We start from the raw sequence: 144,179 nt of genomic DNA on the forward strand, positions 1-144,179 counted from the left end.
TCCGTGCTCCCCTTGCCGACCTGCCTTATTGTTATTATTATTATTATTATGCTGTACAAAATTTCTCAAGTATCCGCGACGGATGAGTCCCACTATCTCATCCCGGAGATTATTACACTGTTCGGTACTATGACTGTGATCTCTATGAAAACTACAGTACAGATTTTTATTTCTCTCGTTTGGATTCCCCTTTAGGCGAGGTGGCCACTTTACGTATGGGGCGTCTTTGATCGTCATCAAGATCTCGGTCCACCTCGTGTTTAACGGTGTGTAATCCGTTCGAACTGCTAAGGGAGCTCGGGACGGCTGGCTCGGCTTCGCCTCCCGGGCCGGGTTTCTTCTATCACCTGGGTTGGAGGGCTCACTTTCTCTTTTCCTTTTCTCGACTCCGCCTTCGGTCCTTTGGTTGATCTCTTCCTCTGTTCTCATGAACTTGTCCGCGAGCTTGAGGAATTCAGCCACGGTCACAGGCTGGCTGGCTACCATGTGCCATTTGAACTCCTTGTGCGTTACTCCTCTCTTGGCCGCCGCGAGCTGTATCGCAGGGTCTAATCGCAGTATCTGCAAGCACGCTTCATTGAACCGCTTGATGTAGCCCCGGATGAATTATCCCTCTCTCTGGACTACTCCAAAGATGCTTTCCTTGGTTCTGGGGCACTGTTTGCTGGTAACGAAGTGTGTGGTGAAGACCTGCACGAACTGGGTCCAGCTTCTTATTGACCCGGGGGCTAGGTTCCTATACCAGGTGCGGGCCACCCCCTGAAGGTGGTGGTGAAGGCCACGCACATGCATGATTAACTGGCCCTAGCGAGGTGCATTTGGGACTGGAAAGCATCGACGTGGTCGTTAGGGGTCAAAGGACCCATCATACTTGTCCAAAGGTTGGAGCTTGAAGTCTCTGGGCATGGGGACTACCAGGAGTTCTGATGCGAGGGGGGAAGGAACTGAGAGAATCGGTGCAGCTTTTACCTCGTCCGAGCTCGTCTCTTCCTTACCTTTGAGCTCGGGCAGGACACAGGTGGCAGTTCGGCGACTTTGCCGGCGCCTTCCTTGTTGAGTGGGCCTGGTACTGGCACTGCTGGCCTCTGTGTTGCCGAGCTCGATGGGCCTGGAATGTTGGTAGTCTGCTGCTAGGGCGCTGAATCGGTTCTCTGTGAGCGGGAACTCAGGCTTGGAGCGCCGAGGTGCTGACTTTGCGGGCGAGGTTCTCGACCCACCTGTGAGCTACAAGGTGGGGGTGATTTTCCTTTCCCTTCAGCCTGGGGATGAGGCCTGGCTATTAGGGGGGTTCTGGAGTTGGGAGGCTTCTCCTCGGTGAGGGCGTCCACCCTGAGGGGAGGCCTTAACCGGCTTCGGAGCAGGGTGCCGAGGTGGAAGCAGTGACTGGTTCTGGGGTAGTTGGGGGAACTGCTGCTGATAGTGATGTTGAGAGAGGTGGTGTAGTACTTGGTGCTGCTGGAGTTGATGCTGCTGGAATTGTTGCATTTGGGCTTGCATTGCCCGCATGCATTGCATCAGGTCGTCAAACTGGTTCTGGCGGGCCGCCAGGGGGACAGCAGTTGGTTCAGTAAAAGTTGTTTCGATAAGGAGTGGAAGAGGGATGTTCATGGCAGAAAGGTTTACGGGCGCCACTGTTTGTGGCGCATTCAAGCTGGGGATCCCATCCACCGGAAGGGGGATGGTGAACTGTCTGATGCACACCGCGGGGACTTGGAGTTATTCCCTGGTGATGTTTATCTTTGTGCCGCGTCCGGCACTACTGGAAGAATCCATGAGTGATAGGGTTTTTGGAAAAAGAAGAGGTTATGAGAGTTTTAGAGGGAGGCTTTTAGAAGCTTTCCCACAGACGACGCCAATTGATGGTGCACAATCCGGCCGGTCCTAGCTGTCAACGACCTTGCCTCTGAACGGAGCTACAGGGAACCTGAAACGGAGAAGATGAGGAAACTCCGGGGGGAACCCGGTGAGATTGCTCTGAAGTTCAAGTTAGAATTCTTTCAAAGGCAAGATAAAACCAGATGGCGCAAAGTTCACATACATTGTTCTTGGGGGGTAGGGAACCTTTTATAACCACCTCGTGCACTCACTTCTAAGCTCCTGTCAGGTCGGGTATGATTATCTCTGAGCTCCTGTCAGTTCGGGTGTCATCCCCTCTGCTGGACAGAACCGCCACTGCTCTCTTTGTCGGAGCCGTCTCTGTGACTGGCGATGACGGTGGCAGGTGGCCGTTGAAGTGCGGCTGTCAAGCGTCAGATCCCAAGTTAGTCAGGTGCACCGCCCTTGGATACGAACCTCCTCGGTGTCAGGTATGGTACGTTTGTTCAGTTCGGTGTCCTGGAGGCGAAGTGCTGGAGTGGTGAGCGAGGTGAAGTCTTGAGTTCAGATAGGGGAGTGTCCTGAACTGCCATGGGGCGGGCCAGTTTGGGTCGTTGCCTTGTGTGAGGCTCGGGGCCTAAGGGAGAGTTCGGGCTCCTAGTAGGGAGTTCGGACTGCTGGTTCCTCCTTTCGGTGCTTGCGCCTTGGATGCGCTGTTGTGCCGAGTTGTTGCCTTTGCCACGTGTTGAGTGATTACGAGGTCGGGCCAAATCTTCCTTCATCAAGTTACATTTGTCCCAAATTTCTTCTTCTGGTGAGGATGACAGTGGTCGTGGCAATGAACCCATCGACGAATTTGTATTTGTTCTTAGCTCGAAGTCTGGTCTTCATTGCTCATTGCCAGGTGTGAAAATTATCACCGGTGAATAGATCAAAGACAAGAATCAATCCCAGATTATCAAATGGATGGAGATAGAACGACGAGCTTGTTGTATCCTTTCTGGCTTTCATGGATAAATGACGCAAGATGCTTGATTCTTGCTCCGACGCCATTGATGAATTATGATACAGAAGAGACAAAAGGTAGACGAAAGCGCAGATCAGGGATGATTGAATCCGGTAACCGCCTATGTTTTGGCTAACACCGTTTTTTTTTTTTTAATCCTTTTGTATGATTGAATCCGGTTACCGTGAATTAATTCAATATTTAGGGCTCAAGAGACCCAAGACAGAAGAATAATCTGGCGATCAGATGAAAGCGAATAATTTGCAATTTTGCATTGGATTATACAAAGAGATCCAAGACTTGAGGAATAATCTTACGGTCAGATGAAAGCAAATAATTTGCTTTGGATATACGGACGGGTGGAAGTGAGAGTGTGAGACTGAAGATTGTATGACAGATGTGAATTGATTTGCATCAATATCAAACAAAATCAACACACATCACTTCTTGGTTTGAACTTTGGAGAGACTTGAGAGGACTTGGAAGAGTTCAAATCAGCCCCCATGAGACTGCGCCCCATGACGTCCCACAGTTCGTATGTGCTATGGGGTGCAATGTTGTGGGGGGCTGATTTTATCTCGACTTGGAATTGAAGTTCGCTAGAATTGGAATTGGAGTTTTCTATTCCCTCGGAAATTTAAATCGGATTCCATAAGATAGGTATGACTTCGGAGGAAGGTTACATTAAGAAAAGAAACAAGGATGGTGTTTGGTATCAATGCAGCTTTTGAAATCAACAGTCTCTAAAATCATGTGAACCATTTATTAAAAAACACTAATTTTAATTTTTTAATTTTCAAGACCGATTTTTCATTGTTTAGCTTATACGGCGCACGTAATGACGTCTAATGGCACAGATTTTGTCTCGTTTTTCAAGATAAAATCACGCAAAACATTTATCTTATAAACGCCATTCATACCAAACAACCTCAAGGTTCAGAGGTTTTTAAACTATTTATCTTTTGTTTTTTGTTTTTTTTTGAAAATTTCACTTTAATACTCTAAACTGGGTAGTACCAAGCCAGTACTCCAACTTTCAAAGTATCACTCAGTACTCTAACTTTCAATAAGTGTGTAAAGTTAGTCCAAAACTAAGTAACGTTAAGTTTCGGATCTCGTATCATCGCCGTCGAGTGGTTGTTGAATCCTTGCAAATCTGAATTTTCGAAGGTTATTGTTCATTTTCCCCAAGCTCTTGAAACTCCGAACAGCGGCGACGATATCCTATTTGGTATTCCGACAACGGCAAGCTTCTTCCCAATCCCCCTCTCTTCCTCTCTTTCTCCCCTTCTTTTCTCTTTCCCCCGACGTTCTTCATCTCTCCCATTTCGATTTACTGCCACTGCAACACCTAGCAGCGGTGTTCTCAGTTTTGGCCATCCCCCTCTCATTTCCTTTCATTGCTCTGCATTTCTCTCCTCCTCTCATTTTCCTCCTAATATTTCTCATCAGCCGATACCCTGACTCCCTGTCTGCATAGTTGATCATTAGTAAAGTACCACCACCACAGCAACCTCCACCACCACCATCATATCTTGGCTCAGGCTTTGTTAAATTTAAAGCTAGCTCCCCGGCAAACATCCTACATTCACATTGAACTAGATTGTATCCTATGTTATTTCCTATGAATTTCTCTTCTCTGAATCAGCACACTAGTGTCGCGTCTAAGGCTGTGAACTTCAACCTGAGTTCGCTGGCTCTGGCTCGAAAATCCATTTTCCGATAACTGTTGGTGTCTAAGAATCGATTTCCCAATTATGCGGCTGAGATCGTTAGTGCCGATGTAGAGAGAGAAGATAAAGGTGTATGAGAGCTTCATCGATTGAAAACTACTGCGAGGCAAACACCTAAATCGACAGTTGAAATTGCGGATATTTGGTTTTAAGTATAACCCCTATTATTTTGTTTCTTCCATCGAATTAATCAATCAATTCATGTTCTCTATTCTCTCATGCAGTCAATCCAACTGTGGATCAGTGTTATTATGGTTCAGTCAGTAGAAGACAAGAATAGTATTTTGATTTTAAGGGTAGTTTGAGAGTTCGGGTACTAACTTGAGACTATCTCCAAAGCTTAGGGGAAAGTGGAATTTTCCCTTTTGGTTTAAAGGAAAAAAGGTAAGAAAAGTATGGGAGGAAGGAAAAGGTAAGAAAAGAAAGGGAAACCTAAACTTAAACAAATACAGGTCTTCCTTCCTTTCCCTACCTTTTTCTGCAAACCAAAAGCAACCATTGTGAAGGATAATTGATAGTTTGTGTTTTTTAAATGTTTCATTCAAATAATTAGGAGTTTTTATGTTTGCTCATGTTATTTTGCTTATTTATTGATTACATGCATATAATATGAAATTAGATGTGAGTTATAAACCTGATATGCAGCCTTTAAATGCATGGAGGGTTTGAATTCTAATAATAAATAATAAATAATAATAATAATAATAATAATATCAATATTAATGCTATTATTATTTATTAATACTATTATTATTATTATTATTATTATTATTATTATTATTATTATTATTATTATTGTTATTTTCTATTTGGGTCTATGTGGTACTCAATGTGTGGGCCCTTGTGGGCTTTCATGTGTGTCGTGGTAAATGTGACGAGTTTTTATTGAAATGTATAATATAATATGTGAAAAGCATTGTTTATATGTATGGGTGAAATGATGGCTAAAATTGTCACTTATGATAAAATATGCACTTGTGAGGAAAGTAGCTTACCAAACATCTTCACCCCAATAAGTGCTTAAAAACCCCAATAAGTAATTTGGCAAATAGGTCACCAAACATCATTAAATGATCGTTACCACTTAATCACCACAGGGGTGCTCACAGTTTGGTTAATCGAACTGTGAGGCTTTTTTTGAACCGAACCATTACTACCAATTTTTGAAAATCGGTAACTGAAACCGAACCGAAGCTAGTCGATTAATCAGTTGACTAGTTCGGTTAATCGTCGGTTTGGTTCGTCAATTTTTTGATCTTTTAATTTTTATAATATATAATAAAAAATTATAAATATATATAAAATATTATATTTTAAATAATAAATAATAAATCATATATTATAAATATATATTTATATATAATGCATATTTATTAATTTATAATATATTAAAATATATATAATATACATAAATATATATATAAAATATATAGAAATATATATATACTGGTCGGTTGGTTAACTACTGGTTTTCTATATTGGTTAACTGAAACTAAACCAATACCTTCAGTTTTTTCGATTTTTCGGTTTGATTTCGATCCGTTTGTTTTTATTTTCTCACCCCTAAATCACCAAAGATAGCCTATATGGACTACGGGCCTACGGGGTGCTAGCGTAGCGTTATACTTGGATTAAAAGTTTTCATACATGTACAATTGTTACACGTGAGAGTGGGGGTAAATATGTCTTTACGCTTGAAATTAGAGCTCACCTTTCGGCACCTTCGTCACCAGTGGACGGCAGACCGCTTCTTCATTTTACAGCGATACAGGTATTTCTTCTTGTTCTTTTTCTTTTCTGTTCAAATTGGTTAGGCTCAAATTCAGAAACCTGTATGAACAATTTCTGTTCAGAACCACTCTTACAAGTTACAAGTTACAACGTTCTCGTGTTCCTATTTTCCTTCTCCCTACGACTCTCATTTCTCCTTCCAAACCTCCCATGCTTCTGTTACTCTTACAGATAGAAGAAACCATGGTGATCTTGTCTGAACAAGTTTCCTCTCGTAAAGACCTCCGAACCAACTATTTTCTTCCCTGAACGCAAAGAGTCTCCTTGTTATGGCCTGTTAAGACTTAAGACTTTGGGTTCTTCAAGATAATTCACCAAGGTTTTCCAATGGACTTCGTCTCCAGAATTATTTGCATTACATGATGATAAAGTTATATGCAAAACTTTCAATATTAAATACCTAAATCGTGTCTCCTTATCCATGTCTTTTCATCTTGCCGAGTCAGACTTCCTGTGAATGTATTGGATTCTACTTCTGTCTGACATGTAGCTTTGAGGCCAGGTTCTGACTGTATTATATCTCTTATTCTATATTTGCAGATAAGGAGAGGGAATTAGGAGAGGCGCAAACGGAGATCAAGGCACTGAAGTACTCTGAACATCTCAAAGAAAAGGCTGTTGAGGAGGTAACTACATGAAATAACAAGATGCCAATTATGTATAAATGTTTGGAAATGTCAAAAGGCCATTTCCCAATGAGATCTCTTAAAGGGATTTTAATCGATGTGTATTTAACAAATAACATGGTGAGCAGATACTTAACAAATCAATCACAATCCAGTGATCCACCTTCTAGACTGGATCTCGCCAGCATGGGGGTTCTCGGAATCTTATCTTGTAGACGTTTTAGTTCAAAATGACCATATTTCTATTTGTATTTTCTATATATAACAATTTTAATTACAACTAGTTCTTGGTACACTCATTCAACTGCAACTTCAGGTCGGCACCTTCGAAGTACACAGTGATGATTGGTGCATCAAAGTGATTGGTTGTGATCCTAAAACATGAATTTACTAGGTCTCAATTTGGATGTCCTGCATCAAAAATATTTGTAGCTGAATGAGTGCTCTAATGGTGCCTTGACATTCGATAGTAGACGAGCAAGATCTTGTTCTGAATGGTTTGTTTCACATAGAAATTATCTAAAGAGTTTACATGATCAAACCAAACATCATTCTCATTATGTGAATGGGAAATATAATTTTTTGGGTCATTTTACCAAATACTTCATATTCTTTTTTTGAAAATTGGAACTTCAGAGAAATGATTCCTAAAAGAATAATTCTGAAAATTAGAAACACACAAAATTGATGCCAAACACGACCTAAATGTTTTTATCACTTATTTTTATCTTGTAGTGTCACTACAGAGCTCTAGGTTAGGCTTCTATCTTTGTTTGGGTGTAGATGGGATATGCTAACAGAAGTAAGTACAATCTTTAACCCTTCTATGTTCTATTGGCCCCATAAAAGAGGAAGGAAAATGTGGAGGTGTGCATGAGCAGCCTTGTTATGGACAGTTTGGGAAGAAAGGAATGGCAGGATCTTCCAGGAAAAGGGGAGAAGCAGTCAGGCCTTGAAGGATTGCATTTTGTATAGGGCAATGCATTGGTTAAAGACTCTGTATTTGTTTGATCATTTCTCCTTTACTGACGGAGGGATTGGTTATCAGTAACAAGTTGTTCCTCCTCAAAAATAAAGGTAATGACAAGCTGGGTGTCCCCTCCTCACGGTTCTTTGAAGCTGAATTTTGATGGAAGTAGCCAGGGCAACCTGGGTCCCTCTGGTTTGGCAGGTGTACTGGGGAATGAGGCTGGAGAGGCTGTCTTATTATACTCTGGCCCTTTAGGTGTTGGTAACTCTATTAGGGCAGAACTGTTGGCTGCAATTTAAGGAATAATTCTTGCAAAAGAAATGGGTGTGGAGCAGCTTCTAGTTGAAGGGGACTCTAAGACAGTGGTGAACTGGTTAAATAATTCGGAGAATGTCATGTGGGACTACAAGAATGAGATAAAAAAATTCAAATGGCTGACAAGGAATATGTCTGTAACAATACAGTGGGTTGGGAAATCAGCTAATGCATTTGCTGATGTCTTGGCAAAACAAGGGACAAACAGGGAAACATTGTTATGGGTGCAACTGTAATTTGTGTCTAACAGTCATGCACTTTTTGATGTAGTTTTTGTTTTTTCTGTATGGAGAGGCAGCACCTCGCGCCTCTCTGAGGAGATTTTCATGTAACCGATCTTTGAATTAATGGAATATGACTCTTATCAAAAAAACACGACCTAAATTTTTTAGCTTCAATGAATGATTTCTTAGAATGAGTTTTGGACATAAAAAAAGAATCAAGTCCAACTACCTTTATAAATCCAAGCTTAACAGTGATTCTTAGAATCACAAAATTCATCAGAATTTTGGTAGTAAGTGGAGGAGAAGGATCAATGTTTGTACTTTGCTTTACCACCCCTACATTTGTGATTCTTATCAATGGTGCCCCAACTGGTTACTTCAAGAATTATAGGGGTCTGAGGCAGGGAGACCCCTTCTCTCCTATTCTGTTCATTTGTGTAACTGAGGCTCTGGATGCACTTTCTAAGAAAGCTATGGTGGGTGGGTTTATTTCAGGTTTTGAAATGTGTAGGAATGGCCCCAATACTTGCCTTCTAGAATTTTCTGACATCACCTTGTTTTTTCTTGATGCTTCTATTCCGTAGTTGCAGCACCTTCTGTGGGTTCTAAGATGGCTAGAGATTGTATTGGGTCTTAGAATAAATCTGGAAAAAGCTCCCTAATTTCTGTTAACCGAGCTCCTAATTTTGACAAATTGGCTAGGGCTGTAAGATGAACAACCTACCAATCTCTTATTTAGGGCTGCCTTTCAGAGCCAATTGTACTTCCTCCTGCTTCATTTGTGAACCAGTTATTGAGAGGTTTCACAAGAACTCATCTTGGAAGGCAAGGTACTTCCCTAAGGGAGGTAAACTAACACTAATCAAAAGTACCATGCCAAGCCTCCCTAGCCACTATCTTTCCATGTTTTAGGTCCCTTCAAAAGTTTCAAACAATTTGGAGAAGATCCAAAAGGACTTCTTTTGGAAGGAGTGGAAGGATGACAAGGAGATCTTGTTGACTGGGCTAGCATTTCCTCTCCTAAGCAGATGGGTGGTTTGGGAATTTATCAAATTAGAGCAGGCAAATATGGGCTTTCTATGGGGGTTGGATACAAATCAGTCTCCATGTGTTACTAATAGAGCAGTTTGGAAGGGAATCCATAAATCTTTGAGCTCATTTCCTTGAAGTCATTGCCAATAAACTGGGCAATGGCACTCAGCTGAGGTTTTGGTTTGACATTTGGTGTGGTGTCAGGACTCTAGCTGACTCATACCCCAGCTTTTTTAATGCTGCTATCAATAAAGATGCTACTGTTGTAGAAATGTTCTCTACTGATGGCCCTAATGGACTTTGGACATTTAATTTGATGAATCATTTATGTGTTGCTGATATAAAAAGGACTTTGGACTCCTGCTTTCAGAAGGAACCTTTTTGACTGGGAAATTGAAGTCCTGAAGAGCTTACTATTCCAGCTTCAGCTATACCAGCCGATAGCCGCTGAAGATGACACTAGGATCTGGACTTGTAACGAGTTGTCAAAGGTTGCATCCTTGGTCTGGACGGCAGCCTTGGGCAAGTGCTTTACCAAAGACAAGCTGAGCAGAAGAGGCATTCTTATCACTTCCCCAATTGTCCACTTTGCCATGCTGATTTGGAAACTGCAGACTATCCTTTTTTTTTTACATTGCTAATAAGTAGTCTCATTTGGGATCACTTGCTTGATAATCTATGCTTGAGCTGGGTCTTCCCTGGTACCTTTCTAGGCTTCTTAAATAGCTGTTATAATGAGGGCCTACCAGAAATGGTAAGCTGTTATTTTGAAGGCAAATCCTCTCAAACTGATTAAATGATAGGGACTCCAAGGTGGTAGTGGGCTGGCTTGGAGACCCAGACTCAGTGATATGGTGTTATAGAAATGAAATGAAGAAATTCAAATGGGTAGCACAACATGTGAATTTGACTATACAATGGTGGGAAGGGAGACCAATGCATTTGCTGACTATCTAGCTAAGCAAGGAGTAGCTAGGGATAAGTTGTTTTGGGCCCAATTGTATTTTTTGTGTTGTTTTCTTTTAAAGAGTGAGGCTGCACCTAGCGCCTCTCCTTGGGATGCTTGTAACAGACATTTATCTTTTTGCTGATAATGAATTTTTAATGAACTTTTACCTATCAAAAAAAAAAATATCTCTTCGGCACAAGCTTCCAATCTTACAACTGATGACCTCATTTTGCACTTATACATCTTCTGATATTTTGTATACTCAGTACATGTTCAGTTAAATACCCAAAAAAAAAAAGAAAAAAAAATATGTGCAATCTCTCACTGTAATGGGTTTGCCCTTGTTTCACAATTAATACAATATGCTTTACTTTTTCTCAAAAAAAAAAAAGAATTAATTCTCTGCAAGCATGAAAACTGCAGCCTCCTCTTAAATCTTCAGATCTCAATTGTGCTGCCAATCAATTGAGACTAAAAAGAGAGGACTTTAGAAGATTTTGGGGACATTATCTTTATATCTGAAGATGGATATCACACAGGAGATAATTGTTTGCAGTGATAATTGTTATGCAACTTAATAATTTGCAGTGATAATTGTTTGTTGGTATAGAAGCTTAGTTTAGATGGAAGACTTTCAGATGGTAAAGCGTTGGAGAACTGAGATTGCCATTGAAGCGAAGGTTTTGCTCCTCGAACAAGGTAGGTTGACAGGTAAGAATATTTTGAAGATTAGAGAATGAGGAAAATCTATGATTGTTTTGGCAGAGGAAACAATACTCCAGCTGAAAGGTTTCGTAGATGGTGCGATTTTCTCCCTGAAGAAAGAAGGGTGGAAGAACACTATGACAGCCGATGGGAAAAATACGAAACAGAAATAAAAAGGAACTTGAAAGGTTGGTACATTACTATTTTGGAATCTTTCGGTGCGAATAGGAAGTCTGTGTGCCGGAGGGAAAGAAGCAAATGGGGTGGAGGGCATTTACCGAGAAGTTACAACTTTTTTTGAACGAGTCCAACAAGGCCTGCCCTGTTGTTAAAACAGAGGACTTGGAGGGAGCAAAGAGGAGAAAGAGTTTGAGTTGAGGACAGAAACAAGGAGTGAGGAGAAGGAGGAGGTTGGTATATCAAAGTGTCAGTTGAACAAACCTGACCCTTTGCCAATACGTTGGGCAAAATCGGTTCGAAAACTGTTGGTGCCAGCAGATAGGGGGAATGGGAAAATCGATTAGTGGTAACAGTGAAGGAAGAAAACCTAGAATGGAGAAGAGTTTGTGACTTAATCGTGGAGAAATTAGGAGTGGAAGACTCTGCAACAATTATCCCTTTTGAAAATAGAAAAGCTCTCTTGGATGTTGGGAACAGAAAGGTGGGCTTCGCAACCATAGCTTCAGGCAAGGGATTAATCCAAATACAAAACTGGAGACGTCCATCGAGCAAATAGTTCAGGCTTTGGGAGGGGTAATGGTAGATTGCAATATGTCAATCTTATCTGCTGCAAAAATTAGAATCGCAAGGCTGAAGCCTGACGAAGTGCCTCGTTCGATAGACATTCTCTTCGATGGAGTGTGAAATGGAGCTTGGGTCCTTTCAGAAGTTGAAGCGACTTGGTGGGAGGAGGGAGCCAAGGTTGAAGACAATGACATGGATGTTTGGAGTACACGTGGCGGACAAGGAGAGGGTGAAAAACTTTTGGCAGGAGATTTCCTCTCTAAGACAACTCAACATGCAAACTTAAAAAATCAAAAAGCATTTAAACCTGATTTGGAAATTAATTCAAATCGGTTTAAACTAAAGGAAGTCAAAGGGGGGGGGAAGCCACTTATGCTGACTTGGTGAAGAGTGTGGGTAGCAATTGTCTAAGGTCTGAAACAGCCCAGGTAGCAAGTGCTTTAATTCTAGATGGACCCAACTCACTGGTTAGGCCGAGCCAGGAAAAAAACCAGATCACATGGATCTGGTTAAGGGGAAGACGCCTATAGATAGATCTATGCATCTATCATTGTCTTCCTCAGGGTATTGCGATCAAGTTTTGCAACGGAATGCAGTTTCAGGTTCGCAGAAAGAGCTCTTCTAATGGGTTTCTGGGTAGGAGACCCCCGGTGTTGGTGCAATTTCTTTGCCTAGTGAGGGTCTAAGACCTACGTATGAGAGGCACTGTATGGATGAAAGAGAGGAGGAAGATGAAGGTTGGGTGAACTGCGTAGAAGATGAGGATGAATCAGATGATGATTTTTGTCTGGAGAGTTCAGGGGAAGCAAAAGTTTAGAACCATGAAGTTGAGGCATTGCATCTTCTGTTGTTGTTTCACAAAGCTGATGACCGAGGAAAGAATTTTTCAGTTCCGACTTTAGATGTTAGACTAGTACAAGAAAAAGAGACTCTGTACTTCAAGATGGCGGGGGCGGCTACTCAAATTTCAGACAAAGCAACACCTCTACCAAATATTCCTCAACAGGTTTTTAGTAAGGGATCAACTAAGGTTCGCCAAAGTCAAGAAGAGAATGTACCAGTAAGGGATAATCAACAGGTCGAGGGAAGGGATCAAGGTGTGGACAAGTGGATGGGTCTGCTCTCAAATAGAACTCAAAATAGGGGGTAGTTGAACCCCTCTCTTCTAAAGCTGGAAGGTTGCATGTCTGTTCCCGTCAGTTACCAATTTCTCCTCAAAATCACAACTCAGGTAACCCTGTCAATTCGTTTTTTAGTATTGATGTTTACTCTGTGTCCTTTGTGCCAGATTCCATTTCAGATCCAAAGTCGAGAGCCCATGAGAAACCTAGTGCTGAGTGCTCAAGGAGCAGGGTCGTGAAGGGAACTAAAATAGGTGAAGACTTAGCAGAACAAGAAGAGAGAAATAAAAGAATCTGGGAGATCATTGTGAGTGTTTTGGAAGACTTTGAAAGGGAGGTTTTAAGAGGCAGAAGCAAATAGGGTTGAAGAAAAACTAACAACTCCAACCGAGAATGTTTTTGAAGGGGAAAAACAGGGAATATGGAGGACTCAGTGGCAGATTTTGTGGGGAACTAGGCTATTAACTCGAGGACCCCAACGATTTGAAAGTCTCTTACAGAAACAGAAGGAGGAAGGTAAGGTGAGGAAGCGAAAGCTAACAAAAGTGGAGATATTGAGGAGAGATGTTGAGGGGGACAAAACTCTAGGGGGAAGAGGGGAAAGAAGAAAAGGGCACAAGTAGAAAGGTCTGGAAGGGATTTCCTAGGTGAGTTTGGATTGGAAATAGTTAGTTGGAATGTAAGGGGTTTAGGAAGTGTGAGGAAAAGAGCAATAGTGAGAGAGGTTATTAGGAAGCTGAACCCAGATATAGTATTGATTCAAAAGTTGAAGATAGAAGATTTTGATAGAAGATGGGCTACAAGAATATCAAAGGCCAGGGGTATCAGCTGGGCAGCTGCTCCGACATGGGGATCTTCGGGAGGAATAGTTACTATGTGGAAGATAGAGTGGAAGTCATGGCCTTAAAATCCAGTCCAATATTGGAAATTTCACAATCTCAAGCTGGTGTCCAAGATCAAACTCGAGAGACATCTTTGTAGAAGATAGGGTTCTAGTGAGACTGTTGGGCCTGCCTTTTCACTTGTGGAGGCAAGAAATTGCTGAATCGATTGCAAATTTGTGTGGTGCAACCGTTGATGGTGCTTACTGGGGAGATCTCCACTCTGCAGCTATCAGTCTAAGTGGAGTAAAACTAGAGGAGATACCACAGGAAAGTGGAGCTGAGGGTGGAAGGGCAGGTTGTCTTAGTTTGGCTAGTATCAGCCATTGAAGCTCGACTTTGGAGAGAGGCACGTAGAGAGGGAAATAAGAAGGTTGAAGAAGAAGCTCTGTGTGGCACTAGAGGATTGGTGGATTCAAATGTAAATGGACCTTGCACCAAAATGGATGCTAAAGAGTTGGGGAGACCAAAAGACAGGGAACAGGAGGGCTTTCTTAAGCGTGTAGCAAAAGGCAACTAGTTGACAGGTAGCTGGACCTATGCATAGGTGGTTTCAGGCAACGTTTTCGAACCGTCGTTGACCCAAAAGGTAGGACCGTTCGGCCCGGGAATCGTCCAGGCAACCGGTTCCGTTTTACCCAAAACCCAGAATCTGGTAAAAACTGTTGAAAAAGTCAACAAACTGTTGACTCGAGCAGTCGAACTGTCGACCTGTCAACCCATTCAACGATTTTGATATTTTTTTAATTATTTTTAATTTTGCTGTCATAATGGGCCGTCCGTTCGAACCGGACGGTTGGATCGTTGACTCGGAAATCAGTGGCCAGAACGGTTACGTTTTCAGGTCGTTTTTTAAAACATTGGTTTCAGGTGCCAACCAAACATGATTTAAAATAGGGGAGGGGTTGGCCTAGGTAAAGTCCAAAGCAGTTGGGCCAGTTGTAGGCCTAAACCAGAATGTGTCTAGTAAAGAGGGGTTATAGGTGTCCAAAGATGGGCATATGAAAAAGCCCACTGCCCAAGACTTATCAAGTGGGCCGAATGGTAAACTGGCCCAAGTAAGTGGTTAGACTTAAGTAAGTCATGTGACTCTTTAAAAGGTCACATGGTTGAACAATTGGGAAATAAAGTGGCCCAAGTGAGTGGCTTAGACTTAAGTAAGTCATGTGACTCTTTAAAAGGTCACATGGTTGAACAGTTGGGAGACTCTATAGTAGGGGTGATCATGGGCTGGGCTGGGCCGGGCCGGGCTTTGCACTTATGGGCTATAGCATAGGCTCGGGCCCGGGGTTCTGGGCCTGAAAGCCCTAGCCTAGGTCTACACGGGCCTGGGATGGGCCAGGCCGGGCCCGATTCTGGGCCAATGTCACTCATATATAAAACATTACATATCTATAATATTTTATATTAAATGACATAAGATGCATATAAACTTATTTTGTACATTATATATTGTAAAATATTACATATAATATAAATTATACATGTCATATTATATTATTTATATATAAAATATATAATATAGTGTAAAATAACATGTATACATTATACACAACATGTGTAAGTTTAAATATATGCGGGCTGGGCCAGGCTTGAAGTATTAAGCCCAAGACCGGCCCTAAAATTTGCAGGCCTGATGTGGGCTCGGGCTCGGGCCGGGCCTGAACACAAAACCCAGGCCCAAACCCAGAATTTCCGGGCCGGGCTGAAATGATCACCCCTACTCTATAGACAAGAAGAATGGTCTATCACCTTCTTCATCGAGTTGTTCTGTTGAGTGTTGCAATTCTAGAGCAGCTTCAGCTAGAAATAGCTCGCTGCAATGGGTGTCGGCTAAGGTTTTAAACAGGATTTCACCGGATAGGTAGAATCCCAGATCTGTGAAGAGAAGTCTGCTGAAACTTGGGGAAGGGTGGTCTGATGAAGAGAATAGTGAAAACTCAGATGGGAGTGATACAAAAAGTCTGGCCAGCTTAGATCTGCAAGTAAAAGTGAACATGTGGGAAGAGGAAAGCTTCAATACAGCACTTCTATTCTTAGAAGAGGACTCGATAGGAGGTGGTGATGTCAAAGGGGACTGCGGGAAGTTGACAGTGACTTCAGGAGATGGGCTTGTTTCACCTCTTTCAAGTGAGGGAATCATTCTAAATACAGAAGCATACCTTGAAAACAAAGTGGCAGATACCACGTTTATGCTTGATAAATAACAAAGAGGGCCAGATACAACCCCTGATTTGATGTTGTCTAAGGAATTAGAGAAGTTAAAAACTGCTGAGAGTGATTTGGTCGGTAGGGGTGTTATTATGGAATCAAATGGGGAACAACCTAACCAAGTGTTGGACAAAGAGCAAGATTTTTGTGAGCTGGTAGGAGATCTTCACTACCAGCCAGTCTTTGAGGACCAACTCAGAGACAAGCTACAGAGCCTTAGGAGTTCGCTAAAAGAGAATTCTTTGGCAGAAGAGCTTTCCAGCCTGTAGTTCCCACTATGGAATCTGGTTAACCCAAAGTTCTGGTCTCTTAGCTGAGAGGGAAACCCTTCACTCTTCCATTGATCCTGTCCTGGTTTCCACCCAAGGTATGGCTATGACTTTCCATTTTGGTACTAACTCCTTATCTTTTGTCTCTGTCCCAGACTCCCAGCCAGCCATATTGCCACATCCGCATCCTATTGTAGGGGTGAATAATGGAGGGAAAATTGCTTCACAAGAAGAAGAGGAGGTAGGAGAGAAAATTTGGAAGCTGATAGAAACTTTTCTGGAAGAAATGAAAAGGAAAGAAGCTGAAAGAAGAAGTTGGGGTAGGATTCTAGAGGATGAGAGAGCAATTGAAAACGTGCAGATAGGGGAGGTAGAGAAAGAGGTGAGTAATGAGGAAGAGGAGAGAGGAGGACCAAATGAAACTGATAAGGAGATCTCGGTTGCACAGTTTGTTGAGCAAATGGGCTGTAAAATAAAGGATCCAAATGAGTTGAAGGTATTTTTGAGGAAAGGAAAGGTAGAGAGAAAACTAAGGAAGAAGAAGTTGAGTGAGTCAGAAAGGATAAGGCGAGATGTAGAAGAAGATAAGGAATTCAGTGAGAGAAAGGGCAGAAGAAGAGGGACCAATTGAAAAGAGGACAGGTAAGGGTTTTTTTAGAAAGTGGTGATGAAGATTCTTAGTTGGAATGTTAGGGGGTTAGGGGGCTAGGAAAAGGCCTTTAATAAAAGAAGTAATAAGAAGAGAGGATCCAGATTTGGTGCTGATTCAGGAGTCTAAGCTGATGGAGTTTGATAGGAGATGGGCTAGATCGGTGTGGAAAGTAAGGGGCATCAATTGGGCTTTTTATCCTTCGTGGGGAAGGTCAGGAGGTTTAGTGACAATGTGGAAAGAAGAGGTTTTTGAGGGAGTGGAGAAGCTGATTGGGAAGTTTACTGTTTCTATCAAGTTAAGACACAAGGTAGATGGATTTGAGTGGGTATCAACTAATGTGTATGGTCCAACTGGTTATAGAGAAAGAAGTGAACTTTGGGAGGAATTAGGAGACATTAGAGGACTTTTGGAAGGCCCTTGATGTTTAGGAGGAGATTTCAATGTCATTAGATTAATAGAGGAGACTAATAGGGTGAGGAGAGGCGGTAGCACTATCATGAGAAGGTTTAATAGCTTCATAAATAGTTTTGAGTTGAAAGAGGTTCCTCTACTACATGGTCTATTTACTTGGTCCAATCTCCAAGAGAACCCTATATGCTCTAAGTTGGATAGATTTTTATTCACAGTAGATTGGGAGGAGCATTAGGGGGACTATTATTTCTAGAGCATTGCCTAGTGAAGGGATGAGAGATCCATCGTATGGACGCCCAAATCTTGCGGAATAGAATGGGCGAATTTCAAAAAATTTCTCTCCATCCTACTGGGAATCATATCCCCTATTTTAGAAAAATCATATTTTTCAAGGATCAATCTTGAACCAAGAACCGAACCAAATCTGAACGAAAGCAGTAGGAGAGGGATATACCTGATACGGAGAAATAGTATCTCCCAATGGAGGTGTTCACGCCCAAGGAAGGAACCAAAGACTGTTCCCACTGAAGATGGCGTAGTGCAGGATGGAACAGAATCAGCAGCGTTCTTCAAAAGAACCAGATCCTTCGCAAGAATCAGCTGGACGACACGTGAGCACTACTTCCAATCAGTCCTTTCACAAAGAACTGATATCAAGATCCAATCTTGATCGCTCCCACTAACAAGAGGAGATCGAACTGGCAGATAGGGCGGCGGCAAGAGAGATTAGCGCAGTGACACTGAATTCTCTCTTCTGTGATTTCAGCTCTGAAGACAATGTGTGTTGTGTATTTAAAGGCTGCCGCCCCTTCCTCCTTTTATAAGCTCAAAGGGATCAGCTCCTAATCCCATTAGGAGTTGCTGATCCAAATCATATTTGGATCAGAATTCCCTTTAAGTGATAAGGGTAAACCCTTATCTTATCTACAGATTAGATCAGCCCTCTTCTAATCTCATTAGGAGGTTTCTAAATCTGCTAATCTAATCTCAGAATTCGCCCCTCATTTAACTGATAAAATCAGCCTAGTTCGAAATGGGCTTTAGGCCCAATAAGGATATGTGCTCACTTAGCCTTCCAAACTGCTGCCCAGTTGGGCTTCCTTGTATGGCGTGGGACCCAAACATTGATCTACACATCAGCCACATGGGTTCAGCCCAGCCTTTGTTACAAGGCCTGGCCGAATACACTGTTATGGACAGTGCACCCCCTGAAACCCATCACATGGGCTCCTAATGGGCCCAACACTTACCCTAAGTGGTCCTGGGCCAAACCACCTTGTAACACACAGGGACTATGGGCAGATGCAAGATTAGCCCATCAGGTATTACCCTCAATAGTCTTACACTTAACCTCTCAGCCCATAATGATCAAACACTGCCCGACAAAAGAGGACCTCTCCCTCGGCTGCAAGGAACAGTGCTGCATTCTCTGCTCACATGGATCCCGGGAATTAAAACTTTTTGCAAACGTTTAGAAATCGTAATATATATGTATATCAGTATATAAATATATTTTGCAAAACAAAATTTCAACGATTGAAATCGGTTGCCGGCAGTCTTGGTTTCCATCAGAGAGAGTGGATCCCCGATCATTACCTTTGTCCGAAGTTTGGGAGTTTCTGTTGGAAAACAATCCTGGAAAGGGTCAACACTTGTGATCTTCTTCAGAGAAAGAGGCCTACGAGTTGTTTATCTCCCCACAGGTGTGTTCTATGCAAGGCTGAAGGTGAGACTAGTTGTCATTTACTGATTTCCTGCTCTGTTACTAATCACATTTGGGAGTGGTGTTCATCTTTGTTTGGGTGCAGATGGTCTCCTCCATCAGATGTACAAAGACTTTTTGCTCTATCCTTGTTTATCTGGTTGAAAAAAAAGAGGAAGAGTTATGTAGAGATATCTCAGGGCTGCCGTTTGTTGGACTATTTGGGAAGATAGAAATGGGAGGATTTTCTCAGATAGGGAAAGAAGACTGCTAGAAATTCTAGAGCTGATTCAGATCAGAGTGGTACATTGGCTGAAGTCTTTCGCTCTTTTTAAGGACTTTTCAGTGGATGATTTGTTCAGAAATTGGAAGGAAGTTGCAAGTTCAGCTCCAGTTAAAGACACATCCTTACCCTCTTGGACTCCTAGTGGTTTTATCAAACTTAATTTTGATGGAAGTAGCATGGGTAATCCGGGTCCATCAGGTATTGGGGGTGTCTAAAGAAATGAGGAGGGAGTGACAATTGCTCTCTTTTCGGGGCCAATTGGATTGGGTGATTCTCTTAAAGCTGAGATTTCAACTGTTATTGAGGGAACTCAAAGGGCAATCGAACTGAATATCACCAAATTGGTCATTGGAGGTGGTTCTAAGCTGGTAGTGGATTGGCTGAGAAATGATACTGCTAATTTTTGGAACTACAGCAATGAGAAGAGGAAATTTAATTGGTTAACCAAGAATATTGAGGTGAAGATTATAGTTGGGTTAAAAGAAGTGCCAACTCCTTTGCTGATGGGTTAGCTAAACAAGGGGCATCTAGGGACTCTTTGTTCTGGGCTATCTTGTAATTGTTCTCTTTCTTGTTGTTTTGGTTAGGTGAGATAAGAGAGTTTATCTCCCTCTTCTTGTACCTGTGTTTTTTCTCTCTAATTTTAATAAAATCTGCGAGTTATTGATCAACACACAGGAGATGGAGGCCAGTCTGAGTTTCAATGAATAAACACTTTATTTTTGTTATTAAAATTTAACAAATAAAAATAAAATTAAAAAGAAAAAAGACTTGCACATAAAACACCGGTTAAGCGTTAGCCACTTTTAAAGTGACAACATGTGGTATGGACTAAAACAAAAATCCCTTCTTATCCAAACTCACTGGATTCAAATAGTGGGAATTCCAGCTCACAATCCTTTTCTATTGAAATTATAAAGAGGTCTTTGGTGTGTTATTTTTATGTTTGAGCTGATTCCAGGCATACTATGATATTTGGGCATTTTCAAATAATTTTTGGTTCTGATTCAGCTATCTATGTTTCCAGAATTCAAAATATCATGATGTTTTTTTAACACATTTTTTTTTTCCGGCTTCTGTGGATATTTTTAATTGAAGTAGAAGGGAGAGGCAACAAGAGATTCCGAGATGCAGCATGATGAAGTTATATGGCAAGTCATCAGACACAACCACTGTAGTTTTATGGCCAAGTAAGTTTATAAACTATTCCCTTGGGCTCTCAGTTCAACCCAGACAATGAAAAATTAAATGAATGAAAGAAGAAAAAGCTATTAGCTTTATTTAATTACTTGTCTAGGTTTTATTCAATTTATTTTTTACCATCTCACTTGGGTTGGTTATCAGGATCACGACTGGGAATTTTTGTCGGAACCCATATAATGTGACTGGAATTTGCAATCGAAGCTCTTGCCCACTTGCTAATAGTCGCTATGCCACCATACGGGACCATGATGGTATCAATTTGATTATCTTTCTATCATCTATAAAATAATTGATTATCTTTCTATGAATATTTCTTTCTGGTCCCCCCTTTGCATTCAACTTATTTAGGTGGAATTTCTGAAGATGTTGAATTCAATCTTGCAGAAACCACCTGAAGTATTGGTAAACAACATGGAGTTCTCTATCCTATATTCCCATTGCTCTTGTTCAAAGAGTTGATTATCTCACTTCCCCTCCTGAGAGCACATGAAAAATGGGGGATGGGAGGGATCTGAATAGACCTCAGCTTGAATCATATGTATGCACAAGTGTTAAATGACTCACCTTATGCACATGGATGTGTAAAACATCAAACTGTGGAGTGGGCTGCAGCTCTATTCCATGTTTCAATAAGGTCATTGTAACTGATGAGGCTGCATAATATTGTTTGATCCCACCTAAGTGCTTTCCGAGGAAATGCATTCACTGGTAGATGGACGGGCTAGGAGGTTTTGTCAAATAGAAGTTTCACTTTATTGCAATTCTACTACTCAATCCTGCTACCCAAGTTCTTTTTTGAACTCTGCCATTTTCAAAACATGCTTCTCTTAATGATTTGTCTGACTCTTTGCTAAGGGTCAATCTTGGTGCAATGGTGAAACCTCAGGCCGAGAGAAGTTACTTTATGCAAAATTTGCCGAAGGGCAAAGGTTAGGTTCATGTCAAGTTCACCCTCCCAAGACCCTGGATCACAGGGACCAGCATTGGGTAATAGCCCATATTTGTTATTGTGTTCTCTATAAATGAAGTTCTTTCGGTATTAAATTAGTATCTTGCAGAAGCTGCTTGGTTCATGAATGGACTTTACATTAATGTTCTTTACATGTATTTTAGTTTCTATATTTCATTTTTATATTTTGTATTATGTGCCATTATGTTTTCTACTTGTACACTTTTTTTTTCTCTGTGGAAATTGCTTTCTCTGTTTTTTTCCTTTTATGTAATCCCTTCTGTGGTTACCAAGATTTGGATGATGAAGGCTTCTTTTTGATATTGCAGTTGTTCTCATGTTGAGCCATTTATGCACTGTGCAGGAATCTTTTATTTATATATGAAAACTATAGAGAGGGCTCATATGCCAAATAAATTATGGGAAAGAGTTAAGTTGCCAAGAAACTATGAGAAGGCACTTGAAATCATTGATAAGTATCTGGTATTCCCCTTCACCTAAAACTTCGGCCCTTTGCTTTTCTTTCTTTGTCTTGCACTTGGTTTAAAATTCCTACTATTTCATAATTTTCATTAAGTTTACATTGCTTACTTTTTTACATTCATTTTGGACATGACAGATGTATTGGCCTAAGTTTCTTGTACACAAAACAAAGCAACGGCTCACCAAAATGACTCAAATGCAGATACGCATGAGGAAGCTTGCACTAAAAACAAGGTATGCAATTTCTCATGTAATCAACCATCTTTAGATTTTAAAATTAGTCACCTATAGATTTTATAACCATGATTTCCACCTATAGTAATATGATTCTTAAGCATGTTAAGCAATCCAGCACATGGCCACTTATGCATTTTTTTTGTTTTATTAGTCAACTTTTTAAGAGAGATATATTTTTTTGTTTTATTAGTCCGTAATTTTATATCAAATTTTAAAGGAGATAGACTATCAAGTACCAACAGCTCAGCCAATGGGCCAGATACTCAATTTAGTATCGGAATTCAGAAGTATTAATTAATAAGATCATAAACAATTGCCACACAAATTGAGGTTTAAGGGGTGGTCTTTGGCCATCGGATCAGCCAACCAGCTACAGTGTTGTGTCATGTATCTGGGCATCTCCATGTGACTGCCTGCCCTGCGGGCTGCAGCATTCTTCTTCTCCTACTCCACTTTCCTCTCTTCCTCTCTGCTTCTCAACTCTTAGCATCACAAGCCCATCAACCCACACTTTCTTTGCTTCGAAAACCCAAGGCTCCGCCAAGCCTACATTGCCTTGCAGACATGGAAGACAGCCATCTTCTCCGACCCTTTCAACTTCACTGCTAACTGGAATGGCCCCGGTGTCTGCTCCTACAGTGGCGTCTTCTGTTCTCCATCCTTCTTCAATTCCTCCGTCACAGTAGTCTCTGGCATCGATCTCAACCATGCTGACGTTGCTGGTTATCTCCCACCTAAGCTTGGCCTCTTAACAGATCTGGCTATTTTCCACCTCAGTCCAACCGTTTCTGCGGCATCGTCCCAGATACTTTACTGCATTTCAAGTTGCTCTATGAGCTCAACCTCAGCAGCAACCGCTTCGTCGGCCAGTTCCCCAATGTCGTCCTGTCGCTCCCATTGCTCAAATACTTGAATCTTCGCTTCAATGACTTCGAGGGCTCCACCCTTCCAGTCTCTTTGACAAGGACCTCAATACCTTCCTTTTTATGAAGTATTATGAATGATGAATCATTAAAATGTTTTCTTTGAAGGGAAAATATATTTTTTTCCAAATTCCCAGTCGCTTTTGGGCATCCTACTCAGCCTATGCTTGACTGGAATTCTAGTTTAGTATTCTTCTATCGTTGGTTATTCACTTCTGCAAGTTGGATGTGGAGTATCATGGAAGAAACTTAGATTGTAAAATATGTCCTTTTCTATATTAATGAAGCATTGATTTACATACATGGTTGATGGTGAGAAAGATTATATAGCTAGCTAATATAGATTATCCCATGCCATTTTTAACAAGTAATCTGCATTTCATGTTTTCAAAATTATCTGGACCTGTAAATTATATGTTAAAATGACCTAGTTCCACTTGAAAGCTTATTTAGTTACTTCAGGTTTGAGTTTGGAGTCTGACATTGGACACCGTCTACATTAAACATGCAGCAAGTGTTGTGATAAAGAACTTGAGTTTATGGATCTGAAACAAACTATGACCCTTCCAATCCAACCATATCTAACGTTAAGACTTTGCAAGGGTTCCATCTTGCAAGATAGGATATATTATCGGATGCTGAATGTTCATTTATGGAGAAAGAAAATATGGCAATGCGCATACAATTACGGTTTAAAATGTTGGTTTTGTTGGGATTTGGAAAGGTTACCACTTAAAGATAAGAAATATGTCAGAAGTATCAGAAATTTTGTGTGGATTTATTGTAAAAATTTTAGGGCTTTTTGCATAAAAAATGATCAAGTTTGGTCATTTAACAATTTTGGTTACGTTTTGAAACTAATAGCAAAAACAGTAAGCAGGAGATGTTTTGGTCTTTTCTGGACAAAAATACCCTTAAGTAAATGGCTGGTCTATGAGACCTTATTTAAGAACTCAGCGCGAGATGTTTTCGGCTTTTTTTATTCTTGCTTTGTTAGGTCTCTCATCTCTCCCTCTTCTCATCGTATTCATAAGACCTTATTTCTCCTCTCCTGGTTTCTCTAACTTGTTTTTTTTTCCCTCTTCTAACAGAGTTCATCTTTTCTCAGTACTCAGCTAAACTAATTGGCTTTTAGTTGGGTTATGGTTTAAAGCAAGAGAACCAGAGCAAGTTTTTACTAGGCAACTCAGATCTGAGTTATGACTCCACTAACAAGCCTCTCCCTTCTCTGTAGCAAAAACTAAATGCGAATTTATGTTTCTTTTAGAAAATGCAAATGAGAAACTATACAGCAATACCTTTCTCTTTTCTTTTTAATACAAGGAAAATTTCCTTCTCACTCCTTTCTTCACAATAAACTCTAATCAATCAGATGAAATTCTGATTGTAGACAGCCTTAATTGTTGGAATTTTGCATACCAAAAGGGAGCCGTAGTCAATCAAATTGAACATTTGATTGTAGACAATTTTCATCCCTTTGCTCTTCATTTTCATTTGAAGGGAACCATAATCAGCCTTCGAGAATTAGACTGTAGATGGTTTAATCCCTAACTTTGTCTTGAAAGAGGGACCATAATCAACCAAGTAGAGGCATCTGGTTGTAGATGGTTTATTCCCCTCTACTCTTCATTTTCATTTGAAGGGAACCATAATCAGCCTTCGAGAATTAGACCATAGATGGTTTAATCCCTAACTTTTCCTTGAAAGAGGGACCATAATCAACCAAGTAGAGGCACCTGGTTGTAGATGGTTTATTTCCCTCTATTCCCTTTCTCAAAAGTGAAAATAAAAGAGAGAGGAAGAAGGATACATAGCAGAAGACACACACACACACATGTATATATATATATATATATATATATATATAGGAAGTATTCACAGAGAGGACTTTCTTTTTTCTACCTGCCTTGGTGAGACTTTTCCTTCCCTGTGAAGAGTCTCTCTGTCTGTTTCTAGCTTCCCCTTAAGGAGCTAAATAGGGAGTGGGGTAGTTATGTAACTACCCCCTCCTAGGTGAAGGACACTTGTCCCTCTCACTTAAAGAGAGGGAACTCCCCACTTAAAGAGGGGGAACTCCCATACGGGATACTTTTTTATAGTTTTAATGATTTGGCTAGTAGACTAGCCAACCACTTATTTGAGTTCTAATTTATTTAAATATTATTTGGATTAAAAAATGCCTTCAACACATGGATATATATTTTTTTGATTGATTGATTTACATATGAAAATTCTTCTTATTCTATTAATGATAAGTTTGAAAGAAACCATGAGTTTGAAGAAAAAACACAAATTATTTGAATGATTTCTATGTACAAGTAAATTGAGAACTTTACATTTAATATAAAGTTTTGATAAGTAGGACAATTTCATTAAGTGAAAAGAGAAAACCTTAACAAGCAGCAAGGACAAGAGACAATCAGCATTTCATGTTGATAACTTGATACTCATGTAATGGAAACATTTTGTGGCAATACTAGGAAATATTTAGACATTTTAAACCATTCATACAAGATGAGGATTTTGAATGGTGGGAAAGTTAATTATTCATGGGTGTTCAGCTATCAATATGGTTTAGCACATCATTAATGAGGGTTTTGAACTAAGGTAGAGCAAAAGATCATAAATGGTGGTGGTTGCATAACCAATGTTTAGAAAACCAGACAGAACCGTCCGGTCGAACTGGTTAAACCATGACCTAGGGCCCTGACAAGTTTGGTCACACCCCAAAAACCGGATTTGCTCAAAACCCGATTTAACCCGGCTGACCGGCTGGTTTAACCGAAAAGCTGTGAAAGAATGGTGGGATCCATCGTATGGATGCCAAGAAAGTTGCGGAATTGGGTGGGGCGAATTTCAAAAGTTTCCTACCTTTGTTCTAATTGGGAATCATATTCCTTGATTTTAGAATCATTATTTAAGGATCTACTTGAACCAAAACCGAACCAAATCTGAACCAAAAGCAAAGGGAAGGGTTATACTTGATACGGAGAATCAGTATCTCCCAACGTCGGTGTTCACGCCCAAAGAGAGGTCCAAGATCTACTCCTGCTGAAGATGACACAACAACAGTGGGGCCGAATTAATCCCTACAATTGACCATCAGTTTTGGATATGAAAGTGTGAGAAATCTGGACTGAAAACAGTCCCCTTTCGAACCCTAGATTCGGTCCAAACAGTTTTGATCCAATCTGGTCCGAGATGGTTCGGAACTGATTTTCAATTCAAGAATTAATTCAAGAAGGATTTGAAATTAATATTTCTGATTTTAGACAATCATAAATCAGATAAGGACTATTCATACCACCTGCAAAACAAAGGTTAGTCACCAGGGTTGCAGTTTCACAAACTGCAAAACGCAGAAAGTAATCCCTCCATCTGCGAATCTCCAGCGCTGCCGCCTTCTCTTCTCCAATCAAGAAAAATAAAAAAAAATTACAAAAATCCTATTTCTATTAATTAATTACATCATTGATTGAATCCTATACATTCAGTCTAGAAAAAAAATTATTTTACAGACCGAATAGAATAGAAAATGCAAAAAGATTGTGCAGATTATCTGTGCCAAATCTGCACTTCGATCTCCAGGTACGAACAGCCCATTAAATCAAGAAATAAATAAAGAACAATTCCAAATAAATTTTAGATTTAATAAAATTAATTTCAGACCAATCGCCCTCGACAAGAAACAGTTTCTTGAAATAAACTGCAATCTGCGCAATACCCGGATAGAACAGCTTCTACCAAATTGCGCAGGGTCCGATCTGATTTCTTGGTTCAAGATTCGAACCTGTGGGTTTGATACCACTGAAAGAATGGTGGGATCCATCGTTTGGACGCCAAGAAGGTTGCGGAATTGGGTGGGGCGAATTTCAAAAATTTCCTACCTTTCTTCCAACTGGGTCATATTCCCTGATTTTAGAATCATTATTCAAGGATCTACTTGAACCAAAACCAAACCAGATCTGAACCAAATGCAAAGGTAAGGGTTATACCTGATACGGAGAATCAGTATCTCCCAATGTTGGTGTTCACGCCCAAAAAGAGGTCCAAGATCTGCTCTTGCTGAAGATGACATAGCAACGGTGGAACAAAACCAGCAGTGTGCGTCCTACGCACCGAACGCTTCACAAGAATTCGTTGGAAACTATGAGCACCGAACTGAATCAGTCTTTCAGCAAAGATTGATATCAAGAACTCCTTGATCTTTCCCTCTCAGACAGATCGAATCTTGCAGTGAATGGCGGCGGCTGGAGGAGAACTGCAGAGATGAAGTCGGCGTATACTGCTTTTCTTCACTCTGGAGTATCTGAGATCCTATCTCAATTCGTAGGAGGTTGTTCTGCAAAAACCCTTGGATCGAATTCTGTTGATTCTCATTAGGGTTTCTCCTCTTTTTTCTTGATTAAGAAATCTCCTAATCCTATTAGGAGTTATCCCAATCCAAATCTGTATTTGGATAGGGGATAATCTTAATCCTATCTGCAGATTAGGTTAGCCTACTCCTGATCTTATCAGGAGATTACCAGATTCAAATCTTATTTGAATTTGGTCTCCAAGAGTGGATAGGGTTAAAACCCTAATCCTTTCAGCTAACCCTAATCTCAGATCCGCCCCATAAGTGGGTGATCCTATCAGCCCCAGTTCGAAATGGGCTTTAGGCCCAATAAGTATTAAGTGCTCAACTAGTTTCCAAACTGCTGCCCAATTAGGCTTCTTTGTATGGCGTGGGACCCAAGCATTGATCTACACATCAGCCACACGGGTTCGGCCCAGTCTGTATTACAAGGCTTAACCGAATTCACTAGAAAGCCCAGTGAACCCCTTGAGCCCATCACATGGACCCTATGGGCCCAACACTTACACTAAGTGGTCCCTGGGCCAAGCCATCTTATAAAAACCCATGGACTGTGGGCAGATGCAAAATTGCCCATCAGGCATTACCCTAAATGGTCTTACACTTAACCTCTCAGCCCATAAAGATCAAGCACTACTTGACAAGAGAGGACCTCTCCCTCGGCTGCAAGGAACAGTGATGCACTCTCTACTCACATGGATCCCAGGAATTAAAACCATTTGCAAACATTTTGAAACCGTACATATCTATATATCATATATATAAAATTTGCAAAACAAAATTCCAACGATTGAACTCAACTGCCGGCAGTTTGGTTTCCATCAGAGAGAGTGCATCCCCGATCATTACCTTTGTCCGGCAAAGGGGCTGATCCTGTCACTAAGATCACCCACTCAGATGAATTCTCAGACTGTCCCAACATATCTAGGTTTTGACCCCCACTAAGATTCTCACTGATTGGCATATCAAAGACAGCTCAATCCTACACCTAGTACAGTATCATAATCGAGTCTAGGGGTCAGGTGTAACTTTCCAGTTTTTCCAATCTATCTCCAAGGTCCAGGGCAATACTGGAAATCTAGTCCGGTTCAAGGATTCAAATAATCCTACATTGCATGTGCCTTGGGTCTTACCCTGGCGGCTGAGACAAACCACCCCAACACTTGGCAGCACACCAGTGTTAGCCTTGGCAGGATAAATCTCCCCAGACTTATCCAACGGCTGTGAATGTTCTAAACTAACACGAGTCTCATTAAGTATTCAGTTTAAGGGTCTTACACAGAAATATACCACACAACATGAATCAAACATGTACTTTATTTATTTACACTAAATGTCAAAAGTACATCAAATCTGATTGGAGCTAAGGGCATACAAAACTGTCTAACAAGCTGGTGAGCCGGTCCCAGTTTCATGAAACAGCCCGGGTCTATACATAAGTGAAATTTTAAAATGTTGTTAACAAGATTTGAACAAAAGACCTCTTATTTTCATAGATTACTTAATTACCACTAATCCACCTCTTTACTTATGCTAATTAATGACTATTTATTGTACAAATTACATTATTATGCACATATTTTAAAGAAAATGCAAGTTAAAAGGCTTGAATCCTAGTCATTTGCTTTAAAAATTAAGAAGCTTACCATCCATCCACAATATTTAAGTACATTAAAAGTTGTAAAATATATTATATATAATATTTATGTGACCCATAGTATATATGTATCTGCCATGTCATCACGGTTCGACCTCTGGTTCGATCCGACTATGCCTGGTCCATTTCTCTAAACATTCTTTATAACTAAACTTCTCCTGCCCCTTCTTAACCCCTTTGACTGCTGATTCTTTTCTGTTTTGTAGAGAAAAAGATAATGACAACACCAAGAAAGGAGAAAAAGAGAGAGGCTAGGAGAGTGGAAAAGGCCGAAAAGGCTGCACTGTTGGATAAGGTCATCATCTTTGCCTTGTGATTGTGGTTCATTACTTGGTTTAATCTACATTTCAGCTGTTGTAAAATGTTTTATCTTTTGTAGAGTATTGAGAAAGAATTGTTAGAACATCTTAAGAAAGGAGTTTATGGTGACATATACAACTATCCTCTTAAGGAATATAATAAAGTTCTTGATATGGAAAGACTACAGGCTGCTAGTGAGGATGAAGTGGAGGAGGTATGGTCATCACAAGTTTCTTCTGGTTTTTCCTATTCATGATCTATAATGTGAATACCATTGTGTCCTATGCTGACATGAGCAGGAACCAGAGATAGAATATGTAGAAGGCTATGAGGAACTTGAAGAAGAAAAAGATATGGAAGATTTTGGTGGCCCTGCAATTGATGAATCTTTGAAGGATGATGATTCTGGTAATGCAACATCTTTTATTCTTATTGCCGAACTCATCATCATTCAAGCATTAGCCTAACTATATGTGGTCCATTGTTAAATTATGAGTGCTTAAACCATTTCTTGCTACTTGGACCTATGTCCTTTTTGGTCTACTACCCCTAGCCCTTCTAGCCCATTCAACTTGAAGCAGATCACTTCTTATGGGTGTTGTCAATGGTCTTATGCACATGACAGCCATTGTAAGTCTACTTTCTCTCATTTTGTCACCTATTGGAGCCACTTTTGGGTTCCTTTGAATGACTTCATTTCTGACCCTATTCTTTCTAGTTTTTCCACTCAGCCATCTCTGCATACACGTTTGCCCAACATTTTGCTCCACATAGCATACCTAGCCTTACAACTATTTTTAGAATTTTCCTTTTAATCTAAGTGATATTCATCTATCACATAAGACTTTGGATGCAGCCTTCCATTTTTTTCCCATCATGCTCTAATTCTATGGGTGGCATCCTCCTCAATCTATCCATTGTTGTTCATCCATTCATTGCAATAAAATATCTTCTTATAAGGCAATGAAAGTTATACAATCAGTATTTTTTATACGGGAATTAAGAATTTCAGACCCTAACATAAACTTGTTTGGGGTTGCCTTGAGGGGTGTGGTACAAAGGCGACTCATAGAATCAAGAATGCAGTATGTTTTACATCACATTTGCTACTTGAAGCAATGCAATTAAGGAAAAAAGAGACGGTGGGTTTCACATGCTTGAAAATGCTTTATATGTTTGCTTTTATTTTTAAATTTTCATTTGAATACGCTTTGCATGCTATGTTTATGTATTTTTATTTTAGATAATAGGTTTTTTTAAAATTTAAGTTTATATTTTTTTTATTAACATTATGTTTAATATTTTTTTAATTTTTTGCTTTTTTTTTAATTTTTGGCACTTTTTTGAATTTTCTGACCTTTTTTTTGTAATTTTGTGCCTTGCTTAACTGTTCATTAGTTTATCAATTAAAACAATGTCATCATCAGACAGCATACACCATGGGACCTCCTCCTGAACAAGTTTAGTCAATTGATCAGTGCTAAACAAGGGCTAATTGTTGAACCTTGGTGAAGACCTATCTTAACTGTAAAATAAGAGAATTGGAAAATAAATGGACCAAAGTAATGGTGGTCTTGATGTGAGGCTAAGTCAAGCATCAGCATTATATAGTAAGGATTTTACTTCAGACATGCATTTATAAGTACATAGGTACAGAGGTTCTGTGTGTGCATTATTCATATTGAACTCTTGACAATGTTAAACTCTCTAGCACAATCTCAATTTTTCTACCTTATAATTCAGAGCTAATAATGGGACTAAGTCTTAATTTTTTCTTGTAAATAGCTATATATTCGTGCATGCCCATGTTTTATGCATGGATCCACTCACCAACATGTATCCAAAAGAATGTTCTGGTTCTGATAATGGATTGAACATGATTAGTTAATGATGATGCAGATGACATTGGTGAAGATGGTGAAGATGGTGATGATGGTGATGATGAGCTAATAACGGGACTAAGCAGTTCATTGGAAGAGGGAGAGAACAGGTTCTCAGCGAAATATTGAGAGGGAGGAACCTGGTACGAAGTTGAAGAAGAAAGCAATGGTGATTATTGAGGTAAATATCTATCACATTCTTGTTATCCCACATCCATGCACATGAAAAGCTACTTCCACTGTATTGCACAAGCATGCAAAAAGACATGGTTCACCCACACACACATGCATCATATCTCACTACTAAGGAACAAAAAGAAGAATCAAAGGGACCTACTTGAGAGAAACATGCAATCTATTCACTAGGCAACCCTATAGCTATGCGTCTGGAAGGTGGACACCACGGTGCAATTGATGGGCAATCACTTCTTTTCTACTGTTTTTACCGTTAAGAAATCCCTGCTAAACAAACTAAAATCTGAAATTTTTGTTTTGTCATTGTCAGGTTGAACATGAAGATGCTGGTGCAAGGCAAAAGGAAGTCCAATGAAAGAACCTACGAAGAACGTCTGGAATTAAGCTACCAAGAACAAGTGGTTATTGAGCCATATATAAGCTGTATCGTCTCATGGGTCGCTTGGGGGTGGAGAAATGCTTAGCATCAAATTTTTTATTTAATTTTGACCGCGATATATAATCGCATCAGATTTTGATCTTTGAAGATAACAACAAAGGCAAAATGTTCATGAGATCAGTTACACAACATTTATGAATGGAAGTTTTGATTTGTATATTGCTCTCTCTCTCTCTCTCATGATATTTGTTTTAATACAGAACTCATTTTCACCCAACACGCTCAATCGTTGTTGCTGCTTCAGGCCTCTTGATGTAATCTTGTTATGTTAGGATGACAAATTAAGCTCAATTCCCTGCAGGTTGCAGCTTATGCAACCAGACAGGAAACCCACTGTAAACAAGATAATTAATTAGCTGGTAGTTAAACAATAGTGTTAAAAGGATTAAATAAGGCTCCCATTTTCTTTTCTGCAAACACAAGGCCTAATACATACTGTAAACAGAAAACAACCCTTTATCGTGGACAGTCTCGAGGAAAATGCAAATTGCAAGATCTAAATTGCCTGAGACCATAGGGAATAAAATTGAATCGGGCATGGCAAGCAACCGTGACAAGGAGATTAGGAACCATTGATATCACTCCAATACTATCCATCTATGATGAGTTGATGACTAGGAGACCAGTCTTGTAGGTGAATGGTTGGTTTGGTACATTCCAGGGAGTAAGCAATAGGATCGCACAACGGCACAAGAATCCATTATCAGACCTTGGGGAAGTTGAAGGAGGTGGATTGTGGAACACAATCACCAATGGTTAAGAGAGACTGAGCTGGGGAGTGATTGGTGAGGGAGGGACTTTAAATTTCTTGAATTGGGTTTTTTAAGTTGGATCTATCACCAGAGAGCATTGTTTAGACATAAAGAATAATTTGGCCTTCTTTATAAGCAACCTCCGAAAGATTGGACCCTGACTTCACATTGAAGGTCAAGGAGATCAACTCTTATATTTTTTGATAAATAAGTGGTATTTTATTAAGCATAGAACAGAAAAGTATACAATTGGATTGGATCGGATTTGAATCAGGGTATATCTGAATCTGATTCGATAATGTTCATGACGGATTCGATCCGATCCAAAATTCTGATTGGATCTGATAGACAAGGATCTGAATTTGAATCTCATTGGGAAGTTAGACCTTCGGATCTGATCCAATCCAATTTGTTTTCTTTAAAATTAATAAACCATTAAAAGAAAAATAAAATAAACCAATTTAAATAAAGAAAAACACAAGATACAAGTATTTTTTTAATTATTTTCATCATATATACATGTTTTTAAAAAAATAAATATATAACAAATTTACAAAAATACAATATAAATAATATGTTTATAAACAAATAACTTATATATGTATTATATATTTATTTAAATAAATATATAACATATATCGGATTGCATTTTCTCGGATCGGATAGGGGCGATCCGAATCCGATCTGAAGATCCAAATAGGGGTCATCCCTAAGGTTGTGTTTGGTTTGAATGAAAAAGTAGGAAAAGGTAGGGAACTTTTACAAACCTTGCATAGGTTCCCTGCCTTTCCCTTCCTATCCCTACCTTTTCCTTCAAACCAAACATAGCCTAAAGGATCTTAATGACAGATGTAGAATGGCATAAGTAGTCCTTTTAACAATTTACATATATACTGAATTCTTATGAATACCAACTATGGCTCAATTTGTATTTTATCAATATTGGCCCTCACCTTCATGCTTAATATATGATCATCCAAAAGCAAAATGACACTTTCATATTCAATTTATTTAATTTTAAGGTTATTCTACTTGAGCTTAATGCCCTAATGATAAATAAATTACAGATGGAACTATCTATCTAAATATCTTGATTCCTAGCAATATATCAAAAAGGGCATTTTGCATGCAAAAGTTTTGGCGATTCTATAAGGTTTAAGACATAGTTTTCAAAACCAAACTGGACCAGACGATCAGACTGGAAAAATCGGGAACCAGTTTGGTGACTGGTTTCATTTTATCTCAAAACCGTTGATTTGATCAGAAAACTGTTGACTCGGGCAATTGAATCGTTCAAACCATTCAACGATTTGGCCAGTTTTTTTTTTTTGTCAGAACGGGTCATCCGTTCGGTTCAAACTGTTAGACCATTTGACTCGGGAACCGGACCCCTGACTGATTCATTGTCTGAATTGGTTTTAAAAACCTTGGTTTAAGAAATCTTAAAAAAAGATCATTGTGTTCCTCCAAAAAAAAGTTGGGTTCCTGTTAGAGGACATTAAGATTCCACATAAGATTGCTTGTGGAATCTTGGAAGTCTCTTTTCTTTTTTTCCCTAGAAGTTTCAATAGGTCAACTCACTTGTTGGTTAGTTATGGTTTTGTGTATTTTTTGTGAGTTTGAGGGTGTTCTTCTTGTTTTGTTGTCCAAGTCTTTAGAAGACGTAGGTTACAACTTACAACATGGTTTTCAAAACCAGACTACCAGACTGGATTATAGACAATCGGATCAGAAAAATCAAGAACTGGTCAGATAACTGGTTCTGTTTCACCCTAAAAGCACTATTCGGCCAAAAAACCATGGATTTTGTCAACAAACCGCTGATTTGGGCGGTTGAACCATTGACCCAAACAATGTTTTTTGGCAGTTATTATTATTTTTTTTTTTGTAATTCATAATGGGTCATCCATTCAAATAAGAGTACTGGACCATTCACCCCGGAAACCAGTCCCCAAAATGGTTCCCAGTCCGATCCGGTTTTAAAAACTTTGGGTTACAAGCTTTGTCTGAATAAGGTTAGTTTTTTTAAGTTTGCTTGCCTTCGATTTGTGTGCTTCGATTAGTGTGCTTTCGACTTAGTCTTGTGTCATTTTTTCTTTTATAATGAATATATTTTTTCCCACCAAAAAAAGTAGTGTATTTATGATCATCTAAATTAGGGTTATAATTTATAACTTCTCTTCACTTTTCTATTAAAAATGGTTTACTATCAGCCATTGTTACTTTTCAATGGCAAAAAATAACCCTGTCTCATCAATCTACATTCTATCGATCCATGCTATTAATTTGTTTATATAACAAAAATACTTTATTTTATTTCTCTCTCCTATTCCTACTACTGTACACTAGTCTCACAACCCACCAACAATTCAATTCGGGTGAATGGATGAGCCTATTTCCAAAATTTTGGTTCAAAAGGGATAAGGTTGGAGAGAGGGGTATCACTGTAGTCTTGCAAATATATTTGTGTATTTCGTCCACCAAAAAACAGGTACTATTTGTTATAATAGAAAAATGTCTGATTAGAGGAACTTGTCCAGACTTGGCCCATTGCAGATCTCACAAAATGATTTGCAACTGGTTTTGGGTTTGTGATTTTGTCTCGATGATTTGGAATTGGTTCTACATCGATCTAACCCAGACTCAATCCATTAACAACCCTATTTCAAATGTGACATCACCTTATTATATTAATCTCTCAACCAATGGTCAAATTTAAAAATAAATGGTTTTCTTTTTTCCTGATGATTCTCCTTTGGTATTTTGGTTATACACCGAATCTCCCACAGGGGCAAATTGAATAGTGCAGCACCACACTAATAACCATGGTTTTCAAAATCGGACCGGACCAAATGGTCAAACCAAAAAAAATTGGGAATCGGTCTTGGTTTTTCCCCAAAAGTAGATTTTTTTTAAAAAACCGTTGATTTTGGTCAGCAAATTGCCGACCTGGGCAGTTAACCATTCAAACCATTTGAATGGTTTTGATTGTTTTTTTATTTTTTTTTTTAACTTTTTGTTGGAATAGGCTGACCGTTCGATTCAAATCGCCCGACCGTTCAACCCGATTAACGGACCCCTGGCCGTTTCGATCTCCTGGTTGGTTTTAAAAACCATGCTAATAAGTCCCTTCCCAAAAGTTAATGGTTGTAGTAATCAAATCCGTATCTCTACTGAGAACAAACCAGCTAATATACCATTTGAGTCATCCCTTAAATTGGCGCTTTTTCTAATAATTGGTTCATTTTTACACATGGATTAACATATAGACTTAGATTTAATTTGTTTAGATTGGATTTTCAGATTCCTCTTAAAAGTTTTATTATTTATCTACTTTGTTTATCTGATTGGATGCCCATGCCTCAATCTTAACCCATCCTGAAGTTAGGGTTCATACTTTTTAACCTTAATCTTAAGGCTTTGTTTGCTTTTCGGTAAGTTTGTTATTTAGGTAAGTGTTTCCTAGGAAACATTTATCTAGGTAAGTGCATTTACCCATATTTTTTTTTTATTTTCCAGGTAAATAAAATAATGACCACCTTAGCCATAAAAATTCAATTATCAAAAGAGGCATTTTTGTCCCATCAAAATGTTGGCATCTTTCCCCCAAGTGAGAAAGTTATTTACACACTTGGTAGATGGCTATCACTTAGGTAAGTGATAACAGGAAAATAAACTTTCCCTAATCCCCACATAAATCTGAAAAAAAAGAACATAGATTTTTTGGTCATAGGTTCCCATTAACCAACTTCCCCCCTTTCAAAATCCCCCCCTCCAAAAAAAAAACATACTTCAAACCTAACTTTTAAATACACTTTAGAAAGTTATGCCTAACCTCCATTCTCCGTCACATGTGAATGTTGTGTTGTGGGTAGGGTAGTTAATGGGTTGATTAACCCAATAGACCCAAACTAATTGGGCCAGTTCCGTTTCTTGATATATTGTCTTGATTCTTATTGGTTTGGAATTGGTCTCACCTAGTCCCAAACCGATTCAAACCCAACTCAAGTTATATTAATTTAATTAGTATTTTATATATATATAACATTTTTAGTAGGATTATTATAATTAAGTCCAATTGGGTCAAACCCGATTGTCCTAAAAACCGATTGATTCAATTATGGGTCTAAAATTACAAACCTTATCAGGTCCGATTTAGTTATGGGTCTTTAGCGTTTCTTATTGGGTTGGTTCCAAATATATTTGGATCTGACCCCTAGTTGTTGTAGGGGTGGGGATTGGCGATTTTTAAAATTTGTCGATTTGCATGAAAAGGAGTCAACCTCCAGTTCAGTTTTTAAAACACTGGCCAAAGTTTTAAAAACCAGACTATACAGAATTGTTATGGGGGCCCTTCCTAGGTGAACGGTCCAACCATCTGGTTCGAATGGATAATCCAATCTGACTTAAAAAATAAATAAAATAAAAATGGTAAAAAACCATTATCCAAGTCAATTTGATTGATCGGGTCAATGGATCATTGATCAAATCAATAGTTTTTGGCCAAAAAGCAGTTTTAGGGTGAAATGAAACCAATAATCTAACTATTCCCAGTCAACCGGTCTGACTGTCCGGTCCGGTTTTCAAAACCATGACATTGGCAAAGAGTCGACCTGCGGCTCAGTTTTTAAAATGTTAACGACGCAATAACATCGTTAGGAATAGGGGTGGAAATAAACTAAGCTTTTTACGAATGATTCGAACTCGGTTCGAATAAGATACAGCCCGGCTCGTTAAGTTCGCGAGCTTAATCGAACTTATGTGCATGGTGGCCCCATTCACATTCTAAAAGCAATTACCAAATACGAAATCAAAGAGAGAGAGGGAAAAAAAATCAATGAACAAGCCAAAACCCTTTCAGTTCCAACCCTCCCTCTCCCTGTGAAGCTGCAACTCTGCGAGGCTGCGAGCTGCGGCCTACGAGCCTACCTCACCCTCACGGTGCCGGCGGATCGGCGGTACTTATATCTCTCAGTCAAGTCTCAGCTCTCAGCCTTTCAGTCTCTCACAGTCGACGCCCGACAGTATTGTTACTTCACAGTCTCAGTCTCTCAGATTCTTCTTTTTCTTCTTCTTCCTGATTTTGGGTTTTTCTTTGTCCTTTCTTCAGCTCTGAGAGTTCGAAGTTGGAAGGACTGATTGGATCCCAATATCCCATCAACTGCTCTGTAACCAGCCGTCCAACATTCAAAGGTAACAACAATCCCAAAACCACAAAGACCACTGCACCGTCCATAACTTGCAGTTTTGTAAAAAATTACATTACATGCTAATTTGCAGTATTTGTTTTGATGCTATTACTAAAGTACAAAATTTCATTACATGCTGATTTGATTCTATGTCGCTTGTGAAGATTTCTCTATTACAATTTATAAAATTAGAGATAATTTTTAATTTTTTATTACTGCACAAATTCGACAACAAGCAAGTGAATATTGCTGTTCAAATTTTTTATTACTGCACAAATTCTTCATTTCATTTCTATAACACCATATCACTGAGTCTGGGTCTCCAAGCCAGCCCACTACCACCTTGGGAGTCCCTATCATTTAATCAGTTTGAGAGGATTTGCCTTCAAAAATTTTGCAGTTCCTCTCCATCCAAGGATAGTCTGCAGTTTCCAAATCAGAATGGCAAAGTGGACAATTGGGGAAGTGATAAGAATGCCTCTTCTGCTCAGCTTGTCTTTGGTAAAGCACTTGCCCAAGGCTGCCGTCCAGACCAAGGATGCAACCTTTGACAACTCGTTACAAGTCCAGATCCTAGTGTCATCTTCAGCGGGTACTGCTGAAGCTGGAATAGTAAGCTCTTCGGGACTTCAATTTCCCAGTCAAAAAGGTTCCTTCTGAAAGCAGGAGTCCAAAGTCCTTTTTTATATCAGCAACACATAAATGATTCATCAAATTAAATGTCCAAAGTCCATTAGGGCCATCAGTAGAGAACATTTCTACAACAGTAGCATCTTTATTGATAGCAGCATTAAAAAAGCTGGGGTATGAGTCAGCTAGAGTCCTGACACCACGCCAAATGTCAAACCAAAACCTCAGCTGAGTGCCATTGCCCAGTTTATTGGCAATGACTTCAAGGAAATGAGCTCAAAGACTTATGGATTCCCTTCCAAACTGCTCTATTAGTAACACATGTAGATTGATTTGTATCTAACCCCCATTAGAAAGCCCATATTTGCCTGCTCTAATTTGATAAATTCCCAAACCACCCATCTGCTTAGGAGAGGAAATGCTAGCCCAGTCAACAAGATCTCCTTGTCATCCTTCCACTCCTTCCAAAAGAAGTCCTTTTGGATCTTCTCCAAATTGTTTGAAACTTTTGAAGGGACCTGGAACATGGATAGCTAGTGGCTAGGGAGGCTAGGAATGGTACTTTTGATTAGTGTTAGTTTACCTCCCTTAGGGAAGTACCTTGCCTTTCCAGATGAGTTCTTGTGAAACCTCTCAATAACTGGTTCACAAATGAAGCAGGAGGAAGTACAATTGGCTCTGAACGGCAGCCCTAAATAAGAGATTGGTAGGTGGTTCACCTTACAGCCCTAGCCAATTTGTCAAAATTAGGAGCTCGGTTAACAGAAAATTAGGGAGCTTTTTCCAGATTTATTCTAAGACCCAATACAATCTCTAGCCATCTTAGAACCCACAGAAGGTGCTGCAACTGCGGAATAGAAGCATCAAGAAAAAACAAGGTGATGTCAAAAAATTCTAGAAGGCAAGTATTTGGGCCATTCCTACACATTTCAAACCTGAAATAAACCCACCCACTATAGCTTTCTTAGAAAGTGCATCCAGAGCCTCAGTAACACAAATGAACAGAAGAGGAGAGAAGGGGTCTCCCTGCCTCAGACCCCTATAATTCTTGAAGTAACCAGTTGGGGCACCATTGGTAAGAATCACAAATGTAGGGGTGGTAAAGCAAAGTACAAACATTGATCCTTCTCCTCCACTTACTACCAAAATTCTGATGAATTTTGTGATTCTAAGAATCTCTCTTAAGCTTGGATTTATAAAGGTCTTAATTCTTTTTTTATGTCCAAAACTCATTCTAAGAAATCATTCTTTGAAGATAAAAAATTTAGGTAGTAATTTTTTTTTATAAGTAAAGAGTCATATTCCATTAATTCAAAGATCGGTTACATGAAAATCCCCTTAGAGAGGCGTGAGGTGCTGCCTCTCCATACAGAAAAAAACAAAAACTACATTAAAAAGTGCATGACTGTTAGTCACAAATTACAGTTGCACCCATAACAATGTTTCCCTGTTTGTCCCTTGTTTTGCCAAGACATCAGCAAATGCATTAGCTGATTTCCCAACACCGGAATTTTCTTTGAAATTGAAAGAAGTAAAGAATGCCTTATTGAAGTAGTAACAGTGAGGGTGGTACATTGGCTGAAATCCTTGGACCTGTTTGTTGATATTTCTACGGATATGTTGCTGAATAGCTGGCTGGAGGTGGCAAATTCTGCTCCTGCTCGCTCTTTAGTTTGTCCTTTCTGGTCACCTCCAGAACGTGGACTTATAAAGCTAAACTTTGATGGAAGTAGTGAAGGAAATCCAGGTCCATCAGGTGTAGGAGGGGTTTTCAGAGACGAGGATGAGAAGGTGCTCGCTTTGTATTCAGGTTCCATTGGGTTTGGAGATTCTCTCAAAGCTGAGGTCTATGCAGTACTGGAGGGTATAAGGAAGTTTAAGGAATTGAATATACAAAAGTTAGTCGTTGAAGGGGCTCAAAGCTGGTCTTAAGTTGGTTACAAGAAGGTAGTGGACTTTGGAAATATGCTAATGAGAGGAGGGAGATTAAGTGGCTAACTGGAGGGCTGGAAATCAAGTTTCAGTGGGTCAAGAGAACAGCAAATGCATTTGCTGATGCTTTGGCAAAGCAGGGGGTGGGAAGGGATCAAATTTTTTGGGCTGTTCTGTAACTTTTTTCCTTTTTGTTATCTTCCTAGAGAGAGTTAAGCATGTTTATCTCTCTTTTTTTTATCAGAAACGGTAACTTTCATTAGACATATAAAGAGAATACACTGTCACCACCCAGTCAAGGGTGTTTACCCCAAGAAAAGTACTTTCTGATTACAGAACAGCCCAAAACAAGTTTTCCTTGAAAGTTCCTTGCTTTGCAAGGGTGTTGGCTAGTCCATTCGCTAACCTCCTTGTCCACTTGAACAGTGCCCCAACATCCCTTGCTAAGCAGTTTATTTCCCTCATAAATTGTCGATGTACCCAGGCCCCCAAGTTATGTGACTGCAACCACCCAATTAATAGTTTAGAGTCCCCTTCTACCTCAATCTGGTGTAAGCCCCATTGTTTAGCCAGTCTTAGACCTTGTAGAAAGGCCAAAATCTCTGCTATCAAATAGTCTCCATCACCTATCGGACCTGAATTCAGTGCAACCAGTTTGCCCTCCCTATCTTTGAAAGCTCCTCCCACCCCAAAGGGACCCGGGTTTCCTAAGGAACTCCCGTCGAAGTTCAGCTTCACCCATTGATGTGCAGGAGGGATCCATTGCTCCTTTAACACAAACCTCAATGAGGAAGAGTTTGCCACAGTGTACCATCCTCTGAACAAATCATCAGCTGAATAATCTTTAAATAAAGGGGATGCTTTAAGCCAATGAATGACCTTGGTAGATATGTAGTCAATGATTTGCTCCTTAGGTCTTTTAGAACCCTGGAAGATCCTATTGTTTCTTTCTTCCCAAATTGACCACAAAACAGCTGCTCTTGTTGCTCTCCACATTGCTCTCCCCTTCTTCTTTGGAGGTCTAAAGAAGTTTGGATCAAAATGTCTTACTACATTCGAAGGAGGGGTCCACTTGCATCCAAAGAAGAGGAAAACCAATTCCAAAAGAAGGCCAAACTATTGCCTTTCACCCCTGTTTATCTCTCTTTGGAGCGCTGTAACTAAATTCTTTTAATCTAATGAATTCCAATTATTGATAAAAAAAAGTTACTATGTGGAAGAATGAGGTGCTAGAGGGGATTGAAGAGCTCATTGGAAATTTTACAATCTCTGTAAAGTTTAAACAATTAGAGGATGGGTTTGAGTGGGTGGTCACCAATGTCAATGGACCTAATGATTATCAGGAAAAGAGGAAATTATGGGAAGAATTGGGGGATATCAGAGGGCTGTGGGAGGGACCTGGTGTATTGGAGGAGATTTTAATGTATTCCAGTTCACGAATGAAACTAATAACTCCAGACAAAGGGTGACAACCAGCATGAGGAGGTTTAATAGTTTGGTGGACACTCTCCAACTCAAAGAGATCCCTTTAATGCATAGTAACTTCACTTGGTCCAACCTCCAAGCTAACCCAGTTTGTTCCAAATTGGATAGATTCTTGTTTTCTTTAGATTGGGAAGAACATTGGGGTAGATTGATCTTGAGACACTAAGGAGTGCTGGCCCTACTCCGTTATGGTTTGGAAACATGTGGCTAACACACCCGGATTTTGTTCAAAAGATTAAGGGCTGGTGGAGGGAGACCCTAGAGTGGAGTGGAAAGGAATGAGGTTCCATAAGAAGCTTCAATACTTGAAAGAGAGACTTAAGGAATGGAATTTGGTTGAGTTTGGGAGGATAGAGGAGAGGATACTCTTGTGGACTAAATTGAGGAGATTGATTGAAAAGAAGAAGATGGAAGTATAAAGGAAAGAGATAGGAAACAAAGATGGAATTTAAGCAAGCAGTTCGAGGATATCTTGTTCAAAGAGGAGATTAGATGGAAGCAAAAATTGAGGTGTAAGTGGATCAATGTTGGGACACAAACAAAGGGAATACAAGTGTACAAGAAAAGGCCACGTCATCCTTTAAAGAATATAACTAACAGCCAACCACTAGAACAAATTAAATAACAAACTAGACAAGTGGATTGGACAAGTGGAGAGGCTGGTATAACAGAATTGTAACAGCAGTGTATAAATAACAACAATGTTATAACAGAAGGGATTATTGATTTGGGAATACAATCTTTCTTTCTTTCTCTCTCTCTCTCTCTCTCTCTCACCCTTTCTCTCTATCTCTCTTATTTTGGAGGCAGGCTCCCTCGAAAGAGTCCCTGAGTTAGGCAGTACCTAACAAGTTGGTATCAGAGCCAAGATGCCAAGCACAAGGTCATCAGCAATGGAGAACAGAGTTGACTACATGGAAGGAGAAATGCAAAGAATATCAGCTGATGTCAAAGAAATCAAAGAAAGCTTTGCATCCTTGCTGGAACGACTGGCACATGCACCACCTACGCCAATTCAGGAAGAGCGTAGTGACACCAGTCATCGAAGTGGATCAAGAACAACAAGAATTGAGTTTCCCATCTTCGCAGGGGAAGATCCCACTTCCTGGCTTCTGCGAACAGAAAGATACTTCAATTACCTTGACACACAAGGACCTGATCGTGTTCCACTAGCTTCTGCACACCTGGAAGGAGAGGTGGTCGTCTGGTACCAGTGGTACCGGCGACGACACCCAAGGGCCACATGGGCAAACTTCACCGACGCCTTAACCATGCGATTTGGAGTCTCGGTTTTTGAGAACTATGATGAAAGCCTCGCTAAGCTACGACAGACCGGCTCCGTCCAAGATTATTAGATGGCGTTTGAAAGATTGGTGGTGCGCGTGCAAGGCTGGCCAGAAAACGCACTTGTCGGCAGTTTTGTTGGTGGACTCAAGGAAGAATTGCGGCTGGAGGTAAAAGGATTAGCCACAATTCATGAAGCAGCATTAGCTCGACTACATGAAGACAAAATGAGCTGGGCAAGAAGGATTAGCCGACCTCTGGGAGTTGCGATCAGACCAGGTATACCAAACCAAGAACCTAGAATCTTGGGTAAACCAGAGCCCAGATCAGGAGTAGGAATCACAGGCAAGGATGCCAACTCTGGTTCAGGCCCCAGCTCAGCCAAGAGGTTAACCTGGGCTGAGATGCAAGCCCAACGAGAAAAGGGCTTTGCTACACATGTGGAGACTTCAGGTCGGGCCATCGCTGTAAGGTCCCTCAAGTTTTCTTCCTTCAACCTGAAACTGAATATGTCTAGCAACCAGCTGACATTGAGGAGCCAAGGGACAACCAAAAATGGGTACAAGGGACAAAGGAATACCCGGAAGTATCCCTGCAAGCCTTGACCGGTCTTGCTTCTTCTCAAACTATGAGAGTAACCAGACTGATACAAGGGTGCCATGTGTCGGTTTGATAGACAATGGCAACACCCTCAATTTCATCATCCAAACATTGGTCAGACAACTAGGGGTTCCAGTCCAACCATGTGCAGCCTTTCGGGTGCACGTAGCTAATGGGAGCAATCTGGTATGTGACAGTACGTGCACAAAATTAAAGATAAGGATACAAGGACATGAGTTCGAGGTGGATCTGCACCCCCTGGAAATCAATGGAGCAGATGTAGTTCTCGGAGTCCAATGGTTAAGGCAACTAGGGCCGGTGATATGTGATTGGGCCCGCCTCACCATGGATTTCCAAATGGGCAGCTCACAGGTGCATATTCAAGGGCAGCGGTCCAAGGGTCCAGGACCTATTAGCCTCGCCTCCCTAAGGAAACAAGCAGCAGACCCAACCCACATCGTTTTAATGCAGATAGACTCCCACAAAAATGGCTCCATTCTAGCCCAAGAAAGCAGATCCGAAGAGGGCCGCACACATCTACAAAAGCTACTTCGGAAGTTCTCAGTGATCTTCCAAGAACCTAAGGAACTACCACCGAAGCGTGCCCATGATCATCACATTCCATTGCTGCCCGAGGCTGCACCTACAAATGTAAGGCCCTATCGTTACCCCTATTTTCAGAAACTAGAGATTGAGAGGCAAGTGCAAGATATGCTTGACAGAAAAATCATACAACCCAGCCAAAGCCCATTCTCCTTGCCAATATTACTTGTGAAAAAGAAGGATGGTACGTGGCGGTTTTGTATAGATTATAGGACCCTGAATAACATCATTGTGAAGGATCGATTCCCCATACCGGTAATCGATGAACTTGGCAGGGCCACCATATTCTCTAAACTAGACCTGAGATCGGGATATCATCAAATTCGGGTCCATGAGGGAGACATCCACAAGACTGCTTTTCGTACACACGAAGGGCATTATGAATTTCTGGTTATGCCGTTTGGGTTGACCAATGCGCTAGCTACATTCCAAGCCCTTATGAATGACATATTTCGACCCCATTTGCATAAATTTGTACTCGTATTTTTTGATGATATACTTGTATATAGCGCTACATGGGACGAACACCTAGTACATCTACAAATCACCTTGGAACTGCTAAGGACTCATAAGCTCCTTGCAAAGGAGTCAAAGTGCGCATTTGGACAAACACAAGTACACTATTTAGGGCACGTGGTCGAGAATGGCATTGTAGCAGCAGACCTGGAAAAGATCTCAAGCATGATAAATTGGCCCCAACCTCAAAATGTGAAGGAGTTACGAGGCTTCTTGGGTTTAACAGGATACTATCGGCGATTCATTAGAGGGTATGGACTGATTGCTGCCCCCTTGACAAGTTTACTTAAGAAAGATGGGTTCTGCTGGACTAGGGAGGCCCAACAGGCCTTCGAGACATTCAAGACAACTGTCTCATCCCCGCCAACGCTCGCACTTCCAGACTTCTCAAAGGACTTCATCATTGAATGTGATGCGTCAAGCCAAGGAGTTGGTGCAGTCCTCGTGCAAGAAGAAAGACCACTAGCGTTTTTCAGCAAGGCAATGACAACGCAGAAATGGGCCAAATCAGTATATGAACGCGAATTGATAGCAATTGTTCTCGCAGTTCAGAGGTGGCGGCCCTACCTCTTGGGAAGGAGGTTCATCATACGAACTGACCACCAGAGCCTGAAATTTCTGTTGGAGCAGTCCGTACTATCCCTGGAACAGCAGCGATGGATAGCCAAATTACTTGGCTACGATTATGTCATTAAATACAAGGTCGGGCACGCTAACAAGGTGGCAGATGCACTGTCACGCCAGCCACAACTATTTCTATTACTTCTCACGGGCCCTACATGTTCCATCATGGGTCAGCTAAGGGATGAAGCTGAAGGGCACCCACAACTGCGCAAGCTGCGTTCACAGATCCAAGAAGACCCTACTAGCCACCCAGGGCACACAATAGAGAATAACTAGCTATTGTATAAATGCTGAATGGTGATACCACAAGATTTAGTCCATATTCAACAGCTTCTGGAATTGTTCCACTCATCTCCAGCAGGAGGGCACTCAGGGATCCTACGCACTTACAAAAAACTAGCCATCCAATTCCATTGGAAAGGCATGAGAAATTTGGTCCAAGAATTCATAGCTGAATGCGTCATTTGCTAGAAAAATAAGGTGGATACCCAGTCTCTAGCGGGACTGCTACAACCACTCCCAATCCCTACACAGGTGTGGGCAGATATATCCATGGACTTTATAATGGGACTCCCCCTTTCCTATGGCAAGTCCGTCATTCTCGTAGTAGTTGATAGATTCACCAAATACTACCATTTTCTCCCTCTGCCCCACCCCTTTACAGCCTCCATGGTGGCTGAGATTTTTACTAAGGAGGTGGCACAACTGCACGGTACCCCCAACTCTATTATCTCAGACCGCGACCCTATTTTTATGAGTCGTTTCTGGGCAGAACTTTTTCGACTACAGGGAGTGAAACTCTTCAAATCTACCAGCTACCACCCTCAAACAGATGGACAGACTGAGGTGGTCAACCGGAGTTTGGAAACCTACCTAAGGTGCTATGCAAGGGAAAGACCACGTCAGTGGCTCAAGTGGCTTCATAGGGCAGAATGGTGGTACAATACCACGTATCACAGTGCAGCCGGAATGACTCCCTTCCGGGCTCTATATGGACGGGACCCACCTCCCCTACTTCCATATGAGAAAGGGTCTACAGCAGTAGCCGCAGTAGAAGACCAACTCCTCTAGCGATATAGGGTGTTACAAGATCTCAAGTCCCACCTCCAGCGAGCCCAGCAATGGATGGCAGACTCCTACAACAAAAGACATAGGCCTGCCCAACACCAGATTGGGGAGCAAGTCTTCCTTAAATTACAACCATACAAGCAGGTTTCAGTAGCAGGCCACCGATGGAACAAACTGAGCCCAAGGTACTTTGGCCCATTTCATATTGTGGAGCGCATCGGGTCGGTGGCATGCAGGCTGGACCTCCCAGCAACATCAAAATTACACCCTGTATTCCATGTATCCCTATTGAAGAAATGGCCAAAAACAGGAGCAATAACAACAACCACCCTCCCATCATTCTCGAAAGAGGGCCAAGTTCAAACGGAGCCCACTCAGATAACAGATTTCAGGTGGATACGCAAAGGGAATCACATCGAACCAGAGGCCTTGGTGGTATGGTCAGGTCTCTCAATTGAGGATGCAACTTGGGAACCTTACTTGGAGTTACAGAATAGATTCCCACATCTTGACCTTGAGGGCAAGGTCGAATTCAAGGGAGGAGGGACTGTTGGGACACAAACAAAGGGAATACAAGTGTATAAGAAAAGGCCACGTCAGCCTTTAAAGAATATAACTAACAGCCAACCACTAGAACAAATTAAATAACAAACCAGACAAGTGGACTGGACAAGTGGAGAGGCTGGTACAACAGAATAGCAAACTAGACAAGTGGAGAGGCTGGTACAACAGAATAACAAACTAGACAAGTGGACTGGACAAGTGGAGAGGCTGGTATAACAGAATTGTAACAGCAATGTATAAATAACAGCAGTGTTATAATAGAAGGGATTATTGATTTGGGAATACAATCTTTCTCTCTCTCTCCCTTTCTCTCTATCTCTCTCATTCCGGAGGCAAGCTCCCTCGAAAGAGTCCCTGAGTTAGGCAGTACCTAACAGTCAAGGAGGGTGATAGGAACATTGAATTTTTTCATGCCCTAGCAAATGGGAGAAGTAAAAATTTCATCTCTAAGCTAGAGGTGGAGGGTGCTACCTTAGTTCATCAAAATGAAATAGCAGAGGCTTTTGCAAATCATTTCAGATTAATTTTCAGGAAACCTCTGAATGCGCGAGAGTGTGGATTGAAGGTTTGGAGTGGCCTAAGCTGAATTATGAGGTGAGAGTTTGGTTAAAAGAAAGTTTGAGTTGGAATAAATCCAAGAGGCAGTTTTCTCTATGGATCGCTCCAAAGCTCCAGGTCCAGATGGGTTCACATTGGCCTTTTATCAAGATTGTTGGGATATACTGAAGGAGGACATCATGGGAGTCTTTGAGGAATTCTACAGAAGGGGAATAATTAATTTTGGCTTGAACTCCACCTTTGTGGCCTTAATTCCCAAGACGAAAGAAGCCATTCACCCAAGAGATTTCAAACCGATTAGCTTGGTGAATAGTCTTCATAAGATCATAGCAAAGGTGATGGCCTGCAGGAATGGGAAAGTCCTCCCCAATATTATTGAACCTAACCAAGGAGCTTTTGTCGAGGGAAGACAGATTATTGATCAAATTCTGATAGCAAATGAAAGTGCGGAGGATTTCAAAAGATATGGGAAGAGGGGTGTGGTATGTAAATTGGACTTGGAAAAGGCGTATGATTTAGTGGGTTTGTCATTTTTGCTTTAGGTAATCTTGAACTTAGGTTTTGGAGAGAGATGGTGTAAGTGGGTGATAGGGTGTGTTAGGTCTTGTCACTACTTGTCTACTCCATTTTGGTGAATGGGATAGTGGTGGGTTTCTTCTCAGCTCTAAGAGGAATAAGGCAAGGAGATCCCCTATCTCCGTTTTTGGTTACTTTGATAGCAGATGTCTTGGGAAGACTGGTCTCTAGAGCCGACTCTAGGAACCTAATAAAAGGTTGGAGAGTTGGTAAGGATGGGGTACCTCTAACTCATCTGCAATTCGCGGATGATACAATCCTCTTTTGTGAAGCTGGTGATGGTAGATGGTTTAGGAATTTGAAACTTAGCATAGAGATGCTTGAGCTAATGTCTAATCTAAAAGTGAACCTTGACAAAAGCTGTATAGTAGGGGTAAATCTTGAGGAGAGAGAGAGGTGGAAGAGTGTGCAAACATTTTAGAGTGTGTAGTATCCAATTGGCCAGTGAAGTACTTGGGGTTGCCTCTTGGGGATAATCCAATGAGACAAAACTTCTGGGATTTGGTGGTAGAGAGATTTGAGAAGTGGCTTGTGGGGGGGGGGGGAGAGCCACATTGGTAAAATCTACCCTTGCCAACCTTCTGATATATTTTGTCAGTTTCTAAAATGCCAGGGAGGATTTCCAAAAGGCTGAAAAAATTAATGAGGGATGTTCTATGGGACCTAGGTGAGGAGAAAAGGATCATAGGGTTAGGTGGGGTCTGGTGAGCAGAAGCAAAGAGTGTGGAGGCCTAGGGTTAGGGAATATTCAGAAGAGGAATGTTGCCTTGTTGGGTTAGTGGTTATGGAGGTTTCTCCTAGAGAAAGAGAGGTTGTGGGTAAAGATCGTGGAAAGTATTCATGGGCTCGCTAGCAATGGATAGGATGCTGGAATTTTGGCTAGGACTACAAGAGCTTCTCCATGGAAAGCTATCCAAGTTTCTTTACCTCTCTTCATTCCGTGGACAAGGTATGATTTGCATTTTGGTAACCTCATTAAATTTTGGGAAGAAGTCTGGATCGGGGGTTCTCCCTTGAAGGATAAGTTCCCTTCTCAGTTTGCCTTGTCTAATCTGAAAAATAAGCCTATATCCAATTTCTTGGTGCCCTCACAAGCTTCCTCAGGGTTTGGGTGGAACTTGGATTTTAGAAGAGCTGAAGAGCAATTAGGGAGTCAGAACTGAATAGTACTTTGTCTCCTCTTAATATTCTAAAAGGTATTTCCTTAGATCCCTCTAAATCAGATAGAAGGGTCTGGACTTTATCAATCTCTGGAATTTTTACTTGTGCTTCTTACTTCAAAGCTATAGTTCATCCATTGGGTCAGTTAGGGCAGCCTTTTCTGGTAAAGGAAGTCTGGTGCAAACTGATTCCTCCGAAGTTTGGGAGTTTCTGTTGGGATGCAATCCTGGAAAGAGTAAACACTTGTGATCTTCTTCAGAAAAAGAGGCCTACGAGTTGTTTATCTCCCCACAGGTGTGTTCTATGCAAGGCTGAAGGTGAGACTGGTTGTCATTTACTGATTTCCTGCTCTGTTACTAATCACATTTGGGAGTGGTGTTCATCTTTGTTTGGGTGCAGATGGTCTCCTCCACCAGATGTACAAAGACTTTTTGCTCTATCCTTGTTTATCTGGTTGAAAAAAAGAGGAAGAGTTATGTAGAGACACCTCAGGGCTGCTGTTTGTTGGACTATTTGGGAAGAAAGAAATGGGAGGATTTTCTCAGATAGGGAAAGAAGACTGCTAGAAATTCTGGAGCTGATTCAGATCAGAGTGGTACATTGGCTGAAGTCTTTGGCTCTTTTTAAAGACATTTCAGTGGATGATTTGTTCAGAAATTGGAAGGAAATTGTAAGTTCAGCTCCAGTTAAAGACATATCCTTACCCTCTTGGACTCCTAGTGGTTTTATCAAACTTAATTGATGGAAGTAGCATGGGTAATCCAGGTCCATCAGGTATTGGAGGTGTCTTAAGAAATGAGGAGGGAGTGACAATTGCTCTCTTTTCGGGGCCAATTAGATTGGGTGATTCTCTTAAAGCTGAGATTTCAACTGTTATTGAGGGAACTCAAAGGGCAATCGAACTGAATATCACCAAATTGGTCATAGAAGGTGGTTCTAAACTGGTAGTGGATTGGCTGAGAAATGATACTGCTAATTTTTGGAACTACAGCAATGAGAAGAGGAAATTTAATTGGTTAACCAAGAATATTGAGGTGAAGATTAGTTGGGTTAAAAGAAGTGCCAACTCCTTTGCTGATGGGTTAGCTAAACAAGGGGGCATCTGGGCTATCTTGTAAGTGTTCTCATTCTTGTTGTTTTGGTTGGGTGAGATAAGAGAGTTTATCTCCCTCTTCTTGTACCTGTGTTTTTTCTCTCTAATTTTAATAAAATCTGCGAGTTATTGATCAACACACAGGAGATGGAGGCCAGTCTGACTTTCAATGAATAAACACTTTATTTTTTTTGTTAAAATTTTACAAATAAAAATAAAATTAAAAAGAAAAAAAAGACTTGCACATAAAACACCGGTTAAGCATTAGCCACTTTTAAAGTGACAACATGTGGTATGGACTAAAACAAAAATCCCTTCTTATCCAAACTCACTGGATTCAAATAGTGGGAAATCCAGCTCGCAATCTTTTTCTATTTATAAAGAGGTGTTTGGTGTGTTATTTTTATGTTTGAGCTGATTCCAGGCATACTATGATATTTGGGCATTTTCAAATAATTTTTGGTTCTGATTCAGCTATCTATGTTTCCAGAATTCAAAATATCATGATGTTTTTTTAACACGTTTTTTTTTTTTATTTTCCGGCTTCTGTGCATATTTTTAATTGAAGTAGAAGGGAGAGGCAACAAGAGATTCCGAGATGCAGCATGATGAAGTTATATGGCAAGTCATCAGACACAACCACTGTAGTTTTATGGCCAAGTAAGTTTATAAACTATTCTCTTGGGCTCTCAGTTCAACCCAGACAATGAAAAAATAAATGAATGAAAGAAGAAAAAGCTATTAGCTTTATTTAATTACTTGTCTAGGTGTTATTCAATTTACTTTTTACCATCTCACTTGGGTTGGTTATCAGGATCACTACTGGGAATTTTTGTCGGAACCCATATAATGTGACTGAAATTTGCAATCGGAGCTCTTGTCCACTTGCTAATAGTCGCTATGCCACCATACGGGACCATGATGGTATCAATTTGATTATCTTTCTATCATCTATAAAAAAATTGATTATCTTTCTATGAATATTTCTTTCTGGTCCCCCCTTTGCATTCAACTTATTTAGGTGGAATTTCTGAAGATGTTGAATTCAATCTTGCAGAAACCACCTGAAGTATTGGTAAACAACATGGAGTTCTCTATCCTATATTCCCATTGCTCTTGTTCAAAGAGTTGATTATCTCACTTCCCCTCCTGAGAGCACTTGAAAAATGGGGGATGGGAGGGATCTGAATAGACCTCAGCTTGAATCATATGTATGCACAAGTGTTAAATGACTCACCTTATGCACATGGATGTGCAAAACATCAAACTGTGGAGTGGGCTGCAGCTCTAATCCATGTTTCAATAAGGTCATTGTAACTGATGAGGCTGCATAATATTGTTTGATCCCACCTAAGTGCTTTCCGAGGAAATGCATTCACTGGTAGATGGACGGGCTAGGAAGTTTTGTCAAATAGAAGCTTCACTTTATTGCAATTCTACCACCAAATCCTGCTACCCAAGTTCTTTTTTGGACTCTTCCATTTTCAAAACATGCTTCTCTTAATGATTTGTCTGACTCTTTGCTAAGGGTCAATCTTGGTGCAATGGTGAAACCTCAGGCCGAGAGAAGTTACTTTATGCAAAAATATGCCAAAGGGCAAAGGTTAGGTTCATGTCAAGTTCACCCTCCCAAGACCCTGGATCACAGGGACCCGCATTGGGTAATAGCCCATATTTATTTGACCCTTTGCTATTGTGTTCTCTATAAATGAAGTTCTTTGGGTATTAAATTAGTATCTAGCAGAAGCTCCTTGGTTCATGAATGGACTTTACACTAATGTTCTTTACATGTATTTTAGTTGCTATATTTCATTTTTATATTTTGTATTATGTGCCATTATGTTTTCTACTTGTACACTTTTTTTCTTTGTGGAAATTGCTCTCTCTGTTTTTTTTCCTTTTATGTAATCCCTTCTGTGGTTACCAAGATTTGGATGATGAAGGCTTTTTTTTGATATTGCAGTTGTTCTCATGTTGAGCCATTTATGCACTGTGCAGGAATCTTTTATTTATATATGAAAACTATAGAGAGGGCTCATATGCCAAATAAATTATGGGAAAGAGTTAAGTTGCCAAGAAACTATGAGAAGGCACTTGAAATCATTGATAAGTATCTGGTATTCCCCTTCACCTAAAACTTCGCCCCTTTGCTTTTCTTTCTTTGTCTTGCACTTGGCTTAAAATACCTTCTATTTCATAATTTTCATTAAGTTTACATTGCTTACTTTTTTACCTTCATTTTGGACATGACAGATGTATTGGCCTAAGTTCCTTGTACACAAAACAAAGCAACGGCTCACCAAAATGACTCAAATGCGGATACGCATGAGGAAGCTTGCACTGAAAACAAGGTATGCAGTTTCTCATGTAATCAACTATCTTTAGATTTTAAAATTAGTCACCTGTAGATTTTATAACCCTGATTTCCACCTATAGTAATATGATTCTTTGGCCATCGGATCAGCCAACCAGCTACAGTGTTGTGTCATGTATCTGGGCATCTCCATGTGACTGTTTGCCCTGCGGACTGCAGCATTCTTCTTCTCCTACTCCACTATCCTCTCTTCCTCTCTGCTTCTCAACTCTTAGCATCTCGTGAGGGTTCCAACTTCATTGACGAAAAGGGGGACTCACAAGCCCATCAACCCACACTTTCTGTGCTTTGAAAACCCAAGGCTCCGCCAAGCCTACATTGCCTTGCAGACATGGAAGACAGCCATCTTCTCCGACCCTTTCAACTTCACTGCTAACTGGAATGGCCCCGGTGTCTGCTCCTACAGTGGCATCTTGTGTTCTCCATCCTTCTTCAATTCCTCCGTCACAGTAGTCTCTGGCATCGATCTCAATCACGCTGACATTGCTGGTTATCTCCCACCCAAGCTTGGCCTCTTAACGGATCTGGCTATTTTCCACCTCAATTCCAACCGTTTCTTCTCTCCTGGTTTCTCTAACTTGTTTTTTTTCCTCTTCTAACAGAGTTCATCTTTTCTCAGTACTCGGCTAAACTTATTGGCTTTTAGTTGGGTTATGGTTTAAAGCAAGATAACCAGAGCAAGTTTTTACTAGGCAACTCAGATCTGAGTTATGACTCCACTAACAAGCCTCTCTCCCTTCTCTGTAGCAAAAACTAAATGTGAATTTATGTTTCTTTTAGGAATCTTGTGAAGCAAAAACTAAACGCTAAAACATTAGTCAAGTAGGAATCTTAAAAGCACAAGGGCCAATTTGTGCTTGAGGCGCAAGGTGAGGCATGCGCATTTCTGAAGCAAGGTGAAAAATTACAAAAAAAAAAGCTAAAAAATAAAAAAAGTCAGAAAATTCAAAAAAATGCCAAAAAATTATAAAATGCAAAGAAATATTAAACATAATATTAATAAAAATATAAACTTAAATTAAAAAAAATCTTTTATCTAAAATTAAAATACATAAACGTAACATGTAAAGCGTATTCAAATGAAAATTTGAAAGTAAAAGCAAACATATAAAGCATTTTCAAGCATGTAAAACCCACAATCTCTTTTTTTCCTCAAGTGCATTATTTCAAGAAGCTAATGTTATTAAAACGTATTGCATTCTTGATTCTACGAGTCACCTTTGTCCCACACCCCTCGAGGCAAGTCCGAACAAGAAGACTGTCCTCATCATCATAGTCTAGAGAGAAAGATGAAACTACTCTCCCTCTTCTCACCATCCTCACCCATCATAGTTTGGAGAGAAAGACAAAACTCTTTTCTCTCTTTACATGGTCTTCATCATCATAGTTTGGAGAAAAAAGACAAAACTACTCTCCCTTTCCTCCCACCATTACTGATATCTAGGTTTTGTCACAGAGAGAGAGAGAGTTCCATCATCATAGGAACTTGGAAATCAGAACCAAAGACTGAAAAGAGTGTTGAAGAGAAGAATGGAATGCTCTTTAAATCAGGGGCATTTTGGTTCCAATAAAGACATTTTCTTGCCGATCACTATTTTTGTAATTTTTTTTTTTGCAAATATATCCAATTTTGTCAATATGCAAAACTTAATTAATTTTTTGCAAAATCCCAAAATTGTATGACGGTTTAAATATTAATCCATAAAAATATTTGTTAATATATATGTTTTTTAAATTTTAAAAAGACATGCTCTTGTGAATAGCATATTGCTATAAAATGATAAAAAAAAGATGCTTTTGGCATGATTACAATGTTTAAATATGGCCTCTTCACCCTCTTAGGATAAATTTTAGGGTTTTAAAATTATTATATAGTAGTTGCATATGTTTTGTTTATAAATATTATTTTGTTATGTTTATTTAATATAAAAGTTATAATTTGCATATTGTTGGTATGAAAATTTTAATAAATTCTCATGCAACATAATTCACTCAATCAAGTTATTGAGTTTTTATTTTCTTGGGTAAGACCCATTCAGGGAATCATATGGATTGTTCCCCTTAATTACATCTCCACAAGAAAGTAGAGAACACATTTTACATCAAGTGTACAAGAATGAGAAGAAAGAAAAAGAAAATACAAATGAGAAACTATACAGCAATACACTTCTCTTTTCTTTTTAATACAAGGAAAATTTCCTTCTCACTCCTTTCTTCACAATAAACTGTAACCAATCTGTAGAGAAACTGCTGTGGGTCCCACAGCTGTGGGGCCACTCTGTCCGTAGGGTAGAATATACCTAGTCTATCTGTTATGTTATTTTGTTATTCTAGTTCTGTTATTTACTTTTCAGGTTTTTATATTGTTAAGTGTTATGATGTAAACACCAAGGGCAAATATGTCCTTTCATGTAACTAGCATAACATATAAATATTAAATTGAAGTGACGGCGGCAGATCATTCAGAATCTGTCCTTCCTTTCAAACCTATGTTCTACTGCTCTCTCACTAATCTTTCTCCTCTTTCTTCTTCACTTTCTCTTCTGTTCGAACCTGAAATTCCTCAGTGTCCAAGACTGATAGCAGTCTTGATCATCTTCATGGTATTAGAGCCAAATTAGGGTTTCTTATGTGAGTATAATACCAGCCGACCACATGAGAATCTCCTAAGACTAGAAGCTGAAAAGGTGGAGTTCGCAGACTGATTCTTGGAGATCGCCAGAAGTGCTAGCAGCTATTGAAAGTTTTGTTATGGTTGCAGAGTATTGGTGGTCAGGAAGGATCAAAGAAGACTAGGGTTTGGGTAACCCTAGAAAGCAGCGAACAATTCTTTTCTTGTAAGTCATCTACTTTTCTAAGAAAAGATAGGTTGGACCTATCTGGAGAGGAAGGCTGAACCGTTCTAGGTTTTCATCTCTTTGATTCACTAGGGTTTTACAGCAAACCCTACTGTTCTGCTGTGATTAAAACCCTACTGTTTTACACTTCGATTCACTAGGGTTTTACAGCAAACCCTACTGTTCTGCTGTGATTAAAACCCTACTGTTTTACACCGAACTGTCTCAGCCTTGTTTCTTTTTGCACTAGAGTTTGAAAGTGATCTTGCGGCAAGCCCTAGTGCTGGACTGAATCTTGTGATCTATCTAGAGCTGTCCTCAAGTTTATTGTTAGCATTGATCAGATTCTAGGGTTTCATATTAACCCTACTGCAAGTCTATCTATACAGTACTGATTAGATTGTGCAACTGAATTGATCACTTTAAGGACTGATTAAAACCCTAATTCTGCAAAGGAAAATCAGACCTCCTTCTAAGCTGTTTTTCGAAGTTTTTTGGGGTTTTCGAACTCTCTTAAAGGGGTGAGAGCTCTACGGACAGCCACTGTTGTGTTTGTTAGTTGATTTCAGATCAGAGTTATCCCAGTTTTGTGCACATACACTGCGAATACAGATCAGGCCTATACTGTTTTTTATTGTGATTGGTAGTCCAAGTGCTGTTTTAAGACTTGACCGAGATGGAGTTTAAAAATTAGGCAGAAGGCAGCTTTGGAGGCATCAGTTATGGCAGTGTTTCTGAGATGGATGGTTAGATTACAACCCTAAATTCAGGTACTCTAGCTTCATTCTACCATGCCTCAGCTCCAGGTACTACTGAACCTTGTTGGGTAATAGATTCAGGTGCATCCGACCACATGACTAGCTTGCCTTCACTGTTTACCTCTTACCATTTGTCATCTGGTAGAGATAAAGTATCTATTGCTGATGGTTCCCTGGTTCCTATTTCTAGGAAGGGGGACATTAAGTTATCAGATACGATCTCTTTGTCTTCTGTCTTACATGTTTCTAAGCTTGATACTAACCTCCTTTCAGTCAGTAGTATTACCAAACACATGAACTGCTCAGTAACTTTCTTCCCTGACCGGTGTGTTTTTCAGGACCTGGAGACGAAGAAGGTGATTGAGACTGGCCGTGAGACGAATGGGATCTATCTGCTCGGGGAGAGTTCTATTCGAGAAGAGTTAGTGGGTAAGAGGTCACTTGTTTCCCAGAGTGTGAGTTCGGTTATGCTTTGGCATAACCGATTGGGTCATCTGTCTTTTCGGTCCTTAAAGAGTCTGTTTCCTACTTTGTTTGAGCCTGTTGATTTGTCCCAGTTGCAATGTGAAAACTGTGATTTTGCTAAACATTGTAGAAACTCTTATTCATTGAGTAATAAAAGGAGTAATCGTCCTTTTGATCTTGTGCATACGGATGTTTGGGGGCCATATCACATTCCTTCTATGGGTGGGTACAGATATTTTTTGTTATTTGTTGATGACCATACCCGGTTTTCTTGGGTTTATCTTATGCGTTCACGAGATGAGGTTCCCGCCCTGACCCAAAACTTTCACCAAATGATCCTAACCCAGTTTGATGTCAACATTAAAGTTCTTAGATCTGATAATGCAAAGGAATACTTTGCTAAGTCATTGGCATCTTACCATCTTACTCATGGGGTTATCCATCAGAGCTCTTACCCTCATACACCTCAGCAGAATGGGGTTGCAGAAAGGAAGAATAGGCACATCTTGGAGGTGGATAGAAGTCTTATGTTTACCTCCAATGTCCCTATTCGCTTCTGGGGTGATACTATCATCACGGCGGTATATCTTATTAATTGGATTCCTTCCCGGGTTCTTGATTTGCGATCTCCTTTTTCCTTTCTATACCCACATGAGGAGTTGTTTTCTATTCCCCTTAAAACATTCGGTTGTACCTGCTTTGTTCAGCTTCTCGGACCCCATCACTCCAAGTTTGAACCCAAGGCCTCCAAATGCATTTTCCTTGGTTATGCACAAACTCAAAAGGGGTATTGCTGCTATGATCCTATCACAGGGAGGAAGTTCGTCTTCATGGATGTCACTTTCTTTGAGGAGACATCCTATTATCCTCGGGTTTCTCCTCAAGGGGAGAGCAGTGAGAGTAGGGGTTTAAGTCCTTGTCTTCAGGGGGAGAGCAGTGAGAGTGGGGTAGTTCCTTTACCTATTCCATTGGGTGATGGGAGCTGCAATGGTGAGGGTGGCCAGAGGGATCAGGAGTTGAGGGGGAGCTGCAATGGTGAGGGTGGTCAGAGGGATCAGGAGTTGAGGGTCTATCACAGGCGGTGCAGGCAGGTTGATCCCGATCATCAGCAGTCCAGGCCAGCTCCAATCTCATATACGGCTCCAGGTCCAGACATTACAGTCCCAGGACCCACAGAGACTTCTTCTATTGTTGCCATTTCACCTCCTACAGATGACCTTGATCTTTCGATTGCAGTCCGTAAAGGGAAACGACATTGTACCACATCTACAGCCCACTGTATTTCCCATTTTTTATCCTATGATCGCCTATCTCCTACCTACAGGTCCTACCTTAGTTCCATTTCCAATGTCCCTATTCCAAGAACAGTACAAGAGGCCCTATCAGTCCCGGAGTGGAGAGGTGCAATGCAAGTTGAAATGGATGCCCTGTTGAAAAATAATACCTGGGAGCTAGTTGACTTGCCCAAAGGAAAGAAACCAGTTTGATGCAGATGGGTATTTACTGTGAAGCACAATGCGGATGGATCCATTGAGAGGTACAAAACTCGGCTAGTTGCAAAAGGGTTCACTCAGACTTATGGTATAGATTACTTGGAGACATTTGCCCCGGTAGCCAAGATGACCACCATTTGGGTTTTATTATCTCTTGCAGCAAGCTACACTTGGCATTTATACCAAATGGATGTTAAAAATGCCTTCCTGAATGGGGACTTGCAGGAAGAGGTTTACATGCAGTTGCCTCCTGGATACTATGATACAGAGACAGGTAAGAAGGTCTGCCGGCTCAATAAGGCATTGTATGGTTTGAAGCAATCACCTAGAGCTTGGTTCGACAGATTCAGACTAGCTCTTGGAAAGTTCAGTTATGTATAGGCCCAGTCAGATCATACACTGTTCATCAAGAGGGTGGAGTCTTCAGTGACACTACTTGCAGTATATGTTGATGATATTGTGGTGATAGGAAATGACAGCCATGAGATTGAGTCCCTCAAACAGCTCATTCATCAAGAGTTTGAGGTGAAAGATCTGGGTACACTACGGTATTTTTTGGGCATTGAGGTTACTAGATCTAAACAGGGGATCTTTATCTCTCAAAGGAAATATGTTTTAGATCTGTTGGCTGAAACTGGAAAGTTGGGTGTCAAACCTGTAGATACACCCATTGAACAGAACCACAGGATTAGTGCAGAGAGTGGGGAGCTGCTTGAAGACAAAGTTATGTTCCAACGGTTGGTAGGAAAGCTCCTATATCTCTGCCTCACTCGACCGGATATTACTCATGCTGTTAGTGTTGTCAGCCAGTACATGCATTCTCCTAGAATCACACATCTTCTTGCGGCAGAAAGAATTTTAGCCTACTTGAAGAGATGCCCGGGTAGGGGTATACTGTTCAAGAACAATAACCACATGAAGGTGGAGGTCTATACAGATGCCGATTGGGCTGGGAGTGTTGATGACAGACGGTCTACGTCAGGATATTGTGCCCTTGTGGGAGGAAACATTGTCTCCTGGAGAAGTAAGAAACAAAGTGTTGTCTCCCGATCTAGTGCTGAAGCAGAATACAGGTCAATGGCCAACGGAGTGGCTGAAATCCTATGGCTAAGATCTCTACTTGAGGAGTTGGGTATTGAGTATGAGAAGCCTCTGATGTTGTATTGTGATAATAAAGCAGCCATTAATATAGTACATAATCCAGTGCAGCATGACAGAACCAAACACATTGAAGTTGACCGACATTTTGTACGAGAGAGGGTCTCATCTCAAGAAATATAACTCCCTTACTATCACATCCAGTATGCAACTAGCAGATATCCTCACTAAAGCTGTATCAAGAAAGAAGCTAGAAGCGGATCTATCCAAATTGGGAATGATAAACATTTACTCCCAACTTGAGGGGGAGTGTAGAGAAACTAATGTGGGCCCCACAGCTGTGGGGTCACTCTGTCCGTAGGGTAGAATATACCTAGTCTATCTGTTATGTTATTTTGTTATTCTAGTTCTGTTATTTACTTTTCAGGTTTTTATATTGTTAAGCGTTATGATGTAAACACCAAGGACAAATATGTCATTTCATGTAACTAGCATAACATATAAATATTAAATTGAAGTGGCGGCGGCAGATCATTCAGAATCTGTCATTCCTTTCAAACTTGTGTTCTACTGCTCTCTCACTAATCTTTCTCCTCTTTTTTCTTCACTTTCTCTTCTGTTCGAACCTGAAATTCCTTAGTGTCCAAGACTGATAGCAGTCTTGATCATCTTCACAATCAGATGAAATTCTGATTGTAGATAGCCTTAATTGTTGGAATTTTGCATACCAAAAGGGAACCGTAGTCAACAAAATTGAATATTTGATTGTAGACAATTTTCATCCCTCTGCTCTTCATTTTCATTTGAAGGGTACCATAATCAGCTTTCGAGAATTAGACTGTAGATGGTTTAATCCCTAACTTTGTCTTGAAAGAGGGACCATAATCAACCAAGTAGAGGCACCTGGCTGTAGATGATTTATTCCCCTCTACTCTTCATTTTCATTTGAAGGGAACCATAATCAGCCTTCGAGAACTAGTCTGTAGATGGTTTAATCCCTAACTTTTCCTTGAAAGGGGAACCATAATCATCCAAGTAGAGGCACCTGGTTGTAGATGGTTTATTTCCCTCAATTCCCTTTCTCAAAAGTGAAAATAAAAGAGAGAGGAAGAAGGATACATAGCAGATATATATATATATATAGGAAGTATTCACAGAGAGGACTTTCTTTTTTCTACCGGTATTGGTGAGACTTTTCCTTCCTTGTGAAGAGTCTCTCTGTCTGTTTCTAGCTTCCCCTTAAGGAGCTTAAATAGGGAGTGGGGTAGTTATGTAACTACCCCCTCCTCAGTGAAGGACACCTGTCCCTCCCACTTAAAGAAAGGGAACTCCCCACTTAAAAAGGGGGAACTCCCATACGGGATACTTTATAGTTTTAATGATTTGGCTAGCAGACTAGCCAACCACTTATTTGAGTTCTAATTTATTTAAATATTATTTGGATTAAAAATGCCTTCAACACATATGGATATATATTTTTTTGATTGATTGATTTACATATGAAAATTCTTCTTATTCTATTAACGATAAGTTTGAAAGAAACCATGAGTTTGAAGAAAAAACACAAATTATTTGAATGATTTCTATGTACAAGTAAATTGAGAACTTTACATTTAATATAAATTTTTGATAAGTAGGACAATTTCATTAAGTGAAAAGAGAAAACCTTAACAAGCAGCAAGGACAAGACACAAATAGCATTTCATGTTATAACTTGATACTCATGTAATGGAAACATTTTGTGGCAATACTAGGAAATATTTAGACATTTTAAACCATTCATACAAGATGAGGGTTTTGAATGGTGGGAAAGTTAATATTCATGGGTGTTCAGCTATCAATATGGTTTAGCACATCATTAATGAGGGTTTTGAACTTAGGTAGAGCAAAAGATCAGAAATGGTGGTGGTTGCATAACCAGTGTTTAGAAAACCAGACCGAACCGTCCGGTCGAATTGGTTAAACCATGACCCAGGGCCCTGACAAGTTTGGTCACACCCCAAAAACCGGACTTGCTCAAAACCCGATGAAACCCGGCTGACTGGCTGGTTTAACCGGAAAGCTGGTGAGCCGGTCCCGGTTTCATGAAACAGCCCGGGTCTATACATAAGTGAAATTTTAAAATTTTGTTAACAAGATTTGAACAAAGGACCTCTTATTTTCATGGATTACTTAATTACCACTACTCCACCTCTTTTACTTATGCTAATTAGTGACTATTTATTGTACAAATTAAATTATTATGCACGTATTTTAAAGAAAATGCAAGTTAAAAGGCTTGAACCTTAGTTATTTGCTTTAAAAATTAAGAAGCTTACCATCCATCAACAATATTTAAGTACATTAAAAGTTGTAAAATATATTATATATAATATTTATGTGACCCGTAGTATATATATGTATATGCCATGTCATCACGGTTCGACCTCCGGTTCGATCCGACTATGCCTGGTCCATTTCTCTAAACTTCTCCTGCCCCTTCTTAAACCCTTTGACTGCTGATTCTTTTCTGCTTTGTAGAGAAAAGATAATGACAACACCAAGAAAGGAGAAAAAGAGAGAGGCTAGGAGAGTGGAAAAGGCCGAAAAGGCCGAAAAGGCTGCACTGTTGGATAAGGTCATCATCTTTGCCTTGTGATTGTGGTTCATTACTTGGTTTAATCTACATTTCAGCTGTTGCTAAAATGTTTTATCTTTTGTAGAGTATTGAGAAAGAATTGTTAGAACGTCTTAAGAAAGGAGTTTATGGTGACATATACAACTATCCTCTTAAGGAATATAATAAAGTTCTTGATATGGAAGGACTACAGGCTGCTAGTGAGGATGAAGTGGAGGAGGTATGGTCATCACAAGTTTCTTCTGGTTTTTCCTATTCATGATCTATAATGTGAATACCATTGTGTCCTATGCTGACATGAGCAGGAACCAGAGATAGAATATGTAGAAGGCTATGAGGAACTTGAAGAAGAAGAAGATATGGAAGATTTTGGTGGCCCTGCAATTGATAAGTCTTTGAAGGATGATGATTCTGGTAATGCAAACATCTTTTATTCTTATTGCCAATCTCATCATCATTCAAGCATTAGCCTAACTATATGTGATCCATTGTTAAATTATGAGTGCTTAAACCATTTCTTGCTACTTGGACCTATATCTTTTTTGGTCTACTACCTCTAGCCCTTCTAGCCCATTCAACTTGAAGCAGATCACTTCTTATGGGTGTTGTCATTGGTCTTATGTACACGACAGCCATTGTAAGTCTACTTTCTCTCATTTTGTCACCTATTGGAGCCACTTTTGGGTTCCTTTGAATGACTTCATTTCTGACCCTATTCTTTCTAGTTTTTCCACTCAGCCATCTCTGCATACACGTTTGCCCAACATTTTGCTCCACATAGCATACCTAGCCTTACAACTATTTTTAGAATTTTCCTTTTAATCTAAGTGATATTCATCCATCACATAAGACTTTGGATGCAGCCTTCCATTTTTTTCCCATCATACTCTAATTCTATGGGTGGCATCCTCCTCAATCTATCCATTGTTGTTCATCCATTCATTGCAATAAAATATCTTCTTATAAGGCAATGAAAGTTATACAATCATTATTTTTTATACGGGAATTAAGAATTTCAGACCCTAACATAAACTTGTTCGGGGTTGCCTCGAGGGGTGTGATACAAAGGCGACTCATAGAATCAAGAATGCAGTATGTTTTACATCACATTTGCTATTTGAAGCAATGCAATTAAGGAAAAAAGAGACAGTGGGTTTCACATGCTTGAAAATGCTTTATATGTTTGCTTTTATTTTTAAATTTTCATTCGAATACGCTTTGCAGGCCATGTTTATGTATTTTTATTTTAGATAATAGGTTTTTTTAAACATTTATTTTAAAATTTAAGTTTATATTTTTTTATAAACATTATGTATAATATTTTTTGAATTTTTTGCTTTTTTTTTCAAATTTTTGGCACTTTCTTGAATTTTCTGACCGTTTTTTTTTTGTAATTTTGTGCCTTGCTTAAAAAGGAATGCGCCTCGCCTTGTGAGGCGCAAGTTGGCCCTTGCGCCTCAGGCGCAAATTGGCCCTTACGCTTTTAAACGCCTCAGACGCAAATTGGCCCTTGCGCTTTTAAAACACTGAGTCTCCAATCCTAAGTGTACGGTGTACCCTGATTTGCACACCTATTATTAAATTTACATAGCATATATTATGTTATAGTCCTACTTATTTTCAAACATCCTGTTTCTAAGTTATTTGTTGTCAAACTTAATTTCACATTTAACCGTTCATTGGTTTATCAATGAAAACAATGTCATCATCAGACAACATACACCATGGGACCTCCTCCTGAACATTTTTAGTCAATTGATCAGTGCTAAATAGGGGCTAATTGTTGAACCTTGGTGAAGACCCATCTTAACTGTAAAATAAGAGAATTGGAAAATAAATGGACCAAAGTAATGGTGGTCTTGATGTGAGGCTAAGTCAAACATCAGCATTATATAGTAAGGATTTTACTTCAGACATGCATTTATGAGTACAAAGGTATAGAGGTTCTGTGTGTGCATTATTCATATTGAACTCTTGACAATGTTAAACTCTCTAGCACAATCTCAATTTTTCTACCATATAATTCAGAGCTAATAACGGTACTAAGTCTTAATTTTTTCTTGTAAATAGCTATATATTCGTGCATGCCCATGTTTTATGCATGGATACCCACTCACCAACATGTATCCAAAAGAATGTTCTGGTTCTGATAATGGATTGAACAAGATTAGTTAGTGATGATGCAGATGACGTTGGTGAAGATGGTGATGATGAGCTAATAATGGGACTAAGCAGTTCATTGGAAGAGGGAGAGAATAGGTTCTCAGCGAAATATTGAGAGGGAGGAACCTGGTACGAAGTTGAAGAAGAAAGCAACGGTGATTATTGAGGTAAATATCTATCACATTCTTGTTATCCCACATCCATGCACATGAAAAGCTACTTTCACTGTATTGCACAAGCATGCAAAAGGACATGGTTCACCCACGCACACATGCATCATATCTCACTACTAAGGAACAAAAAGAAGAATCAAAGGGAAAAGGTGGTCATCAACCTGACTCTGAAAGAGTATATCAATTATTGATTGAGATCCTCTTGGAAATGTATGCAACTTTGAAGTGTTATACTACAGAGGTTTCTCCCATAAATGAGAAATAACAAGTTTGTGTTAGTGGCCAACTTGGTTAAATGACCTACTTGAGAGAAATATGCAATCTATTCACTAGGCAACTCTATAGCTATGCATCTGGAAGGTGGACACCACGGTGCAATTGATGGTCAATCACTTCTTTTCTATTGTTTTTATCGTTAAGAAATTCCTTCTAACCAAACTAAAATCTGAAATTTTTGTTTTGTCATTGTCAGGTTGAACATGAAGATGCTGGTGCAAGGTAAAAGGAAGTCCAATGAAAGAACCTACGAAGAACGTCTGGAATTAAGCTACCAAGAACAAGTGGTTATTGAGCCATATACAAGCTGTATCGTCTCATGGGTCGCTTGAGGGTGGAGAACTGCTTAGCATCAAATTTTTCATTTAATTTTGACCGCGATATATAGTCTCATCAGAATTTGATCTTTGAAGATAACAACAGAGGCAAAATGTTCATGAGATCAGTTACACAACATTTATGAATGGAAGTTTTGATTTGTATATTGCTCTCTCTCTCTCTCTCATGATATTCGATTTAATACAGAACTCATTTTCACCCAACACACTCAATCGTTGTTGCTGCTTCAGGCCTCTTGATGTAATCTTGTTATGTTAGGATGACAAATTAAGCTCAATTCCCTGCAGGTTGCAGCTTATGCAACCAGACAAGAAACCCACTGTAAACAAGATAATTAATTAGCTGGTAGTTAAACAATAGTGTTAAAAGGATTAAATAAGGCCCCAATTTTCTTTTCTGCAAACACAAGATCTAATACATACTGTAAACAGAAAACAATCCTGCATCATGGACAGTCTCAAGGAAAGTGCAAATTGCAAGATCTAAATTGCCTGAGGCCATAGGGAATAAAAACAAATTGAATCAGGCATGGCAAGCAACCGTGACAAGGAGATTAGGAACCATTGATATCACTCCAATACTATCCATCTATGATGAGTTGATGACTAGGAGACCAGTCTTGTAGGTGAATGGTTGGTGTGGTACATTCCAGGGAGTAAGCAATAGGATCGCACAACGGCACAAGAATCCATTGTCAGACATTGGGGAAGTTGAAGGAGGTGGATTGTGGAACACAATCACCAATGGTTAAGAGAGATTGAGCTGGGGAGGGAGGGACTTTAAATTTCTTGAATTGGGTTTTTTAAGTTGGATCTATCACCAGAGAGAATTGTTTAGCCATACAGAATAATTTGGCCTTCTTTATAAGCAACCTCCGAAAGACTGGACCCCGACTTCATATTGAAGGTCAAGGAGATCAACTATTATATTTTTTGATAAATAAGTGGTATTTTATTAAGCATAGAACAGAAAAGTATACAATTGGATTGGATCGGATTTGAAGCAGGGTATATCTGAATCTGATTCGATAATGTTCATGACGGATTCGATCCGATCCAAAATTCTGATTGGATCTGATAGACAAGGATCTGAATTTGAATCTCATTGGGAAGTCAGACCTTCGGATCTGATCCAATCCAATTTGTTTTCTTTAAAATTAATAAATCATTAAAAGAAAAATAAAATAAACCAATTTAAATAAAGAAAAACACAAGATACAAGTATTTATTTTAATTATTTTCATCATATATACATGTTTTTAAAAAATTAAATATATTACAAATTTACAAAAATACAATATAAATAATATGTTTATAAACAAATAACATATATATGTATTATATATTTATATAAATAAATATATAACATATATCGGATTGCATCTTCTCGGATCGGATAGGGGCGATCCGAATCCGATTTGAAGATCCAAATAGGGGTCATCCCTAAAGCTGTGTTTGGTTTGAATGAAAAAGTAGGGAAAGGTAGGGAACTTTTACAAACCTTGCATAGGTTCCCTGCCTTTCCCTTCCTATCCTACCTTTTCTTTCAAACCAAACATAATCTAAAGGATCTTAATGACAGATGTAGAATGGCATAAGTAGTCCTTTTAACAATTTACATATATACTGAATTCTTATGAATACCAACTTTGGCTCAATTTGTATTTTATCAATATTGGCCCTCACCTTCATGTTTAATATATGATCGTCCAAAAGCAATATGATACTTTCATATTCAATTTATTTAATTTTAAGGTTATTCTACTTGAGCTTAATGCCCTATTGATAAATAAATTACAGATGGAACTATCTATCTAAATATCTTGATTCCTAGCAATATATCAAAAAGGGCATTTTGCATGCAAAAGTTTTGGCGATTCTTGAAAGTTTTAGACATGGTTTTCAAAACCAAACTGAACCGGACGGTCAGACTGGAAAAATCGGGAACTAGTTTGGTGACCGGTTTCATTTTACCTCGAAACTGTTATTTCACCAAAAACCATTGATTTGATCAGAAAATTGTTGATTCGGGCGATTGAATCGTTCAAACCATTCAATGATTTGGCCAGTTTTTATTTTTTTATTTTTTGTTGTCAGAACGGGTCATCCGTTCGGTTCAAACAATTAGACCATTTAACCCGGGAACCGGACCCCTGACTGATTCATTGTCCGAATTGGTTTTAAAAACCTTGGTTTAAGAAATCTTAAAAAAAGACCCTTGTCTAAAGTTATCGTCATTGGTTGATTGTTTGCAAAAAAGAAATTGTGTTCCTCCCAAAAAAGTTGGGTTCCTGTTAGAGGACAATAAGATTCCACATAAGATTGCTTGTGGAATCTTGGAAGTCTCTTTTCTTTTTATCCCTAGAAGTTTCAATAGGTCAACTCACTTGTTGGTTAGTTATGGCTTTGTGTATTTTTTTTGAGTTTGAGGGTGTTCTTCCTGTTTTGTTGTCCAAGTCTTTAGAAGACGTAGGTTACAACTTACAACATGGTTTTCAAAACCGGACCAGATTATAGACAGTCGGATCAGAAAAATTAGGAACTGGTCAGATAACTGGTTCTGTTTCACCCCAAAAGCACTTTTCGGCCAAAAAACCGTTGATTTTGTCAACAAACCGCTGATCTGGGCGGTTGAACCATTGACCCAAACATGAGTATTGGACCATTCACCCCGAAAACCAGTCCCCATAATGGTTCCCTATTCAATATGGTTTTAAAAACTTTGGGTTACAAGCTTTGTGTGAGTAAGGTTAGTTTTTTTAAGTTTGCTTGCCTTCGATTTGTGTGCTTTCGACTTAGTCTTGTGTCATTTTTTCTTTTATAATGAATATATATTTTCCCATCAAAAAAAGTAGTGTATTTATGATCATCTAAATTAGGGTTATAATTTATAACTTCTCTTCACTTTTCTATTAAAAATGGTTTACTATCAGCCATTGTTACTTTTCAATGCCCAAAAATAACCCAGTCTCATCAATCTACATTCTATCGATCTATCCTATTAATTTGTTTATATAACAAAAATACTTGTATTTTATTTATCTCTCCTATTCCACCTACTGCTGTACACTAGTCTCACAACCCACTTACCAAAAAAATATCTCACAGCCCACCAACAATTCAATTCGGGTGAATGGATGAGCCTATTTCCAAAATTTTGGTTCATAAGGGATTAGGTTGAAGAGAGGGGTATCATTGTAATCTTGCAAATATATTTGTGTATTTCGTCCACCAAAAAACAAGTACTATTTGTTATAATAGAAAATGTCTGATTAGAGAAACTTGTCCAGACTTGGCCCTTTGCAGATCTCACAAAATGACTTGCAACTGGTTTTGGGTTTGTGATTTTGTCCCAATGATTCGGAATTGGTTTTACATTGATCTAATCCAGTCTCAATCCGTTAACAACCCTATTTCAAATGTGACATCACCTTATTATATTGATCTCTCAACCAATGGTCAAATTTAAAAATAAATGGTTTTCTTTTTTTTTCTTGATGATTCTCCTTCGGTATTTTGGATATACACCGAATCTCCCACAGGGGAAATTTGAATAGTGCAGCACCACACTAATAACCATGGTTTTCAAAACCGGACCGGACCGGATGGTCAGACAAAAAAAAAATTGGGAATCGGTCTGGTAACCGGTTTTGGTTTTTCCCCAAAAGTAGATTTTTTTTTAAAAAAACCGTTGATTTTGGTCAGCAAATTGCTGACCTGGGTAGTTAACCATTCAAACCATTCGAATGGTTTTGACCATTTTTTTTTTAATTTTTTTGTCAGAATAGGCCAACTGTTCAGTTCGAATCGTCCGACCATTCGACCCGATATCTAGACCTCTGACTGATTTGATCTCCAGATTGGTTTTAAGAACCATACTAATAACTCCCTTCCCAAAAGTCAATGGTTGTAGTAATCAAATCCGTATCTCTATTGAGAACAAACCGACTAATATACCAATTGAGTCATCCCTCAAATTGGCGCTTTTTCTAATAATTGGTTCATTTTTACACATGGATTAACATATAGACTTAGATTTAATTTGTTTAGATTGGATTTTCAGATTGGGCTTAAAAGTGGAATTATTTATCTACTTTGTTTATATGATTGGATGCCCATGCCTCAATCTTAACCCATCCTGAAGTTAGGGTTCGTACTTTTTAACTTTAACCTAAGGCTCCGTTTGCTTTTTGGTAAGTTGGTTATTTAGGTAAGTGTTTCTTGGGAAACATTTGTCCAGGTAAGTGCATTTACCCATATTTTTTTGTTTTCCAGGTAAATAAAATAATGACCACTTTAGCCATAAAAATTCAATTTTCGATAGGGGCATTTTTGTCTCATCAAAGTGTTGGCAACTTTCCCTCAAGTGAGAAAGTTATTTACCCACTTTGCAGATGGTTGTCACTTACGTAAGTGATACCCAGGAAAATAAACTTTTCCTTATCCCCATATAAATCTGAAAAAAAAAAGAACATAGGTTCCTTTCAAAATCCCAAAAAAAAACCTACTTCAAACCCAACTTTTAAATACGCTATAGAAAACTTTGTCTAACCTCCATTTTCCCTCACATGTGAATGTTGTGTTGTGGGTAGGGTAGTCAATGGGTTGATTAACCCAATAGACCCAAACTAATTGGGTCAGTTTCGTTTCTTGATATATTGTCTCGATTCTTATTGGTTTGAAATTGGTCTCACCTAGTCCCAAACCGATTCAAACCCGACTCAAGTTATATTAATTGAATATATATATATATATATGTGTGTGTGTGTGTGTGTGTGTGTGTGTGTGTGTATGTATATATAACATTTTTAGTAGGATTATTATAATTAAGTCCAATTGGGTCAAACCCGATTGTCCTAAAAACCGATAGATTCAATTATGGGTCTAAAATTACAGACCCTATCAGGTCCGATTCAGCTATGGGTCTTTATTGTTTCTTATTGGCCGGTTCCAAATCTATTTGGATCTGACCCCTAGTTGTTGTAGGGGTGGGGGTTGGCGATTTTTAAAATTTGCCGATTTGCATGAAAAGGAGTCAACCTCTAGTTCAGTTTTTAAAACATTGGCCAAGGTTTTAAAAACTAGACTAGACAGAATTGTTATGGGGACCATTCCTAGGTTGAACGGTCCAACCATTTGGTTCGAATGGACAACCCGTTCTGACTTAAAAAATAAATAAAATAAAAATGGTCAAAAACCATTGTCCGAGTCAATTTGATTGGTCGAGTCAGTAGGTCACTGATCAAATCAATGGTTTTTGGCCAAAAAGTAGTTTTAAGGTGAAACAGAACCAATAATCTGGTTGTTCCTAGTCAACCGGTCTGACTGTTCGATCCGATTTTCAAAACCATGACATTTGCAAAGAGTCAACCTCCGGCTCAGTTTTTAAAATGTTAACAACGCAATAACATTGTTAGGGGTAGGGGTGGAAATGAGCCAAACTTTTTACGAGTTATTCGAACTGGAGTCGACTCAGACCAAGTTGAATTTTGAACCAAAATCAAGCTGGGTTCGAATAAGATATGGCTCGGCTCGTCAAGCTTGCGAGCCTAGTCGAGCCTCTGTGTATGGTGGCCCCATTCACATTCTAAAAGAAATTACCAAATACAAAATCAAAGAGAGAGAGGGAAAAAAATCAATCGAACAAGCCAAAACCCTTTTAGTTTCAACCCTCCCTCTCCCTGCGAACGCAGCTGCAACTCTGCGAGACTGCGAGGTGCGGCCTGCGACCCTACCTCACCCTCAAGCTCTCTCACTCTCAGACTTAGTCGAGTCGACGCCCGACGGTATTGTTACCTCACAGTCTCAGTTTCTTAGATTCTTCTTCTTCTTCCTGATTTTGGGTTTTTCTTTGTCCTTTCTACAGCTCTGAGAGTTCAAAGTTGGAAGGACTGATTGGCTCCCAATCTCCCATCAACTAATCTGTAACCAGCTGTTTAACATTCAAATGTAACAATCAATCCCATAACCACAAAGACCACCGCACCGTCCATGTTAACTTGCAGTATTTGTAAAAAATTTCATTACATGCTAACTTGTGGTATTTGTTTTGATGCTATTACTAAAGTAAAAGATTTGCCTCTTTGAAAAACAAGTAAAACATCAAAATTCTCTAAAATGTACCTGAGGATGCATTTCTGGATTCATATTAGAAGACCATCCATCCTCTGATGGTTCAGGAGCATCAAAGAACTCATCAGCCACATCATTAAGTACCAGAAGACTTGCAGATTTTGAAGATTGTTTTTCCACCTCTTCTTTCATCAAATCAACTTCCTTGGTCATAATATTCTCTGATGATGTCTGGACTTCAACCTTGAGATCCTATTTTTCATTCTGAGGCAATCCTATACATTGTGTCAACTCTCCTAATGAGAACTCTGTGGAGGGGTAATTTCCTACTTTGGCTTTGAAGAATTCCCTCAGTGCTGCAGGCACAAAAATCATGATGCAACTCAAGTAATGCCCTGAAACTTCATGAGCCAAAAACCTAGAGGCTAGGAAGAATGAAAAGTGGAATTGTGCTTCATTAATAAAGAAGAACAAGAATAGTACCAACAACTCTAGTCTCCCAAGCATTCGGATGGTTATTGACCTTGCAGATGATGTGCGTATATAACACTTCCAGAACCTCCAGTCAATGCCAAGCTTGTGCTTACAACAGATTGTTTCTCTTGGTTCACTGGAGAAATTACGTATTCTCCATCTTCTATAGATTCATTAAAGCTCGAGCAGGCTTGGTTTATTATCGAGCTTGAGCCGAATTGTGCTCGAATATATAGTTTTTTCATTCGAGCTAAACTCGAGCCTGTATTTCTAGTTTGAATCAAGCTTGAGCCTTGTAATGTTATACCGACCTGAGCTCGAATACTCAAATGTTCGGCTTGGTTCGGCTCAAATCCACCCCTAGTTAGGGGGCTCTGGCTAAACAAAAAAACCTGCTGCGTCAGGAGCGGCAGAGACGTTGGTTGGCCACAGGAAATAAATCTTGAGTCCTTCTCACTAGAACACTTGATAGGAAATATAGAGAGAAGAGAGTTCCCTCGTCGTTTTTGTTGGTTTGTTCTTTGGCCCCTTCTTGCAGTATAGCTCTGCGACAACCTATCTCTTGGACTCAGGTAATTATTGCCCTTCTTAATTCGTTTATGTTTCCTTGTGTAGGATTGCCTTGTGCTTCTGCAACTTCTTTTTATTTGTATCTTTTTTTGAAGTGATTTTTCTATTTAAATATTTGAGATTGTGTAACTTTCATTATTTTTTTATAACTTTCATTATTTTTTATATGAATACAGTTTATGTGAAGGCTTGACTATATCGGACTTGCACCCATCTGTTGTTTGAAAAATTCCCTCAAAGAAACGATTTGTTTTTAGAGGAAAAATTTGTGATTTATTACACTAATTTGCATACTATTTAATTTTCGTCACGTATCCCTTTTAACTTTGAATCTTTGATTTTGTTTATTCAATAATTTTAGTTTGCATCTGTGTTACGCAAGAGCCAATAGTGAATGCAGAGCATTAGAAAGTCAGTTAGGTTGTTCTGCTTCTTTTTTTTCCCACTTAACATAGTTTTTCCCCCCAAAATAAACACTGAGGTGATCCAGAGCAGTGGACCTCGCCGGTCACTCAGCGCCTATGTAGTCCATGTAGGTTACCAGCTCAATGCATTGCAAAACATACATGGCAGTATGGATATCTGATGTTCTATTGTTATTATTATTATTATCATTATTTTTGATCGATATCTGATGTTCTGTTATCTGAATATACTGCAATGTTTGCATTCTAAAACGATGAAGAATCAAGATGGGGGTGGAACAAGAAAATGGAACTTCTGACAAAAATAGGCCTCTAGTTGAAGAGGTAAGAATATTTCCTTTCATAGTTTTCTGTAAAAATTATTTCTGGTTAGACGGTGGTTCTAAGACCTTTTGTTGGGTTCAAAATTGAAATCTCAAGAGGTTGAGGGCTCAAGGGAACATCATCCAACTTGAACATCTGAATGCAACAAAATGATCCCTTTGTATATACTAGCTAAAATTTTAGGTTGGAGGTGCTGCCCAAAACCCCACATGGACTTATTTGGGCTTGCCTCAAAGATTTCCTAGGGTTAGGATTTCCAGATGTTTAAAATCACACTAGCTACTTGAAGTAACACTGCTAAGAGACAAATAAACACCTTAAAAGTCTCACATACATGGACCATTGAGTGCTTGAAGAACTTTTCTATGATCCGCGTGTGCTTACTTTTACTTCCACATTGAAAATGTGGCTGACCCCATTAAACAGAACGGAATGGTGAAACAGGATTCATGTAGCCGATCCCATATAGTTGGGGATTGGGATAAGGGATGATGATGATATGTTTTATATGTTATATACTTATGTATTTTAATTTGTTCCAATAGTTTTTTTTTAAATATTTTGGTTTCTTTTTAATTTATATATTTATCAATATTATGTTTTATAGTTGTTTGATTTTTTTTTGAATATTTAGCTTTTTTTTTAACTTGTGCGCCTTGCCTCGCTTTGTGCCTCAGGAGCAAAATGGCCCTTGTGCCTTGCACTTTTAAAACACTGAGTCTTGAGGAGGCTTATTGAGAGGGCAAATTCTAGGAGCTTGGTGAAAGTTTGGAAAATAGGAAGGAATAGGGTCCCAATAATCCATTTACAATTTGTGGATGATACAATTCTTTTTTGTGCGGGGATGAGGTTAGGTGGGTTAGTAATTTAAAGCTAGTAATAAATTGTGTTTGAACAAATGACTAACCTCAAAGTTAATTTTGATAAAAGTTTGTGATTGGCATCAATTTGAGTGATACAAAAGTGGAGGAAAGGGCCCAAATTTTGGACTGTGTGATTGCTCAGTGGCCATTGAGCTATTTGGGGCTTTTACTAGGGATAACCCGAGTAAATGAGTTTTTGGAACCTAGTGATTGATAGATTCACAAAGAGGTTAACCTCTTGGAAGAAAAACTACCTTTCTCTAGGTGGCGGGATAACTTTGATTAAGTCAACTTTGGCTAATCTACCTATTTACTTTTTGTCTGTGTCCAAAATTCCTGAGGGAGTATGTGGGGCTTTAGAAAAGTTAATGAGGGATTTTCTATGGGAACCAGGGAAGGGGAAAGGGATCAAAGAGTTAGGTGGGATATTGTTACCAAAGCCAAAAGTGATGGTAGGCTTGGATTGGGTAATTTACAGAAAAAGAATGAAGCTTTATTGGGGAAATGGCTTTGGAGATTGATAATGGAAAGGGATAAATTGTGGGCTCAAATAGTTTTAAGTGTTCATGGGCAAACGACGGATGGTTGGGATACAAGAGTATCATCCAGGGCTACAAGAACTTCTCTTTGGAAATCTATTCATGCCATTCTTCCTTCATTCCTTTTTTTCATCGGGTATGACCTTTGTTCTGGTAACCTTATGAAATTTTGGGAATATGTTTGGGTGGGAAGCACACCTTTGAAAGAGCTATTCCCCTCTAAGGGTTTTAGAAGGGCTCTTAGAGATTTTGAATTGAACACTATTTCCGATATGCTCAAGAGGTGGTTTATTGATCTCTCTAGGAGGGATAGTTAGGATTTGGGTCCCTTCTCCTACGGGTGTTTTCTCTTGCTCTTCCTTTTTCAAAGAGTTGACTCATACCCCACCTGTCTTTGGACACCCTTTCCCAGTCTTTGAAGTTTTGGGTAGGCCGATCCTCCCAGAATTGGTGTTTTTTGTTGGGAAGCTTTCCTAGAAAAGTGTAACACTAGTGATTTACTTCAAAGAAAAATGCCTAATTGGTGTTTATCCCTACACTGGTGCATCCTGTGTAAGGAGAATGGTGAGAGTTGCTATCACTTATTGATTTTTGTCCCTTTGTTTCAGAGATCTGGTGTTGTTTTTTCTCTCTTTTTGGTTGTAGGTGGATCTCCCCTCCAAATGTGCAAAGCTTGTTCATTTCTACTTCAGTTAGGGGGTTAGAGAGGAAAGGTAAAATTCTGTGGAGATGCATAAGAGCAGATATCTGCTCGACAGTTTGGGAGGAAAGGAATCAAAGTACCTTCCATGAAAAAGAAAGAAACAAGGATGCCATCATTGATTTAATTTCTATTAGGGTGGCTCATTGTGTTAAGACTATGAAACCCTTTGAAGACTACTTAGCAGGAGATATTATTAGGAATTGGAAGGGAGTGGCATGGTCAGCTCCATTAAAAACTTCCCGTAACCCAGTTTGGTCTCCTCCAGCTATGATGTTCACTAAATTGAACTTTAATGGTAGCAATGAAAGAAATCCAGGCCCTTCATGTATAGGAGTTTTCAGGGATGAAGAAGGTCGGATTATTGCCATGTATTCTGGTTGTATTGGATGGGGGGATTCTCTAAGAGCTGAAATATTGGCTGTCTTAGAAGGGTTAAAAAGAGCTCCGGAGAGCAATATCAAAAAACTGATGGTGGAAGGTGATTCTAAGCTGATTATTAGTTGGCTACAGAAGGAAGAGTTCAGTTTGTGGAAATGATGGTGAAGTTTGACTCAGTGCTGGCTATTTTGGCTTTGAATGGAGTTTCTTCTATGATTCCTTGGCCTTGTAGTTTTCTCTTGAATGCATGGTGTGGGGTTTGTTTCTTCTAAGATGGGTAATGTTGTTTTCTATCATGTTGATAGAGATCTTTAACTTGTAAGCATAGTTTTAAAAACTAACCTTGAAATGGAATCACTTTGGCCACTAGTTTCCATATCAAATGGTCCAACCGTCTGGTCCAAACCTTAGACGGTTTTTGGTCCAAAACCAAACCCAGAGCCATAATTGGTAACCGTTCGGTTTTCGAAATCATGCTTGTAAGGCTAATCTTTTTTGGAGAAGTGTATATTTTTGTCTCCTCTGTGTTTGTTGAACTTAAATAGTAGTAATCTTTGAGCTTGGATTTCCTAGTATATGTTGGCGTGCAGTTCCAATTAGATCATTGCATGTCAACATGTGTGAGATTATTAAACGATTAGTTTGTCTTGTTGATTTTTCATGTTTAATTTTTTTAAATTTGAATAAAAAATATAAAATGTGAATAAAGAAAGTTTAACCATGCAGTTCGTGAGACGGGATAAAACAAGCAAAATTGAAAAAAAAAAATTGCAGACCAAATCCTGACTAAATATAAGTTCGTGGTCTTGAATGACATGAAATATAAGTTTGATTGAATCAATTGTGGGCCGCACTTTTTATACGGGTCGCATATAAAGTAAACAAAATAAATAGGCCCATGGGCCGGCACGGCATGATTCGCATTTTATACGGGTCGCATATATGTCGTGTCGTGTCAGCTTAGTATGGCCCAATTTACACCTCTAGCCCTTTAGGTGACATAGATAGTAGTTAATTGGTCAGAAGTTTCAACGGGTCATAAAACAATTGCTGAGACTTCACAGTTTTATATATTCTAGATCTGCTATAAGCGTTAATCTTTTTCCATACACGCCTATACATGAAACAATCTTCTTCACCATCGCACTATTAGTCGGAAGTTGTAGTGGCAACCATTGTAGGCAAGGTTTTCGAATTATTGTTGACCTGGATGGTTGGACCATTCGGCCCGTGAGGCAATCGGTTCCGTTTTACCTAAAACCCGATTTTGGTAAAAAATCATTGAAAAGTCAACAAACTGTTGATCTGGGTGGTCAAACCGTCAACCCGTTCAACGATTTTTGACCTTTTTTATTTTTAATTTGTTTGTTAGAATGGGCCATTCGTTCCAATCGGACGCTTGGACTGTCGACCCAGAAATCGGTGGCCAAAACGATTTCATTTTTAGGTTGTTTTTTAAAACATTGATTGTAGGTAACGGAGTTTCTCCTTTCCTTTTGAAATAGGATTTGATGGATGGATAAAATTGACATTTCGTTATTTTTATCGGCCTTAATGACAATGACAATTGTAAAAAAATTTGGGGTACTGTAAACAATAAGGGTAGATTTAGTTAATTTACTAAACCTTAGGAGTACTTTAAGAAATTTACCCAAAAATAAATTAACACCACTAACAATTAATTGACCCGGACGGTCAAACCGTCCAAACCATCACCTGGTCACCTTTCTGGGTCCGGTTTCATCAAAATCCCGTTGTTTTGCAAAAAACCATTGATTGAGTCAACAAACCGTCGACTCAGATGGTTGAACCGTCGAACCGAACGACCTGATTAGCGGGTGACGGTTTTTTTACATTACAAATATTTAATAATTAGAAAATGACCGTCGTGTCCAAACTCCTTGCTTAAGCAGGATCCCTCTTTAATTTTAAGTTTTGTTTCGTTTAGGGTTTCATGTTTTCAAACTTTCAGAGAAACAACGAAAGAGAAACAGGGTTCAATTCTTGCGCTTGAGATTTGAGAAGTAGAATTCAAGTTTAAAACAGAGATTTAATGCCGGCGACTCCAGTCCAGTGATTAACGCTGGCGACTGTAATCCGTTTCTGAGTTTTTCACATTAACGTCGGCGGCTGTAAGCAACTAAGCATTGGGTGATTCAAACAGTCCGTAAGTTTCTCATTTAGTTTTGAGTTTCTTTTTAATTAGAAAACTTTAATTTTCGTTTTGGATTTTTGGGTAGACTTTTCTAGAACGATATTCTGGCATTCATTCTAAATTTCTAATATATCTTCTAGTATATTTTCTTTTCATTCATTTTAATATATTTTCTAATTTTTTAAATGGCTACAACTTGTCAACCCTTTTGAAGAGGTAATATTTTATTTTTATTTTCATGTAATTTTCTTATTTCTGAAATTCGATTATGTATCTTAATATATATTTTTTTCTTTTTCCACCAATTGACAAATGACAATTGCTTTCATATTTCTGCTATGAATATTATGATTATTGATATTTTTTTTTATTTTTATAATGATATATTTTTTATTTCCATTAAATCTGAATCTCTTAAATGTTAAGGTATGAAAATATATTTATGTTTTGATTAGTGAATGTTAGATGCTTTGCAATTTTATGATTTTTTTTGCCTTTTATGTATTTTTTGGTTATATATATTGTAAATTGCAGACATTTTTGGCTAATTATACAGGTATCATATATATTACATTTTATTTTTAATTATTTTAATTATGATGCAAGTGTTGTCCCGTTTGACCCGGATGATCAACCCATTCACCTGCGATCCAGAGGCAAAAACGGTTCAGCCTCCGGGTCGGTTTTTAAAACATTGGCAGTAACTATTTGGTTATTAAAAGAGTAAGGTTTGGGAGACTGACCAAATGATGCCCTAGTCATATGATTTGAGACACCTGAATCAATAATCCACATATGGCTAGTTGCTAGCTGAGAAGCAGATGTGAGGAGACTAACTAGATAGGTTTATAGCAGAAAAAGTAGAAGAAAAGGCTGATGACATAAGCTGCCGGCCTGCCGTATATCATCCTCAGTTAAAGTGCTAGAAGATTCCTCTTTTGAAGCTGAAGTTAAGGATGAAGTACTATCTGATGATTCTGCAACAGTCTAGAAAGCCTTATGTTGATCATTGTTGGAGGACGGGTAGGGCATTTAGTAATGATATGCCCTTCCTGTTGACAATATGTGCAAAAGTTTTTCGTTTTGGGGTGAGAAACAACATGTCTAAGTTCTTTGCATTCATAACACTGAATATTTGAAAAGCCTCCATCCCCTTTGATTTGTTAGCAAGTAACACAAGGCAATAAGGTACATTTCTGGGAAGATGTTTGGTTAGGGGACACTCCTTTTAAAAACAGATTTCCCCTCTATCTACTCCCTTTCACTCAATAAGGAAAGATTAATTTCATCTGTATGGATTTGAAAATTCATGGGGCTTTGGGTTGAGGAGAGGTTTAAGGAATTCTGAATTGGGTTTGGTAGATGATCTTATCTCTCCCTTCTAAATACTATGTTTTTGGATCATTCCTGTTTAGATAGCAAAATATGGTCGCCATCCCCTTCTAGGTTCTTTGCGTGTTCCCCCCTTTTCACTGTTTTTTGATGAATAATAATAAGTTTATTGATTTAGAAGCAAATTAGAGTGAGTTAATACATCATCCCAACGAGAGGCGCGAGCTGCAGCCCCTCCTTGAAACTTACAAGTAAACTAGGAAAGAAAAACAAGAATCACAACTGAGCCCAAAATAATTCTTCCCTATTTACCCCTTGCTTAGCTAACACATCTGACAAGGTATTTGCTGATCTCCCCACCCACTGTATAGTGACCAACATATTCCTTGTCAACCAACTAAATTTCTTCATTTCATTCTTGTATCGCCCCATAGCCTCTTCAAAATTTTTCAACCAACCCACTACCACTTTGGAATCCCCCTCGATTATTAGGTGTTGTACCCCCAGTTGGTTTGCAAATTGGACCCCTTGTACCGCAGCTAAAAGTTACCCATGCTGCTTCCATCAAAGTTCAACTTTATTGAGCCTTCGGGTGGAGGAGACCAGCTTGTAATTGATTTGTCCTTTAGAGATGAACACCTTGCTACTGCTAACCAATTTCTCCAAATGTCATTAAAGGAGAATTGATGAAAGATTTCCAAGGTCTTCAGCCAATGTATTGCCCTGTTTAACACAGTCTTTCAAATCTTGGCTGTTCCTTTCCTTATCTTGAAAAATTCTGAGATTCCTTTCTTCCCATAGAGTCCAAGTCAAGGCAGCACGAGCACATCTCCACATAATTCTCCCTATTTTTGTAGGCCAATAAAAGGTAGAATGGTTGAAGAGCATGTGAACTTCTGCTGGTAGACTCCAACTACCCCCAAACAACGAAAATAGCCAAGCCCAAAGGTCTGCAAAAAAGGGACAAGATACTAATAGATGGTAACAATCCTCACCATGAGTTCTACAGAGGATACACCAATTAGGAGAAATACAGAGAAAATGTCTTCTCTTTTGTAGGTTGTCTAATGTGTTTACTTTCCCATGGAAAACTTCCCAACAAAAAGCCATAATTTTTGGGGGAACTGGCCTACACCAAATTTCTTTTGACGGAAAGGGTTGGTGAGTAGAAAGTTGAGAGATGGACTTGAAGAAAGAAGCACAAGTGAAGGTTCCATTGGGTCTAGGAGTCCAAACCCTCTTATCTGGCTTGGAGGGATCCAAACAAACCTGATTAAGACAACCAAGCAAATTAGAAAGAGACTCAATTTCAGCATCCCTAAGTCCTCTACGAAACCCAAAATCCCAAGTAGGATCTAAGGGTGTTCCCAAAGGTGAGACAAATTTTGAGACCACCTCTGTTTTGTACAAAGAAATAGAAAAAAGCGAAGGGAACAAATCCTTTAACGGTGAGTCTCCTACCCAAATATCCTCCCAAAAAAGGATAGAGTTGCCAGAACAAACTTCATACCTGATAAAATTGAGGAATTGAGGAAGGGTGTTGTGAATAGCCTTCCAAGGTGCTGCTAGGTTAGCTTGCCTCGATACACTAGCATCCCATCCATTCTCTGACCTCCCATGAATGCTTCCCACCACCTCATGCCACAATCTCTCTCTTTCCAAAGGCCATCTTCACAACCATTTCCCTAACAGAGCTTGATTCTTTCTAGTTACCCTCCCAATTCCCAAACCCCCCTCTTCTTTACTTCTGCACACAATTTCCCAATTAACCAAGTGATCCTTTTTTTCTTGTCCCGGCTCCCATAAGAAGTCTCTCATCAACTTCTCTAGTTTCCTAGCTTCCCTAACTGGTATCCTAAAGACAGACAAATAATAGGTAGGTAAGTTAGCCAAGGTAGTTCTTATTAGGGTAATTTTCCCTCCTAAAGAGATATAGTTCCTCTTCCATGAGACTAATCTCTTCTCAAACTTTTCTAACACTGGGGTCCAAAATCTACTCTCCCTAGGATTTGCCCCTAAAGGAAGCCCTAAATATGACATAGGCCAAGCAGAGGTGGAACACTCAAGACACTCTGCAATAGCCTCGACCTCCCCTACCTCCAAATTTATACTTGCTATGTAGCTCTTTTCCAGATTTATTCTCAAATTAGAGACACTTTCAAATCCTTTTATTAGCTCCTTTAGGTTTGCTACCTTTTCACTAAGACCTTCACAAAAAGTCATTAGGTCGTCTGCAAACTGAAGGTGGGTGACGGGGACTTGGTGTCTCCCTATTCTCCAACCCCTAATTGGCATCTTTGCTGTCAGCCTTAGTAATGATCTTACTAATCACATCAGCTACTAAGGTAAAAAGGAAGGGTGAAAGTGGATCCCCTTGCCTGACACCCCTGCAAGTTGGAAAAAAGTCCCTCACCGTACCATTTACTAGAATAGAGTAGTGACAAGTACTGATACACCCAAAGATCCAACTACACCACTTGTCCCCAAATCCACCGTTTCGCATAACCTCTAATAGAAACTCCCAGTCCACCAAATCATAGGCCTTTTCAAGATCCAATTTACAAATGAATCCTTTCCTACTAGACCTTTTCATTTCCTCCACACACTCATTCGCAATTAAGATCTGATATGTTATTTGTCGCCCTTGAATGAAAGCCCCCTGGGTTTCACTAATGATGGTAGGGAGGACTGTTTTGATCTTCAATGAGAGCACTTTAGCCAGAATTTTATAGATGCTTGTCACTAGACTAATAGGCCTATAATCTTTTGGGTGGTTGGCGTCATTCTTCTTAGGTATCAAGGCCAAAAAGGTGGCATTAATTCCAGGGCTTATAGTGTGATTGTCTGCAAATTCCTTAAAGACTTCAGCTAGATCCTCTTTCAACACCTCCCAACAGTCTTGATAAAAACCCATTGTAAAGCCATCTCGACCCGGAGCCTTGGATCTATCCATTAGAAAGACAACTTTCTTAATCTCTTCTTCCTCGAAATTCCTTTCCAGCCACCTTGCCACTCCATCAATTCTTGGCCAATTCACCCTTTCCATGACTGTTCTCTCACTCAAAGGCCTTCTATAAATCGATTTGAAGTGGTCCACAAATTTTCTGGCTATGTCATCCTGGTTGGTAATCACCTCCTCTCCTATCTCTAGCTTGGTCACAAAATTCTTTCTTCGTCTCCCATTTGCCAAATCATGGAAGAATCTAGTGTTCCCATCGCCTTCCTTAATCCACTTGTGTCTAGATTTTTGTCTCCAACTGATTTCTTCCCTCAATAACACTTCTTCCAAATCCTTTTTTAATTGTCTCCTTAACATTCTGTCCTCCTCCGTCAGCCCATTGTGAGATTCCTTTACATCCAAATTCTCTATTCGAGAGATTAGGCCCAATTTTTGCTCCTCATTTCTACCAAACTGATCTCCATTCCACTCTTTTATTTTGGCTCTCAACCTTTTTAATTTCTTATGGAACTTGATTCCCTTCCATCTTACCCCCCTCTCCTCCTCACTCCACCACTCCTTCACTTTTTTCACAAAATCTGGATGGGTAAGCCACATATTTTTGAATCTAAAAGGTTTGGGTCCTATAGGAAAAGACTCGGTTCCTATTTGGATAGGACAGTGATCGGAGGTGACCCTGGGTAACGCCCTAGCAACCAAGTTTTCCAAACTATTCTCCTAGGCAAGGTTAAATAAGAATCTATCCAACTTCGAGCACAAAGGGGTTTCCTGAAGGTTGGACCAAGTGTAACTGGATTGCAGCAGAGGTATTTCCTTCAGTTCACAATCTTCAATAAAACCATTAAATTTCCTCATGCTTGTTGAGATTACCTGTTGGGGATTACTGGTTTCATCAGAGAATCTAATGACGTTAAAATCCCCGCCCAGGCACCAAGGACCATCCCATAGCCCCTTGATTGCATATAGTTCCTCCCACATCTCAATCCTCTCTCAATAGGAATTAGGGCCATAAACATTGGTTAAGACCCATACACACCCATTTTCTACATTCTTGCACTTAATGGAAACTGAGAATCTGCCTATCAATTCTTCCACTACTTCCACCACATCCTCCCTCCACAGTGTTACAATCCCCCCCGAGGTTCCCCAAGAAGGAGACGAGCTCCAACCTAAACCTCTAGACCTCCAAAAACTCCGCATCCATCTCCCATCAAATTCCATTAGTTTGGATTCTTGTAACAGCACAATATCAGGTTTTTCCCTTCGGAGTAGGTCTTTGATCACCCTTCTCTTCCTTGCACTCCCTAACCCTCTTACATTCCAGCTAATAATTTTCATCGATACAAAATAGCAAAGGAACCCAATAAGAGGCCATATTCTCCTCATTTTAGGCCTTTCCTCCTATCCCCTCTACCACTGAATTCTAAATCCCCCTCAATGTCTGAAATTAGCCTTTCCACTTCAAATATTTTTTTCTTATTTATTCCTCTTTCCCCCCTTTCGCAATACAACAATCGTCCTTTTTCTTTTCTCCATCCTTTCCAGCCAATGTTTGAGAAAGAATTTTACTCTTCTCACACTTATTTTGGCTACAACATCTTTCTACGAGTCCTTCCTTTTTATTTTGTTCCTCCATCATTGTACAGATCAACTCCCAAATTCTATTCGCCTCCCCCTTACTACTTCCTTCCAACACCCTCTCTCCTCCTTCCACTATCACCCTCTCTCTTGCAACAGAACCTCCTAGATGGGAAGATGGGATATCTGTTACAGGCATAACAAACAAGTCAGTACCTAAAACAGAATTGACACCCATACCTGATAGAACGGGGGTAGGACTAGAATCACTGGAAATGACTTGCTGACAGGCGGCAAATGGTTTTAAAGTCTTTCCCCCTTTTGGACAAGGTTGTGAAGTAGACAAGGTGAAAGAATCACTTCCTGACGACCTACCCACTTGGAAAACCTTTCTCTGTGTTTCCGACACTGGAATACCCGCATCCATCCTCACGGCCGATTCTTGGCCCTCTCCACCAACATCCTGTAATTCATTAGACTCGGGGTCAGCTCCCTCGACGAAGGGAGGAGGAGTTTTCACAGCTTTAGAACCATTTTCTTCACCAGTTCTAGTCTTCCCGCCACCTGCCTCTTTAGTCTCTTCCTCTAAAAACAACAACTCTGTATGCAAACTTTCTATTTCAAGAAAATCATTGTTGCTTTTCGGAGACAGACTTCCAAGACTTAGCGTTTCGTCTCTATCAGAATCGTCATTGCTGTTTTGTTCACTCAACCAATCTTCAAGCCCTGTTCTGTTCTCATCACTAGGCTTCAGGTATCTCGGGTTGCGCCTATTTGGTGAGAGACAGTTCGCCAGGTTGGATGGGACCCACTGTAGAGAGCCTCGAGACTGCGAGTCTTGAGATTTTTTTGCGCCTGATCTGTTCGATCGAGAGGAGGGGTTCGGAGTTGAAGAAGATAGACGCTTTATCTTGTCTATCAACTCATCCCTCCTCCTAGTCACGTGCTTACTTAACGTGTCCCTCGGCCCATCTGTCTTGTAATGGACCTTGGGCTCAAGACTATAGGAGCCCAACTTTAAGGCCTTTACTTGAGATGCCTTCTCTGGCCCACCATAAAAGGGATCCACTCGATTGGGCCCTTCTTTTCGTCCCACGTGACCACTTAAAGAGTCACGCCCCCTTGTTTTAATGGTCGAACCAGCAACCTTCCCTGTCTGAGGTTGCTGGTTCAGCCCTCTCCCTTTCGACACTAGAAAATTCTTGTCTGTTTCCCCTGACACCACCTGCGCAAAGGATCTGCCATTTGTCATAACCTTTTCTTGCTTTCTCCAGGTTTGACCTTCCAACTGCCCCAAAGCTTTTTGGCTTCCCAGAATTTGTTGGCCCTTTTTAGTGAAAATTCCTTCCCATTTGAATTACCCAATCTCACAAGTCCACGTAGTGCTTCTTCTTCCTCCTTCTCCCCTCCTACCATATGAGCCTCCTTCCACAGCCCTGTTTCAATGGAGGAAGCTAACCACACAGAGACAAAGCTCCCCTCTGTTCGTACCTCTACTTTTCATGGAATTTCTTCTAGCTTCACACCACTTAGCAGGATTGCTACTGAATAGAGATCGCCCCAGAAAGCACCTTTCAAGATTCCTCCACACAACACAGCTATAGACTCTGCTATTTCTTGTTTCCATAGATGGAATGGCAAGCCTATTACACGCACCACCACACCATCTTCGACAAAAAAATCCTTGGAGTTGGATGTTGGATTCCATTTGAAGACTGTGAATGATCCGAACTCAGCCTGAACATTGATAGATGATATTTCCAAATCATTCTCTATTGGATCTAGGATGGCTTTACAGTTATCGAAGGGGGTTACTATGAAAACACTCTTCAACTTCAACCTGGTTGCCAGTAAGTCAGCTACCCTCCTCCAATCATTAACCTTTTCCTTGGCTTGTATCACAAACTTACTATCCCACTCCTCTCTCTCTAGACCTCCCACCATTCTGCAATGGCCTTTTGTTTTTGCCATGACCACTGGCCCTTGTTCTACCCTGCTGTTGCTGAGATATGCTTTCTCCTCCCTTATGGAGGCTTTTTTCTCATTTGCTACTCTTTGAGCTAGGAACTCTTTGAGCAACCAGTCAACTTCCCCCCAACCTTGGTTCTGTTTTCCTGCTGGTAGACACACCAGTTGCCTTTGTCCCTTACCAAAAAATTCAGCCAAAGCTATGAAGAACCTCTTTCTATTCCTCTTACATTCAACAACATATCTTCTCCCTTCTAGTGTACTAAAATCCTGTCAGTTTATCTGCTTACCTTTTGAACAGGCTCCAGCTATGAACTCTCTTAGCCACTCGATCACTTCTAATCCTTCCAGCAATATTGTACCCTTTTTCGCTTCCCTTACCTTCAGGCTTACCTTCCCCTTGATTCTCATCTCTTCGAACAGGAGATTTTTTGCTTCTATCTTCAAGGATCTCCTCCACTGACCTGCCTGCACGAACTCCATCCCATCCCTCTTCACCATTTCTAGTCTTCCAACTTCCTTAATTCATTTTGGTAGCTTAGGCCTATAGCTTTTTGTTAGGATCTAGCATAAGTTATTGTTCCATTTAAATATTTGAGATTGTGTAACTTTCATTATTTTTTATATGAATACAATTTATGTGAAGGCTTGACTATATCAGACTTGCACCCATCTGTTGTTTGAAAAAATCCCTCAAAGAAACGATTTGTTTTTAGAGGAAAAATTTGTGATTTATTACACTAATTTGCATACTATTTAATTTTTGTTACGTATCCCTTTTAACTTTGAATCTTTGATTTTGTTTATTCAATAATTTTAGTTTGCAACTGTGTTACGCAAGAGCCAATAGTGAATGCAGAGCATTAGAAAGTCAGTTAGGTTGTTCTGCTTCCTTTTTTTTCCCACTTAACATAGTTTTTCCCCCCAAAATAAACACCGAGGTGATCCAGAGCAGTGGACCTCGCTGGTCACTCAGCACCTATGTAGTCCTTGTAGGTTACCAGCTCAATGCATTGCAAAGCATACATGGCAGTATGGATATCTGATGTTCTATTGTTATTATTATTATTATTATTATTTTTGATTGATTTCTGATGTTCTATTATCTGAATATACTGCAGTGTTTGCATTCTAAAACGGTGAAGAATCAAGATGGGGGTGGAACAAGAAAATGGGACTTCTGACAAAAATATGCCTCTAGTTGAAGAGGTAAGATATTTCCCTTCATATCTGTAAAAATTATTTCTGGTTAGATGGTGGTTCTAAGACCTTTTGTTGGGTTCAAAATTGAAATCCCAAGAGGTTGAGGGCTCAAGGGAACATCATCCAACTTGAACATCTGAATGCAACAAAATGATTCCTTTGTATATACTGGCTAAAATTTTAGGTTGGAGGTGCTGCCCAAAACCCCACATGGACTTATTTGGGCTTGCCTCAAGGATTTCCTAGGGTTAGGAATTCCAGATGTTTAACATCACACTAGCTACTTGAAGTAACACTGCTAAGAGACAAACAAACACCTTAAAAGTCTCACATACACGGACCATTGAGTGCTTGAAGAACTTTTCTATGATCCGCGTGTGCTTACTTTTACTTCCACATTGAAAATGTGGCTGACCCCATTAAACAGAACGGAATGGTGAAACAGGATTCATGTAGCCGATCCCATATAGTTGGGGATTGGGATAAGGGATGATGATGATATGTTTTATATGTTATATACTTATGTATTTTAATTTGTTCCAATATTTTTTTTTTTTTTTAAATATTTTGGTTTCTTTTTAGGTTCAGGTTTGCATTCTAATTTATTATTGATATTTATTTATTTTTTGAAGTTTAAAAAAAGTTGCACCTTTCTTTGAAAAGGTGTGCACCTTGCCTTGTGCTTTTGTACCATCGGTGTTAAAACTTAAAAGGCCCTTGTACTCTTAAACTACTGTTTGTTATACATATCTGTAGTTTGTATATACTTATTTGATATTGCAAATATCTTGATAGAACATATTTTTTTAGTCAACCAGTCAGTGCCTAACCGCATTGCCTAGGAAAGCCAAATGACTAATCATTGCCTCACTGCATTGGCAATAAATTCACACCAGTGCCCCACAGGGGGCGCCCCACAATGCTCTACAGCACATCCCAACCGTGTATTGGGAACTTCTCCCGATGACAAGTACGGGAGATGTTCCCAATGCACGCTGAGATGTGCATGTGGGGCACTGTGATGATCTCATTGACAATACTGATATTTATTGGTAGAAATAAATCTTGTCGGAAACATGCTAATTAACTATGTAAAAAAACATGTTAAGTCTTTTTAACATGTAACATTGTTACTCGGGAAGCATCCAGTCCAATCTAACTAGGGTTCAGAAAGGATCATAATTTGTTGGTCTTCAAAATATAGTTGTGGTAGATGATTCATAAACAGTTGTAAGGTGGTTAAAGAAAGCATAATAAAATTCTATTGTTACCTATCTGTGAAAAGGTGAAGATATTTATTTTCAGCTTGGGTTGATGTAAAAATATGTTCATAAACAGTTATTAGGCAGTGACTAGTTGTAAGGTGGTTAAAGAAACCATAATAAAATTCTATAATTATCTATCTGTTATAAAACATAATAGCTTCTTTAGCAGTGCCTAATAACTTGTTATTGATAAATTTATTGTACTAACAACTTAAATATGGACCTTTTGTGTAGCTATTGATAAAATTTGCCTGTTTTCTTCTATTTTATACCCACTAATTGAAATTTCCAATAACAATTATTGTTCAGGATATTTCCAATGAGTTAGATTTGAAAGTAAAGAAGTATCTCCGAGGTGATGGTGCTAATTTGGAGGTATGCTATTTCTGATGATACCCATGGTGTTTTCTGTTTCATGGTTACCATATTTGGTATCATTAATACATTGCAATCTCTACATGTTTGTAGGTTTTACAAGATAAGAAGCTGAAAGGTCAACTTGCTGTTAGAGAAAAGTTATATGGGAAATCTGCAAAAGCTGCTGCCAAGGCTGAAAAGGTGCTAGTTGTATATGCTTTTCTTGTTTTTTTTATTCCTAAAAGCTTAAGGGTCAAATGGTTATCCCACGCTTTTTTTTGCCTATGTATCCCTTTCCTATTTATGCACCTGGAACTTTTTAGAACCACTAAGACAGGTTTCTGTTGATTAGATAACATAGTGATCATTCTATTGCTATGATAGTCATTAATAGGAGATATGTGGTATTTCCATAGGGTGGTGATATTCATTTAATAGAAGCAAATTATTTGGTGTATAGTGGAGTGCAGCAACCATGACAAGTGCAATCAAAACAAGTAGTTTTACTATTTTGTTTTTGTAATGGAAACATTACACTTTTGGCTGACTGCAACATATCACTTCAGTAACATATCCCAAGTTTTTTTGTAATTGGTCTCTTTACCCTCGTGTTTGTGCCCTTTGCCTGAAGAATGGGGAAAATACCTACCATCTCCTTTTACACTGCTCCTTTGCTTCATGGGTGTGGCAACATTTCTTTTTTCTAGTTGGAAAGATTGGGTGGCACCTCTTGAAGTGGCAGATTGGTTTAAAGCAAATTAGCAGAGGTGATGAATGGTTCAGCACTAACGCAAAATCTGTTTTGCAAAGCAGTCTTATGGGGACTGGTGTGTGAGAGAAATGCTAGGATATTTGAAGAAAAGCACAAGCAGGTTGAGGTTTTGATTGAACTCACTAGGTGATTTGGTTGAGCATGAAAAATCTATATTACCAATTAAGAGCACTGCAGTTTGGCTTTCAAGAAAGAGGAAATTTTACTGGCTGCCAAAATACAATGCGTAGTATTTACCTTGGCTCAATTTCATTATTTTTGCTAGAACTAGAATGTCTCTTTCATTCTTCTATTTCAACCTTGATATGTTTCTACTATATGAATTATCTTGGAGTTAACTAATTGTGAATATGTTCAGTGGCTTATGCCAAGTGTGGAAGGCTATTTGGAGGCTGAAGGCATAGAGAAGACATGGAGGATCAAACAGGAAGCAATTGTCCGTGAAGTAGATATTTTGAGCTCAAGGAAGGCATTTGATCTAGTCTTACCAGGTTGATGTCAACATTTTCCTTTATGTGTGCGGCATATATGCTTCCTGTATATGAAGGATGACTTGACCATTAAGTAATTTATTACATTTGTTCATATATTTTCCTTTCATTGCCTCTATTTTTTATGTTAGTGGAATAGATATCTGACTGGGTGAGAGCATAGTTTCAAGGTACCAAGTTGAGGCTAGGTGACAGGGGGCGCTTTGTCACCTTGTCACGTGCCTACGCAATGGATTTTTTTTTTTTTTTTAAGTAAAGACATATATCCTAGGTTAGTTCCCTAGGTTCCATAGCCATATTTCCTTAATAATTATCCATAATTTTCGTAAGAAAACTATTAACTTCATGTTAAAGTATAGAAAATCAACTTATTCTGCTTCAAAAAAAAGAAAGAAAGAAAAGAAAATTCAAAAAAATAGGAGCTGAACTCCCATTTTTATTATAGTAAAGGAAGAAAAGAAAAGGTGGAAGAAGAATGTGTTGATTAGAAAAAATTTTAAGTTCTTCCTTACTTATTGGTTCAGGTTTTGAAGCCTTTGAGGGTTCAATACTGCAGTTAGCCATGTCTGTGTTGATTAAGCCCTAGCAAATAAGAAAATAATAAAAAGAAACTAGCATATAAACACACAAAATGAATATTTTAGTTTAATTATGTTTATTTTTTATCAATTTTAATAATGTGTATTTTATAATTATAATCTAAAAAAATTAAGAATAAAAGTATTTTATAACACAATATACAAAACTGCTTGGTGATTAGGTGAGGCCAGCCTCCAAGGGCACCTTGTTGCATGGGCGTTGCCTTGACAACTATGGGTGAGAGTACTCTTAATGTGGAAACTAAGTGGTCTCATATGGAATTTGATATTCTATGTATTATTTTTTTAGATAGTAGAGGTATTTTTGCCATTTTATGTGCTATCTGTGAGTCTAGTGTAAAGGTTTGATTTGTCTAGTAAGAGGTCATTAGTCAAGTGGTTTAGGGTTTATTGAGTTTTCTTGTGATAATGGTAATTCCGTAATTTTTGTTTTCCCTAGTTCTAGTAGGATTGGCCACCCCCATAGTGTCTACAACTACTCGTAAAGTGCAAAAATGTTGAAGAGATGAATGATTGGAGTTTATATGAGTTTTCACTTTTCACAGCTTATGCTATGTGTGCTGAGTGATTTTTTTGATAGTAAAATACAAATATTATTAAAAGAAAAAAGAAGATTACAAGAAAGGTGACAAGAAACCACTTGAGAGAAGATAGCAAAATCCTTCACCCTCACAAAACTGCATCCAATACTCCTCATCTCAAACCCATCAATACCCACCAAAAACACGAAGAAACCTAATCAAGGAAAGACTGAACACATCCACCAGGCCCAACTGCACAAACAAAGAAATCCACAATCTAAACCTTCACCGTAAACCTGAATCACCAGTCAAGTCTTCGTATGACCTCTTCAAATGCTTGTTTTACAACATTGAAAATCTTAATGATTCAAGGCTGGACCTTGAGATTATTTTTTTTTTGATAAATGAGTGAAATTTTATTAAATCAGCAAATAAGAATTACATGCAACCCACGGAAAGGCACGAGATGCGACCTTCCTTTAAAGCTAATTACAGAATTATAAGTACAAAAGAAATTACACTGAACCCCAAAATAAAGTATCCCGGGAAACCCCTTGTTTTGCAAGTGAATCAGCCAATGAGTTTGCTGATCTGCCTACCCACTGAACTCTGATTGTCATATTCCTTGTTAACCATTTAACCTTTTTGAGAAGATCTCTAAAACCCCAAATCACAGTGTATGGATCCTTCAGCCAATCCACTATCACCTGGGAGTCCCCATCAATAATCAGATGCTGCATGCCTAGCTGACTTGCAAGCTGGATTCCTTGTACAGCAGCCAGTAATTCGGCCCTTAAAGAGTCTCTCCCACACCTGCAGGATCTGAGTACAAAGATATCACGTTACTATCTTTGTTTCTCAGCACTTCTCCTATGCCTGAAGGTCCTGGATTTCATCGGCTACTTCCATCAAAGTTCAGCTTGATAAACTCCTCCCCTGGTGGCATCCATTCAACCCCATGTCTGTCCTTCCTGGTGGAAGTATTAGCCACTGCTAACCAACTTCTCCATAGGCTGGACCTTGAGATTTTGTGAACCAAGATCAATACCATGTAAAATGTTTGAATAGTAGGGGTGCAAGTCAGGTATCTGATTCAAAGAATATACACTGTATAATGCTTGGGTTGGGTTGGGTTCATTCAAATTTCAAAAAATTTCCAACCTGAGCTCACCCAGGTTGCACCCCTATTGAATAGAAAAGTAGGGTAAGTTCTGCTAGTGTAGATTATGCACAATTCCTTAATGACTTACACCTGAGTCTGAATTTTATTGATCTTTTTAATCCTTTGTGTTCTAAGTTTTTAACCTACCCCGATTCTTGACTTTCAAGTGTTTCTTCTTTACTATTTTGTTATTTTTTGATCTGTGTTGTAATGAGAATACACAAAAGCAATGTCAAAGGAAAAAAAATCATGATGAGCCCCCTGACAACTCCCAAGTAGACCAAAATCTGATCCAAATGATTCTCTCTGAAAATTGTCAAATTCTGATAGCACCAATATCCAGTCCAAGATAGTATTTCCTAATACTGAACAAAATCTTTCACGTCTCCTTTATTTTCCAGAAGAGATGTGGTTTCGAGCCCCGCTATTGACTCCCACCATCTTTTGGAGAAGAGTTATTGTTGCTGAAAAGTGCTGTACTGTGCCTGTGAAAAAATGAATTACGGCCCCTATGGGGGGCACAAGGCGTGTTATTCAATACCAAAAAAATATTGTGTTTTATTCATTATCGTTGTCATCTGTTTTTTTCACCTTCCCTGAATATTGGAGGTCTCATATACTTTGAGGCTGTATTTGGATTGTGGATTGGGTTGAACTGGAATTGCAGGTTGGTAATATGGAGTTATTAACACCTTCACTATGCATTCCAGAATCTGCTAAAGTGGAGGAAAATAACATTGAAATCTGCTAATTTCAGTTTCCATTCCACTCAAAGCCAAAGGTGGAATGTGGAAAATACTAAACTTAGCAATGTTTTTTCCTTTCCACATTTTCCATTTCTGCCCAATCCAAACACAGCCTTTGAGTTTTCTGTTTCTTTTGTATATAAGGAGAATGATTTATTTTTTTTGATAAATAAGAATAATTTATTTTTAACTATGAAGTTGTTATTATTTAATAAGGTTTTTGATATTCTAAATCTATTTAGTTATTCTCTCCCATTTAAAATTGTATTAAAAATTTGAATTTATATACATCACTTTTTTTTGGGGTTTATGATGTGCAGAACTTGGTCCATACACACTGGACTATACTTTGAGTGGCCGCTACATGGCTGTTGCAGGACGGAAAGGTCATCTGGCAATCATGGACATGAAAAACATGGCCCTAATAAAAGAATTCCAGGTTTGATCTCTTCCTGTAAAGTTGAGTAAATACCTTGGTAATATAGGTAAAAGTGTACAGCTCCTGAACCCCTTCCAATTTGGAAAGAGCTGTGGGAACACAGTGGTTGATCTGACATAAATCATGCAATATGGAAAACAATACAGAGATTCACCATCGATAGTAGTTTGCCAAAAGAGTTATATAATGCTTATAGTAACTATGGTTGATACCTTTCGCCTATGATATCCAGATATAGATACATTTATGCACATGCCTAGCATACTGGTATATACTGGTCTTCTAGATGTATTCTATAACATCGGCATTTTTTTTTTTCAATTTTTGATGAAACAGAAAATATTTCATTGAAAGAAGCCACCATACTGCCCAAAAAGACAGGTGGTGTGGGCATCCCCATTCTGAAACAGAAAACAGAAGAGACAACATACAGCTTTTACAAATTACAGCCTGACCCTGGGCACCCCCCCCATTCTGAAACTTCTCTCCAACCCCACCTCTAGCTAAAGAGTCTGCCAACATATTAGCACTCCTAGGCACCCAATTGAATGAGAAGAGTTCAAAGAAGCACCTAGGGAGTGAGACAGCCTCACCCATGGCCTGAATTCCTGAGATCTGATCTTGCATATGCTTAGTCAATTCTTCTACGAGTAGCACAAACAAACAAGGGCCAAATGTTGAGCCTTGGTGAAGCCCCTATTGTAATTCGAATTTTTGGTACCCTCTCCCACGAGTGTTCTAACACTAGGATTTTACAAATCAATGATAGAAAACAAGAACAAGGAAAAAAAATATTAGATGAAGAAGTTGGGCCTCATTGGGTGTGATGGGAAACAATAGTGGCAATCTATCATCTTCTCCATAAGAACTGCAATGGTGTGGAGATCGAAAAAGCCTAGGTAAACAAAAATCTTTGAAGCAAATTTTCCAGTGGGTTCTAGACGTCTAGTCGCTAAATCCAAAGAAGGGACCAGGGTAGAATGGGTCCAATGGGAGAAGATCGCCCAAATCCAAGATATTCTACGGTTAGGAGAGAGGAGATTTTAGAGAGGACAATGGATGGGTAAACTGCAATTCCTCAGATGACCACTTTGAACCAGGGTCGGAGACAGAGCGATAGCTTGGGGGAGGATACAGAGGAAAAAGAGGAGGTGGAAGACACGTTTAGTACATCCATTCTATCCTCTGAGGAACATGAAGATGTTACCTCTGTTCTAAGATCTTCTGCTGAGTGTGGAATGTTAAATGAAGCCAAGTGCATCTTGGATGATAAGGGGGGAAAACTGAACATTGGGTAGAGGATTATCAAGTCAGAATTTGAGCAGTGGGCAGGGTACCTGTGAGAAGTTAGCGGTTGATCACCAAACTTCACAAAGGACACTACAGGCGGGGATGAACGACAGAGCAATGGAAGTAATTTTGAGTGTAAATTGATTTTAGGAAGCTACTTGTAAAACTCTATTCTGGAGATGAATTGTGAAACCTAGCCAGTTGAGCCTCTCTCAAACTCAGATCCAGGTACATTTGTGATTTTGGGTTTTGGTACTAATCCTTTCTCTATTCCTGATGTTTGTCTCCCAGATTCCAGAATTGCTTCCCTGTCGCTTGCCCATGGGCTGGAAGTCGATAGAGAAGGTGGTGTAGCTGAGACACAGGAGGGAGAGGAGGGAGGGGAGAGAGTGTGGAACCTCATAGTTGAAGAGATCAATGAGGTGACAAGAGCTGAATTAGAGAAGGAGAAGGAAAATGGGAGGAAGGAAAGTGGGAATAAAGTAGCTGGAGATGGGGTGGAGTCTGGAAAGATGAGTGAAGGGCCTAGAGAAGAGGAAAAAGAGAAGTTTGAAAAAGAAGGAAAAGAAGAATCATTGGCTGAATTTGTAGTAAAGTTAGGCTGTAAAATAAAAAAAAACCCAAATGACTTAAAAGCGTACTTGAAGAATAAAAAGAGGAAGGGAAGATGAGAAAAAGAAAGTCAAGTGAAGCCGAGAGGTTAAAGTTGGATCTGGAGGGGGGACAAAGAATTCAGTGAAAGAAAGGGTAGGGGAAGGAAAGGAGGAAGGTAGTAGTAGAAGGATCAGGGGGTAGGGGGCATGTTAAGTTGGAGAAATGAAGATAGTGAGAGGCTTGATAAATGTAAGAAAGAGAGATTTAATAAAGGGGGTCCTAAGAAAAGAAAACCCAGATATACTACTAATTTAGGAGTTAAGATCATGACCTTTGACAATGGGTGAGATATAAGTGTGTGGAGAGCAAATGGTCTTAGCTGGGCACATAGTTTTAAAGGCATCTAGGCGATTCTGGGTGACACTGGGGTGCCTAGTCGCCTAGCCGCCCACCCATTGTCAAAGGTCCTGAGCTTAGATTCCTTAATTAGTAGTATATCTGGGTTTTCTTTTCTTAGGACTTGCCTAGGCGCCTTTATAATATAAAAACTGACTTTTGGCTAGTTTCCTAGTTTTATATACCATTCAGCATGTATGTTAATTGAAAAAATAGCAATTCTCTTTTATTAAGAACATTAAATTTCCTCTAAAAATGTGGCAAATAATCACATCTAAAAGATAAAAATCTTTTACATATATTAATTTCATTATGTTCAAAAGAGAATAGAAAAAAAAGAACTTTATTATTCTATTCTTTCTCTCTTTCTTTTTCTTTTCTCAAAACCCTTTGATCTTTTAAATTTCAATATTTAAACATTAAAACAAAGTATAATCGATGTATAGCATATAATAAAAGGCACCACCTTTTCATTTTTGTTGCCTAGGTGGACGCCTAGTTGCTAAAAGTCAAGGCGTTTGGGCGAGCGCCTAGTCGCCTAGGCGACACCTTGACAACTATGGATGGGCAATGAGCCCCTCTTGGGGATCCTTAGGAGGGATAGTAACATTGTGGAAGGATGAGGTTGTGGAGGGAGTCGAAGAATTAGTTGGATGATTTCAGTTTTTGTCAAATTCAAACGGGTGGCTGATGTGCTTGAATGGGTCTTAACTAATGTTTATGGCCCTAATGGCCACAAGCAGAGGAATGAGTTGTGGGAAGGTCCTTGGTGTATAGGAGGGGACATGTAATTAGATTCATTGAGGTGTAATAATGTGCGGTAGAGAAATACCACAAGTATGGGAAAATTCAACGAGTTTATCAATACTTTTGTGCACAAGGAACTGAATCTGTTACATTATAGTTTCACCTAGTCTAATGTCCAAGTTGAACCAAGTTGTTCAAAATTAGATAGATTTCTTTTAACTGCTGATTGGGAAGAACATTCGGGAGATTTGGTGTCAAGGACATTACCTAGAGTCACCTCTAATCATTGGCCAATATTGATAAGTAAGTTTGAGTTTGGAAATAGGGGACCTACCCCTTCCAAATTTGAGAATATGTGGCTGTACCACTTAGACTTTAAGAAATGGTTAGGAAGTAACCCAAGGGTCAATTGGGAAGGTATGAAATTCCATTGGAAGTTAAAAGAGTTGAAAACTAAAATCAAGGAATGGAATATTCTTCATTTTGGGAGGTTAGAAGAAAGACAACATTAGATGATTAACTAGATTGAGGAATTAGATGCAAAGGAAGAATTGGGTTCTTTTAGGGAAGGGATAAATAGTTAAGGTGGGAGTTGGGGAAAAACTTGGAGGATATCTTATTCAAAGAAGAAATCAGCTGGAGGCAAAAGTCTAGACATAAGTGGGTGAAGGAATGAGACAAGAATACAAAAATTTTTCATGCTATAGCTAATGGTAGGAGGAAGAAGAATTTAATCTCTAAGCTTGTGGTTGATGGTATAACCTTAACTCATCAGAGTGAGATTGAAGGGGCTTTTGTGGACCACTTCAAATTGCCATTATTCCACTTTGGTGAATGGTAAGGTGGTAGAACACTTCCCGGCTACTAGATGTATCAAGCAAGGGGACCCCCTTTCTCCTTTCCTATTTACCTTGGCTGTTGAAGTCCTGGCCTAGGCGCACAGGCAAGGCGCATTTTAGGGTAGGCGCCTAGCCTAGGTCCTAGGCACAAACCATTTAAAAGGCGCACACCTAGTGCGCCTTGTGCCTTAGCCCAGGCGTGCGCATTTTGAAAATTTGTCGCTTTTTCTTTTTTTTGAGTCTGGCGGCTGGGCGGAGCTTCGAGAACCCCCTATTTGGTAATGTTGTCCATTCATTCATCGTAATGATATATCTTCTTAAAAGCAATTAAGACTATAAAATTATTATTTTTTGTGTGAAAACTAAGAATTTAAGACCCTAACATGGATTTGTTTGGGCTTGTCTTTAGGGGTGTGGCACAAAGGCGGCTCATAGAATTAGGAATGTAATATGTCACATTAGCTACTTGATGCAATTGAGAGAAAAAGAGATTGTGGGTTTTATATGCTTGAAAATGTTTTATATGTTTGATTTCATTTTTAAATTCTCATTTGAATATGCTTTGCATATTATGTTTATGTATTTTAATTTTAGATAATAGGTTTTTTAAAGCTTAAGTTTATATATTTATCAATATTATGTTTTATAATTTTTTGATTTTTTTTTTGAATTTTTAGCTTTTTTTTTAACTTGTGCACGTTGCCTAAAAAAGGCGCATGCCTCGCCTTGTGCCTCAGGAGCAAAATGGCCCCTGCGCCTTGCGCTTTTAAAACACTGAGTCTTGGGGAGGCTTATTAATAGGGCAAATTCTAGGAGCTTGGTGAAAGGTTGGAGAATAGGGAGGAATAGGGTCCCAATAATCCATTTACAATTTGTGGATGATACAATTCTTTTTTGTGCGGGGATGAGGTTAAGTGGGTTAGTAATTTAAAGCTAGTAATAAATTGTGTTTGAATAAATGACTAACCTCAAAGTTAATTTTGATAAAAGTTTGTGATTGGCATCAATTTGAGTGATACAAAAGTGGAGGAAAGGGCCCAAATTTTGGACTGTGTGATTGCTCAGTGGCCATTGAGCTATTTGGGGCTTCCACTAGGGATAACCCGAGTAAATGAGTTTTTGGAACCTAGTGATTGATAGATTCACAAAGAGGTTAACCTCTTGGAAGAAAAACTACCTCTCTCTAGGTGGCGGGATAACTTTGATTAAGTCAACTTTGGCTAATCTACCTGTTTAGTTTTTGTCTGTGTCCAAAATTCCTGAGGGAGTATGTGGGGCTTTGGAAAAGTTAATGAGGGATTTTCTATGGGAACCAGGGGAGGGGAAAGGGATCAAAGAGTTAGGTGGGATATAGTTACCAAAGCCAAAAGTGATGGTAGGCTTGGATTGGGTAATTTACAGAAAAAGAATGAAGCTTTACTGGGGAAATGGCTTTGGAGATTGATAATGGAAAGGGATAAATTGTGAGCTCAAATAGTTTTAAGTGTTCATGGGCAAACGGCGGATGGTTGGGATACTGGAGTATCATCCAGGGCTACAAGAGCTTCTCTTTGGAAATCTATTCATGCCATTCTTCCTTCATTCCTTTCTTTCATCGGGTATGACCTTTGTTCTGGTAAGGGTTTTAGAGCTATTCCCCTCTAAGGGTTTTAGAAGGGCTCTTAGAGATTTTGAATTGAACACTATTTTTGATATGCTCAAAATCCTGGAAGAGGTGGTTTATTGATCTCTCTAGGAGGGATAGTTAGGATTTGGGTCCCTTCTCCTACGGGTGTTTTCTCTTGCTCTTCCTTTTTCAAAGAGTTGACTCATACCCCACCTGTCTTTGGACACCCTTTCCCAGTCTTTGAAGTTTTGGGTAGGCCGATCCCTCCCAGAATTGGTGTTTTTTGTTGGGAAGCCTTCCTAGAAAAGTGTAACACTTGTGATTTACTTCAAAGAAAAAGGCCTAATTGGTGTTTATCCCTGCACTGGTGCATCCTGTGTAAGGAGAATGGTGAGAGCTGTTATCACTTATTGATTTCTTGCCCCTTAGTTTCAGAGATCTGGTGTTGTTTTTTCTCTCTTTTTGGTTGCAGGTGGATCTCCCCTCCAAATGTGCAAAGCTTGTTCATTTCTACTTCAGTTAGGGGGTTAGAGAGGAAAGGTAAAATTCTGTGGAGATGCGTAAGAGCAGCTATCTGTTGGACAGTTTGGGAGGAAAGGAATCGAAGTACTTCCATGAAAAAGAAAGAAACAAGGATGCCATCATTGATTTAATTTCTATTAGGGTGGCTCATTGTGTTAAGACTATGAAACCCTTTGAAGACTACTTAGCAGGAGATATTATTAGGAATTGGAAGGGAGTGGCATGGTCAGCTCCATTAAAAACTGCCCCTAACCCAGTTTGGTCTCCTCCAGCTATGAGGTTCACTAAATTGAACTTTAATGGTAGCAATGAAAGAAATCCAGGCCCTTCATGTATAGGAGTTTTCAGGGATGAAGAAGGTCGGATTCTTGCCATGTATTCTGGTTGTATTGGATGGGGGGATTCTCTAAGAGCTGAAATATTGGCTGTCTTGGAAGGGGTAAAAAGAGCTCAAGAGAGCAATATCAAAAAACTGATGGTGGAAGGTGATTCTAAGCTGGTTATTAGTTGGCTACAGAAGGAAGAGTTCAGTTTGTGGAAATACTCAAATGAGAAAAAGAAAGTTAAACAGTTCTCGCAAAACATGGAAATCAAGTTTCAGTGGACCAAGAGGAGTGCCAATTCTTTGGCAGATTCACTGGCCAAACAAGGGGTGGGAAGAGTCGACCTTTTCTGGGCAATGTTGTAATTTGAAGTGTACTTTTTGGGAGGGTTAAGAGATTTTACCCCTCCCTCCTCTTGTATCTTATTCTCTTTCTCTTCTTGATAAAAGTTTCTGTTATTTATCAAAAAAAAAAATTAAGATAAGAAGAGCAAGACAATAGAAGAGAAGAATAGAAGAAAACGGGTGCTAAAAGATATGCAGTAATCCCCTTACATGGTATTAAAAGTATGTACATAGACCAATATACCCCTGGCTACTCCAATAATACAAAAGAGAACAAATCATTGATACTAAAGAATATAAAAACATAAAATATATATCATTCCCAACTTGCTTAAGTCACGTTTTAGCTTTTCTTTTTTTTTTTTTATCAGCGTGTCCCAGCTTGTTTTTAGCAATTCCTCTAGTAAAGATGTCAGCCAACTGCATACTAGATCTAACATATGACAAACAAACTTCACTAAAAGATACCTTTACTTTAATGAAGTGTTGATCAACCTTAATGTGCTTGGTCCTACCATGTTGAAAAGGATTATGTGCAATATGAATGACAACCTGATTGTCACAATACAACCTCGGATCAAACTTCACTAAAATTAAGAACCTTAAGAGGTTCCATGTCTAAGCCTAGCCATCTTAATCCCCAATAAATATCGGAGCTTCCCAAGATTCTTAATTTTAAATTCCTAATGAAGAAACTTCTTCAATCCATCAATCTTAGTCGAATCATTCCTTGTAAAATTGATGTCATCTACATAAATAAGGAACCTCTCCTCTTCATAAAGAGGGTTTGATTTGATTGTGTTTGCATAAAGCCAAATCAAACCAAAGCTTGTTTAAACCTGTCAAACTATTCTCTGGGTGATTGCTAGAGCTGTTAATGGGTCAGGTCTGCCTGATATAATTGAGCTGAATGAACCAGTTATATGGATTCTGGTTCTATGGTTTTGTCCCAATTAATAGTTGGGTTGGGACTGGTTCTTGCTGTTCCTAACTGATTCAGACCCAAATTGATTATATAGTTACAAATCTATAAAGGCTTCCTAGTTTTCTTGTAATATTTGTTAGGTTTCATGTCCAAAAGAGTAAATTCCATAGGTAGTATTATAAGATAATTTTGGTTAAAAAACATTTGTTTTATCAACAATATAAACAGATTACTATTTTACTGTCATCTTTATTAAGATTATAATATAAAAAATTTTTAAGTTATTATTTTAGGTAATTATAGATCTCAAGTAGTTAGGCTTGATTGTCCCGATTCATAATTGGGATGGTTCTAGGGTCTATCATATGGAAGCGATCATCTCCCAGCTTATTATGTGGTCTTTCCTAGTCTCTCCTGGCTCCGAAAGGAAATCCCCCATAATTTTTCCAATTTCTTTTCTTCCCTTGGTGGAATCTTAAAAATGGAGAGGAAGTAGTTGGGTAGGTTAGCCAAAGTTGATCTTATCAGAGTAATCCTACCTCCCAAAGAGAGAAACTTCTCTTCCAAGCGGCCAATCTATTTTTACATCTTTCTATAGCTGGGTTCCAAAAATTGCTTTCCTTAGGGTTTGCATCTAGAGGTAGCCCTAGATAGGTAAAAGGCCACATGGTGATATGATATTCTAAGCAATTCACTACCAAATCTTGGACATTCTCCTCCATATTAATCCCTGTTATGCAACTCTTATCTATGTTGATTTTCATATTTGATACTTTTTAAAACTTCTTAATCAGATCTTTCAATCTCGTCAGCCTCTTAACGTCTCCCCCATCACAGAATATTATGATATTGTTTGCAAATTGGAGATGATTAATTGGAACATTGCCTCTACTCACTCTCCAACCCCTGAAATCATATTCTTTATCTACCTTGGAGAGGAGTCTACTAAAGACACCACACTAAAGTAAAATGGAAAGGTGAGACGGGATCACCTTGCCTTAACCCTCTACAAGCTGGGAAGATGTCTTTCACCACACCATTAACAAGGACAAAGAAATGACAAGACCGTAGACAACCAAACATCCAATTGCACCATCCCTCCCCAAACCCCCATTGTTGCAATACTTCTAATAGTAATTTCCAGTCTACCATGTTGTAGGCCTTTTCCAAGTCCAATTTGCACACAAATCCTTCCTTTCTAGATGTCTTTATTTCCTCTCACATTCATTAGCTAGCAGGATTTGATCAATTATTTGTCTTCCTTGAGCAAATGCTCCTTGAAACTATCTAATGAGAGGGGAGTATTGCTTTTATCCTCAATGGTAGGACCTTAGCAATTATCTTGTAGACGCTTGCCACTAGACTAATGGGTCAAGGTTCAAAGTATCGATACTTATCGATAGGGGGGTAAACGGATCGAATTCGAATCGGATCAAGCAATATCTGAATCCGAATCCGATTAGATACTCCGATATTCAAATTTGTTTCAATATCCGACGGATATTGAAAATTAATATCCGAATTCAAATTCGATTAAATATTCGAATATTCGATTCGATTCGAATTCGATTAATTAATTATTTTAGATAATTAATAAATATATAAAATAAATATTTTATTGATATAAAATATAAAAATATATAAATTATTTATATAGCTTAATTATTATATATAAATATATAAAATATTATATATAAGAATTAAATAATCGGTCGAGTTCAGATATTTATCGAATCGAATTAGGTCATATCCGAATTTGAATCCGATTAACTATTCGGTAAGAATAGGATATCCGAATTTGACCGATTAGACATTCGAATTATTCGAATTCGATTCGATTATGTCGAATATCAAATTCGAAATCGGATTTTTGAATACCGTTGACACCCCTACGTATCGGCCGATACGTATCATTCCGGGACCTCTCCGATACGCCCCTACAGTGGGTGTATCGGGGGTCTGACTGGTTCAGGGGGTGGAGGAGCCCTAAACCGGCCCCCCTGAACCAGTTTTGAAAAAAACAAATAAAAAAGTAAAAAAAAAAGGGTATTGATATTTTGAACCTTGTAATGGGTTGGAAGTGGCTAGCGTCAAGTAATTTTTTTTGGGAAGAATCCGAAGTTTCTGGCTTTTATGTTGTACCAGTTATGTACCCTAATTTATCTCTTCCACCAATGGCCATATGAGCAGATTGGGCCCATTCAAGGTATTTGTTCCATCAAGCTTAACTATGGTGATTTGGGTACCAGGTACCTCTCCGATTCTTCCCAGAGATTTGCTTACCTCTCCCTCGACTTGTGTTCAGTTCTAGAATCTTCCATTGATTTCAATCACGCCAAACTACAAAAAAACAGTAAACAGAGAAAGCCAATCAACTAAAAAAAATGTATTATAGCTCCTAAAGCCACAAAACATGAAACAAGGCTCTGGGAAAACAAGGGGTCCTAGGTCGATCTCACTACAGCCACAAGATCCAACTGTGCGGTAGCTTCTCGGTTCTCCTAACCTTTTTTTCTTAATTTTGGTGTTACAAATTGTGTTTGTAACATGATGTGAAATTCTTTAATGCACTAGCATGATCTTAATCTCTGCCTTTCTTCTTTTCCATATTTGCAAGCTTATAAATTGCACTTGTAATTTTTCTTTATTTTCAAATTTATCTGTTGGTTGGTGGGGAGAGAAGATCAGTGTGTCCTCAAAAAAGACTTATCTAGATCCTCATAAATTTGTGAAGATAAAATAAATTGAGCAAAAATGGAAATTTTCTTATTCTTTGAGGGCACTGCTTATTACATCTTTGTTATTCTTTTAATTTGCCTTCGGCTATGATATTGGAAAGACATGATCTGGAAAAACTTGTAACCAATCAACTGGTATCATCATAAAAGTGGTAATCAATGAGAAATTCATGGTGGTTTTGATTGGTCAAAGCTCTTCCAGTATCATGTTTTTCTGGCAGCATAGATTTTATCAAACAACTTTGACACAGAAGCTTACAGTTCCTTGTCCTTGTACTCAGGTTAGGGAAACAGTACGTGATGTTGTGTTCTTGCACAATGAGCTATTTTTTGCAGTGGCCCAGAAAAAGTAAGATGTCCTATTGCTAATAATGGACAAATGTTTTACATTATATGGCTATGCATTATCTTTCATATGTAACACTCAAGAGGCTATATGCATGTCAACAGAATATCAATACATATTTGGCCTCCATTCAGGGGTTCTTACTTAACATGTGAGGGATCTGACCCAGATTTTTGAAGTAGAAGTGTTTAAACAATGTGATTGGTATTGTTCACTATAATCCATTCTGGAACTCAAGGTATAGTGTATGGCCTTGTTGAAAACTTATGAATCTTGTTCCAAACTGAAAATAGGTCCATAAACATTGCCATGGATTGGTAATACACTTGGACCATGGAGATACAGACACAATATCAGGGAAGTAAAACTTTTGGCTGGTAGACTCGATGCATCTTTCAATTGGGTATTCTGGCAGATGACTCAGATCAGTCAATTCTGTAGCTGAAAAGCTGGCAAGGGAGTCAGCTGTACTTAGCTGCTGTGGGGGGCTTAATCTTGTAATCCATTAAGCAATTTTTCTTAAGATGGGGAGTTAAATGAAGGGAGAGGAGCCAAAGGGCCTTGATTTGATTATATTATATTTCTTGACCAATCTGAGTCACAGGCACTACTATATCATGTATCATTCATTCTATTCTCAAGCATGAATAAAACTACTTGACCTCTTACCAATCAAGGAGAAAAAAACCAATGCCGTGGATTGGACATGGACAGTTACAGTGTCCTCTGCAATCCGCATCTTGGGAAGATGCAACCAACATTAGGTAGCGGCTATCTTGATTCAGATTAATATAAATTCTTACAAGTAGTTGGAAGTTTCCTGTAACCATCTTAGTGCTTTGCATAATCTTCATAGAAGTCAGTCATGAAAGAGAATGCACATTTTGACTTTGTTGTTCTATGTATATATTTCACAGAAGGTACATTGTTGCTGTTTCTTGAGCATGCATCTTTTGGGATGTTAAAAAGGGTCCTGAACCATAACAAAACATTTGTTAGTATCTACAAATGTTAAAACATTCCTTTTTTTCCTTTATCCATTTTGATACTTGCCTCAGTGCAACACCACTAGGGATGTTCCGTGGTAGAACAATTTGGAAAACCCTTTTTAACTCTCTAGCAGGAAAGGTCATACAGGTTAATCAATCTCACATCAACTGCAGAATGGCACTTTTCCTCCTGGTTCCATGATACCTTTTTTTTATTCTCTGAAGATCTCATTTTTATCCAAGTTGGTTAGTAATGATTACATATTTTCAACTGGTTACGAATTTAGATGAGACGAAGATAAGCTTTTGGTGAATATGTGATTGGCTTGTTTTACAGCTAGAGAGTGGGAAAGTTGTTCCAATTTAATCTGTTATATATACTTCATGTACTAAGCAAACAGTAGAGCATATTCCATTACCTTCATTATTGATGGCATTGTTTATCACTTTGTAAATCAGGGCAATGACTATCACTATCTATATGTTTTAACCGGTACTCTTTTCTTTGACAGGTATCCATATATATATGACAGAAATGGTATAGAATTGCACTGTCTTAAGGTTAGCATTCTGCCGCCAAATAAATTGCGTTGAGTCCTTTTGGGCACTGTAGAGGTTCATTTAGTCTTGTGTCCCAAAGTCTCTCCATAATCTAGTTAAATGGGTTATGTACCATAAAAAATCTAGTTAAATGGGTTAGTTGTCAGACAAGCAGATCTTTTCTTTTCTTTTCTTTTCTTTGTTGTGTTGCATCCATGTGGTAAATGTAGTTGATCTTCCTGGCACATATAGTATACATGGCATACCCGTATACCTTAGTCATCCTTTGAAAAGAAAGTGGGCCATCAAACAATTAAGCAATCGTAGTACTATTTCTCATTTTATGCTAGTAATGGTTAATCACTGTTTCATGGGTTGTGAGGATTGGCTGAATCTGTTTTATCTTTCCTAGGATTTTGGGGTTATCTGACATATGTAAACGAGCCATGGTAGTTCTCGAAGGATTATTTTTTCCCTCAATGTCTCAATTGTTGCTGCAAATGTATGATTAGGACCTAACATTCCAAATGTCTTTCAGGAACATGGTGCAGCAGTAAAGCTCCAATTTCTGAAAAACCATTTCCTTTTGGCATCTATAAACAAATTTGGGCAGCTTCATTATCAGGATGTTACTACAGGGCAGATGGTGGGCAATTATAGGACTGGTCTTGGTCGTTGCCATGTAATGCAGGTTAATCCCTTCAATGCAGTGACGGGTCTGGGTCATTCTGGTGGCAAGGTAACCATGTGGAAGCCCACCAGTTCTGCTCCCCTTGTCAAGATGCTCTGTCATCATGGTCCCATCTCAGCAATTGCATTCCACCCTGGAGGTAATCTTATGGCTACGGCAGGCATGGAGAGGAAGATCAAGCTGTGGGATTTGAGGAAATTTGAGGTTCTTCACACCTATCCCGGCCATGCAAAGACCATGAATTTTAGTCAGAAAGGACTGCTTGCTATTGGAAATGGTTCCTTTGTTCAGATATGGAAAGATAACTCTGGAGCTCAGGATTATGGACAATACATGAACCACTCAATGGTGAAAGGTTATCAGGTTGGGGATGTGTTGTTCCGACCTTATGAGGATATTTTGGGTCTTGGGCACTCCATGGGTGTATCTTCTATTCTTGTCCCAGGATCTGGGGAGCCAAACTTTGATTCTTGGGTGGCAAATCCATATGAAACACCTAAACAGCGTGGAGAGAAGGAGGTGCACTCTCTTCTTGATAAGCTTCCACCTGAAACAATCATGCTGGACCCCTCAAAGATAGGTACTGTGAGACCATCGAGGAAGAAAGAAAAGCCAACATCGCAGGAGAGAGAAGCTGAGATGGAAGCTGCCATTGCTGCTGTTAAGAGCCTTCCCATGAAGAAGAAAACGAAGGGCAGAAACAAACCAAGTAAAAGGGAGAAGAAGAAGCAGGAGGGTATTGTAAGAGCCAAGAGGCCTTTCTTGGAACAGGCAATGAAGGTAGAACAGCAACCATCAAAGAAGCAGAGAATAAGTGAGGAAGCTGAGCTCCCAAAGTCTCTGCAGCGCTTTGCTCGCAAGAAGTCCATGTAACGCTAATATATACAATCAACAAGTGTTTTTATTTTTTTAATTTTTTCCTTTTTCTTTTATTTGTTTTTTTTTGGTGGGTGGGTGGGGGGGTTGAGAGAAGAAATTCCGGCTTACTTGGTAGATGTCTTGCAAAATTTTGAGTTATTCTCTTTATAGTTATTTTCTAATTTAAAAGCAGTTTTGTCTTGTTTTGATGTGGTAAACATAAAGCTTCACTCATTTGGATGGAGTCCACTCACAGTGAGTTTTACATCGATAATTGATCTAATCACAGCATCGATAAAATTGATGTAAATATTTATATCAATAATCACACTTTTCAAACATACAATAGTTCACTTATTTAAACTGATTGATGTTAAATTCAATCGATGTACTTTTACGTCGACACGGAAAACAAGTACAGCCTTAACCTCTCTCTCTCTCCAAACCCCTCTATTGCAAAGTGTTTCTTCACATGTCATACAATGAAAAGTTGAAAACATCCCTTTCCCTTTAATTTGTGACTTATCCAAAAGCTCAGATGCTATGATAGGCCCAATACATGATCATTTATTTCCCTTGCCCATTACACCTAGGACTATAAAATGGGTCGAACTTTGAATCGGTTAACAAAAGGGGAAATCTAAATTTGATCCAAAATCCAAGTGGACTTGAAGATCACAAATTGGATTCAAATCGTATGGAAATAGGATCGTATTCAAAATTAGTCGATTTCTCTTCATTTTTAAAAAATAAGGAAAAAAGTAATTACTTTTTTTAACTTATATATAACAAATAAATATCAAATATTGAATATACTATATAAATTTATATAGTATAATATAATACAAATATATTACATAAGTTCTGTATATTAAAATCAAATAATCAATATATATCGGGTAAATCTCTTAAACTACCCTTGGATATTGGGAAATGGACTAATTGAACCCTTACTATAGTATCCCGGAGTTTTCTGACAATTGATATCACCACTAAACATTAAACATTGATGGAAAATATTGAAGTATCTATTTTACCGTCATTGTTCTTCAAATATTCAAATACATACCATGCCTTTTACAAGCTTCCGTTTCAAGCAAATACTTTTGGAGACCACACCTATCCTACGAGTTCCACATCAGGCAGCTGGTTTGAGATAGGACTGTGGCGGCATCCTTCTCAATTGACTACCCAAGATTCGATATGATCCTCTTGCTTCTAGGCAAAGACGGTCATGTTGCCTCCATGTTTCCTCACCACTTGGCCTTGGAGGTGGAGTTTCAGTACAATGCGCATGGAGAAAGTGTCCCCATCACCCTCCTAGTTAAACAATTGGGATAAGTAGACTATACTCCACCTCAGAATTATGAATTCCACTGCAGACTTATAACAATTCAAAATTTCAAACAATTCCATCTATAACACCAATACCTACTCACATGGTTTTCAAAACTGGATTGGACTGGATGGCCGGATCAGAAAAACTGGGAATTGGTCTGATCGATTCCGTTTTACCCCATAACTATCTTTTTGGCAAAAAACCATTGGTTTGGTTAGCAAACCACTGACTTGGGCGGTCGAACCGTTTGAACTGCTCAATGTTTTTTGGCTGTTTTTTATTTTTTAAAATGTTTTATTTCTTTTGTCAGAACAGGCCGTCCATTTGGTTCAAATGGTCAGACTGTTCAACCTGGGAACCGGACCCCTGAACAGTTGATTGTCCGATTCAGTTTTAAATACCTTGCCCGCCCATATATTGATATCAATTCCAGAGCTAAGATTTGTTGGGGTGGACTGAACAGTAAAATCCCCTTAACAATTTTGCTGCCAACGTCACCATCGGCACTGGGTGGCCTCAGCCCTGATGTCAGATCTCAGGGCCCCACTCCTGTGGGTCCCACCTGGCGAAACTGGTTTCACCCACTGAAGGTAACCTCGTCTGATTTGCTGATGCTTATGCTGCCTCCCTTCTCTCTTAAGAGGAATGGAAAGTCTTTCACTCTTCAGTCTTCACTCGATTCGGTAGCCTTCACGTCGATAGGCTTCTTCCTAATTTTTGGTATTTTCTTTTCCCTGTCTTGGTTTCCTTTTCTTTCCTTTTTTTCCCTTTAAAGTGGTGGGTATTCAGTGGTGTTGGTCCTAGCTGCTATTTGGGCCTGATGGGTCCCAAGTACAAGCTATAAAAGTTAAAACCATTTTGTTGGTTGTTGATCAATGAGGAATTTGGAGACAGGATTCCGATTCCATAGAGGAATATGGAATCAATGGGTTCCTTGTATTTTGAACACTTGCACAAACCCCCTTACCATATAAGTATATATCCAAAATAAAAGAATTCTATCATACATTTTCAATTATTTGAACTTGTATATATATATATATACACACACACGAAAGTGAGAGGTTTCACCATTTTTCTAGGTGAGCATCCAGGGTGGAGATACAACAGTGGTGTGTTAAGGCATTCTTCTAGAGGAGGAGATCGGGGGAACCGTGAGCAATGGAGAGAGGGTCATGGAGGTGAAAGAGAGAGAAGGTCATGGAGAGAGAGAGAGAGAGAGAACTGCCAAATAATTAAGAGATAGAGCAGTAATGACTCTTTTCCATCATCTCCGTTCTGGTGGGATGTTTTAAAAAGTTAAAACAGTCACATGCAATCACGATTTGGCAGAATATGATGGTGTTATAACAGTAAGGGTACAGTTAGTCAATTGTTAGAAAACTTAAGGGTACCCATAGGGAATATGCAAATAGTAGGGGTATACTTAGTCAATTTTGCAAAACTCAAGTGTAAGCAATTTCCAATTCAACTGAGCTTTGCGATGCCAATAAATAAATAATCTCACAGGTAAGCATTTATCTATCAGAATACATCTTTTCACATGAACAATTAATTATACAATGTTTTATTAAAAGTAATATCTTCTTCAACAAAAAAAAAAAAAAAAAACTACTCATCTAACCTGAATAGCCAAGTAAGAAGAAAGGAACTTTCAAAAAGTATATAGTATACAAAGAAGTTTTAACCGTAAATATCATCTGAACCTTCATCAATCTATAAGTTACATTCATGTTTTTTAGACAACAAAATTAATGACATCACAAGGCAATGCTACTTATACGTTATCACATAAAACTCTTTTTAAGTTTTAAAATTTATTCCCAATTGGTTACCCACCACCATGAATTAACACATTTCAAATGTTTATATAGAATTAGACCTATTCATGGGCCAGGTTGGGTCGGGTTTTGTCTTTTTATTAATGGCTTCAGGCTCGAGCCTGAGCTCAGGCTAGCCATTGGGCCTAGGTTTTGAGCCCGAGACCGACCAAAAATTTGAAAAAAAAAGATTTTTTTCTTTTTTATTCAATAAAAAACTATTAGATTTATATTAAAGACCTCAAAACTCAAAAATAATGAAATATCCGTGAGCAAAGAGCAAAGGAACAAAGAGAAAAACATGTATATATTTTTGTTTATATAATATTTTTTTAGTTGGGCTTAGGCTTGGGCAGAGCTTATTTGAGAGAGTTTAAGTCTAGCCTAAAAAAAGTTGGGCCTAGTGTTTTGGGCCCAAGGCCATAGGATAAATTCATGTCCAAGCTTGACTTACAACGGGTTGGGCCCAACCTAGCCCATCGGGCTACTTGACCCATGAACAAGTCTATATAGAATGGACAAAGAACTAGAATATGTCTTCAACTCACTTTGATACAAGTTGGACTATAAAGGCATTTATCTTATATAAAGGGATAATTATTAGTTACAACAATCATAGAGAAGCTAAAAAAAAATTCAAAGCTATACTACTTAATGAATAAGTATGATATACACATCTTGTATATTTTTCCAATAAATAAAAATGATATTAATAATTAATTTTTCCATTGCAAGGTATACAAATCCAAGCCATATTATTTAACTCAGTAGTAGAAAAATTTGCCAATACATTGCTCTAAAACAAAACATATTTAATCATCACTAGATAATTAAAGAGCATCAATCCATTATACAAGAATATCTACAAACATAATGACCTCTACATCATTGATTTAACCACACTCATTGAAGCAAAAGTTCTAATCAACTCTACTAAGTTAAACTACAATTTCATCAACCTTAATGACTTATGTGAGTACATAACAAGCAAATGTGTGCTTGGTAAGGAATACATTTATCAAACCATACTATCAATTTTTAAGATAAAATAATAACAGAATAAACCACACTAAAAAATTTCCATTTCTATATAGATGTACTTGTAGTCTTGATTGATGTAAGCACAATATACAAATTTAAATAAAAAGGACATTCCATGAAGAGAGAGTCACTATATGGACATCTCATTAAGTTGAAAAAACCATATGGAATTGTTAGTTTTTTATTCAATAAAAATTAACTATTTAAAAATTTCTTTTAATCTTTGATTAGTTTAATTGGGTAATTGAATCAAAGACTAGCTACTTTAATTAAAATATTTTAAATGTTCAAATAAATTAATTGATACAACATCAATAATATGGGTCCCACTTTCAAATGTATAATAGAAAACTATTGATAGATTGAAATTTTAGAGGGACAATCGATCGCTTTTTCAAATTTTAATAATAGAAAAGCAAAATACTTTGTCTCATTTGATTAGACTTTAAAGGGTTGATCTATCATGTTTTTTTTTAATTTTTTTAATTTTTTAAATTTTTTGTTAGTTCTTTATGAACTATTTTTTAATTTTTTAGGATAGCTTTTGCCTTTTGGTACTTTTTAGGTTTTGGATTTTAGTGGGCGAGGACAAAGATGTTACAGAGTTAGAGGTAGGGGGGAGGGAGCCAAGTATCTTGGGGGGGGGGGGGGGGTGGTTCGGTCCTTCTTCCCCCAGACCTTTTATAAAAACATTACTTATATGGAGTTACTAAGCGGAGGTTGGATCCAAACCTAATAAAGTAGGTTTTTGGCATTCCAAAACATTACTAAAATGTAAAGGATTACTCTTTAATACTCCTCAAACTCTCAAAATTAAAACATTTATTTATTTTTCTTTAAAAAAATTATAATAGACCCAAACCTTCTCATTCTCAGGCCATTTTCCTTCAAAGTCTGCTCCCTACTGATTTAATTGTTTAACACTTTAATTTGGCCCCGCAAAAGAAAATTCTTAGCTCCGCCACTGGTTAGAGGTTAGGTGAGAGGAATGGGAAGCAATGAATTGGGTGGTTTGGGTAGTGACCGACAGGCTTGACATGGTGAAATAATGACATTAAAATCATAGGAAAAGTTGAGGTTTTTTGGGATGTAGTAGTATCCAAATTACCACACATCCCACATTTCCACTAATGTATATATTTTGAATGAGTTTATTTGGATTTGGTTTATATGTGTATAATCCACAACCGAACTAAGTTGCTAGCTTTTAGTATTTATTACTAAAACTAACCGATTACTTTCTAAAATTGATCATCTTGGGTTGAGTTAGTCCGATTTGGTCAATTTATAAAATTTTATGAACATCCCTAACAAACATACATTTGTTAAAGAGTGATGTTAATTCAAATATGAAAGTATTTTATTCCGTTTATAACCATTGTACCATTATATCCTTTCAAATTTATGCTACTTTCACTTTTTTCTTTAGATTTTTTAAGCAAAAAAAAAAAAATTATTCATTTACACCATGGGTGATATTTTGAACTTTGTAGGATCACTTTGGAAAGAGTACATATAGATGTAAAACCTTGAATTTATTCTCTAAATACTTGTAGGTTTGCTCTTCCCAAATTGAGCCTAATGATTTTGGGATGAATATATTGTCAATCTAGTGGATCACTTATCTAACTTCTGGCTTAGATTGACAATTTGATTTGTATCCTTGCCTCCTCATGGGTTCATGGAAGGAAAATCCCTGCTTGATCCAGTTAGAGAGAATTGAAAAGCGCCTTAGTAGAGACATATATGGGAAAGTAGTGGAGTTCAAAGCGTATTTCATTGGTAATACTTCCATCAATTTGGTGGAAGTATGGTCAGCTTAGTGTTGTGAATTGGGGTTATTAAAATTTAGAGGAGAAGTTCTGAGGCGTGTCTAAAGATACTGTCTTTAAAACGTTATTTGCCCCCACTCAATTCCACTGAGTTTGCTGTTGGGTTACAGACAAATCCATTTCCAGGATACAACAAAGCCTTGGATGAGAATTTGCCACTAGCAAAGTTGAAGAGTCTCCGAAGAAATCTTTTGTGAGACAATAGCAGACCGGACTAAGAGAGACAAAGTGATTTTCAAAATTGTGTGTAAAATGCTTGATTCATGCTCCTTAAATAATCTAAGAAGAGTTATGGAGCAGAGGAAAGTGTTGGTTCAAAAAAAGACTCATTGAAATTGTGACTGTTAAAATGTACTTAATAGTTAATTACTGTTAACTTTGAATAATGCCTCTTAATCACACCCGATCGAATCGTTGTAGTTGAAACATCAATGATCAAGTGCGAGCAAAGTGCGCCTCATTGCACTGCACACACGCACGTGCACACGTTTTGCGATAGCAAGCCTTCATACTCTTCTCTTTATTTCTAAGGAGTGTAAGTAAGCTATTATTTAAAAATCTCAAAACAGGTCTTGAATTTTCCAATGTGGGACAAGTTAAAAACTGATTTTTTGTAAGAAAAATTTATTTTTCAAGACATGTGTGTTTTTCATGTAATTGATCAATCAAACCCTATTTGGAATTAAAACCCAACACTTGGGAAGCCTGAAGCCCATTAGATGGCTTTAAATTATAGGAATCATCCAATCTCTAACCAGAGATCACATCTATGCCTCATTGGAGGCGCCCCACAAATGCCTCACATGCACATCTCAGCATGCATTGAGAACATCTCCCAAAATTATCAGTGGAAAATATTCCAAATAAACGGTTGAGATATGTTATGAGGCGCAGATGTGAATTCAGCTAACCAAGTTGTAGATTCAGCAGCGAGAGAAGTTTTTCTTTTTCTTTTTTTATGTGGATTCTTCTCTTTCTTTTTTTATAATGATAATCTTTCCTAGATTTAGCTGCTATTTGTTGGAGTGATTTGTGGCCTTGTGGGATCAAGCTATGTCGTGTGAGTGAGATGGGGATGCTCACATGAGTGGCGCTAAGGAGTCCTCACTGTACAGATATTGTGGGACCCACCTTCATCTGTTTGTAGGGCGAACCCGCTAATCAATGTTATACAAACAACCAAACAAACAAACATCTCTCTTTTATAGTTGTAGTCTTGTCGGCCCGTTGCTTTACTGTCAACCCCACACACACGGTGGATTTTGGGGATTGGAACAGAACAGAACACAAGGATCAAAGCTGGACAGAGAGCCAGTCCAGCTTGCTCCGGGCTTAGATTCCTAGTTCCCTCTATATCTAGCTTTGAACATTTGGTATGGCCCATAGTAAAGCCCACGTCGTAAATTAAATTTAGCCCACTAGGGCCGCTTCCCCTTGGCTTATTATTAGAGGTGTAAAAAGTACAGCGCTGCAAGGTCCGTTCGAATAGCTTTATAGGTTAGCGTGGCATTGGAATATCTCCTATGAAATAAAGCATATAAAGTAGAGAGATATTCCCAATGTAAGGCTGTAAATTCTGTTCGAACGGCTTTTGCACTCACTGAAGCCGATCTCTTCTCATCTATCTCTATGAGTCAGTCAGTAGTCACAGACGCAGAAGAGAAGGAATACAGTACACAAAAGGAAGCAACGACAAGAAAGAAAGGGCTGAGAAAATCATGAGCATCGGACTTGGAGTTGGATCGTCTGCATGTTTTCACTCGAGGGCTTCATTTCATCACCACCACCACCACCGGTCTAGGCTCTCCGCCGTTGCCCTTCGGCGGCGCGCCGGGATTCCAGTACTTGAGCCTGCTTTTCTTCGTGTGAAGCGAGGTGGTTGTTGGGCTACAGACCTCACCGCCTCCTCATCCTCGTTTTTCAGGGCCCCGCGCGCGCTGTTCCATTTCCATGTCGACCATGGCGCACTTTTGCAGGACGCCGGTGCCACCATGCTCGTTACTGCCGGCGCTTATGCTCTCGTTCTCGCTTTCGATAAGCTTACCATGCTTAATGTAGTCGAACAGGTTTGAGTTCGAATTTTATTCCCCAATTCCACCACTTTGTTCATTTACTGTAGGCATGGTTTCTTAGGCTACATATTTCGTGAAGTTACATGATTTCGAATCTTGATAGGACGACATGCACTGATTGCATTTCAGTTTATCTTCATAGGTTGCACTTCTCTGATATCTCAATTTCCGATATTTTTTTTGAGCAATTTCAATTTCCAATAACTCGAGGGAGTGGCCTAGAAACAACATCCTATCTTGAAAAGCGCGGGGGCTGAAACTGAGCTTTACAAAAGAATTGGAGGTTTCTGACATTATGTTTATGCCTGCTGAATCAATTTCAATCTATATAATTGTGGAGGGGCATTTAATATATAACATTCATATTTTCGGGCCTCTCTGAGTTCATTAATATCTGATGCTGTAGTCTGCAGAATTTTTGCATCAGATTGAGTATTCTGAACTCTGAAGTCAGAACCATTTTTGTGGGGATTTACTAGCACGGGTCCTGACCAGGAGAGCAGCCGAGCAGGTTAATATAATGGAAGGGAACTGATTATTTTTTATTTTGTTTTTTTTTTTTTAAGGGATTGGTAGGGAACTGGGCAATTGTTTATAGGTGTCGAGTCTAGGCTTAGCAAGTCTCTTCTTTGTATTTTAACTGTTTTCTCCTTTCATATTTTAATTACTTCATAGACATTATGATGAACCTGTCATCAAACAGATGGTTCCAGGTAGTTTCAGACTCTGGTTTTGGAGTAACCTCTGACCTGGTAACTAGAAGCCTAAGATGATAAGTCAAATAATCCACATAATGGCTATTTCACCTACATGTGATGGGAAATAAACTCAATATGGTTTCTATAAGGTCTTAAATAACCCAAATAAATCATTTTCTAGTATGGGCTTTAGGACAAGTCTCCCCTGACAAAATTGAAAGAAAAAAAAAGAAATGCCAAAAGTAGAGAACTAATTCTTAATTGAATTGATTCAAATTGCATGAATTATACAAATTGTAAGATTTTTGTAGACAAGGATCCAAACGTTAGATTCAAAATCATATCATAAATTGTAAGATTTTGAGAACTATGCTGTTGGCATCAAATTATTCACCTGACAAAGCTTCTGCTCAGATAAATTTATGAAATGAGAAGATTCCTTGGTGCTTCAGGAATGAATTTAAAAACTTTAGGAGCTTGTCAAGGGGTTTACAGAGAGCATTGTTTCTGGGCTGAATCGTAAAATAACCTAAAGTTTTCTGTTGTTGAATGTTTCTGTCTTAAGTATGCAAGGGGGTAGCTGAGGCTACCTAAAAGCTGTAACTCTTCAGTCTTCACTTAATTAATAAAGTTTCTGTTGCTTATAAAAAATGATGTCTTTTGTTTCTAGCAATTGTTTTATGTCATCAATATGGATTTTTTCTGCCAAGATTTTTGCTTAGGCATTTCAGGTTAGTTTTAAACATTGTTAGAATAGTTTAAGACTAAGGTTTGGGTCACAATTGAATGCTTGACCAATTACCAGGGCAGGTTGCAGGGCATTAGGGATTGAATGGAAGATGTAGGTGGGTGGGTGGGTTGTTGGTGGGGGGGGGGAGGGAGGTGTCGTACGGTGTAACTATAGAAGAAATAGAGTGAAGGTCTTATATGTTAGCATCTATTAAACAGATATATCATGATAAATTTTGGTGAAACTTTCAAAATTTCGTAAACTTTCATTGCATTTGGCTTGAAAAATGGTGAAGTTTCATGCAATTGGAAACATTGGATAGTATTTATATGGCATTTTGTGGGCCTATTGGCTGTTTACATCTCCTAGATATGTAACCAAACGGTATTGTGTTTACATAAACATGACGGGATTTACAAGGTAAGAGTTTACATTCCCATCCCTTTATGAAAAAAAAGGTAAAGAGTTTTCATTATAAAAAACAAAAGACCATACCTAAATTCTTGCTAAGCTATCAGTAGTTGAACTAGAAATTGAACTTTCCAGGGATTATGGAGCATTTGGGACTTGGGAGGAGAGATTCTGGAATCTTCTCTAACAAACTCCAACCTCACAAGATTATGATTGGAATTGACTTGCAGAGAGTCCAGTTCCAAAAATACACTGGTCAGCCACAGGAGCAAGAAGTCTTGGCAAGTACTGTACTTGGACCCAAATGAACCCTTAGAAGTTATTGAGAGATATGGCTGCCTTATATATGTTTTCTTGAGGGTTTGAAGATCAATTTTGAGTCCAAAGATTATTCTAGAATTTTAGAATTTTGGATGCTTTTCGGGCTGTACAAACTTATATATTCATAATTTCCAGGTTCTCCTTAGGTGCTGTTCACTTTATTACTTATCTCACTATACACTCTTGGGCTTGGCTTCTATTGTGATGCATTCGTAAAGATGGACTCCATTGTCAGGCAATCAAATAGAATGACTATGTTGTATTTCTCTATATTTCCTACTTTTGGTTCCATTAAAGGTTTAACCCCTCTTTCTTTCTTGGTGTGCTTATCACTATTTTTGATTAGAATAAGGAAAGAAAAATATAAAGTCAATATCTACCTAATACACTGATCTAACTCTTAGATAAACAAGCCATACTAGCCATCATTATCATCATCATCTAAGCCTTGTCCCAACTATAAGGGTTGGCAACATGAATCCCATTACCATTCTGATCTGTTCAGTGCCATCTCAATTGTTAAACTATGGGCACATAAATATTTTCATACTACTTCCACCCAAATTCTTTATGGTCTACCCTTGGCTCTTCTAGCAATCTAGCCTAAGATTCAAAATTTCAATATGATATGTGCTGTATCGGGCATATTGTATTGTATCGGTAGAGCCGTAGAGGTGTAATGTGGGCCCACTTTTGTAGGCTGCCTGCACTGTAGTAGGACATGCCAGGCCATGGGCTGCATGATATTTTTAGAAAAATTGAAAAATTTAATGAAAAAGTTAAATTAAATTAATGAGATAGACAAGAAATTGAAAAAAAAAGTCTTTAAATTTTATTCCATATGAATTTTGATGTATACACAATTGTTTATATATGAAATAATAAAATGAAAGTAAAAATTACAAGAAAATTAGAATAAAATAGTAATAAATAAAAATTTATATACATATATGTATATTTGTTAATATATTATTTTTTTGATCAGTAAACAGAATATACTTCATTAGATATGAAGAAGAAATTACAGCACAGATTTAAGTAAAAATTTAGAAACAAGAAAACACAACTTATCCATAGTTACAATTTAACCCAAATCTGCCCAAAAAAATTGATCCCTATACATCCCTTGTTTTGCCAAAGTATCTGCATATCCATTTGCTTATCTCTTAACCCACTTGAAACTTGCCTCAAAATCCTTTGCTAAGCTCTTAATTTCTCTGATTAGATGTCTGAACTTCCACACACCTGGGCAACTGTCAACCATCCAAGGAATTACTAATTTGGAGTCACCTTCTATCTCCAGATTCTTAAACCCCTGCTGCTTTGCTAATTTATTAATATATTATTACAATAAAAATTTATACACATGTGTGTGTGTGTTTGGAACAAGTCGTGGGCCTCAAAAAAATTTATATACACGTGCCGGCCCATGGGCCTAAAAATCCCCAGCTTGGAACGAAAACTCATGCTAGACCGTGCTGGCGTGGCCCACTTCACAATTGTGCGTATTGGCAGGGTGTCAATACTCTAAAATGTCTATTTGAAATTTGGTTATTTTCGGGGAGTAGATAGACCTAAGATTGACCCTCTGACCTATTCTTGAAAAAAAACTAAAAAAAAACTTGTGTATGGTTCAAAGTGTTGATACACCCCTTCCGGCTTATTGGGGTCTATCTATACTTTGAACTGTAACAGATCACTTCTTCTAATGGGTGTTGTAGATGGTCTCCTATGCACATGACTAAAGCACCTCAATCTACTTTCTCTCATTTTATCGCCTATTGGAGCTACTCCTAGGTTCCTTTTATATGACTTCTGTTGAGTGGGCCGGTTTGTTTTGTTGAGTGGCCCGGTTTGTCTTTAGTTTGCTTTTATTTAATTAGGAAGTTGTTGGGCCTTCGACCCATTTTTTATTTTTTAAAGTTGTGACTATTCAGTTTTAGTAGCCAGCCGGCCTACTAAGGGCATCCTTGTAATATCTCATCTTTAAGTTAAATATAAATATAATGAGGGGCTGGCGGCTAGGGTTAACTTTCTCATAACTCTAGTTGACCTCCTACTCTTTTCTTCTTCTCCTTCCTTCTCTACTGCTGAAATCTTCACCTTCTCCCTCTTTCTCTCACAAGAAGCTTGACTGAATAAGCAAATAGTGATTTCTACTTGGTATCAGAGCAGGTTGAAGGTTCTTGAAGTTGTTCTCTCATGCAGCCCTAGATTGGCCGACTGCATGGTGATTTAAGAGGCTGATCGAAGCTCTCAGGTAAGCCCAGTTTTTGGATTTTCTTGATGGATCTGTGTGCCTTGTAGCTGGTCTAGGGTTTCTCATTAGAATCAGGAAAAACTGGAGAAAGGGGAAGAGTCATGTTTTTGCTGGACTCTTCAATTTTGACCTAGGAAGTGGCACCCTAGTTTTTTAGGGTTCCTTGGAGTTTTTTGTAAGGGGCGATTCAAGTCCCACGTGGTTTGGAGGCTTCTAGAGAGGGCGGTTGTCTTTTCACTCTCTTCTCCCATGCCACAGAAAAGGAATCTTTTGTGGGAAGAAAGCCCAAGACACCAAGAAAGTGTTGTTGGTTCCAAAAGGTGTCTTGTTTGATCTTGCTGCAATTTTTAGTTATTTTCTTTACCTTTTTTGAGAAGCATGGAGGGCCATAGAGTTGAAAATAAGCCTGGGAGTGAAATGAGACCAATGAGAGGGGGTACTAGAGACCCTTTCGGGGCTGGAACCATTACTACAGTTAGGTTGGATAGTGCAAACTATTTGGAATGGTCACAATTTGCAAAGATGGCCACTGGGGCTTGTGGGAAATTAGGGTATATCATTGGTGAAGAGGTGAAACTCGAAACTAGCAACTCCCGGTGGGTGTAGGAAAATTATATGGTGATGACTTGGTTGTGTAATTCCATGTTGCCACATATAAGTAAAAATTTCTTATGGGCAAACACTGTTAAGGAAATATGGGATGGGGTTGCAAAAACCTATTCACAAAGGGAGAATGTTGCTAGGGCTTATTAACTGAGAAACCAGATTATTGCTACAAGGCAGGGAGATAGATCTGTTGCAGCCTATTTTTCAGCCCTTAAGACCCTGTGGCAGGAGATTGATCATTTGGAGACCTTTGCTTGGGAAACCACCAAGGATGCAACTGCCTATCAGACATTTAGAGAAGTATAGGGTGTTTGAATTCCTTGCTGGCCTTAACCCTGAGTATGATATTGCACGACAACATCTTCTTTCCAGAGATAGTGTCACTCTCTCCCAAGCATATGCTTTTGTGTTAGGGGAGGAGTGCAGGAGGGATGTGATGATGAAAACCCAAATTTCTGATCAATCTGCCATGGTAAGTGTTGTGAAACCTAAATAAAGTGGCAGTGAAATCAAGAAGGAAGACAAAAGAGACTTGGTTTGTGACTACTGTAAGAAGCCTAAGCATACAAGATATACTTGCTGGAAGCTTCACCCACATCTTGTGCCGACTAGATTGAGAAATAAGAAGGGAAATGCGCACATGGCAGTTACCGGTGACACTCCGGCCCCTCCTACTACAGCTGCTTTGAGTCTGTTGCAGCCGCTGTAGTAAGGGCCGAACTTGAGAGGTATGGGCTACTTCTGAACCAACGGGATACAACTAGTTCCAGTTCAGCCGCAAGCGGACAACAAGGTACAGGTGGCACTGGTGGAGCTCACTCTACCTCCTTTGCTCACACAGGTAGTTCACACGTCACTGCAAATTATGTTTCCACTTCAGGTAAGGAGGGACCTCCTTGGATTATAGATTCTAGAGCCTCAAAGCACATGACCCATAGCTCCACTATTTTTTCCTCTTACCAGCTCTGTTCTAGCAGAGATAGGGTCTCCACTGTTGATGGATCCCATCTTCCTATTGCTGGGAAGGGATCTATCAAGATTAATGATTCTATTTGTTTACCCTCTGTCCTTCATGTTCCTAGATTGAGCACAAATTTGTTATCTGTTAGTAGTTTGACTAAGAATTTGAACTGCTCAGTAATTTTTTCTCCTGGACGTTGTATTTTGCAGGATCTGGATTCAAAGAGGACGATTGGGAGTGGTCATGAAGTGAATGGAATCTACCTCTTGGATGTTCTCCCTCACCAGAGTCATCATGTTAGCAGGGACAGTGAGTCAGAATCTGTGAGTCAGATTATGCTTTGGCATAATCGTTTGGGCCATTTGTCTTTTCCTTCTTTGTTTCCAAAACTTTTTGAGTCTGTTAGTCTGTCAAGTCTAGAGTGTGAAGGTTGTCAACTTGGAAAGCATTGTAGACATTCTTTTAAACCTAGTAATAAAAGATGTTCTTCTTCTTTTGATGTTAATTCATTCGGATGTGTGGGGTCCTTACCATGTTCCTTCTATGGGAGGCTATTACTATTTTCTCCTATTTGTGGATGATTTCTCTCGATACACTTGGATTTACCTGATGAAATCCCGTGATGAAGTACCATCCTTGGTGCGGCAATTTCATCAGATGGTACTAACACAGTTTAGAACAAGAATAAAGGTGTTCAGATCTGATAATGCCAGGGAATATTTTGAAAGACATCTTGCCTCGTACTTGTTAGAATGTGGTGTTGTCCATCAGAGCAGTTGCTCCTACAGTCCACAACAGAATGGTGTTGCAGAAAGGAAGAACAAACACATTGTTGAGACCGCAAGAAACATGATGATCACATCTACAATTCCGGTTCGGTTTTGGGGTGATGCAGTTCTCACAGCAGTATATCTGATTAACAGGGTGCCTTCTCGTATACTTGGATTCAACACTCCATTCAACCTTCTTTTTCCTCAAGGGGAGGAGATGTTTCATGTTCCTCTCAGGGTGTTTGGGTGTGTCTGCTCTGCACACATCCTTGGTCCTCACCGCTCGAAGCTTGATCCCAAGGCAAAGAAGTGTGTCTTCCTTGGATATGCAGAGAATCAGAAAGGGTACCGCTACTATGATCCAGTCTCTGGGAACCGATATGTTACCATGGATGTCACCTTTTTTGAAGTCACGCACTTCTTCTCACAGAATCCTTCTCAGGGGGAGTGTTTTGGGGAAGTAAGTCAGCAGTCTATCACTCTCGCAGTTCCAGTCCCTATGTCACCTCCTGTGCTTGACCACCACCCAGTGCCACCTACCTTGCCACCTCCTTTGCGCTCTGTTTCTCAGCATTACTCACGATAGACTTCACAAGGCGGTTGATTCCACTACAGCAGAACTCACACCACTTCCTGTCGATCCCTTGGAGACTCCAGATTCGGCTGATATGGATTCAGGTATTCCTCTTGATCCCGCTACTATTTCAGTTCCCATTGATCCTACTAACTCTGTTACCGATAACCTTGATCTCCTTATTGTTCTTAGAAAAGGGAAGAGAAAGTGTATTGCTCATTGTATTTCACAGTACTTATCCTACAGTGGATTTTCTCCTTCCTATCGTGCTTTTCTCTCTTCTCTTGATTCAATGTCTATACCCAAGGGTGTTAGTGAGGCTCTCTCCAAACCTGAGTGGAAAACAACCATGTAGGAAGAGATGGAAGCTTTGATTAAGAATCAGACATGGGACATTGTGGACCTACTAGAAGGCAAGGAGACAGTTGGATGCAGATGGGTTTGCACAGTAAAATATAAGGCAGATGAAAGTATAGAGAGGTACAAGACAAGACTAGTCGCAAAAGGATACACACAGACCTATGGCATTGATTATTTAGAGACCTTTGCGCCAGTTGCAAAGATGACCTCCGTTCGGATACTCCTTTCTCTTGCTGCCTCATACTCTTGGCCCTTGTTTCAACTGGATGTGAAGAATGCTTTTCTAAATGGGGATCTGCAAGAAGAAGTGTATATGGATCTTCCTGCTGGTTTCTACAATGATACTGAAAAGGGAAAGGTATGCAGGCTTAAGAAGTCATTATATGGCTTGAAACAATCTCTCAGAGCATGGTTTGACATATTCAGAAAGGCCTTGGTTGATTTTGGCTACACTCAAACTCAATTCGATCACACTTTGTTTGTGAAGCGTAGGGGATCTTTGGTGTTAGTCCTAATTGTTTATGTGGATGATATTGTTGTCACTGGGAATGATCTGAGTGAGATTGATAGTCTGAAGAGGAACCTACATAAGGAATTTGAAATTAAGGATCTTGGAGAACTGAGATACTTCTTAGGCATCGAAGTTGCAAGATCGAAACATGAAATTTTTATCTCTCAAAGGAAGTATGTCTTGGACCTTCTTTGAGAGACAGGGAAGCTTGGAACAAAGGCAATGAACACCCCTATTGATCAAAGCCATAAAATCAGTGCAACAGAAGGTAAACCAGTAAAGGACATTGGGAGATATCAGAGACTTGTGGGTCAGCTGCTATACTTGTGTATGATAAGACCAGACATCTCCTATGTAGTGAGTGTAGTAAGTCAATACATGCATGCTCCACGAGTCCAGCATTGGGAGGCAGTTGACAGGATCCTTGCTTATCTGAAGGGACATTCAGGCAGAGGCATATTGTTTACTGATCATGGACAGTTGAAACTAGAGGCTTATACAGATGCCGATTGGGCAGGATGCCTTGATGATAGGAGATCAACTTCAGGAGTGTGCACCCTAGTTGGGGGTAACCTAGTCTCATGGAAGAGTAAGAAACAAACAGTGGTGGCAAGATCTAGTGTTGAAGCCGAATACAGGGCCATGGTGCATGGAGTTTCAGAACTTCTCTGGATCCGTTCTCTGTTAGAAGAAATTGGTGTACAGGCAGAATAACTCATGATGTTATACTGTGATAGACATTTTATCAGAGAAAGGATAACTTCTGGAGAAGTCTGTCTTCCATACATTGCTTCTGATCTGTAGCTCGCTGATGTTCTCACAAAGGGTGTTGCAAAGAACAAGCTGGAGCATGATCTACGCAAGTTGGGAATGTGTGACATTTACTCCCAACTTGAGGGGGAGTGTTGAGTGGGCCGGTTTGTTTTGTTGAGTGGCCCGGTTTGTCTTTAGTTTGTTTTTATTTAATTAGGAAGTTGTTGGGCCTTCGGCCCATTAGTTTTTTATTTTTTAAAGTTGTGACTATTCAGTTTTAGTAGCTGCCCTACTAAGGGCATCCTTGTAATATCTCATCTTTAAGTTAAATATAAATATAATGAGGGGTTGGCGGCTAGGGTTAACTTTCTCATAACTCTAGTTGACCTCTTACTCTTTTCTTCTTCTCCTTCCTTCTCTACTGTTGAAACCTTCACTTTCCCCCTCTTTCTCTCACAAGAAGCTTGACTGAATCAGCAAATAGTGATTTCTACTACTTCATTTCTGACCTTGCCCTTTCTAGTTTTACCACTCATCCTTCTAATAAAGTAATTCTGTCACACTTGTTTTTTGTACATGCTGTTTCTTGACTGCCCAACACTTTGCTCCATACAACATAGTTGGCCTTACAACTGTTTCATAAAATTTCCCTTTCAGCTGGAGTGTTATTCGCTTATCACATAAGACTCTTGATGTGCCTCTACATTTTTCCCATCCTGCATGTACCCTAGTATGGAAGAGGTCATATTGAGTTATCTCTGGTCTCCAATCCTATTGTTATTGTATTTACATTGCATATATTCTGTTTAGTACTACTTATTTTAAAACCTCTTGTTTCTTATATGGTTGTCCATATTCCATAAACCTAATTTTGCATTTAATCCCTTGTCAGTTTTATCAATTAATACTATGTCATTAGAAAACATCAAGCACCATGGGACCTCTTCTTAATATCTTTTGTCAATTCATTTATGACTAGTGCAAATAAATGAGGAATTAGTGTTGCTTGAACCTTGGTGAAGACCCATTGTAGTTGTAAAATCTGATTTCTCTCCCATAGGTGTTCAAACATTGATTTTTGCATCCTTGTACATATTCTTAGTTAGGCCCACTGCCCATGTATCTATTTGGAACTTTTTTTTTCCAAAATCCACCATATTACTTCTCTAAAGACCCTATCATATTCTCTAAATCAATGAAAACCATATGAAGATCTCACTTCTTTTCTGTTAACTTTTTTTTTTTTTAATCAACAGTCTTAATAGAAAGATGGCTTCCATGGTTTGTCTCTTTGGCATAAGCCCAAATTGGTTTTTGATGTACTTGTTTCATGTTGGAACCTTTGCTTAATTATTTTTTTTCCCAAATTTTCATAGCGCATAAGTTTAGTTCCATGATAATTATTGAAACTTCTTTTCTGTTAACTTTTTTTTTAATCAACAGTCTTAATAGAAAGATGGCTTCCATGGTTTGTCTCTTTGGCATAAGCCCAAATTAGTTTTTGATGTACTTGTTTCATGTTGGAACCTTTGCTTAATTATTTTTTTTCCCAAATTTTTATAGCACATAAGTTTAGTTCCATGATAATTATTGAAACTTCGTATCATTGCCCTTGTTTTTAAATATAGGCACCATAATGCTCTTTCCATAGTTGTCAAGGTGACAAGGTGCTCATGGAAGGTTGCCTTGCTTAATTGCCAAGGTATTTTATACATGGTGGATGGTGCTACTATATACTTTTAGATTTTTAATTTTCTGAGATTATAATAAATAAAACAAGCATTATTAAACTTAATTATTCAGTTTGTGAGTTAAAAATATTATTTTCTGATTTGTTAGGGTTCAATCAACATATTCTGTATTGAACCATTGAAAACTCAGAATCTGAACTGATAAGCAAGGAAGAACTCAAAATTTTGTCCAATCAACACATATTGATTATTTCCTTTTTCTTTCATTCTTTCTTTTCTTCTTTTCCTAGGACAAAATTGGGATTCAACTTCTCTAATTTCTTTTCTTTCTTCTATTTTTTTATGAATATGCTGGTTTTCCATATTTTAAATGAAGTTTGTACATTTTTTAAGAAGTGTATAGACAGTTACTAGTGAAAGATGGTTGCTGCTTGCTATGGAACCTAGGGAATTATCCTACAGTTCATGGTTTTAATTAAAAAAAAAAATCCATCACCTAGGTGACTTGGCGACAAGGTGCCCCCTTGTTGCCTAGCCTCACCTTGGTACCTTGGATAATATGGCTCTTTCTTAAACAGTAATCCTGTTAATAATTGTACCTTGTACGTGTTTCATCTACAACTCATCTAAGTTAAGGTTGAACCATGTTACCATGGCATTGTTAGACAGCAAACTCAGTATGATAAATAACATAGCATCAATAAAGCTTCCCGAGTTATTTATCAAAAAAAGAAAGCATCCCGAGTTTTGGATACTTTAGATGCAAAGAGAAAATGGAAATATCTAGCACAACAAGATTATATGAAATATACTTTTACTCAGTTTAACACATCTGCCTTGGTTCTTTCACTTTTTTTTTTAACAGATCTTTATTTCTTCTCTTGTTTAGAGCAGACATTTAGCAGAAAATTGGTCCATATATTGTCAGGATTGCTTTACATGTTTTCCTGGCCAATTTTCAGGTATCCTCTCATGATTACTCTGAGTGCTTCTCTTCTTGTTAATATGGTCATCTTTCTGTTAGGTATCAGCATTTTGGATTTCTCAACTAACTCAGGTGATCATTTTAATGCTAGAATAGCACTTCAATAACGGCTCGGTTCTTTGCTGCTTTGGTTCCTTTTCTGAATTGCGTAAGGCTTGTTGTTTATGGCCTATCACTAGCCAATGATGAAGGTCTTGTGAAGTCTGTAACACGTGAGGGAAACCCAGAGTAATTTCTCATTTCACCATCCTTAAATATATCTCTTCTTTCTTCCTTTTTTTTACCTTCTTTTATTTTTTTTTTCAAATTTTGTGTCTTTTCTTCCAATGCATATCAAATTATCTAGTGTGGATGTGTTAATATTTGCAGGGAATTGCTTAGAGGTCCTCTATATTATGTTCTGATATTGATTTTATGTGCTGTGATCTTCTGGCGTGAATCTCCGATTGGGGTGATCTCATTGGCTATGATGGCTGGAGGAGATGGTTAAATCTCTGCCCTGGTCCAAATTCTAGTCTCTTGAGGCCCTTCAAGTTGTCTGATTGAGTTGTTGCTTTACAGGATTTGCTGATATCATGGGGAGGAGGTTTGGGTCTCTAAAGCTTCCTTATAACCAACATAAGAGTTGGATTGGAAGCATATCTATGTTTCTCTCTGGTTTCTTAATCTCTATGGGGTAGGTTATGCAAGAAAGTTGTATTGTTCAATATGTATTTTGACTTGAACAAATTTGCTCACATTTATATGGTTATTTTGTGTTACAGGATGCTGTACTACTTTTCTGCTTTGGGTTACTTTCAGTTGGATTGGGTGTGGACAGTGGAAAAGGTGGCATTAGTTTCCTTGGTAGCAACAGTTGTGGAGTCCTTCCCAAATAAAGAGGGCATAGATGACAACATATCTGTTCCTATAACAAGCATGTTAATGTCATTACTGTTTTTTCAGTTACCACCCTCCTCACATTGATCCACAGACTGTTTGTTTAATTCTTTTTGAGTTGGTTGATGTGGAAAGTTGCATCCTTAGATGGCCTTTGGTGATTATTCCCAGAGTTCCTTTGTTATTGTAGTAATTGAAAGCTAATCCTTTCATCCTCTGAGATGATAATCTGAGCACCATGGTCGGAGCAGATGTGAACTCATAATCTGAAGGGGTGGGGGGTGGGGGTGTCAAAGCACCTTTTTTAGTATGTGCCAAATGTTTCTTTTGTCAGTTGACAGTGAAAATCTGGATATGCAGAGAATAAGAACAGAAAAAAGGTAGCAGAAGAAAAGGGTGAAAGGAAAAACAGGTTTGAGGTAGGAAGAAAAGATTTGAGCTTTAGCTTCACAAGGCATAGAGTAGAACATGGAACTGGGTGTCACATTTGGGTGTAAATAGTTGCACAAGGATCAAGTAGTTTCTAGTGATTAAATTTTATGAATTTGCGTGATATGTATATTATAAATTCTAATAAATCTTATATATTTTTTAAATTAAAATTAGTATATTTTTGTGAATTATTAACTAATGTGTTAATTTACTACAAATAACATATTTAATGTTTATATGAGTAAAAGTATTGTTTACAAAATATTCGAGAATTTCAGATTAAGTTCACATTTTATTTAATACCAAAAAAAGTTGTATGATATCTATGTATCCTGCTATATTGATTGTATTGTATTTCTTTACAAGTGTCACTCTAGAATATGTATTTCTTATGTATTTATACTTTATTCATGGTTATTTTAACCTTAAAGTCAATGTTATTAATGTATTTGTGAGATTTGTAGGAGCTCCCTTAATTTATACAAACGTATCTACATCATTCCACCGTGTTCATGTGTATCCAAAGCATGCATATCACAAGAAATATATGTATCCAAGCTTATCAATACGATACATGACACCAATATTTTGAAGCTTTTTGAAATATAAGAAGAGTGACTTGCGACCATATTAAGATTTATTGCAGGTATGAGAAAATCTTTGTTTCATTGGATACATTTTAAGAAGTTTGATAGTTTTGGCTAGGTTAGCTCAATCTTAGGAAGCACTAATGGGGTTTCTTCAACTTTTCTCATTGCTTCTCCCATTATTGTTATGGATCATGTTGGTACACATTGACAAGATAAATGCTTTTCATGCTTTCTTCTCTCTGTTTATCCACGGATATACAGACGGATACCACCTTGAATTTAGGGGAGTTTTCTTCTCTCTGGACTAACTGTACCCCTACTGTTTATATATTCCTTTGAAGTACCCTGTTTTCTGGCAATTGACTAATTCAACCTCTACCACGTGACTCTTATATTTTTAAAAAATGATAATAATACCCTTTTGTGGTCGAAAATGCCCCCAAACAAGGGGTCGAGCTTGGTCTTGGTTTTGTTTGTTTCCAGGCCGACGACCGGAGCTTATTGAGGTCTCAATATGCTATTTTCTCAACGACGGCCATAGCTTATCCTTTCTCACTGCATTTCATTTGTGATCGAGCAATCCTGCAAGCGCCGATTGTGCATCAACTCATACATGAGTAGCATCTGCCGACGCTTGCAGCCGTAGGAGAAGCCGATAAGCACCATCACTCGATTGCAGACGATCTTCCCAGAGAGGGCGATCTCGTTTTGGAACTCGTGTTCACCTTATAGGGAATTGGAATCCATGAGCTTGACGACGATTTCTAGACCGGATGGGAGAGAGCCCTTGTCCCAAGCGGGGTTATCTGGAGAGAATGTTGCCGTGGCATGGCAGAGGACGGAGTAGGAGAAGCGGAGTGGGGGCTTCAGATCAGTCATCATGGCTGTCCTTTCTAGGAGAGCCTTCAGGAAGAAGACAAACAGGTAAAAAGCAACGGGCCCACCAATGATTGAGAGTTGGTCGGTCAGGCGGTGGTTAGGTTGTTTAGTCATTCATGGTAAGAGTCTGAGGTGGATATGCTTCATTGGAAAGATCAACGGCAGCGACAGTGTCAGGCTTGATGGCATGATGGAACCGAAACCAGAAAATCAATCCATCTAGACTCTGAACCCAGTAACTTAATGCTCTCCTCTAACCACCCCTTCATTGAAAAAATACATCCAAGTCCCTTTCTTTTGCTCTATTTTCTTCGGATTAAAAGAACCAAAAGTTAGAGATTTTCTGGAGGCTCTAGTTCGTTTTCTCAGACAAGCATCAAAACCCAAGCTTTACAAAGACGTCCATAGCAAGAATCGGTAAGGACTAGTTCGTTCTTGTTCCTGCGTTACTCGAGGTTTGGAAAATTCTCTGTCGAGATCTGCAAGAGATCAAACAAGTAATTTTGCCTCTGATCGAATAGTATGCTATAGGTTTGGAAAACTTCGTAGCTGCAATTTGCATGACGAGCTAGTATTTTTGCCTTTGATCCCACTGCAAGACATCGAAAAAAGGGGAAAATTTAGGATTTAATGTTATCGTCAACTATGGGAAATAGAGCAGAGGTTCACTTATAGTCAATAACGTTGTCTTCCAACGGTGCACAACCGCCAGATGTCGCAGCGGTCACCGGAATTCGGTTAGGAAAATATGGGTTTGAGGTTTCAGCTAGACACAGAGCTATGGCACTGTTCACAGTAGCCAAAGAGTTGTTTAACCCTTTTGGATGACTTGTACCCAAAGGGTAAGACGATCATTTAAAATTCATATGTTTTATTAATTTTTTCATCATTTTTTTTTCTCTAGTTTAGTTTAGGGTTAAATTTAACGTTTTATCTTTTGTATCACAACTTGATGATAATGTCAAATACTTTAAGGGATTATAGCTGATAAAGTCAGTTTTTGAACCCTAATATCAATAAAAGTAATAAATTTAATAAAATTTTAAAAATAAATTAACTTTTTTAAAATAATATTAAAAATAGACAAAATTGCTCTTCATCTTCTTCTTATAGGAGCCGCCCGCCACGGTCTCCTGACACGCCTATGCTCACCTCCGTCTCCGGCAACTTCCGGTTCAACTTCTTACCTGTGAGACTCAAACAGATAGATCACTTCACCAACTATCGTATCACATCCGTCTCAGCTCGTCCCCTGATGGTCTGCGAACCATTCTACAAGCCCAACACATCCCTCAAAGTCTATATCTATATATATACAGAGAGACATGGCCATTGCCATCTCATCTTATCCTTCTCCAACACAGAAAGATTCCTGGCTAGAAATGGCAATAGAGGAGGATAAACAAGTAACAGCATTAGAAGCTCAACCTCCTCTTCATGGAGATGTATTGGAATCCATCCCGTCTCACGTTCCCCTCATCGACCTCGTACCTGCCTCTCGCATGTCCAAGGCATGGCGACGCGTTGTAGCCTCCTCCCTCTGCAACTCACCACGTGCCAAGCCTTGGCTCTTTCTCTACATCCAGAGCCGTCGCAACCCATCCTTGATAACTACCCACGCCTACGATCCTAATTCCCAGCTTTGGATGGACATCACTACGCACACCTCCGACGACGACCACGTCTTCCGCTTCGGTGTTCCCACCGCAATCTCCTCTACGTTCTCTCTTCCTCCAAGTTTGCCTCTCATTTGACGCCCTCAATGTAACTTGGCACAACCCTGATCCTCCGCTCGTTTGGCGATTGGATCCCGTCGTTGCAATCATTGGGTCCCGCATCGTCGTCGCTGGTGGCACAGTCGAATTTGAAGACGACCCGCTTGCAGTGGAGATGTACGACCTTAATTCGCGGAGATGGGAGATGTGTCAATCGATGCCGGCGATTTTGAAGGGCTCGGCGGCCACCACGTGGCTCTCCGTCGCCGTCTCCAACGAGAGACTCTTGGTGTTGGAGAAAACTTCCGGCGCCGTTTGCATGTTTGATCCAGAGACGAGGACGTGGGAAGGTCCGTTCGATTTACGCCGCCTGGGACCATCCGTGTTTTACTATGTGATCGCTAGCTGTTCGGAGGATCGTGTGATTCTGGTCGGGCTGATGGGTGAAGCACTAGTACTGACAACATCATCCAAGGCATTGGGCTATGGGAAGTGGACTGCTAGAGCGAGACGTTTGATTGCTAAGCCATCGGAAGGATGCCAGGAGAAATGGTTGGGAAGTTGGTGAATGCTGATTGTTCACCTCCGTCGTCGATCGGGGTATCAACAGCGGGGAACTTGATTTATATCTAGAGATTATAGATATGGCGGAGAGATGGCGGTGTTGGACAGAGGCGTAAGCGGAAAGGTGGATGGAGATGGCGGTGTTAGGGAGATGGCGGAGGCGTCCAAGAGAAGATGAACAGTAATTTTATTTATTTATTTATATTATTTTAAAAAAGTTAATTTATTTTTAAAATTTCATTAAATATATTATTTTTATTGATATTAGAGTTCAAAAGTTACCTATAATCCCTATTTTAAAAAGTAGAGTCTATTTATTTCCTAAACCTTAAAAAAGGGTAATTTAAGAGAATTCCCTTGTGGCACGGTTCAGCCCAGCGTTTATAATTCCTGGCCCCATAAGGGTAATTTAAGAGAATTCTTGTTGTCGGACTTCAGAAGTGAAAGTGAAAGTGGTCCCACTTGGGTGGGTGTCCACTCGAAATGGGTGGGAGTACTTGCGATTGTTACAGCAAAACACGTTATCAAACTCAATCTCTTCTCTTGTTCTCCTGTTGCTATTCTTTCTCTTTGTGTTCAGGTTCAGTTGCAGGACAAGAAGAAAACAGGTTAATCTACCACCTTCTTCATGGAAACTACCAGTTATAGGGAACCTCCAGCAGTTGGGCATGCTTCCGCATCGCACACTCCAATCCTTTGCTCGACGCCATGGCCTACTGATGCTTATACACCTGGGTAGCCAACCGAATCTCGTGGTTTCATCAGCTGAAGTGGCTCAACTGATCATGAAAACCCATGATCTCATCTTCTCAAGCAGACCCAAGTCAAGCATAGCGGATCGACTTTTTTACAGCTCCGTGGATATAGGATTTTTCTCCTTATGGCGAATACTGGCGCCAGATGCGTAGGATTTGTATCCTGCAACTTCTGAGTACAAAGAGGGTGCAATCGTTTCGGTCAGTGAGGAAGGAGGAGACGGCTCTGCTAGTGGAGAAGATCCAACAGTCTTGCTACTCTTCACCATCGTTGTCAGCCATGGTGGACTTGAGCGAGATGTTGGTTTCTCTCACGAATGATGTAATCTGCAGGGTAGTTTTTGGGAGATAGTACGGCGGAGATGAGGGTGGGAAGAGGTTTAAGAAGGTGTTGACGGAATTTGTGTCGTTGATGGGTATTTTCTGTGTGAGGGACTTCATACCATCACTTGGGTGGGTGGATTATCTGAGTGGTTTGGACGCTCGGGTGGAGAAGAACTTCAGAGAATTAGACTGTTTTCTTGATCAAATAATCAAAGACCATGTCGATGGTGACAAGAGGAACGATGGTTGTGGTGGAGAAGAAGATTTTGTGGATGTTTTGCTTGGGGTAGAGAAGGACTCCACTGTTGGTATCACCGTGACCAGAGATAGCATCAAAGCTATCCTCTTGGTAAGCTATCGTTTCTTGCCTTTTTTTTTTTTTTTTAATTTTTGTTTTTATGCAATTCTACATACCCAAAGCTATCATTTAGAGTTTTCGTATTTACAAAAAGTCTTAGAGGTACAAGGATTTCTTCCCTTCCAAATTATTCTTAAACTTGAGTTTGATGGCTTTCTGAGCTTTGTTCCAGGATATGTTTGGTGCTGGAACTGACACTACACACACAGTGCTAGAATGGGCAATAGCAGAACTTTTGAGGCACCCAGAAATCATGAAAGAAGTGCAAGATGAGGTCAGGATGATTGGAAGCAAACCCAGCATTACAGAAGAGGATATCGAACAAATGCACTACTTGAAAATGGTGATCAAGGAGACACTGAGGCTACACCCTCCACTTCCTCTGTTGGTTCCTCGAGAATCAACTCAAGATGTCAAAATACAAGGCTATGACATTCCAGCCAAAACAAGAGTAATCATCAATGCCTGGGCGATTGGGAGAGAACCATTGTCTTGGGAGAGCAGAAGAATTTCATCCAAGAAGATTCATGAATGCTGACAGTAGTTGTATTGATTTCAGAGGTCATAATTTTCAATTGATCCCATTTGGGGCGGGTAGGAGGGGATGTCCTGGAATGGAGTTTGCTGTTGCCATGGATGAACTTGTATTAGCAAACCTTCTGCACATGTTTGACTGGACATTACCCAATGGAGCAAGTGGGAAGGACTTAGATATGGAAGAAGCTTCTTGGATAACAGTTCATAAGAAATCCCTTCTCGTTGTTGTTGCAACCCCTCACAATAACAATGTTATTGTGAATGGTTTCAGTTGTTGAATCAACCTTTAATAATTGTCATCTCTCTTTGTTGGAATAAGGAATTGTTTGGGATTACCCCATATAGTGTATGCCATTGATGTATGTGTAAGTTTTCCCTCCCCTCCTAGGAGTGTAGGGTTTGCATCAAATATCTATTGAAGTTGGACTTATCGGTACACTAATTTAATTTGCTACTTTTAAAATGGATTAGTTTTGGATTATTTCATATCTTTTAATTGTTAATTCCACTGACCAAACACCTCCTTAGATGTTGAGGCTACCATTTAATAAGAAACCTGTTTGGCAAAAGGCTAGCCATATTGACACGGCTTTGTACCAATGTAGCAAAAACATGTTTGAAAGAACTGCTGCTTTGAAGAAAAAACTTGTTTTACAAGGGGTAATCACCGACTGTTAAGGGGTTATTATGGATCGTGCCCAGACGGGCCTTAACACAAAACCTAGATCCAAGCCATGAAATTTTTGGTCGGGTTGGAAATGATTACCGGGAGATTAGATCTGTTCTTCACAGAGGGCGTGACACATGCACATCGATACTTTTAAGTTATTATTCATGGGAGATGTTTCCAATGCACCTTGGATGTAAATGTAACACGTCGAGCAGATCCCGTCTCGATTACTGGCCCCTTAGTAATTATCCTTGCGAGTTTAAATAAACTCATTAAATGTGTGGGGGCAGATGCCATAAAAACAAATAGCAATGCTAACAAGTAATAGAAAGGGTTAGGGAGAAAAGGCCATAGAATATCATGCCAATGCTAAGCACGGCTAGGAGATTTTAGATTGGTAGTTTATCTATCTACAATACATGGTTTTTAAAATTGGACCGGACAGGATGGTCGGACTGGAAAATCAGGAATCGGTCGAGTGATCACTTTTGTTTTAGTCTAGAATCGTTATTTCGTCAAAAACTGTTGATTTGGTCAGTAAATTGTTGATTTGGGCAGTTGAACGGTTCAAATTGTCCAATGGTTTTGATGGTTTTTATTTTATTTTTTAATTTTTATTTTTTGTTAGAATGGATTGTCTATTCGATTTGAACAATTGGACCATTCGACCTGAGAACTGGACCCCTGGTCGATTCATTGTCCAATTCGGTTTTAAAAATCTTGCTACAACTAATAAAAGTGTATGGGTTATTCTGTGAAGAAAATATGGAATTATAAATAGATTTTTCAAAGAGAAAAAGTTTGATAATCATTTGAGTCATTTTATCACCATTTTCTTCAACTCCAACCATTCCATCAATCTGGGCGGTTTAGCATTCTAACCAATCTTGTCTTTGATGCCCAATTCTTCCCAGCATCCTATTATTTATCTCTAGAATTTGGATCATCTCCACAGTGCCACTGTTCTTTGAAAAATACCAGAGTGAGAGAGACCTTAGGATAGGAGATTACTAATTTTTCTTTATTAACTAGAATTCATGGTAGGGCTGTTCATGGGTCGGGTTGGGTCGGTTTACTGATGTTTTTCCAACCGACCCGACTTGGTTAGGTTACCTGAAATTGAAATCGAAACCGACCATGTGGTTTGAGTTGGTTTGGGTCGGTTTTGACTCTACTTAGTGGTGACTTGGTTGCTGTACAACCTAACTTAATAGGAACTAACTTAGTTAAGTAGGAACTAAGTAGGTCGTAACTACTAAATAGGAACTAACTACTAAGTTGGTTCGGTTCGGGTCGGTTTCAGTTTTCATACCGAATCATCGGTTTATGATTTTTTATAACCCGAAACCGACTGATATTAAAGAAAACCCGATCGACTCGAGTTGGGTCGGCCGAGTTGGTCAGTTTGATCGGGTTGGATCTTCTTATAAAGAGCCCTACTTTCTGGTGTGTTGTAAAGACAACTTCTAGCCAGCACCACTAGCTCTAATGGTCCAGTGTCGATCTCTCTTTCTCCCTTCTTCATTTTAGAGATAGAAAAAACCTAGCTGGTAGCAGAATATTTATTATGATTAAGTCCCAAGTCCTAACCAATCAAAAGAATTGTATCTTTTCTTTTTGTTGGGTCCTAGGTAAGAGATCAAATGTGTGGTTTTCCCATTTCTTGATTTTCTCCTTTAATTAAATGAATATGAGTGGCATGTATTCACCAATCACCGTCCATTTTCCCATGTGATCCTTTAGTACAAAATAGTCTTTGAGATGCTAAAGTTGGACAAAAGTCGGTTGAGTCATTCATCCACCCAAATGATTCTTCTTCTCTCTCTAGATAGCAATGTTTTTAAAACTGAATCAAATTGGATGGTTGGATCGGAAAATCAAGAATCAGTTACTTGACCAGTTCTATTTTATTCTAAAATTGATATTTGGCCAAAAGCTATTGATTTGGTCAATGAACCATTGATTCGGGTGGTCAAACCATCAAACCATTCAACCTAAAAACGGTTTTTGATTGATTTTTGAATTTTTTTAAATTTTTTAATTATTAGAATGGGCCATTCATTCGGACTGAATGATAGGACCGTTTGACCGAACCCTATAACGATTCCATGTCTAATCCGATTTTAAAAATCTTGCTAGATAGATCTAAAATGTTTGCTTATTGCTTAGGTGGACTGATACATAGAAAGCCATACTCACACGCTAAGAACGATTGCCCATTGTACAATTCCAATAACACAAATATTTACGTTAAAAATATGGGATTTTAATCCACAATAGATTTAAATCATGGGTTAAGTTTTTATTCTAATTTGGATATTAAAGATTCAAATTTAGAACTCACAGTCCTATATTTCTGCTGCTCCGTGGACTTGGGGAATTGGGATCCGCCCACAACTGGACATCATACCATAAGACTGGAATCAGGGACTATCACGTTACGATTAACGACAAACATTCATTGTCCCAATCCGATACGTTAACCATAAACATTCGTTGTCCCAAGTCCCAACCCGAGACGTTGCACGTTACAAATTTGGAGGATACTTTGGTCATTTCGTCTGCCCATTTCTAAATAACAAAAGAAGTCGAGAACCGAAACCCTCCTTGGACGGTCACCGTTGTGCTTCATGTGACTTCTCCGCGACCTACAAACCACTGTTTTCAAAATCGGACCGGAAAAATCGGGAATCAGTCACATGACCAGTTCCATTTTCCTCTAAAAGATTTTGATCAGCAAATTGCTGAACCGGCCAGTTAATTGTTCAAACTGTTCTAACCATTTTGACATGCTACAAACAATGAAACAACCGTCCTAGTTCCTCCTTTGGCATTTTTTTCGCACGTGTCCCTTCACATTGACCACTTTTCACCTGAGCAATAGAAACATGTTTGGAGAGTGTTTCTCTTGTTCTCCCTTTTTTTTGTGGAATAAAAACATGTTTGACAAAAAAAAATGCAAGAATCAAGTCATTTCCAAGTGAGAACAATAACCAAAAAACATGTTCTTTGAGAATGATAAATCGACTCTCTCAAAAAATACGTTCTTAGAGAACAACAAACAAAAAACATATTTTTGAGAGTGACAAATCGATACTCTCAAAAAAACACATTACGTCCTATAGGATTTTCGAACACATGCACGGTGCTCCCACATGAGAAAGGGGCAATTTTGCCATTTTGCATGAAATTTATAACCGCTAGCTTCAATCCCTAGTCCCAAACTTCATTCCGTCGAGCTTCTACCATTGCAAACCTAGGGAGCCGTGAATTGAGGCTGGGCAACTGGACAGCTGTCTCTGTCTCTAATGATTCTTTCCCATTTTTGGGGAGAATCACTGTTTCATGTGGCTGTTTTATTTCTACACACCATGCCTTTCTTTCTCTTCTTTTTTTTTTTCTATGTAAAATGTGTTTATCGGCGATACTCTTAGTATTCTCAGAGAAATAATTGTAGTGAATTTCACTAGATAGGTTAAAATAGGAGATTCTTTGAGAAATAATTTTTAGGGCAAATTTCTTAAGCTACCCTTACTGTTTAGCTAATTGACAAACTATACTATTACTGTTTAATTATTCTCTTGTGTTACCCTTATTATTTCTAACAATGGACTAGCTCTACCCTTGTCGTTAACATTGTTAGTGTTCCGCCAAAATCCATATACATGTGACATTACATGACACCTTTGCTAGTGCCACTGAACAGGATTGCAAATCTTGCTGGTAACAGGGTCTCCTCCTCCTCCTCCTCCTCCTCATCATATGGCAAACTCAAGCTGAACTGCCTCACATTGGGACTCGTTGAAGCAGGTGAGAAGATTCATGTTGAAACCTGGGGCTTGAAAAAGAGGGGGCTCCACTAGTCTCGACAATTCAACACACGTAGTTGCTGCCATGCTTGGGCAAGCCAGGACAAGCTCCACATGTAGGTACTGCCGTTGCTCTGGCCTGCACATGAGGGGTGCTCAGTGCTCTTGAATCAGTTCCCAGCCCCACTAATGCAACTTCAGGCTAGTTAGGGTCCTTCCTCTCGCAGCGGCGTATGGTGAGTTCAGATCCCCCCTCTTCTACCATTGAACTCCTGTTTCTTCACCCTCTCCCTCTCGTTCTCTTCCTTGGTGTCACAGGGGAGGGAGCCCTTGTCCCAAGCTTGGAAGTGGATGTTGCTACCAGGAAAATCCGCAAGCACCACTGATTCTTATTATTCTTCTTGCATTTCTAGTAGTGACGCATAAAAAAAAATCAATTTCTCTGATGCCTTTATACACCCTTCAACTAACAATCAAAGTTCAAAATCCAGTTACAATATATATGTATATATGAAGTCCCTCTGTTTTGCTCTATTTTCTTTGGATTAAAAGAACCAAAAGTTGGAGATTTTCTAGAGGCTTTAGTTCATTTTCTCAGACAAGCATCAAAACCCAAGCTTTACAAAGACGCCCATAGAAAGAATCGGTAAAGACTAGTTCGTTCTTGCTCCTGTGTCGCTTGAGGTTTGGAAAACTTTTTCTATCGAGCTCTTGCAGAGCTCAAACAAGTAGTTTTGCCTCAAGTCAAATAGTATGTTGTAGGTTTGGATAAGTTTGTAGCTGCAATTTCCATGGATGAACTAGTATTTTTGCCTCTGATCGAATTGCATTTCATTCTCTTCAGTAAACAAGTATTTTTGCCTCTGATCCCACTTCAAGACATCGAAAAAAGGGGAAAATTAGGGTTTAATGTTATCGTCAACTATGGAAAATAGAGCAGAGGTTCACTTACTTACTTGTTGTAGTCAATAACGTTGTCTTACTATGGAAAATAGAGCAGAGGTTCACTTACTTACTTGTTGTAGTCAATAACGTTGTCTTACTATGGAAAATAGAGCAGAGGTTCACTTACTTACTTGTTGTAGTCAACTATGGAAAATAGAGCAGAGGCACACAACCGCTAGATGTTGCAATAGTCACGGGGTGACATAATGGGTTGCTTGGCTAGAGGTTTTCTAGATGTTTTTTAAGGCTTCTAACCAATTCTACATGTTTTTGGGGTGTTCAAGAGCATTCTGGGGTGTTTTAGAGTGTTCTCCATGTGTCTAGATGTTGGTGGAACTCTTTAGAAACTTGTGGAACAATCTGGATTGTGTGGTATGCCCTAGAGGGATTGGAAGCAATCTAGACTTCCTCTAGAGTGTTCTTGTATCTTATGGAGTAGGCATCCCCTAAAATAATGTAGAAGGTAGAATGTTTTAGAGGTGCTTCTAGATGATGCCAAGTGTAAATAGTTCTAGAGGATTCTTTGAGGGGGTTAGTGTATAAATAGGGGGCACTCTCATTCATTTGCAATAGGCATCCAAGTTCTAAAAGCATTCATTGAGTTGTGCAATACAATATCTTCCTCTTACAATACTTGGTCTGCTCTTTTGTGCCTTGGTGTGTGTCATTAGTACTCAAGCAGCCTAGCAAGAAGGGTTTTGGGCGGGCAATTTGGATGACTTGTTTGGAATGCCAAGTGAGTGCCACACGACTTATCCAAGTGGAGCAGTCAAGTTGTGACAAGTGGTACCAGAGCAACTTTGCTGGGAGTGTGTGGGAGCTTGTGCATGGACCTGATGTTGAACGGACCCGACGATAGCAAGACATATGAGTGGGAGAAGGGCCACTCAAAAAAGACAAGGGAAGCTTTCAGGGACATCCTTGCTGCCTTGGGAGACATGCAAGATAAGTTCATAGACATGGGTATACGAGTTAATGGCCTGGAGAGCTGGTTGGTGGAGATCAAGGCAACCATGGAAGAGGTTGTGGATCTTGCTTGGCATAGGGAAGACAAAGAATGGGAAGGGCTAGAAGCCAAGATGATGGGAAGGCTGGCCTAGGTCCAAGCTAATGTAGACGAGTTGAAGGCAGACATGGTGCTTTACAAGAAACTGTTAGCATGGGACGAGGTGGGGACTCTAATGGTAAGTGCCAAAGGTAAGGGCACCTGAGCTACCTCACTTTAATGGTGCTAGGGATGCCCAGGTGTTGGACAACTTGTTATGGCAAATGGAGCAGAACTTTGAAGCCATGCACAAAAGGGATGAGTAGGCGAAGGTATGTCTTGCCACTAGGTACTTAATTGATACAATTGTCTTGTGGTGGAGGTGGCGCTGTGTGGACATGGAGAAGGGGCAGTGTCACATTGACACATGGGATGAGTTCAAGCAAGAAATTAAGCACCAATTCTATTCGGAGAACATAGAGTACTTGGCACGACACAACCTGAGGAAGTTGAATCATATTGGGTAGATTAAGGACTATGTATGGGAGTTCTCCACACTCATGCTTGAGATACCCGACATGGCTGACAAGGAGTTGTTGTTCAACTTCATGGATGGATTCCAACTGTGGGCAAAAATTGAGCTACAACACAGGGGCACGTAGGATCTTGTCACTGTCATGGCCGAGGCAGAGAAGTTGGGGGAGAGCAACATGGGTAGCTCAATGGAGCCCAAGTCTGCAACAGGTTATCATGACATAGGTGGGGGAGATCACCACAACCACAGGGACGATTAGGGCATACAAAGTGATTACTACGGCAAGGGGGCCTAGACCAAAGTTTGGGATGGCAAGACCAATCCGCCTAAGTCAAGGGACAAGGGCAAGGCAAAGCTTAATTGCTTCATTTGTGAGGAAGAAAGACCACTATGCTCGTGACTGTTTGCAGCGCAGGGCGCTGAGTGCACTAGTGGCATAGATGGGGCAGCAAGAAGATGACCATGAGGAAGCCAAGACTGGGTCACTACAGTTACTTTGTAGTGTTAAGAAGCTGGAGGGGCCGGCTAAGGGGGCAGCCAAGATCACGATCGGGTCAAGGCTGATGTATGTGGAGGTGTTGATTAATGGTGAGTAGACCGAGGCCATGATCGACATAGGAGTGACTCACAACTTTGCCTCAATTGGAGAGGCAAAGCACTTGGGCTTAGAAGTCACAAAGAGCACGTGAGATTGAGGGCATTGCTCAGGGGGTGAGCATCTAGTTAGGGAGTTGATAGGGTGCCATAGATGTGACTATGGTGCCAATGGATGACTACTAGATGATATTAGGTACGGGCTTCTTCAACAATGTGCGGGCTATGCCCATACTTTATGGGTAGGTGTTGTGCATTATGGAGGCAGGGGTCTCATGCATGGTCCCTTTGGTGGATGGGACATGTGCAACAATGAAGTTATCAGCCCTATAATTGGGCGTAGGGCAAGGCCTTGGGGGCCAATCTAGTCCAGTGGTGGACAAATAACCAATGGCAGCACAACACGACAAGCAGGCCCATGGTAAGGACAGAGTCGTGTATGCAAGAACAAGCCAAGACAAAGGCCGAGGCAAGGACACTGATAGGGGGCTAGGCAACTGATCAAGATTAGAGAAAATGGGCGACTATAGCAGCAATGCAGGCTACATATCCAAAGGGTAAAGAACCCGTGGAGATTATTGCTAAAACCATGGCCACTTATCTTGGGGTAACTCCATGGGTGGAGTACGACATCAAGTGAAAGGGGTTACTTGCATCAAAAGCATCGTATATACGAATGGACGAGTTGATTGCTGCTGGTCACCAGGACTTGATCAGGCAATGGGATGCACAAGCCAATTGAGTGCAACAAGGGTTGGCTAGAGGTTTTCTAGATGTTTACTAAGGCTTCTAGCCAATTCTACATGTTTTTGGGGTGTTTTGGAGTGCTCTACATGTGTCTAGAAATTTCTAGATGTTGATGGAACTCTCTAGAACATTGTGGAATAATCCGGTTTTGTGTGGAATACCTTAAAGGAATTGGGAGCAATCTAGACTTCCTCTAGAGTGTTCTTGTATCTTATGGAGTAGGCATCCCCTAGAAGAGTGTAGAAAGTAAAATGTTCTAAAGGTGCTTCTTGATGATGCCAAGTGTAAATAGTTCTAGAGGATTCCTTAAGGGGGTTAGTGTATAAATAGGGGTCCCCTCATTCATTTGCAGCAGACATCCAAGTTGTAAGAGCATTCGTTGAGTTGTGCAATACAATATCTTCCTCCTATAATACTTGGTGGCTATTAGTACATGGTAACCACAAAGTTAGATATAAAAGGAGTGGCTATCTTGTATCTACATCTTCTTCTTCTACAATTTTAATGAAAAATCTCTCTCTGGAGTGTGTGTTCTTCCCATGGACGTAGGAGGATTTTCTCTGAACCACGTAAATTCTTGTGTCTTCATCTCCATTTGCTTGCATTTTTTGTTTTATTTGCCATTTTGTGTATTCTGCAATTCTTTCACGGGTTGATTTAGGATATGTGATCCAACGCTTCTACACCCACAAATGATATCAGAGCAAGGTTATTAAATCTGTGAAGTACTTATGATGGCGAAGATGTTGACTATAAAGTTCGAGGTGGAGAAATTTGATGGCAAGATGAATTTTGGGTTGTGGCAAAAGAGGGTGAAGGCATTTCTAGTACAAGGTCCTTCATAAAGCTCTCCTTGGAAAGGAGAAGGTAGAGAAGATGACAAGTGATGAGTGGGCTGAGTTAGATCTGAAGGCATTGGGCATGATTCAATTATACTTGGCAGATGAAATGATGTACAACGTACTCGATGATGAAACCACCATTAGCTTATGGACAAAGTCAGAGAAATTGTATATGACAAAATCTCTCACCAATAAGTTGTACCTGAAGAGGCAATTATATAGTTTGCATATGGTTGATGGAACCAATTTATTGGATCATTTGAATACATTCAATTGGTTGATTGCACAACTTCTCAATGTAGATGTGAAGATTGATGAAGAAGATAAGGCGATTCTTCTCTTCTCATATCTCCCAGAATTGTATGATCATTTGGTGACGACCATCTTGTATGGGAATGATACATTGGTGATGGATGAGGCCACAAGTACTTTGTTGTCAAACGAGATGCGGCGAACGCCTATCTTTGGTGATAGTGAAAGTTTGATTGTAAAGGATTTGGGTTATGAACGGGGCAGATCTAAAGAGAGGGGAGATAAGAAGAATAGAGGCAAATCAAAATACAAATTGAAGAAAACACAATGCAAGTGGTGCAAGAAAGATGGTCACTGATTAGAGGGCTGCAAGAAATTTGTAGAGGTTCAAAAGAAGAAAGGCAAAGCTGTAGACGAGGTAAGCATTGCATCCGATACAGAAAATAATGGAGATCTTCTTATGGTCTCCTTAGGTATGGATCCCTTGGACATTTGATTTTGGATGTTCTTATCATATGTGTCCTCATAGTGATTGGTTTTCTACATATGAGTCACATGTTGGCGGCACAGTTCTTATGGGAAATAATGCCGAGTGTAGAACTGTTGGGATTGGGACAATTAAAATCAAAATATTTGATGGGATTATTAGAACATTAACAAATGTTAGACATGTCCCAGATCTTAAGAAAAGTTTAGTCTCACTTGGTGCTTTAGATGATCTTGGGTTTACATATAGTGGGGCTGATGGAGTCATAAAAGTTAAAAGGGGTGTCATGGTTGTCATAAAAGGAGAGAAAAAAAGATCATTATATAGGTTAATTGGAAAAACTATCATTGGGGATGCCGCTGTTACATCCACTTTAGATAATGATTCTAGTCAGTTATGGCACTTTAAATTGGCACACATTAGCGAGAGAGGCATGATAGAACTGCACAAAAGGAAATTTCTTGATAGTGTTAAATCTTGCAAATTAGATTTATGCAAATATTGTATTTTTGGAAAGCAATGCAGGGCCAGTTTTACAACATCTACTAAAATAAACAAGGAGATTCTTGAGTATGTGCATGCAGATACATGGGGTTCATCATCAGTGAC

At 39.2% G+C, this 144,179-nt stretch overlaps 4 protein-coding genes and 3 pseudogenes across 8 annotated transcripts; all 7 read left to right on the forward strand.

Annotated features, from left to right (window-relative positions):
- The first annotated feature begins 10,326 nt into the window (after positions 1-10,326).
- On the forward strand, positions 10,327-32,223 carry LOC104590740 (uncharacterized). Its single transcript, XM_088898675.1, has 11 exons — positions 10,327-13,141; positions 20,545-20,633; positions 20,788-20,897; positions 21,960-22,078; positions 22,215-22,328; positions 29,461-29,547; positions 29,632-29,766; positions 29,852-29,960; positions 31,452-31,478; positions 31,516-31,613; positions 31,938-32,223. Exons 1-11 carry the CDS (start codon positions 13,094-13,096, stop codon positions 31,980-31,982), a joined length of 981 nt encoding a protein of 326 aa, XP_088754801.1. The 5' UTR covers positions 10,327-13,093; the 3' UTR covers positions 31,983-32,223.
- Positions 32,224-49,302: 17,079 nt separating this feature from the next.
- On the forward strand, positions 49,303-50,726 carry LOC148802254 (uncharacterized). Its single transcript, XM_088897853.1, has 2 exons — positions 49,303-49,396; positions 50,374-50,726. Exons 1-2 carry the CDS (start codon positions 49,303-49,305, stop codon positions 50,724-50,726), a joined length of 447 nt encoding a protein of 148 aa, XP_088753979.1.
- A 499-nt stretch (positions 50,727-51,225) lies between these two features.
- Positions 51,226-65,407, forward strand: LOC104590741 (uncharacterized; annotated as a pseudogene). The gene is made up of 9 exons (XR_016082730.1): positions 51,226-51,361; positions 51,516-51,625; positions 52,700-52,818; positions 52,955-53,052; positions 62,247-62,343; positions 62,429-62,563; positions 62,649-62,757; positions 64,530-64,673; positions 65,152-65,407. The product of XR_016082730.1 is annotated as an uncharacterized LOC104590741 (transcript).
- Positions 65,408-77,570: 12,163 nt separating this feature from the next.
- LOC148802255 (putative U3 small nucleolar RNA-associated protein 7) lies at positions 77,571-107,007 on the forward strand. Of its 2 annotated transcripts, none has more exons than XM_088898912.1 (9): positions 77,571-77,808; positions 86,755-86,842; positions 88,411-88,476; positions 88,570-88,659; positions 89,589-89,721; positions 93,070-93,188; positions 103,794-103,861; positions 105,360-105,408; positions 105,926-107,006. In XM_088898912.1, exons 2-9 carry the CDS (start codon positions 86,786-86,788, stop codon positions 106,949-106,951), a joined length of 1,608 nt encoding a protein of 535 aa, XP_088755038.1. In that variant the 5' UTR covers positions 77,571-77,808; positions 86,755-86,785; the 3' UTR covers positions 106,952-107,006. The 2 variants fall into 2 exon arrangements, with proteins under 2 accessions (XP_088755038.1, XP_088755039.1); XM_088898913.1 differs by lacking the exon at positions 77,571-77,808 and adding an exon at positions 78,866-78,884 and having other exon boundaries at positions 105,926-107,007.
- A 7,464-nt stretch (positions 107,008-114,471) lies between these two features.
- Positions 114,472-127,766, forward strand: VTE5 (phytol kinase 1 VTE5). Its single transcript, XM_010279981.3, has 6 exons — positions 114,472-115,034; positions 126,581-126,648; positions 126,768-126,899; positions 127,041-127,156; positions 127,233-127,347; positions 127,436-127,766. Exons 1-6 carry the CDS (start codon positions 114,687-114,689, stop codon positions 127,635-127,637), a joined length of 981 nt encoding a protein of 326 aa, XP_010278283.1. The 5' UTR covers positions 114,472-114,686; the 3' UTR covers positions 127,638-127,766.
- A 1,936-nt stretch (positions 127,767-129,702) lies between these two features.
- Positions 129,703-134,146, forward strand: LOC104612547 (cytochrome P450 71A1-like; annotated as a pseudogene). Its single transcript, XR_016082669.1, has 3 exons — positions 129,703-129,868; positions 132,311-133,158; positions 133,340-134,146. The product of XR_016082669.1 is annotated as a cytochrome P450 71A1-like (transcript).
- Positions 129,862-132,311, forward strand: LOC148802256 (F-box/kelch-repeat protein At1g23390-like; annotated as a pseudogene). The gene is made up of 2 exons (XR_016082670.1): positions 129,862-130,293; positions 130,565-132,311. The product of XR_016082670.1 is annotated as an F-box/kelch-repeat protein At1g23390-like (transcript).
- Positions 134,147-144,179: the final 10,033 nt, after the last annotated feature.

This window comes from Nelumbo nucifera, chromosome 2, assembly GCF_055504915.1.
Source record: "Nelumbo nucifera cultivar China Antique chromosome 2, China Antique-T2T, whole genome shotgun sequence".
Taxonomy (NCBI): Eukaryota; Viridiplantae; Streptophyta; class Magnoliopsida; order Proteales; family Nelumbonaceae; genus Nelumbo; species Nelumbo nucifera.

Coding starts and splice junctions, on each gene's coding strand:
- LOC104590740 (XM_088898675.1), top strand. CDS start 13,094: ATGTCTGTTCCCGTCAGTTACCAATTTCTCCTCAAAATCACAACTCAG. Junction 22,079..22,214: donor AAATCATTGATAAGTATCTG/GTATTCCCCTTC, acceptor TGGACATGACAG/ATGTATTGGCCTAAGTTTCT. Junction 29,767..29,851: donor GTGAGGATGAAGTGGAGGAG/GTATGGTCATCA, acceptor TGACATGAGCAG/GAACCAGAGATAGAATATGT.
- LOC148802254 (XM_088897853.1), top strand. CDS start 49,303: ATGGATAGGATGCTGGAATTTTGGCTAGGACTACAAGAGCTTCTCCAT. Junction 49,397..50,373: donor CTCTTCATTCCGTGGACAAG/GTATGATTTGCA, acceptor TGGGTAATCCAG/GTCCATCAGGTATTGGAGGT.
- LOC148802255 (XM_088898912.1), top strand. CDS start 86,786: ATGGGGGTGGAACAAGAAAATGGGACTTCTGACAAAAATATGCCTCTA. Junction 86,843..88,410: donor ATATGCCTCTAGTTGAAGAG/GTAAGATATTTC, acceptor ATTATTGTTCAG/GATATTTCCAATGAGTTAGA. Junction 105,409..105,925: donor TAGAATTGCACTGTCTTAAG/GTTAGCATTCTG, acceptor AATGTCTTTCAG/GAACATGGTGCAGCAGTAAA.
- VTE5 (XM_010279981.3), top strand. CDS start 114,687: ATGAGCATCGGACTTGGAGTTGGATCGTCTGCATGTTTTCACTCGAGG. Junction 115,035..126,580: donor TGCTTAATGTAGTCGAACAG/GTTTGAGTTCGA, acceptor TGTTTAGAGCAG/ACATTTAGCAGAAAATTGGT. Junction 126,649..126,767: donor TTTTCCTGGCCAATTTTCAG/GTATCCTCTCAT, acceptor ATGCTAGAATAG/CACTTCAATAACGGCTCGGT.